General features: G+C 39.7%; 4 protein-coding genes across 7 annotated transcripts; 2 read left to right on the top strand and 2 right to left on the bottom strand.

Annotated features, from left to right (window-relative positions):
- Positions 1 to 40,814: 40,814 nt before the first annotated feature.
- On the bottom strand, positions 40,815 to 57,728 carry lrrc8db (leucine rich repeat containing 8 VRAC subunit Db). The gene is made up of 2 exons (XM_057841893.1): positions 55,662 to 57,728; positions 40,815 to 51,486 (listed from the first exon to the last, which is right to left on the bottom strand). The coding sequence occupies exon 2, from the start codon at positions 51,482 to 51,484 to the stop codon at positions 48,986 to 48,988; it is 2,499 nt and encodes an 832-aa protein (XP_057697876.1). The 5' UTR covers positions 51,485 to 51,486; positions 55,662 to 57,728; the 3' UTR covers positions 40,815 to 48,985.
- Positions 57,729 to 57,874: 146 nt separating this feature from the next.
- lrrc8c (leucine rich repeat containing 8 VRAC subunit C) lies at positions 57,875 to 66,222 on the bottom strand. 2 transcript variants are annotated; one of them, XM_057842011.1, is made up of 3 exons: positions 66,045 to 66,192; positions 63,110 to 63,252; positions 57,875 to 61,548 (listed from the first exon to the last, which is right to left on the bottom strand). In XM_057842011.1, exons 2-3 carry the CDS (start codon positions 63,245 to 63,247, stop codon positions 59,317 to 59,319), a joined length of 2,370 nt encoding a protein of 789 aa, XP_057697994.1. In that variant the 5' UTR covers positions 63,248 to 63,252; positions 66,045 to 66,192; the 3' UTR covers positions 57,875 to 59,316. The 2 variants fall into 2 exon arrangements, with proteins under 2 accessions (XP_057697994.1, XP_057697993.1); XM_057842010.1 differs by having other exon boundaries at positions 57,876 to 61,548; positions 66,061 to 66,222.
- Positions 65,976 to 88,973, top strand: LOC130918405 (kynurenine--oxoglutarate transaminase 3-like). The gene is made up of 12 exons (XM_057840086.1): positions 65,976 to 66,338; positions 69,023 to 69,168; positions 76,337 to 76,478; positions 76,734 to 76,970; positions 85,571 to 85,693; positions 85,757 to 85,877; positions 85,941 to 86,017; positions 86,245 to 86,334; positions 86,395 to 86,581; positions 86,666 to 86,739; positions 88,696 to 88,782; positions 88,861 to 88,973. Exons 1-12 carry the CDS (start codon positions 66,048 to 66,050, stop codon positions 88,927 to 88,929), a joined length of 1,644 nt encoding a protein of 547 aa, XP_057696069.1. The 5' UTR covers positions 65,976 to 66,047; the 3' UTR covers positions 88,930 to 88,973.
- A 231-nt stretch (positions 88,974 to 89,204) lies between these two features.
- LOC130919494 (kynurenine--oxoglutarate transaminase 3-like) lies at positions 89,205 to 110,689 on the top strand. Of its 3 annotated transcripts, XM_057842261.1 has the most exons (14): positions 89,205 to 89,246; positions 91,262 to 91,286; positions 97,367 to 97,436; positions 97,517 to 97,581; positions 97,645 to 97,789; positions 100,705 to 100,941; positions 101,014 to 101,136; positions 101,209 to 101,329; positions 105,648 to 105,724; positions 105,805 to 105,894; positions 105,962 to 106,148; positions 106,240 to 106,313; positions 107,446 to 107,532; positions 107,601 to 110,689. In XM_057842261.1, exons 3-14 carry the CDS (start codon positions 97,368 to 97,370, stop codon positions 107,667 to 107,669), a joined length of 1,344 nt encoding a protein of 447 aa, XP_057698244.1. In that variant the 5' UTR covers positions 89,205 to 89,246; positions 91,262 to 91,286; position 97,367; the 3' UTR covers positions 107,670 to 110,689. The 3 variants fall into 3 exon arrangements, with proteins under 3 accessions (XP_057698244.1, XP_057698245.1, XP_057698246.1); XM_057842262.1 differs by lacking the exons at positions 89,205 to 89,246; positions 91,262 to 91,286 and adding an exon at positions 91,298 to 91,452; XM_057842263.1 differs by lacking the exons at positions 89,205 to 89,246; positions 91,262 to 91,286 and adding an exon at positions 91,459 to 91,570.
- Positions 110,690 to 144,179: the final 33,490 nt, after the last annotated feature.

The following is a 144,179-nucleotide window of genomic DNA, read 5'->3' as shown; positions in this document are numbered from 1 at the left end:
GAACAAGGTTATGTTGTTGTACAACTTTATTGTACTTCTTTATTTTTTATTTCTTTATTATTATTATTCAATAATTGTTGACGTTTTTTTCGGCGCGCCGCACAGCACGAACCGTACCACCGATCGGCACCGTTCAAGTATCGGCACGACCGGAATTTTCGCGCGACGATGGGAATTTTCCAAACGGCCCCGAAAAATTTTCCGTTCGCCCTTAAACGGCAATTTTCCGGAAAAAAAAAAAAGTTTCAAAATGTATCTAGTCCTACAATTTTTTACCAAATCACATAATTTGGGCATAAAAAATTCCGGGACGGTGAGGGGCATAAAAGTTGTATACAGAATTTGGCAAAAATTTACGGTTCCCCGGAAATTTGCCAAAAACTTTCCTATTCATTTTGAATGGAAAAAAAACGCGCGCTTCACAGCCCGAACCGTTAGACCGATCGGCACCGTTCAAGTATCGGCACGACCGGAATTTTAGCGTGACACAGGAAACTTTACAGATGGCCCCGAAAATTTTTCCGTTCGTCCGTAAACGGCAATTTTCCGTGAAAAAAAAAAAGTTTCAAAATGTATCTAGTCCTACAATTTTTGACCAAATCACATAATTTGGGCATCAAAAATTCCGGGACGGTGAGGGGCATAAAAGTTGTATACAGAATTTGGAAAAAAATTACGCTTCCTCGGAAATTTGCCAAAAACTATCCCATTCATTTCGAATGGGAAAAGTCCCATTCACTTCCAATGGGATTTCCAATGGAATTTACATTGCATTGATGCCATTGACGGCCATGCATGTCGAATCTACTGATGCCAATGTACTTGGATTCAATTGACTATATGGATGTCGATGCCATTGACTGCCATGGACGTCCAAAATTTTTCCCATTCATTTTCAATGGGGAAAAAACAAATTTTCCCCAAATCAACAGAAAATCACCAGATATCAATAGGACGTGTCCCCCAAACTTCCCCAATTCCATTGACGCTTATGAAGGGTGCCGCCATTGACTTACATGGACGTCCAAAATTTTTCCCATTCATTTTCAATGGGGAAAAAACTACATTTCTCCAAATCAACAGAAAATGACCAGATATCAATAGGACGTATATCCCAAACGTCCCCAATTCCATTGACGCTTATGGGGGGTGCTGCCATTGACGTCCATGGACGTCCAAAATTTTACCCATTCATTTTCAATGGGAATTTTTTTTTTTTCCCCAAATCAACAGAAAATGACTAGATATCAATAGGACCTGTCCCCCAAATGTCCCCGATTGCATTGCTGCTTATGGAGGGTGATGCCATTGACGTCCAGGGACGTCCAAACTTCCCATTCATTTCCAATGGCATTTCTTCATGTTTGTTCATTCTTTTGATGCCAATGTACTTGGATTCCATTGACGCTTATGTAAGTTGATACCATTGACGTCCATGGACGTCCAAAATTTTTCCCAATCATTTTCAATGGGAATTTTTTTTTTTCCCCCAAATCAACAGAAAATGACTAGATATCAATAGGACGTTTCCCCCAAATGTGCCCGATTGCATTGCTGCTTATGGAGGGTGATGCCATTGACGTCCACGGACGTCCAAACTTCCCATTAATTTCCAATGGCATTTCTTCATGTTTGTTCATTCTATTGATGCCTATGTACTTGGATTCCATTGACGCTTATGTAAGTTGATACCATTGACGTCCATGGACGTCCAAAATTTTTCCCATTCATTTTCAATGGGAATTTTTTTTTTTTCCCCAAATCAACAGAAAATGACTAGATATCATTAGGACGTGTCCCCCAAATGTCCCCGATTGCATTGCCGCTTATGGGGGGTGATGCCATTGACGTCCATGGACGTCCAAACTTCCCATTCATTTCCAAAGGCATTTCTTCATGTTTGTTCATTCTATTGATGCCAATGTACTTGGATTCCATTGACGCTTATGTAAGTTGATACCATTGACGTCCATGGACGTCCAAAATTTTTCCCATTCATTTTCAATGGGATTTTTTTTTTTTCCCAAATCAACAGAAAATGACTAGATATCATTAGGACGTGTCCCCCAAATGTCCCCGATTGCATTGCCGCTTATGGAGGGTGATGCCATTGACGTTCATGGATGTCCAAACTTCCCATTCATTTCCAATGGCATTTCTTCATGTTTGTTCATTTTATTGATGCCAATGTACTTGGATTCCATTGACGCTTATGTAAGTTGATACCATTGACGTCCATGGACGTCCAAAATTTTTCCCATTCATTTTCAATGGGAATTTTTTTTTTTTTCCCAAATCAACAGAAAATGACTAGATATCAATAGGACGTGTCCCCCAAACTTCCCCGATTCCATTAACAATTATGGAGGGTGCTGCCATTGACGGACATGGACGTCCAATTCTCCCAATCTTTTCTAATGGCTTTAACTATGTTTAGTGCCAATGACTGGCATTATGATCCATTCTATTGATAGACCTGAGTGGGGCTAAGATCTGTATCTCCACAGAGGAAAGACCAAGGTGTGTAATTTCTCCCGAAATTGCAGTTTCTAGTTCTTCTTATTATTATAGTCGTTTTTTTCGGCGCGCCGCGCAGCCCAAACCGTAGCACCAATCGGCACCGTTGAAGTATCGGCACGACCGGATTTTTCGCGTGACGATGGGAATTTTTCAAACCGCCACGAAAAATTTTCCGTTCGCCCGTAAACGGCAATTTTCCGAAAAATAAAAAAAGTTTCAAAATGTATCTAGTCCTACAATTTTTGACCAAATCACATAATTTGGGTATCAAAAATTCCGGGACGGTGAGGGGCATAAAAGTTGTATACAGAATTTGGCAAAAATTTACGGTTCCCCGGAAATTTGCCAAAAACTTTCCTATTCATTTTGAATGGAAAAAAAACGCGCGCTTCACAGCCCGAACCGTTAGACCGATCGGCACCGTTCAAGTATCGGCACGACCGGAATTTTCACGTGACACAGGAAACTTTACAAATGGCCCCGCAAATTTTTCCGTTCGTCCGTAAACGGCAATTTTCCGTGAAAAAAAAAAAAGTTTCAAAATGTATCTAGTCCTACAATTTTTGACCAAATCAAATAATTTGGGCATCAAAAATTCCGGGACGGTGAGGGGCATAAAAGTTGTATACAGAATTTTGAAAAAAATTACGCTTCCTCGGAAATTTGCCAAAAACTATCCCATTCATTTCGAATGGGAAAAGTACCATTCACTTCCAATGGGATTTCCAATGGAATTTACATTGCATTGATGCCATTGACGGCCATGCATGTCGAATCTACTGATGCCAATGTACTTGGATTCAATTGACTATATAGATGTCGATGCCATTGACTGCCATGGACGTCCAAAATTTTTCCCATTCATTTTCAATGGGGAAAAAACAAAATTACCCCAAATCAACAGAAAATGACCAGATATCAATAGGACGTGTCCCCCAAACATCCCCAATTCCATTGACGCTTATGAAGGGTGCCGCCATTGACTTCCATGGACGTCCAAAATTTTTCCCATTCATTTTCAATGGGGAAAAAACTAAATTTCTCCAAATCAACAGAAAATGACCAGATATCAATAGGACGTATATCCCAAACGTCCCCAATTATATTGACGCTTATGGGGGGTGCTGCCATTGACGTCCATGGACGTCCAAAATTTTACCCATTCATTTTCAATGGGAATTTTTTTTTTTTCCCCAAATCAACAGAAAATGACTAGATATCAATAGGACCTGTCCCCCAAATGTCCCCGATTGCATTGCTGCTTATGGAGGGTGATGCCATTGACGTCCAGGGACGTCCAAACTTCCCATTCATTACCAATGGCATTTCTTCATGTTTGTTCATTCTTTTGATGCTAATGTACTTGGATTCCATTGACGCTTATGTAAGTTGATACCATTGACGTCCATGGACGTCCAAAATTTTACCCATTCATTTTCAATTGGATTTTTTTTTTTTTCCCCAAATCAACAGAAAATGACTAGATATCAATAGGACCTGTCCCCCAAATGACCCCGATTGCATTGCTGCTTATGGAGGGGGATGCCATTGTCGTCCAGGGACGTCCAAACTTCCCATTCATTTCCAATGGCATTTCTTCATGTTTGTTCATTCTTTTGATGCCAATGTACTTGGATTCCATTGACGCTTATGTAAGTTGATACCATTGACGTCCATGGACGTCCAAAATTTTTCCCATTCATTTTCAATGGGAATTTTTTTTTTTTCCCAAATCAACAGAAAATGACTAGATATCATTAGGACGTGTCCCCCAAATGTCCCCGATTGCATTGCCGCTTATGGGGGGTGATGCCATTGACGTCCATGGACGTCCAAACTTCCCATTCATTTCCAAAGGCATTTCTTCATGTTTGTTCATTCTATTGATGCCAATGTACTTGGATTCCATTGACGCTTATGTAAGTTGATACCATTGACGTCCATGGACGTCCAAAATTTTTCCCATTCATTTTCAATGGGAATTTTTTTTTTTTTTCCCAAATCAACAGAAAATGACTAGATATCATTAGGACGTGTCCCCCAAACTTCCCCGATTCCATTAACAATTATGAAAGGTGCCGCCATTGACGTCCATGGACGTCCAATTCTCCCATTCATTTCTAACGGCTTTTACTTTGTTTTTTGCCAATGACTGGCATTATGATCCATTCTATTGATAGACCTAAGTGGGGCTAAGATCTGTATCTCCACAGAGGAAAGACCAAGGTGTGTAATTTCTCCCGAAATTGCAGTTTCTAGTTATATATATATTTTTAATTAAATCGTTTTCTAATTACCTTGGTCTTTCTGAAAGAAAGAACAAGGTATTGTTATTGTGCAACTTTATTATTATTACCTTGGTCTTTCTGAAGGAAAGAACAAGGTTATGTTATTCTACAACTTTATTATTATTATTATGCAATGGTTTCTCCGCATTTTTTCGGCGCGCCGCGCAGCCCGAACCGTACCACCGATCGGCACCGTTCAAGTATCGACACGACCGGAATTTTCGCGCGACGATGGGAATTTTTCAAACGACCCCGAAAATTTTTTCGTTCGCCCGTAAACGGCGATTTTCCGATTTTTTACAACTTTTTCAAAACGCTACTTGTCCTACAATTTTTGACCAAATCACATAATTTGGACATCAAAAATTCCGGGACGGTGGGGGGCATAAAGATTGTATACAGAATTTGGAAAAAATTTACGGTTCCCCAGAAATTTGACAAAAACTTGCCCATTCATTTTTAATGAGAAAAATAAAATTTCAAAATGTATCTAGTCCTACAAATTTTCACCAAATCACACAATTTGGGCATCAAAAAATCCAGGATGGGGAGGGGAATAAAGGTTATTAACACAATTTGGAAAAAATATACGGTTCCCCGGAAATTTGCCAAAAACCTGCCCATTCATTTTTAATGGGAAAAAAAGACAACTTTCAAACTGTTACTAGTCCGTCAATTTTTGACGAAAACACACAAGATGGGCGTCAAAAATTCCGGGATGGTGAGGGGCATAAAAAATACCGAGAAATTTTTTTTGATAAAATGTACGGTTTCCCGGCAAATTGCCAAAAACTGGCCCATTCATTTTTAATGGGAAACAAAGAAAAGTTTCAAATTGTATCTTGTCCTTCAATTTTTGACCAAATCACACAATTTGGGCATCAAAAATTCAGTGATGGTGAGGGGCATAAAAGTTGTATACAGCATTTGTAACAAATTTACGGTTTCCCAGAAACTTGCCAAAAACTTTCCCATTCATTTCTAATGAGAACATTTCCCATTCACTTCCAATGGGATTTCCAATTGAATTTTTTTTTTTTTTTTTTTTTTACATTGCAGTGATGCCATTGACGGCCATGCATGTCGAATCTATTGATGCCAATGTACTTGGATTCAATTGACTATATGGATGTCGATGCCATTGACGGCCATAGACGTCCAAAATTTTTCCCATTCATTTTAAATGGGGAAAAAACTACATTTCCCCAAATCAACAGAAAATGACCAGATATCAAGAGGACGTGTCCCCCAAACATCCCCAACTCCATTGAGGCTTATAGGGGGTGCTGCCATTGACGTCCATGGACGTCCAAAATTTTTCCCATTCATTTTCAATGGGGAAAAAACTACATTTCCCCAAATCAACAGAAAATGACCAGATATTAATAGGACGTATACCCCAAACGTCCCCAACCCTATTGACGCTTATGGGGGGTGCTGCCATTGACGTCCATGGACGTCCAAACTTCCCATTCAATTCCAATGGCATTTCTTCATGTTTGTACATTCTATTGATGCCAATGTACTTGGATTCCATTGACGCTTATGTAAGTTGATACCATTGACGTCCATGGACGTCCAAAATTTTTCCCATTCATTTTCAATGGGAATTTTTTTTTTTCCCCAAATCAACAGAAAATGACTAGATATCAATAGGACGTGTCGCCCAAATGTCCCCGATTGCATTGCCTCTTATGGAGGGTGATGCCATTGACGGCCATGGACGTCCAAATTTCCCATTCATTTCTAATGGCTTTTAATCATGTTTTTTCATTCTATTGATGCCAATGTACTTGGATTCCATTGACGCCTATGTAAGTTGATACCATTGACGTCCATGGACGTCCAAAATTTTTCCCATTCATTTTCAATGGGAATTTTTTTTTTTCCCCAGATCAACAGAAAATGACTAGATATCATTAGGACATGTCCCCCAAATGTCCCCGATTGCATTGCCGCTTATGGAGGGTGATGCCATTGATGTCCATGGACGTCCAAACTTCCCATTCATTTCCAATGGCATTTCTTCATGTTTGTTCATTCTATTGATGCCAATGAACTTGGATTCCATTGACGCTTATGTAAGTTGATACCATTGACGTCCATGGACGTCCAAAATTTTTCCCATTCATTTTCAATGGGAATTTTTTTTTTTTCCCCAAATCAACAGAAAATGACTAGATATCAATAGGACGTTTCCCCCAAATGTGCCCGATTGCATTGCTGCTTATGGAGGGTGATGCCATTGACGTCCACGGACGTCCAAACTTCCCATTAATTTCCAATGGCATTTCTTCATGTTTGTTCATTCTATTGATGCCAATGTACTTGGATTCCATTGACGCTTATGTAAGTTGACACCACTGACGTCCATGGACGTCCAAAATTTTTCCCATTCATTTTCAATGGGAAATTTTTTTTTTTTTCCAAATCAACAAAAAATGACTCGATATCATTAGGACGTGTCCCCCAAATGTCCCCGATTGCTTTGCCGCTTATGGAGGGTGATGCCATTGACGTCCATGGACGTCCAAACTTCCCATTCATTTCTAATGGCATTTCTTCATGTTTGTTCATTCTATTGATGCCAATGTACTTGGATTCTATTGACGCTTATGTAAGTTGATACCATTGACGTCCATGGACGTCCAAAATTTTTCCAATTCATTTTCAATGGTAAATTTTTTTTTCCCCCAAATCAACAGAAAATGACTAGATATCATTAGGACGTGTCCCCCAAACTTCCCCGATTCCATTAACAATTATGAAAGGTGCCGCCATTGACGTCCATGGACGTCCAATTCTCCCATTCATTTCTAACGGCTTTTACTTTGTTTTTTGCCAATGACTGGCATTATGATCCATTCTATTGATAGACCTGAGTGGGGCTAAGATCTGTATCTCCACAGAGGAAAGACCAAGGTGTGTAATTTCTCCCGAAATTGCAGTTTCTAGTTATTATTATTATTCAATAATTCTCCGCGTTTTTTTGAGCCAACGCACAGCCCAAACCGTAGCACCGATCGGCACCGTTGAAGTATCGGCACGACCGGATTTTTCGCGTGACGATGGGAATTTTTCAAACCGCCACGAAAAATTTTCCGTTCGCCCGTAAACGGCAATTTTCCGAAAAATAAAAAAAGTTTCAAAATGTATCTAGTCCTACAATTTTTGACCAAATCACATAATTTGGGCATCAAAAATTCCGGGACGGTGAGGGGCATAAAAGTTGTATACAGAATTTGGCAAAAATTTACGGTTCCCCGGAAATTTGCCAAAAACTTTCCTATTCATTTTGAATGGAAAAAAAACACGCGCTTCACAGCCCGAACCGTTAGACCGATCGGCACCGTTCAAGTATCGGCACGACCGGAATTTTCGCGTGACACAGGAAACTTTACAAATGGCCCCGAAAATTTTTCCGTTCGTCCGTAAACGGCAATTTTCCGTGAAAAAAAAAAACGTTTCAAAATGTATCTAGTCCTACAATTTTTGACCAAATCACATAATTTGGGCATCAAAAATTCCGGGACGGTGAGGGGCATAAAAGTTGTATACAGAATTTGGAAAAAAATTACGCTTCCTCGGAAATTTGCCAAAAACTATCCCATTCATTTCGAATGGGAAAAGTTCCCATTCACTTCCAATGGGATTTCCAATGGAATTTACATTGCATTGATGCCATTGACGGCCATGCATGTCGAATCTACTGATGCCAATGTACTTGGATTCAATTGACTATATGGATGTCGATGCCATTGACGTCCATGGACGTCCAAAAATTTTCCCATTCATTTTCAATGGGAAAAAAACAAAATTTCCCCAAATCAACAGAAAACTACCAGATATCAATAGGACGTGTCCCCCAAACTTCCCCAATTCCATTGACGCTTATGAAGGGTGCCGCCATTGACTTACATGGACGTCCAAAATTTTTCCCATTCATTTTCAATGGGGAAAAAACTACATTTCTCCAAATCAACAGAAAATGACCAGATATCAATAGGACGTATATCCCAAACGTCCCCAATTCCATTGACGCTTATGGGGGGTGCTGCCATTGACGTCCATGGACGTCCAAAATTTTACCCATTCATTTTCAATGTGAAATTTTTTTTTCCCCCCAAATCAACAGAAAATGACTAGATATCAATAGGACCTGTCCCCCAAATGTCCCCGAATGCATTGCTGCTTATGGAGGGTGATGCCATTGACATCCAGGGACGTCCAAACTTCCCATTCATTTCCAATGGCATTTCTTCATGTATGTTCATTCTTTTGATGCCAATGTACTTGGATTCCATTGACGCTTATGTAAGTTGATACCATTGACGTCCATGGACGTCCAAAAATTTTCCCATTCATTTTCAATGGGAATTTTTTTTTTTTTCCCCAAATCAACAGAAAATGACTAGATATCAATAGGACGTTTCCCCCAAATGTGCCCGATTGCATTGCTGCTTATGGAGGGTGATGCCATTGACGTCCACGGACGTCCAAACTTCCCATTAATTTCCAATGGCATTTCTTCATGTTTGTTCATTCTATTGATGCCTATGTACTTGGATTCCATTGACGCTTATGTAAGTTGATACCATTGACGTCCATGGACGTCCAAAATTTTTCCCATTCATTTTCAATGGGAATTTTTTTTTTTTCCCCAAATCAACAGAAAATGACTAGATATCATTAGGACGTGTCCCCCAAATGTCCCCGATTGCATTGCCGCTTATGGGGGGTGATGCCATTGACGTCCATGGACGTCCAAACTTCCCATTCATTTCCAAAGGCATTTCTTCATGTTTGTTCATTCTATTGATGCCAATGTACTTGGATTCCATTGACGCTTATGTAAGTTGATACCATTGACGTCCATGGACGTCCAAAATTTTTCCCATTCATTTTCAATGGGATTTTTTTTTTTTTTCCCAAATCAACAGAAAATGACTAGATATCATTAGGACGTGTCCCCCAAATGTCCCCGATTGCATTGCCGCTTATGGAGGGTGATGCCATTGACGTTCATGGACGTCCAAACTTCCCATTCATTTCCAATGGCATTTCTTCATGTTTGTTCATTTTATTGATGCCAATGTACTTGGATTCCATTGACGCTTATGTAAGTTGATACCATTGACGTCCATGGACGTCCAAAATTTTTCCCATTCATTTTCAATGGGAAATTTTTTTTTTTCCCCAAATCAACAGAAAATGACTAGATATCATTAGGACGTCTCCCCCAAATGTCCCCGATTGCATTGCCGCTTATGGAGGGTGATGCCATTGACGTCCATGGACGTACAAACTTCCCATTCATTTCCAATGGCATTTCTTCATGTTTGTTCATTCTATTGATGCCAATGTACTTGGATTCCATTGACGCTTATGTAAGTTGATACCATTGACGTCCATGGACGTCCAAAATTTTTCCCATTCATTTTCAATGGGATTTTTTTTTTTTTTCCCAAATCAACAGAAAATGACTAGATATCATTAGGACGTGTCCCCCAAATGTCCCCGATTGCATTGCCGCTTATGGAGGGTGATGCCATTGACGTTCATGGACGTCCAAACTTCCCATTCATTTCCAATGGCATTTCTTCATGTTTGTTCATTTTATTGATGCCAATGTACTTGGATTCCATTGACGCTTATGTAAGTTGATACCATTGACGTCCATGGACGTCCAAAATTTTTCCCATTCATTTTCAATGGGAAATTTTTTTTTTTCCCCAAATCAACAGAAAATGACTAGATATCATTAGGACGTCTCCCCCAAATGTCCCCGATTGCATTGCCGCTTATGGAGGGTGATGCCATTGACGTCCATGGACGTACAAACTTCCCATTCATTTCCAATGGCATTTCTTCATGTTTGTTCATTCTATTGATGCCAATGTACTTGGATTCCATTGACGCTTATGTAAGTTGACACCATTGACGTCCATGGACGTCCAAAATTTTTCCCATTCATTTTCAATGGGAAATTTTTTTTTTTTTCCAAATCAACAAAAAATGACTCGATATCATTAGGACGTGTCCCCCAAATGTCCCCGATTGCTTTGCCGCTTATGGAGGGTGATGCCAATGACGTCCATGGACGTCCAAACTTCCCATTCATTTCCAATGGCATTTCTTCATGTTTGTTCATTCTATTGATGCCAATGTACTTGGATTCTATTGACGCTTATGTAAGTTGATACCATTGACGTCCATGGACGTCCAAAATTTTTCCAATTCATTTTCAATGGTAAATTTTTTTTTTCCCCAAATCAACAGAAAATGACTAGATATCATTAGGACGTGTCCCCCAAACTTCCCCGATTCCATTAACAATTATGAAAGGTGCCGCCATTGACGTCCATGGACGTCCAATTCTCCCATTGATTTCTAATGGCTTTTACTTTGTTTTGTGCCAATGACTGGCATTATGATCCATTCTATTGATAGACCTGAGTGGGGCTAAGATCTGTATCTCCACAGAGGAAAGACCAAGGTGTGTAATTTCTCCCGAAATTGCAGTTTCTAGTTGTATTTAATGTTACAGAAATAATATGTTATACTTATCCAGAGTCTTTAGTTTAGGCTTAAGGTAGGGTTATCAAATTTATCCCGATAACGGCGGTAATTAATTTTTTTAAAAATGTATCACGTTAACATATTTAACGCAATTAATGTATGCACTGCACGACCCACTCACGCATTATCGCGCTCAATCTGTAATGGTGCTGTTTTATCTATATAGAGAGATAAAAGGCAGCGTAAAATGAGTAGAGTGAATTTTGGCAGCCTTTGGAGCCTTTTTTTAATTGGCTAAAGCCTTACAATCCCTCTCCCTACAATTAAAAATATCACGGGAAGCAATGTGAGGAAGCAAGGTAGCCATTGATCTTTTTCTTAACACCTCATGTTATTTCCCAACGCAGATATATCAATTGGTAGCACTACGCACAGTCATGGTTCCACTTCCCATCATGCATTTGGGCATGGCTACAGTATCATTTTATCATTTACTGAAAGCTCAACAAATACACTAGATGGTAATATTTAGTCACAATATACAAAGTCCCGAGTCTTTCTATCCGTGGATCCCTCTCACAGGAAGAATGTTAATAATATAAATGCCATCTTGAGGATTTATTGTCATGATAAACAAATACAGTACTTATGTACTGTATGTTGAATGTATATATTAGTTTTATTCATCTTTTTCTTAATGCATTGCCAAAATGTATATGATCGGGAAAAATTATCGGGAATGATTGGAATTGAATCGGGAGCAAAAAAAAAGCAATCGGATCGGGAAATATCGGGATCGGCAGATACTCAAACTAAAACGATCGGGATCGGATCAGGAGCAAAAAAACATGATCGACTTGAAAATATTTAGTCGACTAATAATTTTTTCATGATGATGACGAGACGATAACAAGCTAAAAACGTATCTTGGGAGCAGTGTTGTTGTAATTTGATTGCTTTCTTTCAGTAACGAGAAATCTAACACATTTTTCCAAACCAGTTATCTGATTAAAGTTAGTTTCCTTAGTGTCTGTGCGTTATTTTGTTATTGCCTCATAATGTACAGGATGTAGAATGAAGAATATTGTAGTCATGTACGAGGAGCATTTTGAATAGAAAATGTCAGAAAGGTTCCAACTACTCCCACGTTTCCATGGTAACCGCTCATAGCTCCTTCCTGTTTTGGTCTCGAGTCACACGCGGTAAAGTGTTTTGGGACCGAGAAAGGCATGTGACAGCGCGGGTGCACATTCGAGCTGTAAGATAAGCTTGTTTTTGTATGCCAAATATTTTATGCCAGTTTGCTCTCCCACAGCTATTATACGCGCACTCCCAAGCTATTATGAAGAATACAGTTTTAGCCCATACTCATGTGCTTACATTTTTATTACCGGCAATTGCTCACATTCTGCTGATAAATAGATACACACACATATGTTGATTCACCACACAACGTTACAGTACTTTTCCACCAAGCTACAGTACTTTGAGTGCACATGTGTGTTCAAAACAAAGATATCTTGCCCACTCAAGAGTGTGACTGTTAACTCAATCAAGAGTGTGACTGTTAAATCAATGACTAGAATAAGGAACTTGCCCGATCGAAACTGCCACGTTGGACAACAGTGTTGTAACTATATTCTGCCCAGCAACAAGCCCTCAATAAAAGTTAGCAGCACGGGGGAGCATGGAGAGAGACTTCGATGAGACAGCATTGGTCGCGGAACTCTGTCTCCTGGCTCTCCCAACTTGCAGGTTGAAAAATGTCAACTCTCTGACTCTGCCTCACTTCGTGCCCTGCGTTTTGTCAGCTTGCCTTGGGTAAATAACTAAGTTAAAGAACGAGTTTTAGACCCAACAGAGCTTTGAGCAGTCACCTGTTGAGATGTGCGAGGGAATGTTGTTATATGCGCGTTCATGAATGAATGTGAGTATTTTTCCTTCTTTATGGAGGGTTCCAGCAATTGGTTGGATGTGTTACATGCGTGGCCATTTTGTAGCTTTGCCGCTGCAACAGCGGTTAGTCATCGCGGCATCCGGCGAGCATTGTTTACATCTTATTCATGTTGCACATTTATGCTGTTAGGTGACGTGTTCGTTCAAAATCTTTGGGATGTGTTGTAAGTCCGACTGAGTGTACAGTGATTAGTTGCCGCCACGTTTTGTAGACAAATTGACCGCGTGTGTGTATGGTGTACTTCCGGGTTGTGCACGCGCATTCGAGCCCACCCCCACCTTGGTGTTTATTGGACTGTGCAACTCATTTGTGAGTTGTTGATTATTGTGCAGTCAATTTGCATTGTTTTTAGGGCTGTCAAAATGATCGCGTTAACGGGCGGTAATCAAATTTTTCAATTAATCACGTTAAAATATTTGACGCAATTAACGCACATGCCCCGCTCAAACAGTTTAAAATGACCGCACAGTGCAATGCCAACTTGTTGCTTGTGTTTTTCGGTGTTTTGTCGCCCTCAGCTGGCCCATGGGTGCGACTGATTTTATGGGCTTAAGCACCCATGAGCATTTTGTAATTATTGACATCATCAATGGCGGGCTACTAGTTTATTTTTTGATTGAAAATTTTTACAAATTTTATTAAAACGAAAACATTAAGAGGGGTTTTAATATAAAATTTCTATAACTTGTACTAACATTTACCTTTTAAGAACTACAAGTCTTTCTATCCATGGACCGCTTTAACAGAATGTTAATAATGTTAATGCCATCTTGTAGATTTACTGTTATAATAAACAAATACAGTCCTTATGTACAGTATGTTGAATGTAAATATCCGTCTTGTGTCTTGTCTTTCCATTCCAACAATAATTTACAGAAAAATATGGCATATTTTATAGATGGTTTGAATTGCGATTAATTACGATTAATTAATTTTTAAGCTGCGATTAACTCGATTAAAATTTTTAATCGTTTGACAGCCATAGTATCAATGTATACAGGCATCATTGGCATGGCTGTATATGGCTGTAATTGAATTGGACGTGTCGGCCCGTCATTGGCATTGACGTACATGGTCATCAATGGAGTTGAAGTATATAGCTGTCAATGGTAATTGACGTAGATGGTTGTTATGTTTTGAGTTTTTGGTAAAAAAAAAAAAAAAAATACTGAATGTGCCATAGGATATGAATATGTCAACAAAACAATTGCATGTTGATTCGTCACTTCTTTTTGATGTTTCCACATTCGCCGTCAACGCCAAGGTACTTTTCCGATGCAACACAGCTTGTGTACAGAGTATGGAGGAAGTGTAGTATTAGTGAGTGCCGACTACGTGACAACCCGTTGAAGTGAGCGCTGTCGCGCATCGATCAGCGGCCGCTCCTTCAAAGCTCCGAGAACATCGATCATCTCCTAAGTGGAGTCATTAACATACACGCTGTTAACAAGCAGAGCGGCGGCGTAGCCATCGACACGGCTAGGCTGCCGCTTTTTACTGCGGAGCTGAGAGTGCGCTATCACAAATTCAAAAGGCAAACCGAGGGGAAAAGGATGCGACAAGCTGAAGTTCAGCCGGCTCAGACCGGTTACGCAAACAAAAAGGAGCGGAATAAACGGAAAGCGCTAAAAGCATCAAGCGTCACCGCGCTTGCTAAGAGGAGCTTTTAGCGACACGAGGGCTAGCAAAGCAAACCAGACGTTACTAAAATGACTTGGATTCAACTACTGCATGGATACAGTTGGCTACAAAGCTGGGTAAAGCAGTACTACAGAGGATACAGAAGTACTCTGAGTACTACACTAACATAGGGTGACCATATTTTAATTTCCAAAAAAGAGGACACTCAGCCCAGCCTCAATATACTTGAATTTTACTCGAAGTTCACTCAAAGATGCCTATATCACTTTAATATATTTAAAGTCTGCCCCCTAACTCTGGATGGAAAAATGCATTATGAAAAAAAAAACAATAAATAATGACTAATATATATATATATATATATATATATATATATATATATATATATATATATATATATATATATATATTAGGGCTGTCAAACGATTAAAATTTTTAATCGAGTTAATTACAGCTTAAAAATTAATTAATCGTAATTAATCGCAATTAATCGCAATTCAAACCATCTCTAAAATATGCCATATTTTTCTGTAAATTCTTGTTGGAATGGAAAGATAAGACACACGACGGATATATACATACAACATACTGTACATAAGTACTGTATTTGTTTATTGTAACAATAAATCCACAAATGGCATTAACATTATTTCTGTTAAAGTGATCCAAGGATAGAGAGACTTGTAGTTCTTAAACGATAAATGTTATAGTTACAAGTTATAGTAATTTTATGTTAAAACCCCTCTTCATGTTTTCGTTTTAATAAAATTTGTAAAATTTTCAATCAAAAGTAGAGTTAATATAATAATAAGAGGAATAAAAATAACAATAATAAAAATAGAGTGACCAAAGTCTTAAGTTTTACGTGTATTTTGCACAGCTATTTTGATATGGAATGCCAGTTCATTTTTCATTGTTGTTTATCTGTGTGTCAGAATAGGGCCTCATTACAAAAGACTGAAGTGCTTTTCTTTTTGAGAACATTATTTTTTGGGGGAGAGATAGGAATATTATTTTTGTTGTGCTTTCACTAAACGATACTTACAGTGGGGAGAACAAGTATTTGATACATTGCCAGTGGGTTTTCCCATTGGCAGTGTATCAAATACATCTTCTCCCCACTGTATGTTTGTTGTGAAGGAGTTGCCAATAAACGGTGCGGTCCAAAGAATGCCTGTGTCCACTCACCTCTACTGTATAACATATATTTGTACATATCTTACCCAAAATACAACAAGAGACACATAATTGCCACTAGAAGAAAGAAAACTTACCGAAATATGTGTGGAGTACAAATAGCAATTTGCATTGCATTGTGAATACAGCATAAACGTCTCACAACTACTAATTCTCCCACGTTTAGAAGAAATAACATGAGTACGGAACGGCGCTACCCCCAAGCGGCCGGTGGCATTCTCTTGACTCTTAATGTCCATAAACGGCCTCATATGATGTAATGGGTTTGAGGCAATATGCGAGATGGTCATTCACCCAAGCGCCAGCAGAGGGCGGCAAAACTCCATAACAACAAGTGAGCGTTTCAGTGTACAGTCATTTAAATCTGTCTGAGCGGGACATCTGCGTTAATTGCGTCAAATATTTTAACGTGATTAATTTAAAAAATTAATTAACGCCCGTTAACGCGATAATTTTGACAGCCCTAATATATATATACATATATATATATATATATATATATATATATATATAAAGGCATGTCCGATATTTTTTTGCCGATTCCGATACTTTGAAAATGACGTGATCGGACCCGATCGATCGGCATCCCGATCATCTCTACTATTAAGAGTTATTCAGATAACTATAGCATAAAGAACATGCTAACAAGTTTACCAAACCATCAGTGTCACTCCAAAACACCAAAATAACATGTGAAATGATATCATAATGTGTTAATAATTTCACACATAAGTCGTTCCTGAGTATATGTCGCACCCCCAGCCAAATTATGAAAAAAACTGCGACTTATAGTCCGAAAAATACGGTACTTGAATCTGTTCTATCGTTCCTTTTCGTGTCCTACTAGTAGTTGTAATCCTCTAATCACAAGGTGTCCCATCGGTAAAGGAATCTGTAATGCTAGTTATAGCTAGGTAGCATATGTACTCAATCACATTTCTCTATAGCCCCTTCCTGCCACGTGACTGCGATCATACTTGTAATTCCGCCGTTTTCTGCTGCTCTTAAGCCATTATTTCCGTAAAAACGAGAACGCCACTCACGGCTCCTCCGAGGGCTCATTTACGGCAGGAAAAAAAATTTGCGCATTTATTAGCGCGCAGCGCGGGAAATCCCCAAGTTGGCTCGCGTCAGCCGCGATTTTCTCCTTCAAAGGCGGCGTTGATAGATGCGAGCGGACGCTTGGGTCCGATCGATACGCGCTCGCGAGGACGGAACGGCGTTCCCGCGATGAGTCGACCTCTTCCAAGGCCTTTAATTCCCGACGTTTAATCGCCTGCTGCTGAAATATTAATTGGCCTCCTTTCTTTCCACGTGTGTCTGTTGTCCATTCTCGCGTGGAGTCCTATCAATATTGTAAAGCTTCAATATTTCAGAGCGTTGCAAGAGTAAAGTGGAAGTGTTTGTCCTCACACATATAAAGTACAACATAGAACACAGACAGCATTATATTATATAAGATACAATAGTACCCTAATTTTTGGACTATAAGCCGCTATTTTTTCCCTCATTTTGAATCCTGCTTCATATAGTCCAGTGGGGCTTATTTGATGATTTATTTGGGTTAATATGTAACACTTTGTTTGACAGCGGCATCATAAGACTGTTATAAGAACGTCATAATTATGACATGACACAATACTATCATGGGCATTACTGAATTATTATGACAGATGTCAAAATGTGTCATGTTTATGTCCAGCTCAGATCTTTTACATCCATTCAAAAGTGAGATAATTTGCTTGATCACACTAACCGACATCTATTATAAGCATTCAATAATGCCTATGACAGTGTCATGTAATAATTATGACAGTATTATGACACCACTATCCAAGAAAATGTTACCAAATACCATAACTAGCAATTAATGAAACAACTGGAACAGTAACTGAAGAAATAATTAGCCCAGAACATGAATTTTGATCGTTTTTACATCTGCAGCGCTGCAATGCATGCTAGGAGGAATGTTGGATGACAACAGTGTTGACAGCAGGTGGCAGCAGAGGTTGAGTGTCTCCCCCAAGGGAGCAGTGATGGCCAAATGACAATTTTTAAAACAATAAGGCTTTGCACCAAATAGGTTCAAAGCTTAATGGTGGTTCATTTGGTTTCATGACAGTCTTATGATGCCATTGTCAAATGAAGTGTCACCAGTTAATATCTTTTGGTGTAAATAATAGGACACCTGCGGCTTATAGTCCAGTGCGGCTTATCTATGAAGAAATGCCGTTTTCATGTCAAATTTGGTGGCTGGCGGCTTATAGTCCAGAAATTACGGTAACTAGAATGACTTCGGATACATCACTACATAGTAAATAGTACTAGTTTGAGAGTTATATACAGAATGAAGAATGTACTACATAGGACCTAGTACTGTTTCAAGTGCATGACCAATTTTGATAGCAGACAACCAAGAACACTGCATAGGATAGAGTATTTTATAGAATAGAATAATAGCACTAGAGTACGCTCACCCGCCACTTTACTAGGTACACCATGCTAGTAACGGGTTCAGAACTGCCTCAATTCTTCGTGGCATAGCTTCAACAAGGTGCTGGAAGCATTCCTCAGAGAGTTTGGTCCATATTGACATGATGGCATCACACAGTTGGTGCAGATTTGTCGGCTGCACATCCATGATGCGAATCTCCCGTTCCGCCACATCCCAAAGATGCTCTATTGGATTGAGATCTGGTGACTGCGGAGGCCATTTGAGTACAGTGAACTCATTGTCATGTTCAAGAAACCAGTCTGAGATGATTCCAGCTTTATGACATGGCGCATTATCCTGCTGAAAGTAGCCATCAGAAGTTGGGTACATTGTAGTCATAAAGGGATGGACATGGTCAGCAACAATACTCAGGTAGACTGAGGCATTCCAACGATGCTCAGTTGGTACCAAGGGGCCCAAAGAGTGCTAAGAAAATATTGCCCACACCATTACACCACCACTAGCCTGAACTGTTGATACAAGGCAGGATGGATCCATGCTTTTATGTTGTTCACGCCAAATTCTGACCCTACCATCCGAATGTTGCAGCAGAAATCGAGACTCATCAGACCAGGCAACGTTTTTCCAATCTTCTATTGTCCAATTTCGATGAGCTTGTGCAAATTTTAGCCTGTTTCCTGTTCTGAGCTGAAAGGAGCGGCACCCGGCGTGGTCTTCTGCCGCTGTAGCCCATCTGCCTCAAAGTTCGACGTACTGTGCGTTCAGAGATGCTCTTCTGCCTACCTTGGTTGTGGTTATTTGAGTCACTGTTGCCTTTCTATCAGCTCGAACCAGTCTGGCCATTCTCCTCTGACCTCTGGCATCAACAAGGCATTTCCGCCCACAGAACTGCCGCTCACTGGATATTTTTTCTTTTTCGGACCATTCTCTGTAAACCCTAGAGATGGTTGTGCGTGAAAATCCCAGTAGATCAGCAGTTTCTGAAATACTCAGACCAGCCCTTCTGGCACCAACAACCATGCCACGTTCAGTCACTCAAATCACCTTTCTTCCCCATACTGATGCTCGGTCTGAACTGCAGGAGATTGTCTTAAACCATGTCTACATGCCTAAATGCACTGAGTTGCCGCCATGTGATTGGCTGATTAGAAAGTAAGTGTTAACGAGCAGTTGGACAGGTGTACCTAATAAAGTGGCAGGTGAGTGTAAATGGCTTGCGTTATACATTCATGTGAAAAAATAAGGACACCCTATGGAATATTCAGTTCTTTATTAAGAAATATTCACATATCAATGTCTGATCTTGTTTTTCTTTATCTCTGGAAAAGTGATTTAATTCCAGGTAAACAACAAAAATTAACGTTAAACCAAATTAACTCATTAAACCAAATATATCAACAAAATTGCATATTCTAACTGAGGAAAAAGTTAGAACACTCTACCAAATAATAGCTAGTGTTACCCCCTTTGGCTGAAATAACTTCAGTGAGACGCTTTTTGTAGCCATCTACCTGTCTTTGACATTGGTCTGAAGAAAGTTTGCCCCACTCTACGCAGAATACTTTCAGCTGTCAAATGTTTGAGGGGTTTCTTGCATGTACAGCCCGTTTCAAGTCACCCCACAGTATCTGAATGGGATTCAGATCTGGGCTTTGACTTGGGCATTCAAGGACTCTCCAGTTCTTCCTTTTCAGTCAGTCTTGGTGGATTTATTAGTATGTTTTGGGCCATTGTCATGTTGTAACAATGTGACACCAAGATGCAACGATTGTGTTGCGGAATGGCCCCCTTGCCTTTACAAGGTGACGGTGAAAAACGGAAAGCGGACCAAATTTTTGATTTTCGGGGATGCGTTTTGCTGGGTTTTGGCACAGATTTTTGTATTTTATTACTTTTTCGACCATTTCTTCCTGGTCGCAGTTTCTGCTAGTAAACATTCAGAACAGTTAACATTGTGGGACGTCGTCTTTAATATGCTGTTTTTATGATATTCTTTATTTAAATATATTTTATGTTTGCGTTTCTGCGCCTTTTGAAGCAAAAGAAAACAAGGTGTGGACGCCATTGCTTCGAGTGGACAGGTGTGTTGTCTTCTGGCTGAGGTTGTTGAAAAGAAGGTCCATCATTGGCTGTTGCCTCGTAAAGCTGCACTGCCCCCTAAGGCCTGGCGTGAATACTACATGGTTTTCACGTGGAATTGCGACATCTTTCGAATGGAGACAGTGAACTTAAAGACGAGCCGCATATTTGACATATTTACGTTAAATAAATGCCACCTGCCTTTTTTTTTTGTTGCTTTTAACCAATAATCAAGAATGTTTTACATCCATATCTATTAAGAATTAAGGGATTTAAGCATTTATTTACGGGAATTTTAATGTAAAAAGCTCTATGTTGTGGTAAGGCGGCACCACAGTGAACATAAAGACGAGCCGCACATATTTACGTGAAATAAATTCTACCTGTACTTTTTTTTTTTTTTGCTTTTAACCAATATTCAAGACTGTTTTACATCAATATCAATAAAGAATTCGGGGATTTAAGCCTTTATTCACAAGAATTTCAACGTAAAAAGCTCTATGTTGTGGTAAGGCATGCCACAGTGAACTTAAAGACGAGCTGCACATTCGACTATTTACGTAAAATAAATGCTAGCTGCACGTTTTTTTTTTTTTTTTTAGCTTTTAACCAAGAATTTACGTCCACATCTCTAAGGAATTCAGGGATTTAAGCATTTATTCACATGAATTTTCAGCGAAAACAGCTCTTTGTGATTCCACTTGGTCAGCTTTGACGGCCTTGCCAACAATGCAGGCCCCCCTATTTATTGGCCCTGCGCTCCGTGTCCCGTCAATTACATTATGAAGTCTATGAATACCGCATTTTTAGATGACTAAAATACAGTGTTGTTAATAACGGCGTTACAATATAACGGCGTTACTAACGGCGTTATTTTTTTCAGTAGTGGGTAATCTAATTAATTACTTTTCTCATCTTGGCAACGCTGTTACCGTTACTGAGGATGGAAAGGCATGCGTTACTATGCGTTACTATATTGGTCGAAAAGTCTGAGGGAGACGGACTCACCGAGACGACAGAACAGAGCAGGAGTAGGGAGGAGGCAAGAAAGTTGTGACGCCGAGCAAACGCAATGCTAGGTAGCTCCAATAATACATGTTGTAGCCGATAGCCAGTACAAACTACGCCCGCATGTTATGGTAGATATGGTAGACATGGTAGATATCACATGTACTGTACATAGATATAACTAGATGCAAATGACAGACATGGCACTAAATGAGTTATTAGACAGCCGCCATCTTAAAGCAGTAGACTTTTTAGGACGGCTCTGTTTTAGAGAACCTTCCTAGTTAACCTAAGTAACTTTTTATCTAAAATACTTCTAAATCGGCAAAATCTTGACTTGAATCTATCTTTAAATGATGAAACAGTTTTAAAATTTTCATATGTCGAAAGTAGAGAGAAGGGAACTAATGCAATAATGGGAGCAATTTTAACAACTTTTAACAGTTGATTCAGGGTAAAGGGTAAATTAGGGTAAAGAATTGGGCTCGGGCCAATTGTACCAAAAACCTTCACAAAAAACTTCACATAGTGTGGCCAATGTTTTGTTTTGTTTTTTGAGGAAAAAAAAAAGTAATAATCACGAATTACTTTGCCAAGTAACTAATTACTCTTACATTCAGGTAATTGAGTTACTAACGCAATTACTTTTTGGGAGAAGTACCGTATTGGCCCGAATATAAGACGACCCCGATTATAAGACGACCCCCTCTTTTTCAAGACTCAAGTTTGAAAAAAGACTTTTTGAACACCAAATTAATTTTTATACAGAAAATAATTACAATACATCTGAAACAAATGATTATAACAATATATTTGAGAGAAAAGGCATTTAATTTCGCATTCAAAACTTAATATCTGAACATTTAAATATGTAAACTAAAGTGCAATCAAATTCATAAATGAATGGCTTCTGGTTTTTGAAATATAAATAAGAAAAAAAATATTGTGATAAAACAAAATTGCAATAACTGCATTAATTATCAAAGTGAAGTCTAACTGTAACTGTCTAACTGTCAGGGGTTCGCTTTGGCCGCCGGAGTCGCGTTCAGCATTCGATTCATTGATGACTGGCGCCATCCAGCGTCGTGAATGGGTATATGTCTAGGCCGCAGTTTTTTTTTTTTTTTTTAGGCCGCAGTTATAAGACGTCCCCCAGGTTTTCATTCTTACTGTAATGCAAAAAACACCGTCTTATATTCAGGCCAATACGGTAATTTGTAACTGTAATTAATTACTTTTTTTCAGTAAGATTAACAACACTGCTAAAATATCACTAAGATTGATAAGCCAGCAACAGGTGAAACCAGGGGTGAAAGTGGGCCAGAATGGTCAGGAACGCAGTTCCGGTATAAGATTCAGGGCCAGGATGCTGTTCCGGGACACGGTGCTTTAATTAAAAAAATATGACGGCAAATGTCAAAAAAAAAAAAAATGCTAAGCTGATACATGCATTTCATCTCCAAAAAGAAAACAATCTACCAACATCAGACTTACATACACAAGTGTTAACAAGAAGCATAATAAAGTGCTTTTGTAGCGTAATCCGTTTCCACCAATATTTATCATTTATTTTATTCCCCGGACATCATGGAGGTTTCCCCAGCTGCTGCAGTTATCCGAGTCTGACGATGATGAGTCACGTCAAGGTGCGAATGCAAAGCAAAACTCATTTATCCGTTCAATTGGCTGACATACTGACATGTGATCACCTGAGATAGTTAGCTCTGATTGGTTCAAATGTGCATGTTTTCTGGAACATCCAAAAAAAATAAAAAAGTTTGTTGAATTGATACTGTAGCCCCTATCTATACCCTCCTGTATGTACAGCGATAGGAGCTGCTATCTAGGTTCAACTTATTGGTTTTGATACGATAACCACCTCAAACATCAGGTTTAGACAATTGGAATCATTTTTGTCTATTTTTAATGAACAATATAAAAAACATTTTTTAAACAATTAAACAACAATGAACTAGAAATAACAAACTATAAAATAATTTTAAAAATAGTTGTGTTGAGTCTTAGTCAATTGTTTCGTCAAAGTCAAAATTGTCCAGTATTAGTTGCAGTGGCAACTACCGTATTGGCCCGAATATAAGACGGTGTTTTTTGCATTAAAGTAAGAATGAAAACCTGGGGGACGTCTTATAACTGCGGCCTAAAAAAAAAAAAAACAAACTGCGGCCTAGACATATACCCATTCACGACGCTGGATGGCGCCAGTCATCAATGAATCGAATGCTGAACTTCAGTTACAGTTAGACTTCACTTTGATAATTAATGCAGTTATTGCAATTTTGTTTTATCACAATATTTTTTTCTTCTTTATATTTCAAAAACCAGAAGCCATTCATTTACGAATTTGATTGCACTTTAGTTTACATATTTAAATGTTAAATGTTTAAATGTTCAGATATTAAGTTTTGAATGCGAAATTAAATGCCTTTTCTCTCAAATATATTGTTATAATCATTTGTTTCAGATGTATTGTAATTATTTTCTGTATAAAAATTAATTTGGTGTTCAAAAAGTCTCTTTTCAAACTTGAGTCTTGAAAAAGAGGGGGTCGTCTTATAATCGGGGTCGTCTTATATTCGGGCCAATACGGTAATTCAATGTCTCAGTTTTTCTATTGCAATAGTTTTTTTTTTTTTTTCAAATGTTCTGTGGAGTGCACTCTTTGGAAGAAAAAAAAAAGAAAAATGTAGGTATCAGTCCGATGACTGATACAATCCTACAATCCTACCACACAGACAGTCCGTCTGTTATTCCAGAATTTTCAATGATCTTGGTTCTTCGATCACTCTGGGGTAGCTCGCCATCGTTGAATCCAATCTGATGATCTTTCTTTTTTTTTCCAATCAGAAAAAAAACCTGACCTGTATTTAACACAGGTCTTGGGTTACAATCTTTTCAGTTTCAATGTTTCAGTTTCATTTTTGTTGTACAACCTTTTCAACAACGCCGAGTAATCACTCAATAACAAAAATTCTAATCATTAACACGCATTATCAATACAATAATGATACATTTTTCCATAAAAATGTTAATTAGGCTCATAAGCATTTTGTATGCAATTCTGTAAATTACCGTATTTTTCGGACTATAAGTCGCAGTTTTTTTCATAGTTTGGCTGGGGGTGCGACTTATACTCAGGAGCGACTTATGTGTGAAATTATTAACACATTTTTATATTATTTCCCATGTTAATTTGGAGTTTTGGAGTGACACCGATGGTTTGCTAAACTTGTTAGCATGTTCTTGATGCTATAGTTATCTGAGTAACTCTTAATAGCTATGTTACGTTAACATACTGGCCACGTTCGCATTTTGTTGTTCATGCATCATGTAACATTATCATACTGTGCACTTATACAGCGTGTTGTTCTATATTGTATTTTAATTTCAAATTGCCTTTCAAGATGAAATATCTGTTCTATGTGCTGGATTTGATCAAGTAAATTTCCCCCAAAAATGCGACTTATACTCCAGTGCGACTTATATATGTTTTTTTCCTCTTCATTGGGCATTTTATGGCTGGTGCGACTTATACTCAGGTGCGACTTATAGTCTGAAAAATACGGTATACATTTTCCAAAACACAAAATGATAATTACATTTCTTTCCCTTTCAAATGGAAACTATATTTTATACCATTACAAACAGCAGTATATTTTAATTAAAATATCTCACCGAATAGTCTTAACCAGGGGTGTCCAAACTTTTTGCAAAGGGGGCCAGATCTGGTGTGGTAAAAATGCGGGGGGCCGACCTTGGCTGACGTGCTTTACGTAGAACAATATATTGAAGCAAATTTTAGCAAGCCATTCAGTGTGGCACATTTGCTTTATTATTATTTTTTATTTAATGATTTCAACAATCTTGCAACTAGCCTTTTTGGCGTTCTCTTTTGACTCTCGGGTATTTGCGAAATACTGCTGCTGTGAAATTAAACTAGCTTCAAGTTGCTTCAATATCTCGCTGCGTATCTACCCTGTAATCTTGTCGAACATGTCAGATAGTCTTGTTTGGTAATATCGCCTAACATTGAAATCTTTAAAAACAGCGACTGTCTCTTTGCAAATGAGGCAGACACAGTTGTTGCGTATTTTAGTGAAGAAATAGTCCAATTTCCACCTATCCTTGAAGCGTCGGCCGTAACAGTCAACTTTCTTTGTTTTTGTTGATTGTCGCCATTTTAGAAAATGGAAGTAATGGATCACGGGCTAATGTTGCTCAGCCCTTAAATACCTGATACATGAAGCAATTGTCAGAGAATCCCAAAATTTCAAAAAATAAGGTCTTAATGAAACTTTTTTTTCAAATTTGTAGAAAGAAAAGTCAAAATGAATATGTGTAATAAGTAGGGCTGTCAAGATTATTGCGTTAACAGGCGGTAATTAATTTTTTTAATTAATCACGTTAAAATATTTGACCCAATTAACGCACATGCCCCGCTCAAGCAGATTAAAATGACACCACAGTGAAATGTGTACTTGTTTTGTTTTTCGGAGTTTTGTCGCCCTCTGCTGGCGCTTGGGTGCGACTGATTTTATAGGCTCCAGCACTCATGAGCATTGTGTAAGTAATTATTGGCATTAAAACAATGGCGAGCTACTAGTTTATTTTTTGTTTGAAAATTTTACAAATTTTATTAAAACGAAAACATTAAGAGGGGTTTTAATATAACATTTCTCTAACTTGTACTAACATTTATCTTTTAAGAACTACAAGTCTTTCACTCCATGGATCGCTTTAAGAGAATGTTAGTAATGGTGATGCCATCTTGTTGATTTATTGTTATAACAAACAAATACAGTACTTATGTACCGTATGTATATATCCATCTTGTGGCTTATCTTTCCATTCCAACAATAATTTACAGAAAAATATGGCATATTTTATAGATGGTTTGAATTACGATTAATTAATTTTTAAGCTGTAATTAACTCGATTAAAAATTTTAATCGTTTGACAGCCCTAGTAATAAGTGCTCTAATATCTATAACCCATGCTAAATCATGTTACTTTTCTCATGGAACCTGCAGATGCATGTGTTGACTTGCATCCATCATTTTTTTTTTTTTTCAAAAAGAAATATCAAAATTCTAAATCAGTCTCAAAATCATTACATTTTAGTTGTGTCAAATGTGACACACCTAACAGGCAGTGCTGCTGCCTTTTAGTGGGTAAATGAGGAGCAGCATTTCCTGTGTAAGCTACTTCATATGCTGGTTGCAATACTGCTGACCAATTTATTAAGTCTGTGTGCGGGCCAGACGTTATTGATTTTATGACAGAGGCTGGGGGCCGGATGAAATTTGACCACGGGCCGCATTTGGCCCCCGGGCCGGACTTTGGTCTTAACTGACGACGCCTGGTCCTCTTCCTCTCACACAAGTCTTTTGGCCTGCATGAATAAGGCGCTAGCAGTTAGCCATGAATGCAAATTTAGCATTAGCGAATTAGCGAATTGTGTTTCCACATTTTACCGAGTGGTTTCTGCTCAATATTTTCACCACGCGACCGTCTGAATTCGCTTTAAGCAACAGACGCCACACCGCAGCAGTTGATGCATTCGTCAACTTGCTTTTCTTTATCTTTTTTAAATTTCTTTCTGGGGCGGACAAAACTTTTCCACCTCAATTAGAAAAGGCCAACGTTCCAAAAGGAAGTACGCATGCGCTGACGTCATACTTGTGAGTCTCTGACTTCATTCAAATGTCGCTCATGCCCTCTAGTGCTGTTATTGGGTATAACGCTTCAATATTTTTCTCTGGGCTACAATACGACAAAAAAGGTCAATGCAACAGAAAATGGATCAAATCTTTAAGAGCAAGGAAAGAGTTGAGGAGGCTTATTTATCACATTTAGTTTTATTTGCTCTGATGGGGAGGTTTAGAACATCTTAGCTGTCAATGTGCACTTCGGACTTATATTTGTTCATTTATGTTAGGCTTAGGGCTGTCAAACGATTAAAATTTTTAATCGAGTTAATTACAGCTTAAAAATTAATTAATCGTAATTAATCGCAATTCAAACCATCTATAAAATATGCCATATTTTTCTGTAAATTATTGTTGGAATGGAAATATAAGACACAAGATGGATATATACATTCAACATATGGTACATAAGGACTATTTGTTTATTATAACAATTAATCAACAAGATGTCATTAACATTATTAACATTCTGTTAAAGCGATCCATGGGTAGAAAGACTTGTAGTTCCTAAAAGAAAAATGTTAGTATAAGTTAGGAGAAAATTTATATTAAAACCCCTCTTAATGTTTTCATTTTAATAAAATTTGTATAATTTTCAATCAAAAAGTAAACTAGTAGCCCGCCATTGTTGATGTCAATAATTACTTACACAATGCTCATGGGCGCTGAAGCCTATAAAATCAGTCGCACCCAAGCGCCAGCAGAGGGCGGCAAAACTCCATAAAACACAACAAGTGAGCGTTTCACTGTGTACTGTCATTTAAATCTCTCTGAGCGCGGCATCTGCGTTAATTGCGTCAAATATTTTAACGCGATTAATTTTAAAAAATCAATTAACGCCCGTTAACGCGATAATTTTGACAGCCCTAGATAGGCTACTTATTCATTTCCTTATAATTTAAAAAAGTCGACGATTGCGCGATCTTCAAAATATATTCCATTTCACTCTGCATAATATAAGTTATTTGTATGGATTTTTCTGAATGTATATTACTTATATCTTTAATATTAAAAAAAGAAAGCAAAGTAAATGTTTACATTGAGTTAGACTTTAGAATACATCTTATGTTCTAAAGTAGTTATAATTGAGATTTGGCATTTAGTATGTGAGGAAATGAGGGAAAATAAAAATTAGGAGATGGAGGTTGGGGTTATTGCTGTTTTTGTTAACTTTTAGTTTGCAAATCATTGGAAAAATACAATTTTGAATGAAAATCAATTTTTGTATGTGATATAAAAAATGTGATATAAACAAATCACTGTGCCAACCCCCCCCCCCCCCCCCCCCACCACCATAAAAAAATAAAATAAATAAATAAATAATTAAAGTTTCTGGCTCCGTGGCGACTTTTACGTCGGGGAGTTCCGCCAAGACTAGCCACTTTCACCCCTGGGTGAAACTAATGAGCAATCAGACAAGACACAATAAGCCCTCCCAGTTCAAATGGATTGGACGTCCATGGCTCTCAACGCCTGTCCTCTCACACAAACTTCTCCCACATTTTATTTACAATTGTCCATTCTCACATGCGATCCTACACTCGTGAAGCCTTAAATATTTTAGTGCGTTTGAGGAGTAAAGTGGAAGTGATTGTCCTCTTACACACACAATCCATCAAGCACTTTCCCTGATTTGTGTGTGTTGCTTGTCCCGATGCGTACCCACGAGATGTCGCTGATGGACACTCGGCTGAGACCGTTCGCTCCCCAGAGCCCACCTTCCCGCTCACCTGTGTGTTTTCCTGGCGGCTTTTTGACAATGACGAGCTGGCGAAGTGCTTTCGAACCACGGAGGGCAAAACAAAAGCGGACGTGTAAATGCATGGCGGTCGCTCGGGATCGACTGTTTTTTTTTGTCCGTCCCTACTGCACGTCACGTCAACTATTTGAGGCTAATGCTAAAGCTAATGGTTTTTGAGTAGGGAGTTTGACGGCATGCGTGTTGTTCGGTCGCGTCTTGACTTCCAAACTTTTGATGAATCCTTTAGAGACTTTTGTTGACCTAAAATTTGTACACTGTCTTTATTTGAGCCTCTAAACTCATTGCCTTCCATTGACAGCAGGGCCGGCCCAGGCCATTTTCGGGCCCTAAGCAGAATAATGCAAAGGGGCCCATATTTTTGGCCCACCATTTCGTCACAGTGTACTGTGAAACCCATACATGCAATCCAACCTATACGCCCATATTTTGTATATTAATCAGATTTTGTTGCACTGCATACTTAAAAACTTCTCACCCCAAATGATTGTCAGTACTTACAGTAGATAGCACCAAACCTTTTTCTAAAAGAGGAAAGAAAGAAGTTAAGGAAGAACTTTTATTTTTTTAAGCTTGTAATCAAGTATCAAAAGTCAAATAAAGCAAACTGTAGTAAACGAAATAGAATATAAATTAGATAATTGCCAGATTGGGGGCCCCCTAGTGGTCAGAGGCCCTAAACAGCTGCATAATCTGCGAATAGGCTGGGCCAGCCCTGATTGACAGCAATAGTCGTCCGAATTTTGACAAGGACGGCAATTGGATTTGATGTCGGTGGCAGTAATTGTCCGATATTATCGGGTAGCCGATAATATTAGTCGACAAAAGCATTTTAATATGATGTCAGATAGAGATGCCGATCGATCGGGTCCGATCACGTCATTTTCAAAGTATCGGAATCGGCAAAAAAATATCGGACATGCCTTTTTTTTAACGTTAACAGGCGTTAATTAATTTTTTTTATTAATCACGTTAAAATATTTGACGCAATTAACGCAGATGTCCCGCTCAGACATATTTAAATGACAGTACAGTGAAACGCTCCCTTGTTGTTATGGAGTTTTGCCGCCCTCTGCAGGCGCTTGGGTGAATGACCATCTCACATATTGCCTCAAACAGATTACAATGAGGCCGTTTATGGACATTAAGAGTGAAGAGAATGCCACCAGCCGCTTGGGGGCAGCGCCGTACCATACTCATGTTATTTATTCTAAACATGGGAGAATTAGTAGTTGTGGGACGTTTATGCTGTATTCCCAATGCAATGCAAATTGCTATTTGTGCTCCAGATATATTTCGGTAAGTTTTCTTTATTTTAGTGGCAATTATGTGTCTCTTGTTGCATTTTGGGTAAGATATGTACAGATATGTTATACAGTATAGGCAAGTGGACACAGGCGTTCTTTGGACCGCGTCGTTTATTGACAACTCCTTCACAACAAACATACAGTGGGGAGAATACACTGCCAATGGGTTTTTCCATTGGCAGCGTATCAAATACTTGTTCTCCCCACTGTAAATATCGTTTAGTGAAAACACAACAAAAATAATATTCCTATCTCTCCCAAAAAAAATAATGTTCACAAAAAGAAAAGCACTTCAGTCTATAGCAGGGGTGGGCAATTAATTCCACAAAGGGCCGCAGTGGGTGCGGGTTTTTGTTGCAACCCATTAAGAGGACACCTTTTCACCAATCTGCTGTTTTACAAGTGCAATCAGTCGATTGCAGTCAGGTGCTTCTCATTTCTGCTGAAACCGAATTGGTTAAACTATCTGTGCTGGGTCAGTTGGAACAAAGACCAGGACCCACTGCGGCCCTCGAGGACCGGTTTGCCCACCCCTGGTCTATAGTAATGAGGCCCTATTCTGACACACAGTTAAACAACAATGCAAAATGAAATGGCATTCCATATCAAAATAGCGATGCAAAATACATGTAAAACTTAGACTTTGGTCACTCTATTTTTGTTATTGTTATTTTTATTCTTAGTATTATTATATTAACTCTACTTTTGATTGAAAATTTTACAAATTTTATTAAAATGAAAACATGAAGAGGGGTTTTAATATAAAATTACTATAACTTGTAAGTATAACATTTATCGTTTAAGAACTACAAGTCTTTCTATCCGTGGATCACTTTAACAGAAAGAATGTTTGAGAATGCCATTTGTGGATTTATTGGTACAATAAACAAATACAGTACTTATGTAGAGTATGTTGAATGTATATATACGTCTTATCTTTCCATTCCAACAATAATTTACAGAAAAATATGGCATATTTTAGAGATGGTTTGAATTGCGATTAATTGCGATTAACTAATTTTTAAGCTGTAATTAACTCGATTAAAATTTTTAATCGTTTGACAGCCCTAATATATATGTATATATGTATATATATGTATATATATATGTATATATATATATATATATTTTTTTTTAATCGTTTTCTAATTGTATTTAACGTTACAGACATAATATGTTACACTCATCCAGAGTCTTTAGTTTAGGCTTAAGGTAGGGTTATCAAATTTATTTATAACGGCGGTAATTAATTTTTTAAAAAATGTATCACGTTAAAATATTTAACGCAATTAATGCATGCGTTGCATGACCCACTCACACATTGTCGCACTCAATCTGTAATGGCGCCGTTTTACCTACATAGAGAGCTAAAAGGCATCGTAAAATGAGTAGAGTGAATTTTGGCAGCCTTTTGAGCCTTTTTTTTAATTGGCTAAAGCCTTACAATCTCTCTTCCTACGATTAGAAATATCATGGGAAGCAATGTGGGGAAGCAAGGTAGCAATTGAACAGTTAAATGGCTACAGTATCATTTACTGAAAGCTCCACAAATACACTAGATGGCAATATTTAGTCACAATATACAAAGTCACATTTATCCTTTAAGAATTACAAGTCTTTCTATCCGTGGATCCCTCTCACAGAAAGAATGTTAACAATGTAAATGCCATCTTGAGGATTTATTGTCATAATAAACAAATACAGTACTTATGTACTGTATGTTGAATGTATATATTCGTCCGAGTTTTATTGATTTTTTTTTCTTAATGCATTGCCAAAATGTATATGATTGGGAAAAATTATCAGGAATGATTGGAATTGAATCGGGAGCAAAAAAAAAGCAATCGGATCGGGAAATATCGGGATCGGCAGATACTCAAACTAAAACGATCAGGATCGGATCGGGAGCAAAAAAACATGATCGGAACAACCCTAACTGTAATCAAAGTTATTTCCAAACATGTTTTTACTTTGCGAAACAATGATACAGTTTGTATTATTTGTATGAGTGCATGGTTTTTGCCTCCAATGTACATTTTCATCTGAAATATTCAAATTATTTGATTCACGCATGAGCCGATTTGTCGACTCATCGCAAAATAATACTTCGTGGCAGCGCTATTTCAGACTCGAAACCCTGATCTTGTCTCCAAACCATAATTTGGACCCTTAACCCCGCAATACACTTGTTAATATCTTCAATCAGAGCAAGTTCTACTGTGTCTGAACACCCCACTCACCTCTTATGTTAGCTTCCAAAAGTAATCCTTTGCTGCCCCCTATGTCCCAAGCGTGCACTTGCACACATGTTGATCTTCAGTACAAAGAGCCAAGATCACTCCCAGTGTCTTCAGGTCACTTTGTTCCCGCGTGGAACACGTTTGCGTCGGCCCCGTGTGCCCGTAGCTTCCTTAAAGGCGTCCATTTCAAGGCCTCCATCAAATGCTTATTATAGATTTTACCTGCAGGGGTGGGCTAGGAGAGTATGGGGGTCCTTGGCAAGACTACCTGAGAGAAGTAAAAGATAAAAAAGAAGCTAAAAGGATCCCGAGTGTCCCTAGGGATGCCGGGGCAAAGGAGTCCGGGCCGCGCTCTTCAGAACCGGGTCGAGTAGAGACGGTGTAACAAAATGGAGGCCGAGGCCAGGGCAGCTTGTTTGTAGACTCAAACATTCCCGACAGCAGGTATTAACCCTTTATAAGGCACTTTGAAAGATCAACATTCACAGCCAGATCTCAGTTTAAATGAATTAGAAGTCTTTCGTTGTCAGTTAGTGAAATACAGTGGAGGAAAAATCTACTTGAAATGCAGAGCCCTATTTTTGTATGCTGATTAAATTGTATACAGTTGTGATCAAAAGTTTACATACACTTGTGAAGAACATAATGTTATGGCTCTCTTGAGTTTCCAGTTATTTCTACAACTCTGATAGAGTGATTGGAACAGATACTTCTTTGTCACAAAAAACATTCATGAAGTTTGGTTCTTTTATGACTTTAATATGGGTGAAAAGAAAAAAGTGATCAAATCTGCTGGGTCAAAAATATACATACAGCAGCGCTAATATTTGGTAACATGTCCCTTGGCCATTTTCACTTCAATTAGGCGCTTTTGGTAGCCATCCACAAGCTTCTGGCAAGCTTCTGGTTGAATCTTTGACTACTCCTCTTGACAGAATTGGTGCAGTTCAGTTACATATGATGGCTTTCTGACATGGACTTGTTTCTTCAGCATTGTCCACAAGTTCAAGTCAGGACTTTGGGAAGGCCATTTGAAAACCTTAATTCTAGCCTGATTTAGCCATTCCATTACCACTTTTGATGTGTGTTTGGGGTCATTATCCTTTGGAACACCTAACTGCGCCCAAGACCCAATCTTCGGGCTGATGACGTTAGGTTATCTTAAAGAATTTGAAGGTAATTCTCCTTCTTCATTATCCCATTTACTCTCTGTAAAGCACCAGTTCCATTGACAGCAAAACAGCCCCAGAGCATAATACTACCACCACCGTGCTTGACGGTAGGCATGGTGTACTTGGGGTTAAAGGCCTCACCTTTTCTCCTCCAAACATATTGCTGGGCATTGTGGCCAAACAGCTCGATTTTTGTTTCATCTGATCGCAGAACTTTCCTCCAGAAGGTCTTATATTTGTCCATGTGATCAGCAGCGAACTTCAGTCGAGCCTTAAGGTGCCGCTTTTGGAGCAAGGGCTTCCTTCTTGCACGGCAGCCTCTTAGTCCATGGAGATGCAAAACACGCTTGACTGTGGACACTGACACCTGTGTTCCAGCAGCTTCTAATTCTTGGCAGATCTGCTTTTTGGTGATTCTCGGTTGAATCTTCACCCTCCTGACCAATTTTCTCTCAGCGGCAGGTGATAGCTTGCGTTTTCTTCCTGATCGTGGCAGTGACAAAACAGTGCCATGCACTTTATACTTACAAACAATTGTTTGCACTGTTGCTCTTGGGACCTGCAGCTGCTTTGAAATGGCTCCAAGTGACTTTCCTGACTTGTTCAAGTCAATGATTGTTCAAGTCAATAATCACTCACAAGAAATTGCTAATTCGTGTTGCTGTATGTATTTTTTGACCCAGCAGATTTGATCACTTTTTCTGTTAACCCATAATAAAGTCATAAAAGAACCAAACTTCATGAATGTTTTTTGTGACAAAGAAGTATCTGTTCCAATCACCCTATCAGAGTTGTAGAAATAACTGGAAACTCAAGAGAGCCATGACATTATGTTCTTCACAAGTGTATGTAAACTTTTGACCACAACTGTACATGAGAAATGGAATCTTAAATAGCATTATTATTGGAATTAAAATCATATATTGAAACACTTCAACTATACTAAATAATTTGGCAAAGCGCAGATGATGAGAAATGCGTCTTTAAAGCTGCCGTTTATCTCCTCCTGTCATCATAGCGCTCTGGCGCCTCCATCTAGGTGATGATGTCACTAGATGAAGTACAATGGAGCTGGAAGCATTTTCAGCTATTCTGCTTCAAGTGAGGGTTTTCGCACGATATTGTCGATCCAGAGGAAGTATGTGACAAACAGTCATATACACTCACCGGCTACTTTATGAGGTACACTATGCTAGTAACGGGTTGGACCCCCTTTTGCCTTCAGAACTGCCTCAATTCTTCGTGGCATACATTCAACAAGGTGCTGGAAGCATTCCTCAGAGAGTTTGGTCCATATTGACAGGATGACATCACACAGTTGGTGCAGATTTGTCAGCTGCAGATCCATGATGCGAATCTCCCGTTCCACCACATCCCAAAGATGCTCTGTTGGATTGAGATCTGGTGACTGTGGAGGCCATTTGAGTAGAGTGAACTCATATTCATGTTCAAGAAACCAGCCTGAGATGATTCCAGCTTTATGACATGCGCATTATCCTGCTGTAAGTAGCCATCAGAAGTTGGGTAGATTGTGGTCATAAAGGGATGGACATGGTCAGCAACAATACTCAGGTAGGCTGTGGCGTTCCAACGATGCTCAATTGGTACCAAGGGGCCCAAAGTGTGCCAACAAAATATTCCCCACACCATTACACCACCACCTCCAGCCTGAACCGTTGATACAAGGCAGGATGGATCCATGCTTTCATGTTGTTGACGCCAAATTCTGACCCTACCATCCGAATGTCGCAGCAGAAATTGAGACTCATCAGACCAGGCAACGTTTTTCCAATCTTCTATTGTCCAATTTTGATGAGCTTGTGCAAATTTTAGCCTCAGTTTCCTGTTCTCAGCTGAAAGGAGTGGCACCCGGCGTGGTCTTCTGCTGCTGTAGCCCATCTGCCTCAAAATTCGACGTACTGTTCGTTCAGAGATGCTCTTCTGCCTACCTTGGTTGTAACGGGTGGTTATTTGAGTCACTTTTGCCTTTCTATCAGCTCAAACCAGTCTGGCCATTCTCCTCTGACCTCTGGCATCAACAAGGCATTTCCGCCCACAGAACTGCCGCTCACTGGATTTTTTTCTTTTTCGGACCATTCTCTGTAAACCCTAGAGACGGTTATGCGTGAAAATCCCAGTAGATCAGCAGTTTCTGAAATACTCAGACCAGCACCTTCTGGCATCAACAACCATGCCACGTTCAAAGTCACTCAAATCACCTTTCTTCCTCATACTGATGCTCGGTTTGAACTGCAGGAGATTGTATTAAATCATGTCTACATGCCTAAATGCACTGAGTTGCCGCCATATGATTGGCTGATTAGAAATTAAGTGTTAACGAGCAGATGGACAGGTGTACCTAATAAATTGGTCGGTGAGTGTATGTTTGAGTCGTATTTGGAGGAGGAGTAAGATTCGGAACGAGAAAAAAGCGACACAGACAACAAACACGAGGCTGATGACTAGAACAGACTGCAAAATGTCATCATTGTTTTTACTCCAATATTTTTACATAACTGCTATATAAATTGTATTGTCATGACGAATAATAGTCTTATGCTAAATGGAATATGAAATATTTAAAAAGCATTTATTCGGTATGACAGGGCTAAATTACTGCATACTGGTCAAAACTGCTGACTTCTTAAACCTCCTGAACGGTATTTTATGCCACTGGAGTTAGTCCGGCTCTTGCCATTTCCTTGCCGCTGCCTTGGACACGGAGGAAAGAGCGTAAACAAAAGAAAAGGCGTGAAAGCTAGGCTACATGCTAACCCGAACCACTCTTTTTCAAACAAAAAAAAAATCACACAAAACTATCTTAAAACTACTCTTGTCACACACGGTGGTGGGAGGGATTACCTTCACCGATCGGCCAGCCTCCGGCAGCGAGCAAGTTTCAGCAGACTATGACGGCTTGTCATTCCCCTGCTGCGGCCCCAGCAAGCATTCCTGCCCGACCCAGGGTAATGTCAGCAAGCGTCCGGCAGGAGAGCTCCTCGCCAAAGACGCAGCAGGGGAATGAACACCAAAAACGGCTCATTCTCATCGGACAAACCGGCAGACATTGGGTGGCGTGTCAAACGACACGGTCGCCGACCGATGAAGGCAAGCACTCCCTGCTTCACTGGCTGACGGCAATCATTGTCACCCACAAGATGCAAGTCAGCTCCTTATTAAAACATGTTCCAAGATCCCAATATTTGACATAATATAAAACACTAATCCTACTTCCTCGTCCAATCTCCCTCGATTGTCAGATTTGTTTTGTCCATTCTTCGCCCACAAAGGCTCACACCACTCTCTCTGGTGTAGCAACAAAAGCCTGCAGCACATTGGGCTGGCCTGACGCGAAAAATAAACAAATTCATCCGCAAAATCAGCTGAATCCGCAGTCCTTCTGCATACAATAGTATTGCTGTATAGTTAAGATGATCTCATCCACTGACACGTCCACCTTCTTCCTCAATCCGAGACTCTTGCCGCTCTGGTTACTCATTTTCATGGCACGGGATTAAAAAAAGTTGAATAAATATATCGATCGCTTCCACACATCCAAGCGGTCCATTTCATTCAGGAGCAAAAAAGACCGCGTGTAATATGACATAAACATGCTTCCTGGTGTGATATACCCTTTAAATCTAGGCAAAGTGGCTTTTTTGGACAAGGTTTTGGACTGGTTTGCTCCCAATTTACAGGGTCAAGCCATTTCTTATAACTGCTAGTCCTCGATCTGATGGGAGGAGGCACTGGTTTGCTCAGTGGAAGGTTGACTCTCACTTGGTATGAGGGAATACAACAGACCAATGGACAGCGTGCTCTCAAATTTTGACCGGTTTATAAAACATTCTATCAAAATGAGAAGAATTTTGAACAAGAGTTTGCAAAGTTTTTAGCTTTCAGTGAACCCACATGTGAAAATTTTGGGGCGCTAACCCTAACCGCAAGTCGAGGCTAATGCTAAAGCTAATGGCTTTGTTGTTATTATTCGCATTTTCTTTAATTTTCAATGTACTGTAATTATCTGGTTTGTTGTCATCCCTACCGCACGTCACATCAACTATTGGAGGCTAATGCTAAAGCTAATGGCTTTTGAGTAAGAAATTTGACAGCAGGCATGTTGTTCCATGGCGTGTTGACTTCCAGATCTTCGATTAATCGTTTAGGCTAGGTTCATACTCCAGGTCTTAACGCACAAATCCAAAAATTAAGAGTGAGAGAGGCAGGGAAGATGGCAGCGATGCAGCTGTGCATTACCGTTGGTGCCTAGCTTGAACTTCTAGGGAAGAGGCAGGCTAGACTAAAATATTTTAAATTAAAAACAGAAAAGGAAAAACGGTATTTTTCTAATAAATAAAAAAAAAATACATATATATATATACACACATATACTATTGGTATGTCTGGAGTCCTGTCTATTGTGTGTACATTATGCGTAAAATAAATAAATAAAACAATTGAATAATGTTTAAAAAGTACTGGAATAACTCGGAAACTGGTATTTAAAGTCCTTATTAAATGCTTTAATTTGGCCATGAAAAAGTGCTACGAACCCTGTAGTTAACAGTTAGCAACTTAGCAAGTAGTAAGACTCATCTTTCCCAGAGTATGTGAAGGCAGCGTTCATGCTGGCCATCTTACTGGTATTGTGCTTATTTTATGTAGTAGTCCCTATTCTCCACTAGAGGGAGACCTTTCCCAAATAACACCTTGATTTAGATCCCAATGTGCTTTTCTCCTCATTTAATTCTAGGGTACTAAAATCAACAAAATACAACCTTTTGCAGTTTTTTTAAACAAGTGTAGGTGATTTATTTAAATACCACATAGGAACAAAAGGTTTATCAGAGAAACATCACAAAAGAAATGAAAATCGAACAAAAACTAAGTGGTATGTTGTAATCATCGTATGGATTTGGTTGGTTGGTCCCTTTGGTCAATATTTAACCACACAGAACACAGAGGAATGTGTAGGCTTACACAAACAAACCTAATCACCTCTTCCCAAAATACAAACACACACACAAAAAAACATTGTATGATTATTACAAAAAGTTTTGTTCCCTTGCTTACGGTTTTTATTATTTTAATACACAGTGAAATTAAAATTCAGTGTACGTTTGTGTCGGAGACACTAAAACACAAGCCACAACATTAAGTACAACAGAACATGCCAAGATTTTCAGTCTTCTCTACTTTCATGGAATTTAACAACAACAAAATTGTGTTGAAATTTTTGGACCTGCGCAAGTAACATCTGTGAAATTGGTCCCCAATCAGATGCAGATTTAAATTTTAAAAAATATATATATGTCAATCTTTTGTGCTACTATCGTTTTTGAGATACAGGTAATCCCCAGGTTACGAAGGACTCGATTTACACAATTACAACTTTAAGACGCTGGAGTCTCGTCTGCCATTCTCCAGTCGTTTTTTTTAAGCTGCGTAAACAGTATCTTATTGTACTACACAGTATCTTATTTTTAACTTTATCAACTCACGGGTTCTGTCCTCACTGAAAGTGAAGTTGTTCAGTTTAACAGCAAACTGTGGTTTTTGAAGCTTTTTCCATCCTTCACTTTTGACAATTTGTAAAGCTGTAGCACACGTATGTAAACTATGTTCAAAACGACAAAAATTTTAACAACAAAACAATTGGTGTTCAAACGTCCATCTCGTCTGATAAAAATTTAAATGTAGATTAAATTAGCCTAATTTGCCTAGCAAGAAGTGCGCTATCTTAAATGCTACAAAGCGAACGTATTTACAATTTTCACAGCAAATCGCTCACACGTAACTCTACAAACTGTAGCTCTAAATCTAATTGCCAATGCATACACAAAAATACAGTGCCCTCCATAATTATTGGCACCCCTGGTTGAGATGTGTTTTTTAGCTTCTAATATATATATTTTTTATTATTCAAATAATATGGGATCTTAATGGAAAAAAGGAGAAAAATCCAACCTTCAATACAAGTGCATTTATTTAGTGGGGGGAAAATCCCACATAAAGAAATAATTATTTGACATCAAATAATGTGTTTCACAATTATTAGCACCCCTGGTGTTAATACTTTGTACAACCCCCTTTTGCCAAACAAAACAAGGTCTGTGGACTGAGATGGCCATGGAAGGAGCTTAATTTTGTGTCTGGTGAACCATATCTGTGTAGATTTGGCCATATGTTTAAGGTCATTGTCTTGCTGAAAGACCCAGTGTCGACCCATCTTCAGCTTTCGGGCAGAGGGCAACAGATTTTGATTTAAAATGTCCTGGTATTTCAAAGCATTCATGATGCCATGTACCCTAACAAGGTTCCCAGGGCCTTTGGAAGCGAAACAGCCCCACAGCATCTTTGGCCCACCCCCATACTTCACAGTAGGTATGAGGTGCTTTTCAGCATGCGCATCTTTCGTGGCACGCCAGACCCACTTAGAGTGTTTGGTTCCAAAAAGCTCAATCTTGGTCTCATCTGACCAAAGCACACGGTCCCAGTTGAAGCCTGGGACCGTATGTATGGGGGTGGGTCAGTGATGCTGTGGGGCTGTTTCGCTTCCAAAGGCCCTGGGAACCTTTTTAGGGTGCATGGCATCATGAATGCTTTGAAATACCAGGATATTTTAAATCAAAATCTCTTGCCCTCTGCCCGAAAGCTGAAGATGGGTCATCACTAGGTCTTTCAGCAAGACAATGACCCTAAACATACGGCCAAATCTACACAGAAATGGTTCACCAGACAGAAAATCAAGCTCCTCCCATGGCCATCTCAGTCCCTAGACCTTGTTTTGTTGGCAAAAGGGGGTTGTACAAAGTATTAACACCAGGGGTGCTTACAATTCTGACACACATTATTTGATGACAAATAACTTCTTTCTGTGGGATTTTTTTCCCCACTGAATAAATGCACTTGTATTGAAGGTTGGATTTTTCTCTTTTTTTTCCATTAAGGTCCCATATTATTTGAATAATAAAAAAAATTAGAAACTAAAAAACACATCTTAACCAGGGGTGCCAATAATTATGGTGGGCACTGTATATTAGCTGAAACAACTTACAGCCTCATGTGGGCTAAACGAGAGGGCAGCTGTCCTATATCCATGTCAGACGAGTCTCCTACTCATTCATAGAAGCCAAGGCGACAGTCCAGCCACACCCAACGCTGCCACCAGAGGGCAGTGTATCTTCCATCATTAAAACAAAATAAAATACTTTTGGACAGTTATTTTTTTAAAAGGGTTAATTCCAACTTGTGTAAATGCGTAAATTCGGGTTAAATCTCCAGCGTAGGAACGGAACTCATTCGTAACCCGGGGACTACCTGTATTTCCAATTCTTTTATATGGTAAATAGTGTTATACTTGTATAGAGCTTTTCCACCTTTCAAGGCCCTCAAGGCACTTTACACTACATCAGCATTACCTACCGGTGACGCAGCACCAGGAGCTACGTGGGGTTCAGTATCTTGCAACTACTCTACCACTGAGCCATGCCACCCCACCAATAGGTCAATCTGAGGTCAACCATCCCCCCAATTTAATTAAGCATGGCTAAAAAAATTGTGTCGTTCGTGCTGTAACTTGTTTTGTGCTGCAATGGTTTTGTAAATATTCTGCTTTTAATTTGTAGGTATGATGTCACGCAATCCCACATTTACTGCAAAATGAACCCGAAGGGGTGCCGTTCAGTTGTGCTAAGTTTGTGCTGCCATTACAAGTTATTTATTTAGGTCATCAAGAGTTCAACTACCACCCCACCTTCACTCCTACTCAATATTACATGTTTTGTTTTTATGTTGCAGTGATAACGTCACCAACACAAACACTCCTGTGGTATTTTATTTCTTCTTTTTCTAAAAGAAATAATTTGTAATAACTGAGAAACCGTGACAGCACAAACTAAACTTTTACAGCACAAACGAACGGCACCACATTGGGTCAATTTTGCAGTATATGCGGGGGCTGCTGGTGATGTCATCGCTCGAAATGAATATCTCAGTATCTGTAAAACGAAAGCAGCACTAACTAGACGTAACACAAACGAATGGCACCACTTCGGGTCCATTTAGCAGTAAACGGGGGGGGCTGCGTGACATCATAACTAAAATTAAATGCAGAATATCTTCAAAACTGTTGCTGCACTAGCAAAATATTATACAGCACAAACGATTGACATCATTTTTAGCCATTTTTAATCAAAATTGGGGATTAGTTGACCTCAGATTGACCTATTAAAAAAATGGTAAATATCTCAAAAATGATAGCAGCACAATTGTACCACAAACAATTGGCATAGTTTTTATCTAAATTTGCATCTGACAGAGAGCAAACTTCACGGAGGTGCTAAGAAGCATTCAAAACTACTAGTATAGTAGACATTGTTGAAATGATAGGGGTGGCAGAGGTAGTATAAAACAAAAATGAAGTTGAAATATTTAACAAGAATACATTCTGAAATAGAAATTTGGGCATACTAAAGTGTTCTAAACTTTTAAATGCCACTGTAGGTAGTTCTCAATTTGCAAAATTCTGATGAGAAAATACAAACGATACAGCCACATTGGGAAAAATACAATTTTACAAGAATACTGTTTTGTTTTTGGGAAAAAAAAGTAGTATAGAAAACATTAGTTGCAGTTTAAAGTTGTAATGGGAAAAAATGTCTCTTACAAGTATTGGGCGACTACGGAGCCCTTAAACGGACACCAACAGTAATAAAATACATTTAAGCAATCTGGTGCGCACCAGAAACTATCTGGTAAACATTAGTATTATATAGCATATAGCATTTAAGCTAGCATACTTTTACTATGCAAGTTAGCCAATTGTTGTAGACATTAGCATTATATAGCATTTAAGCTAGCGGACTTTTCGAATGAAAGATAGCAGATCGTAATCATTAACATTATATATCATTTAAGCTAGCAGATTTTTGCAATGCAAGTCAGCCAAGTGTTGTACACATTAGCATTAAATAGCATTTAAGCTAGCGGACTTTTCAAATGCAAGATAGCAGATCGTAATCATTAACATTAAATATCATTTAAACTAGCAGATTTTTGCAATGCAAGTCAGCCAAGTGTAATCATTAGCATTGTGTAGCATTTAAACTAGTGGACTTTTGCTATGCAAGTTAGCCAATTGGCGTAAACTAACATTAGCAGTATATAGCATTTAAGCTAGTGGAATTTATCTATGCAAGCTAGTCAATTGTTGTGAACATTATCATTATTTAGCATTTTAGATGGCTAACTTGCATAGCAAAATTCTGCTAATTATAATCATTAGCATTATATAGCATGTAATATAGCATACTTTTGCTAAGCAAGCTAGCCAATTGTTGTAAACATTAGCATTATATAGCATTTAAGCTAGCAGACTTTTGCAATGAAAGTTAGCCAATTGCAGAAATGCAACAATTTGGTAACTTGCTTAGCTAAAGTCCGCTAGCTTAAATGCTATATAATGGTAATGTTTACCAGCTAGTTTCTGGTACGCACTAGATTGTTTAAATTTTTCTGTCGATGTCCCTTTAGGGGCTCCATAGACTACAATGTTTTCTTAGAATTAAGTAAAAATATTAGAAGTCCTAAATATACAAAAAATATATACAATAATTTAAAAGAAGGCATCTGGTTAAGTTTAAATATTACAAAAATAGACTTCTCTTAAGAAGCAATATTACAAGAATAGTCACAAAATTCTACAAAAATATTCATATTTCAATCAACTAATTGTTATTTGAAAAAAAATCTAACTTTTGGACAATTGATGAGTTATTACACTGAGGAAATTGTTGTACAAAAATACAGCCACATTAGTTGAAAATGATAATAATGGTGTTATAGTACAAGTCTTACATCGGAAAAAATTACGGGCATAAACTTACAATATTAGGGGAGGAAAAACGCAATTTCACGAGTATGAATATGTTTTGTTACAATAAAAACAAAGTGGTAATATTAAGAAAGGTAAAAAAAAAATATTTTTGACTAAAATGTCCCTAATGTTGTGGCTTGTGTTAAAATTCCCGCCCACAAATTCCTGCTTTGCAGAATTACTTGTGAAAAACACAGAAGGTTATTGACAAAACTTGACATAAAATGTCCGAATAACGACAAACCTGGTGAAACTTTGGTGGTCCGGACGCCCCCTCTTTGTGAGGCCGTTGCTAACTTGCTACAATTGTCAACACGAGAACGAATATGAAATGGTGATGGAGAGGTTTAGTTTTTCCCAGTGGTTTTCGACTTGTTTTTCCTGTGCTACTGCTTTGTAACTGTACTCGTTCCCCTTTGACACAGAGCAGGTGTTATATTTCTTGTTCCAGTATTCAAGTGGTACTTTTACCCACGGGGGGTTCCCACCTACCCGAAGGCACCCCTGGTCTCTTCCAACAAGCTGCCGACATGGCAAAAATCTTTCCCACAAGACATTACAGTATGGCCATGCTTTTTTAAAAGAACGTGCACTAGTCTCTAGTTGCGATCTAGCTCGGTGTCAAAAGGTTTCCGGTAGAGTTCCACTTGTTCCGCTTGCTACTACGCAAGAATAACATGTCCCAATACACAACAGCCCTTCAGTTAACCCTTAATATGACGCTCATTGAAATCATTGGTGTGGTCTATGGCATCCAAAAGGTGATGTCCATGTACAGTAGTATGAAGACGTATCTGAACCTTTTGGAATTTCCCACACTTTTGCATAAAATCACCATCAAATGTGATCTGATCTTTGTCAAAATCACACAGATGAAAAAACAGTGTCTGAGTTCACTAAAACATCCCAAACATTTATAGGTTTTTATATTCTAATAAGGATAGCATGCAAACAATGACAGAAGGTGGAAAATAAGTGAACCCTCTGCCTAAGGAGACTTATAGAGCAATTGAAACCAATTTTTACCAAACAATTTAAGTCAGGTGTGTGTCCAATCACTGATGAGTGGTTTTAAGCTCCCCTGCCCACTATAAAACACACACCTGGTACGAATTGTCTTGAGAAGCATTGTCTGATGTGCATCATGGCTTGGTCACAAGAGCTGTCTGAAGACCTGCGATCAAGCATTGTTGATTTGTATAAAGCTGGGAAAGGATACAAAACCATTTCTAAAAGTTTGGATGTTCATCAATCAACAGTCACAGAAATTGTCTACAAATGAAGAGTTTAGCACTGTTGCTTCTCTTCCAAGGAGTGGCGGTCCACCAAAGAGGACGCCAAACATTCAGCGCAGAATACTCAGCGAGGTAAAAAAAAAGATCCCAAGAGTGTCTGCTAAAGACTTACAGAAATCACTGGCACAGTTCAATATCTATGTACAGACATCACATATATGTAAAACTATGGTCAAGAAAGGTGTTCATGGGAGGACTTCACAGAGGAAGCCACTGCTGACATAAAAAAAACATTGCTGCTCGTTTAATGTTCGCAAAAAGGCACTTGGACACTCCACAGAAGTTTTGTTTTGGACTGATGGTAAATGGTGTTATACTTGTATAGCAATTTTCCACCTTTCAAGGCGCTCAAAGCGCTTTACACTACATCGCCATCCTACTGGTGACGCAGCACTAGGAGCAATGTGGGGTTCAGTATCTTGCTTAAGGATACTTAGGCCAGTTCATCAGGGGAGAGAATCGAACCCACAAAATATTAGATGTGATAGTTCACTTACTTATCCCCCCCCCACACCCCCTTCTGTCATTGTTTGCATACTATCCTTATTAAAATATGAAAACCTATAAATGTTTGGGTGGTTTTAGTTCAAGCAGATTGTTTTTTTATCTGTGTGATTTTGACAAAGATCAGATCACATTTGATGGTAATTTTATGCAGAAATGTGAGAAATTCCAAAAGGTTCCAATACTTTTTCATAACACTGTATGTGCACGCCAGGTCTTTATGGGTTCATTATTATTTTAACCCTTTCAGGGACAGTAATGACTGCTGTGGACAGCTGGTCAAAATTTGACATTTTAACCCCTTATAGAGCAAGTGACTTTTTTGGTCATTTAAAAATATATATATATATATAGCGAGTATTATATTATTTTTTAAATGATCATTTAACGTATTTTTCTGACTATAAGTCAGTTTTTTTTTTCATAATTTGGTCTGGGGTGCGATTCATACTCTGGAGTGACTCATATGTGAAATAATTAACACATTATTACAGATAGTCCCCGGGCTTCGTGGCGACGTAACGCAAATTTCCGCGTAAATCGGAATTAACCCATTAAATTTTCAAAATAACTATATACAGTCATACGTAAAATTTCAAATATCGGCGCCGATAATCGGTATATCTCTACTTAAAAACAAAAAACTGATGGTTTTAGTCTGATCAATGTGTAAATTTAGTAGATTAATTTAGCCTAATTTGCCTAACATAAGTCCGCTAGCTTAAATGCTACAAATGCTAATGGATTTACAATTCTCATAGTAAATTGCTCACACATAACTTCACAAACTGTAGCTGTAAACTTAATTACAAATGCATACAGAAACATATTAGCTGAAACAACTTAAAGCCTTATGTGGGCCAAATCAGAGCGCAGCTGTGCTTTATCCATGTCGGACAAGTTCAGCCAGACCCAACGCTGCCACCTGAGGGCAGTGTATTCTTCATCATTAAACAAAATACATTACGTTTGGACTTTTTGGAAAGAGAGTCAGGGGTACTGAAAGGGTTAATTCTGATGCAGAAATTTGGGTTACTTTGCCATTCTCATTCTAGGCTAGCGACGTCGGAATTAACCCTTTAAAAATTCAAAATAACTATCCATAAAGTCTAAAAGTGTTAAACTTCTTTTAATGGTGGAGGATACACTGCCCTTTGGTGGCAGCACTAGGTCTGACTGGACTGTCGTTCAGTTACTTCAGTTGCTTCCATACAGGAGCACTCAGACATCTCACATGGATAAAAGACAGCTGCACTCGGGTTTGGCCCACATAAGGCTGTAAGTTACTTCAGCTAATATGCTAGTATGCATTTTTTGTGGAGTTAGGTGTGAGTGATTTGCTATGAGAATTGTAAATACGTTAGCATTTGTACCATTTAACCTAGCGGACTTTTGTGAGGCAAATTAGGCTAATTTAATCTAAATTTGAATATTGATCAGACTAGATGGACGTTTGAACACCAATCGTTTTGTGTCGTGTGCTTTATTGTTAAAATGCGTGTCGTTTTGAACAGATGTTTACATATGTGTGGTACAGCTTTACAAATTGTCAAAAGTGCGGAGAGAACAAGTCATGTTAATAAATAAAAAAACAACAACAAAAAACAAGATACTGTAAGGTACAATAACATACTGTTTAGTGCTGCAACGATTAATCGATTAACTTGAGTATTCGATTAGAAAAAAAGATTTGAATTCAATTTTGCTGCTTCGAGTATTCCTTTCGTTAAAGTGGCGTTGTAATGGTTTATTTCGAAAGTGTTTGCATTTAGTTTCATTGATTTGGGTGGATACACTGCCCTCTAGTCTGCCTCATTTCACATGGAAAAATTGATCTGCTCCATGTGAAGACCAACATAAGCCAAGTTTTTGTTTGAGCAATTTAAAAAAAATTTTTTTTGCATTCGTAATTTTAGTTTATTGATATATTTCGCCCCCTTTTTTTTTTTGTGGCAATATGTGTCCGAACCATTTATTAGGAGCATTGTAAAAAAAAAAAAAAAAAAAAAAAAATTTAAATAAAAAGTTTGTGTTTTATAGCATTTTAATTAGCGGACTTTCGCTATGTAAGTTAGCCATTGTTTTTTAGTTGTACATAAATCCTTATTTATTTATCTTTTATACCATTTGAGGCTCAGCTCAGGTATTTTAATTTTTAATGTTCCTTATCCGATTACTCGATTATTGGAACTAACTAATTCATTGATTAATCGACTATTAAGATAACGGATAGCTGCAGCCCTAGTACTGTTTATGCGACTTAAAGAAAAATTTAAGACAAAATGGCGGACGAGAGGAGTCATAATAAAGTCGTAACCCGGGGCCTACCTATATATCATTTCACATGTTATTTTCACACTAAACTGCAAGAGGGCGCTCACGGCCTGTGTTTCAAAATTGCCGGTAACTTATAAATACAACTGAGAAGGACTGAAGAAAATGGCATCAAAAATAAAATCACATCCTGCAGATTCATGCGATCTATACTCCGGTGCGACTTATGTATGTTTTTTTTCCGACTTCATTGCGCATTTTTTGGCTGGTACGTCTTTTACTCAGGTGTAACTTATAGTCTGAAAAATTACAGCAATTATAAAAAATTTTTTAAAAAATACTTTGTTAGTAAAAGCTAAATGAATGTAATTAATAATAATAATAAAAACAGAAAAACACTCATGGCTAATGGCCACGTAACGTTCTAAAGTTTTTTTCCAAAATACTCGACTCATTGCATGCCATTGACGGTAAAAGACGACCAATTCATTAAAAATGGTCGTGAATGCAAATCTTCTAGTGCCATTGACGGTGCACGTCCAATGAACGAATGGATTGGACATGTGAGCCAGTGAGGTACCTTTTTAAGTGCCAAATATGCAAAATTGCAACAAGCAACACTGCTGACTAACAAGCCAAACCAAAGTAGTAACAAGTAGTAACTGTATTTGCAGTTCTGGCTTGTTAAAAGTCAGCAATGGTACTTGTTGCAATTTTGCAACTTTGGCACTTAAAGAGTTAAATACGTGTCTTCTATGGGTTAAAGAAAAGTCTTAATTAGTGCATGAAAGGGTTAATTACCATAAATAGCCACTTGCCCTATAATGGTTAAACACATTTTCCCGATGCTAACGCACTTTCACAGTGAAACTCACTCTTACCCCTTTTATACCAAGCTGGTGCGACTATGTTTTTGCTAGCTTCTTTGCGTAAAATGGGGGTGAAATGTTAGGGACGGGACAAGTGGTCTAAGAATACAGTATTGCTACAATGCAGTACTAAAGTAGCGGCACCCCCCACAAGGTTGTTCTTACCCTCCACCGATCCCTCAACACCTGGTGGCATTCCCGTCTAGAGAACCTTCCCAAGAACCAGCGCTACTCGATGTGAAAGGGACCAGTGAAGTCCGCGGTGAAGTCCCATGAAAAAAAACAACCCATGGTCACGCTACCGCCCCTCCATTAAACACTTGCACCCAGTGCCAGATTCCTGGTTGATACTCTCCTTGACCTCCAAGGGCAGAGAGTCAAAGAGGTGGTCCTCAACCACCAGGCATCCCCGGCGTAGTAGGGGGCACTGACCCAGCTGTGCCGGCAGACGGTCTAGGCAGTTGTTCTTCAGCTCCAGGTGGCTCAGCTGCGTCAGCTGGCCGAACCTCTCTGGCAGGGAGGTGATGCTGTTGTGGCCGAGGCACAGTGTCCGCAGTTTGGTGCACTTGAAGAGCTGCTTGGGAACAACCTCCAGCTTGTTGCCGGTGATGGCGAAGTACTGGAGGTTTTGCAGGAAGCCCACCTCTGGCGGTATGGAGCCGATGGAGTTGTGGCTCAGGTCCAGATGCCGCAGCTTAAGCAGGTTGAACAGGGAGCTGGGCAGACACTCCAGCTTGTTGTACGACAGGTAGAGCGACTCGAGGTTCTTGACATGGCTGATGGACAGCGGGATGGAGATGATCTTGTTGTGCCAGAGCTTCAGGCAAGTCAGCCGCTTCAGGTGCTGGAAGCTAATAACCTCCTCGATGGTACGGATGTGGTTGGACTTGAGGTCTAGCTCCTGGAGGTTGTTTAGGCTAAAGATGGCGTGCGGGATGCGCTCCAGTTCGCAGTTGTGCAGCTCCAGCTCGGACAGGTTCATCATCTTCTTCAGGCTGTTTAGCACCAGGAGCTTAGTGCCGTCGTTGTGCACCACCAGCTTGACGAGATGCGGTGACAGATCGGTGATGTTGGTGGGGATCTTGGTGAGATTGCTCTTGAGATGGAGGACCTTCAAGTGCCGCAGGTCCCGCAGAGACTCCAGCCCGATCATTTTGTTGTTCTCAGAGTTGAGGTTGCCCACTAAGTAGAGCTCCTGCAAATTCTTCAACAAGTACAACCAGCTGGGGATCTCTGCTACATCTGTGAACTTGACATGTAGACACGGCAAGTGGTCCCGCAGGAAGATGAACGCCGTCTGCTCCACTTTGGCGGGGCAGTGGTAAAAGTGAAGCTCTTGTAGGTTGATCATCTGCGAGATCTTGGCCGTGATCCTTGCATCAGGTATAAGCTCCAACTTGAGGATCTCTAAATCGGTGAGGTCAAACACGGCATCCGGAACACCGGAAAGCATGAAAAGGTGCAGCTCCAGTTTCTCCTGAACATTGCGGGTCACATGCTGCCGGAGCTTCTCAAAGGTCCACTCGTGGTTCAGGCTGATCTCCCGCAGTTTGTTCTCGCTGACCTCCGAAAGAAAGACGCCAAAGCGCTTGGAATAGAGCTGGTCGTACTGGTCGACCATGTGCAGCAGAAAGGCAAAGTCATTCTTCACGTCGGGAATGTCGCTGAAGCTGCTCTCCTCACGGACCTTCTCGAACGAGTACTCCTTGAGGGGACGGCGGAAGAGCCAGAAGAGCGTGTAGATGCAGATGACGCCGTAGACGCAGATGAGGGCAATGTAGCACACCAGAAGCTTCTTCAACATGAACGCCATGTTGTGCGTGCAGTGAAACTTCTTGTATCCCGTCAGGTGCTTGATTTCCGGCTCGCACACGTGGTGGAAGTCGATGGAGGCTACGAAGGTCATGGTGTAGCACAGGATGAGAATGAACTTGACCGTCTTGATGAGCGTCTGCAGGGCGTACAGCCGGTAAATCAAGTCACTGTCCTCCACATGGGCGCGGAACTTGCGAACCTTTTCAAAGAGCGCCTTGGCTTGTTCCCCATCCTTTTTGTCCAAGATGGTCATCGAGGGCGCCTCGCTCACCAGCTTCTCGGCGGAGAAGGTGACGCCGGAATTGGTCAGCATGGGAGCCGACTGGTTGGGACTGCCCTCCTCACTGCTGGTGGAGAAGTGCTTGTGGTGGGAGGAAGCCCCCGCCAAGCGCTGCTTGTTCTCCTCAGAGTCCTCGCACGCCGTCTCGGACAGTGCCTTTGTGGTCCACGGAGACTCGAAACATTTGCCCAGGATGGACACGAAGTGCTCGATTTTGGAGCTTGTTCGTGGATACTTGAACCAGAAATTGCTACTCACCATCAGAATCAGGGTGTGGATCAGCGCCAAGTAGGGGAAGTATTTGGAGTACCATGGAAGGGCAACGTGGTAGCACATCTGGTTGACGAAAACATACTGCTGGAAGTCCAGCTTGGTTCGTATCCCGGTGGGCGGAGGCTGCTGCGTCGGGGGCTGCTGTTCGTGGGCCGCCATCAGGGGCGCCGCTTGCTCTCCCATGGCGCTCTCCTTACTCCACAACCCTCCAGACGCCTGCGTCGGAAGGGCAGCCACCTCGTGGGGGGGCGAATCCGGGTCGGGCAGGCAGACCACCTGGTCCCGTGTCAGCTGCATGGTCCCGGCGAAGATAGCTAGCATGAGCATGACGATGCCCAGGTAGTCCATGAAGACGTCCCACCATGGTTTCAGAATGCGGTAAGTCGGCTGGATGTCGTTCAGAGAGGCGACTTCGGTGAGGGTGAACATTCCTATCGCAACAAAAACACCACAATAGTAAAAGTGCAGCAGATAAAAAGTTGCAGCTTCCAAGTTACAATAAGCAGGCTACGTTCTGCTTCACTGAGGATGCTAATTTTCATGTGTAACTACCGGTTTAACTTTTAGCAGGGCTTTAACAAGCCAGTGCAAGTTGGTACATGTTTACAAAGGTTAGTCAAGACACATCACTGACTCATTCCTTTAACTTCCACGTTGACTTGCAAATGCTCACGAGTGCAAGCTTGTTGGCTGTAAATAAACCCAGCGAACATAACCATTAGTTTCTATGAAGGTGCTACTATGAGGGTGGCTTTGTAGCCTTGTACAAAAAGCATTAATTTTACAAAACGGAGGTGTTAAATATCCGTAAATATCAATACAAAGGGGATTTAGCTCAATGATAATCATAATGTTTATGTTTGCTCAATATCTTTAAAGCAAAACTTTGTAACTTTTTAGTTTTGGCAGATTATAGCCACGCCGGTGGACAAAAACGGTAGTGTTTCGCCTTAAGGAAGACTGCGTTTCCAATGATGACCAGCACTGCGTTTGCCACGAGGACGGTAGGGACATAACACTACCAACTTTTCAGGATGCTCAAATTGTCCCCACCAACCTTTAAGCAACCTTATATGCATTATATAAGGAGTTTAGTTATCCAGGTAATTTAGATTGAATTCCCAAATGTTGTAGGGGGAGACCCAATCATCCATCCATCCATTTTCTTCCGCTTATCTGAGGTCGAGTCGCGGGGGCAGCAGCTTCAGAAGGGAAGCCCAGACTTCCCTCTATTAAGTGAATTATTCTATTATGTTCAAACATACATTTTTACATTATTATATACACACACATCAAACACACGTTTGATTGGCTGATGACTTGACCCACCCCCGACAAAAATACATGTCGACAAAAATGCCGCCTCGTCCGCCCCCTTCGAAGAGGAGGGATATTAGATGGGTTTTTTTCAGCCACTACAGGAAATTTAAAAAGACGCCAATGTTGTGGACGTGGTAAACAACACCACTGATTTTTAGGGTTGTTCCGATCATGTTTTTTTGCTCCCGATCCGATCCCGATCGTTTTAGTTTGAGTATCTGCCGATCCCGATATTTCCTGATCCGATTGCTTTTTTTTTTTTTGCTCCCGATTAAATTCCAATCATTCCCGATAATTTTTCCCGATCATATGTACATTTTGGCAATGCATTACGAAAAAAATGAATAAAACTCGGACGAATATATACATTCAACATACAGTACATAAGTACTGTATTTGTTTATTATGACAATAAATCCTCAAGATGGCATTTACGTTATTAACATTCTTTCTGTGAGAGGAAGAGGAAGGATAGAAAGACTTGTAATTCTTAAAGGATAAAGGTGACTTTGTATATTGTGACTAAATAGTGCCATCAAGTGTATGTGTTGAGCTTTCAGTCAATGATACTGCTGCCATTTAACTTCTGCCCAAATGCATGATGGGAAGTGCAACCATGACTGTGCGTCGTGGTACCAATTGATATATCTTCTTAAGAAAAAAGATCAACTACTACCTTACTTCCCCACATTGCTTCCCACTATATTACTAATGGTTGAGAGAGGGATTGTAAGGCTTTAGCCAATTAAAAAAAGGCTTCAAAGGCTGCCAAAACTCTCTCTACTCATTTTACATTGCCTTTTAACTAAAATGGGGCCATTACAGATTGAACGCGAAAATGTGTGAGTGGGTAGTGCAGCGCATGCGTTAATTGCGTTAAACATTTAAATATTATTACCGCCGTTAACTCGATAAATTTGATAGCCCTACTTTGAGCCAAAACTACAGACTCTGGATGAGTGTAAGACATTTTGTCTGTAACGTTACATACAATTACAAAACGATTTTATTAAAAAATATACTGTGTATATATATATATATATATATATATATATATATATATATATACACAAAAAAAGGCATGTCCGATATTTTTTGATGATTCCGATACTTTGAAAATGACGTGATTGGACATCTCTACTAATTTTGCTACTGAAAGTTCGACCTGCAACAGAGTTAGCATAACATTAAACTGTGAACTTGCTAACCTGCAAAACTCAAGTAGTAAGCTCCTGAGAGAGAAGTGTCCTTCTGTTTGGATTTTCTACTGCTAATTGGAACTATAAGAGATGGTGGTATGTGCATAGTTTGTTTTTGGTTTTTTGGGGGGGATGCCACGAGCTACCCACACTAGAGTTGCGATCGACTGGTCGATCGTGATCGACGTAATGAGCACCCCTGAGTTAGCGTATCAATTAATTAGGTTCAAACGGTATTCCTAAGAAATGTAGATCTGACCCCCGTTCACCCATTCTGTTTGGTCTTACTAATGTCCTATCATGCAGGTTATACAGTTATATCGTCCCCACCAATGTTGAGACCAAACCTACCCCCTTGCCCACATAGTGTTGTAAAATCATGATGGGCACCTGCAGATGGATTAAATAACATTTCTGTTTCCAGTGGCTGGGGGAAGGATGAAAAGTAATAAGGTAATGATTCCAGTTGTGGCTAAACAATGGCATATGATGGTTAGCAACCGTGTGGCTAACCGCCCCACCCCACCCGAACTTGTCAGCGCTCACGAATTTGGTTGGGGTGGGCGGACGTCACGCCAGCGAGTGATAGCCGTGCCTGTGTTTATTCTGTACATCCTGGTAGCCTCCCTTTCCTTTTCCTCCTCAGACAAAACTTTTTGTCTCTTTTGTTGCTCTGCCATCTTTGCAGAATTCGCGCAAAAGTGTTAGCATTGTCAGTAAGAGGGGATTGACGTATGCCGTAATGCAGTCAGCACATTTGTAGTTTTTTTTGCGTGTGGCAGGGGTCCTACCACCCTCCTCAAAGGAGTGAAAGCAACACAGATGCCCTCAAGATATAAAAGAGGTGTCATTCAACTAGTTGTCAGTCGACATATCACAATTGTTATGAAAATATTTTACAAAGGTCGACAAGTTACATAGTGTTGCTTTAAATATTGTGATATAATCGTGAAACAACTTCTTGGAGTCTTGAAATTATTTACAAAAGTTACAATAAACAACCTTGTTGTTTTTGCGCTCTTGGTTAAAATTGTGATCATTTTTATGAAAACTGTTGACTCTAAATAACGCAGCCTGACATCACCAATTAGTTCAGTCCTAATATATTTCACTGGGATTGAAGCTGAATTCCAAACTTGTACATAATGTCAACGATACAAGTCACCATTAGGGGGAGCGATTCACCATATCTTTTGGTTACATCAGACAAGTGTATATACAGTATATAAATTGGTAGCATTAGTGTTAGCAGAGGTACTGTAACTGTATGCATGTACCATAATAAATGGGACAACTAAAACTATAACAGGTTCTAGCAAAGTGTGTTTACCACCAAATATTATTTTGCAATTTAAAGCTATTACCAAATGTTTTTAGCTGCTTTACAGAGAAAACAATGTCCAAATGTTAGCGGTGTCACAAATGTAAATAAATATTCGTAGTTCTTGTCAAAAATCAAATAGTGATACAATCATTTTACAAAAAAACTATTTTTCTCTATTATTGTAACCAACCACCTTTCGTAGAACAGACAGACGGCACAAAGTCGGTCTTTTTTGGAAGCACAGAAAGTGGTAATTACCAAAAATAAGCGTGAATAGCCCAATAAATCCCACACGGTTATTTCCTACAAACACACCACGTGCTAATTTGGCGACGACGCTCCCGTATTAATTACCGGCGTTAATTTTACTAGTGCTACTTTATCTTTCTAGTTAGCTAGCTAGCTAAAATAACACAGTGTTGTTTGTTGGATAAGGAACGTAATAAAATGACCAATGAGAGTGTAAAAGGACCCTAAATGTGTAGACGACGTGCTATAGTCACATTTTATTGGGTTCGCGTTTATGGGACAATGAGTGAGGAAGTAGTTGCCTCATGTCCGAGTCGTCATTGAACGCCGCAAACTGCTTCCGTATTTGTCGGGTGAAAAACCCCATAAAAACACCATCCTTTTCAGCACATTCGTCTCAATTTTAAACAAACAAAACCCACAAAAACAGTCAGGCGTCCGTTTAAAACACCTCTGAACTGGAGACTAATAAGCTAGCATTTGGGGGGGAAATGTCAAAAATACTCATACGAACCTTCGCGCAGGTCTGCTCGACGCGGAGTATCGTTCTGTTACGCCAGAACCGAAGCCGGTCGCCGCCGGTCAACAGCCATGTTGAAGCCGTCCATTCTTCCCGGTTGTGTCGGTGCTGCCCGTAGGGGTGCCTGGGCCGCTTCTAAGCGGCTTAGGGCGGCAGCTACTCGCCCCACCTACCCAGTGTGCCGCTCGCGTCGGATGGTCCAGTCCGGTTTGGTCCGCCGCGGCTGCCGGTCACGGGTGGCAGTGGGCGGCTGCGTGAAAGTTAACGTGGTGGCGGTGCGTCTCTTCTCGGATATTCCTACTGCCGCTGCAGCTTTCCGCCTGTGGACGGCAGGTGGAAGCCGCGTGTCGCGTTATTGCGCCGAAAGCCCGCCACGCAGAAGCTTAAGGGAGTGTCAAGCAAGGGCTGTTAGCCCCAGATAAACAGATAACAGTCAGGGGATATCCAACAAGTGCAAAACGGAGAATCCACGTTAAACAACTGTAAATAAACAGTTTAATAACCCAAGTGTAAACAGCAATAACAATCAGGGCAATAGTTCCAAAAGTTTTATTTTGAACTTGAAAAATAATGTTTATGTAATATACAGGTCGTTAATTAAGGCAATATTCTATATAAGGTATGTCTCGTTCTCATAAACGCAAAAAAATACTCGACTGCATCCTTGACGTGAACAATAAATGCTTTATGTCCCATAATGAACTTTTTCAGGGACAGTGGGGTACTACATTCGAGACCTATTCATAAGTTGACACATAAGACCTTAAACCCATTGTAGCGCAAGTATGGTGTTTGGTATTTTTTTTTAAAAGAAAAACTTTTTTTGGGACACTTAAAGAAAAACTTGGTAACTTTTCAGTTTTGGTCGTTTTTAGCGACGCCGGTGGACAAAAGTGGTAGTGTTTTTTCCTTCAGGAAGACTGCGTTGCCCACAGGGCCAGCCCAGCCTATACACAGATTATGCAGCTGCTTAGGGCCCCTGACCACTAGGGGGCCCCCAATCTGGCAATTGTTTAATTTATATTCTATTTTGTTTACTACAGTTTGCTTTATTTGACTTTTGATTCTTGATTACAAGCTTTAAAAAAACAAAAGTTCTTCCTTAACTTCTTTCTTTCCTCTTTTAGAAAAAGGTTTGGCGCTATCGACTGTAAGTACTGACAATCATTTGGGGTGAGAAGTTTGAAGTATGCAGTGCAACAAAATCTGATTAATATACAAAATATGGACGGATGGGTTGGATTGCATGTATGGGTTTCACAGTACACTGTGATGATATGGTGGGCCAAAAATATGGGCCCCTTTGCATTATTTTCCTTAGGGCCCCAAAATGGCCTGGGCCGGCCCTGGTTGCCCATGAGAACCAGCGCTGCGTTTCCCATGAGGTGTCGTGAAATCATCAATCAATCAAAAATCAATCTCCCGGTTGCTTGGAGATGGATTAAACAACATTTCTGTTTCTAGCAACTGTGGGAAAGTTGAATAGTAATAAGGTCCATTCTAATCCAATTGTGGCTAAACAATAGCCTATGACAGTTAGCAAGCTAGTGGCTAAGCCCCCCTCCCTAACTCGGCAGCGCTAATTGGGGGTCATGCTAGCGAGTGAAAGCCGGGCCAATTTTTATTCTGTATATGCTGGTAGCCTTCCTTCAGAAAAAACTTGGAATTGACGTCTAGCGCTTTCAATGGCAGCCAATTAATTCACAAAAAATTGATTCCAAAACCAACAGAAAGTGACCCAAAATCAAAAGGGAGTAACTAATTGATAGGAAGTAGCTTGGAATCCCCTAAAATCAACAGGAAATTACCCCAAATGTATAGGAATTGACCCTGAGATACCCCAAAATGCACAGGGAGTGACCCGTAAGTACCCTAAAACTGTGTTTTTCAACCACTGTGCCGCGGTGTGCCGTGACAGATTGGCAGGTGTGCAGTGAGAAATTATCCAATATCGCTTTTAGCAAAATATATTCAATGTACAAGGTGGGGCAGAGCAACTTGCTTATTCACATTTGGAGCCCTGGAGCGATGGTTGCTCTGAGGATGGTAGTAGTGGATTTATTTAAGAGGGTAGGGCTTAAAGTTAGGTTCTAAACGTGCGTTATTTATTTTATGTTTATTTTTCAGGAACCCCAGTGAGCATCATGGAGTGTACAAAGTTGGAACGTGCTTTCGCTGTTGAGGCATTTTCTTCAAGCTGTCGCTCAATCGTCACAATGCATCATGCATTCCGTGGACATTTCAATATTGCCCCCCCCCCCCGCAAAAAAATTCAATTCTTCATGGAGGATTTCTCTCACAGAACGAGCAGACAACCCATAAGCAGATGCGTTTTTGCGGGCAGACCGTCGGGGAGATCTCAAAACAGATTGTCTCACAGCGTCAATGTTTTGGGGTGACCTTGCTGTTCGTTGGAGGCCAGATTTCTTTTTCTTTACATCACCCGTTTCCCTAAAGTTGTTTCCCGATGAAACAATCGACTGCCGGCCAGGAACACCACCACGGAGGGCAAAATTGAAATGTCTACAGAATGCACGTTGCATTGTGACAATTGAGCGACCACTTGAAAAAAATGCCTCAACAGCAAAAGCGCGTTCCAAATTCGTCCACACTATGATGCTCACTGGGGATCCTGAAAAATAAACAAAAAATAAATAGCGCACTTAAGAACATAACTTTAAGCCCCACTCTCTCAAATAAGTCCATCCCTACTATCCTCAGAGCAACCATCGCTTCAGGGTGCCAAATTTAAATAAGCAAGTTTCTCGGCCCCACCTTGGACATTATATATATATTTTTTAAAAGCGATACTGGACATTTCTCGCGGCACACCTGACGATCTCCTGCGGCACACCGTTTGAAAAATACTGTTTTAGGGTACTTATGGGTCACTCCCTGTACATTTTGGCATATCTCAGGGTCAATTCCTATACATTTGGGGGTAATTTCCTCATGATTTTAGAGCATTTCCAAGCTACTGACTGTTAATTAGACACTCCCTTTTGATTTCGGGTCACTTCCTGTTGGTTTTTGGGTTACGTCTTTGTTAATTCATTGGCTGCCATTGACAGCGCTAGACATAAATTGCATTTTGAAGAGTAGGGGGCGTATAAATGAAAGTGAATGTGGACACAAAAGTGAGCCAAAGTGCCTATGAGCACAAATCCCCGGTTTTACGGCACCAATGTCAAAATAAAAGCATGTCATTCAGTGAGCTACAATACACCTGTCAAGTACTAGTAGAGCAACCCCCCCGGCCAAATTGGACCCCATGACAGCCAGAAAACCCCAATTTTGACACCACAAATCTATGTGATCTAATTTGGTACCAAATGGTTGAAATCTCTTGGACATTTTTAATTGCCCTTCGGAAATGGACAAAATGTGGCTAAAGTAACAGACTTTCTGTGGATTTTTATGCATGGCATCTTGAGAATTTTTTATAGGTCTGCTCGTTATTAAAATCTCTACCAAATTTCACATTTCTAAGTGAAACTGTTCTCAGGAGCTGAATTTTCAGAGATTGCTACGTACGAGAAGCAGAAATACAGAGTAAAAAAATATAGTGCAAGTCTTATGTGTGCTCGTGATATCCAGCAAATTAAGCGAGGAAGCAAACAGCAGGCACTGTGGTGACAGTAAGACATCTTCACTCTGCCTTCATTTCGTCTCTGACATCTGACGGCAGAGTTTCAAAGAGGGCGTCCTCGACCACCAGGCCACTGCGCTTAAGTGCCCGGCAGCAGCCCAACTCCTGTGGCAGGACCTCAAAATGGTTCCCCTTAAGCTCCAGGTGGGTCAGCTGGGTGAGGTAGGATATCTTTGGCGAGAGGATGCACAAAGAGTTCTTGCCCAGTTTCAAAGTCTTAAGTTTTTTGCAGAAGAAGAGCTCATCCGGAAGGTTCTCTATTTTGTTGCAGGCTACTGAGAAGTACTGCAGGCTCTGCAGGACGCCAATCTCCGGTGGGATGAAGCGGATGTCATTATGACACAGGTCCAGATAACGCAGCTTGTTGCACAGGAACAAGTGTGAGGGTAAGATCTCAATCTTGTTGTGACTGAAGTAGAGGCGCTCCAGACTGCCCATTTTTTTAATGTGCTCAGGGATATACATGATGCTGTTGTACCACAGCTTAAGGCAGGTGAGCTTGCGTAGGTGCTGGAAGCTAACAATCTCTTCGATGGAGCGTAGGTTGTTCTCCTTCAGGTCCAGCTCTTGCAGACCAGTGAGGCTGAAAATGGCATGCGGGATGCGCTCCAGGTCACAGCGCACCATCTCCAGCTCAATCAGGTTGGTCATCTTCTTCAGGTTCCCCAGCATCACCAACTTGGTGCCGTCGTTGTGCAGGTAAAGCCGCTGCAAGTGACTGGACACGTCCACGATTGACTGCGGTATTTTGGTCAGATTGCTCTTTAACGAGAGCGTCTTCAGGCACTTCATTTCCCGCAGAGATTCCAAGATGATGTTTTTAGAGGCATCAGAGCACAGCGACCCAGCGAGATGAAGCTCCTCCAGGTTCCTGAGGCCGTACAGCCAGCTGGGGAACTCCCTTCCGTCATCGAACTTGACGCGGAGCACTTTGAGGTTCTCTTTGAGGAAGGACATAGCCGTGGTGTGTAGCTTGATCGAGCACTGATACAACGAAAGCTCTTGAAGGTTCTCCAGCTGCGAGACGGAGGCGGGAACGCTCACGTTGTTGATGATCTCAAGTTTGAGAGACTGCAGCTCGCTTAGCTCGAAGACTGTATCGGGCAGGCCCGGAAGCATGAAAAGCTGCAACTCCAACCGGTTGTTTGCATTGACCTGCAGTCTCTGACGCAGTTTTTCTGCCGTCCATTCGTGGTTAAGGTTGAGCTGCTTCAGCTTGTTTTCGCTAACCTCAGACAGGAACACGGCAAACCTCTTGGAGTACAGAGGGTCGTACTGGTCGATCATATGGAGCATGAAGGCAAAGTCATTCTTCACATCTGGGATGTCACTGATACCCGTTTCTTGACGCACATACTCAAAGGAGTACTCCTTCAGGGAGCGATAGAACAGCCAATAGGACGTATAAAGGCTGGTCAGTCCATAGACCGCCACCAAGCACAGGTAGCAGTAGGAAAGCTTCGAGAAGAGGTGAGCCATGGTGTGGTTGCACTCAAATTCCTTGTAGCCTGTCATGTCTTGGATGTCCACCTTGCAGGGAACTCTGTTGCGCACTTCATCTACTAGGCAACTATTGTATATGATGATCAGCAGGAACTTGAACACCTTGAATACTGTCTGCCGCACGTACATGATGTAGAGGATGTCACCCTCCTCCACATGCAAGCGGAATTTCTTCACCTTCTCGAAGAGTGCCTTGGCTTGCTCGCCCTCCTTTTTATCCAAAACGCTTGCCGACGGTTTGTCAGCTACAATTTTTTCCGGGATTGAACGCAATGACTGCGTTTTCTCCAATCCGACGCCTCCAGGGGACGCCACGGTGCCACTTTTTTTGTGATCAGCTTCTTCTGAGTTTTCTCCTGACACCTCAGAAAGAGCTCTGGTAGTCCACGGAGAGTCAAAACACTTGCCCAGCATGGAGATAAAGTGCTCAATTTTAGAACTGGACCCTGGAAACTTGAACCAGAAGTTGCTGCACACCATGAAGACGAGAGTGTGGATCAGAACCAAGTAAGGGAAATACTTGGCATACCAGTGCAGGACTTTCTCGTAACACATTTGATTGATGAAGCTGTACTGCTGAAGGTCAAGGTCCGTCTTCAGGCCGCTCATTTCTCTCAGCCCGGATGAGATGTTGTAACGCAGCTGCAAAGGCTTCACGGCCACTTCGCTCGTGTTGTCCAGGGACGATGACGTTCTGTTTGGGAGGCAGATGATCTTGTCTTGCATCACCTATTACAGAATACGAAAACACTGTCACTGGAACATCAGTAAATCAAATGCAGATGCGGTGGTGGGTTAGTTTCTGGGGTTAGTTACATATTAAAAATTTTAATCGAGTAAATCACAGCTTGAAAATTAATTAATCGTAATTAATCGCAATTCAAACCGTCTCTAAAATATGCCACATTTTTCTGTAAATTATTGTTGGAATTGAAAGATAAGACACACGACGGACATAAACAATCAACATACTGTACATAAGTACTGTATTTGTTTATTATAACAATAAATCCACAAGATGGGATTAATATTATTAACATTCTTTCTGTTAATGGGATCCATGGATAGAAAGACTTGTAGTTCTTAAAAGATAAATTTGAGTACAAGTTATAGTAATTTTATACAAAAACCCCTCTTAATGTTTTCGTTTTAATAAACTTTGTAAAATTTTCTAATAACTAATAGCTCACCATTGTTGACGTCACCGAGCAGGACGTCACATGACGGAAATTTTGCACACAGTGTCTTTAACTCCGTAAGGTAGTGATTGAAATACACCACAAGGTGTCAGTGACGAGTTTTAAATTAATTAGAGATCTAGACAAGGCAAAGTCTGAGTAAGTTTTATGTGTATTTTGCATAGCTATTTTGATTGGGAATGCCAGTGCGATAAACACATTTTTTTTTTTTTTTTTTTTATTGAAGCGACTTTTTTTGGGTTGAAAATATATATTTTGATTAAAACAACTTTTTTTGTTTTTTTAAGCAACTTTTATTTGATTGAATAATAAAGACACAAATCTACCTCCAAATGGCTCCGCCAAGGGGATACAATTTTTGCCTGAGGTAACTACATTGGCACGACACCGGCGAGCATACTAAATTCAATGGATGACGATCTTGGCGAAAAGTATTGCCTAAGCAGCTTAATTTAGAATTCCCCTCAAGAATGATGGGAAACTAAATAAAACGCTCATTGTCAATTTATTATTCTTGCAAGTTAATTTTATTGCTGGGGTCATCAACATGTTGTGCCACCCCCTGCCCCAAAAGTCAAACTCCGCCTATGCTTTTTACCCGATTACTGTTTCTATGGAAAGTACCGACACTGAACTGGGGTTTGAATTTCCTGGCTTCGATGGTGTCAAAAGCCTCTTTATGCTGTCCGATATGTTCTTGCCTCCTTTTCTGTTAAATATACTGAAACAAAACAGAGATTTGAAGTTGTCCTGGTTATTTCCAAGCCTTTCATGAGACAGATTATTCTCCATTCTCTTGAACATAGAATGGTTAGGTTCTTTCACCCCACATCTTTCCCAGTGTGTATAAAAGCCGTGTAAAGTAATGCTCATTAGTGCCAAGTTTCTGCTAAAAATAAGAAGAAAAGGCGCACAGAAAAAGGTCAAGCATCTGCAGTTTGCGGCCTGATGTTTACTAGAAGGGGCTGGGCGGGGGTAATTTTCCGTTGCTGAATGCCTCCTTTGCTAGCGCGTCTAGGTTGTAAAAAAAATTAATAAAAGTGCCGAGGAATTATTGTCTCTGGGTGTTAGGCAACTTGAAGAAGACTGACCTGGAGGGTGCATCCAAACACACCAATCATGAGCATAATGACAGATAGATAGTCGGTGAAAACGTCCCACCACGGCTTCAGAACTCGGAAAGCCGGCTGCTGCTCCGAGAACTGGCGGAATTCCATCACAGGAATCATGACGCCTGCAATGACAGGGAACGGCAGTTAGAAAGTGGAGCTCACATGAGGTCATATGTTGCTGATGGAATGCTTTGTACAGGATGTCCTTATTGATTCTTAGAACCAGCGAGAGGAGGATGTTGGATACGTCGCTGGTGGCCTCGGCGGCATACCAAGACAACAATTACTTTCACCCTTTCATGCTAGAATTATGATTTTTATTTATTTATTCATTGATTGATTCTTAGAGAGCACTAATTTAACTCAATGCCTGCCATTGACAACGCTAGATTTAAATATATTGGACGTATACTGCCATCAATGGCAGATATTTGACACTTTAAAACCAGTGTTGTTTTCATTAGGGGTGTGACAAAATATCGAAATGGTGGTATATCGTGATACTTTGCATCCCAAAAGGTTATCGATATGCTCCTGCTAAGAATCGAGATATCGTTTTAAAAAGGTGTCAGTGTTTAAAAAAAACGAAAAAAACAAAGGGACCAACAAGTTGCTACCAAAATCTTCCACTATAATAGTGTCTCAGGTAACTCTAAGGCTGCCATTGACGGTGCTCGACGCCCAATCCATTTAGACTGGGAACGTTCGTTAATTCGAAATAGTGCTGCAACTATCGATTATTTTATTAGCCGATTAATCGATGAACTATTTATTTCGGATAATCAAGTAAAAAAAAAAAAATTAAAATACCTGAGCTGAGCCTCAAACGGTATAAAAAAATAAACAGATGAGCATCTAAGTACAACAAAATAACAATTGGCTAATTAACATAGCAAACGTCCGCTATCTTAAATGCTATAAAATCCTAACTTTTTTTTTTTTTTTTTTTTTTTTTACAATGCTCTTAACAAATGGTTCAAACACATAGTCCCACAAAAAAACGGCTAAATTTGCATACATTTTTTATTTTTTTTAACTCAGACTAACTTAGCTTATGTTGGTCTTAACAAGGAGCAGCTTGATTCAGCCATGTGAAATGAGTTATGTCATGTTCAATGTTGCCACTAGAGGGCAGTGTATCCACCCAAAGTCTGTCCTACATAAGTAAAATGATGATTAATTCTGAACCAAGTTTAAGCCAGAGTATTTATTTTATAATTGTTTGTTGCTATGCAACATAGAAAACGTATAGAACAAATTTAATCAGACAATAAACTCGCGACTGACTTAATTTCTATCTTAATTAACAATTGGAGTTCCACTGACGGTGATAGACGTCAAATCCGATTTGGAACTGGGAGGTCTGGCAGAGAATGAACTAAGGCTGCAGCTATCGATTATTTTAGTCGTCGATTAATTGATGAACTAGTTAGTTCGAATAATCAAGTAATCGAATAAGGAACATGAAAATTAAAATATCTGAGCTGAGCCTCAAACGGTATTAAAAAAAATAATAATAGGGGATCACAACAAAAACACAATTGGCTAACTTACATTAAAAAAAAAAAAAAAAAAAAAAAAAAAAAAAAAAAGACATCCGCCAGCTTAAATGCTATAAAATGCTAACTTTTTTTTATTACAATGCTCTAAACAAATGGTTCAAACACATATTTCCACATAAAATGGCTAAATATACCTTTAAAATAAATTAAGAATGCATTTAAAAAAAAAAACATAAGCTCAAACAAAAACTTAGCTCATGTTGGTCTTAACAGGGAGCAGCTGGATTCAGGCATCTGAAATTAGCTATGTCATATTCACGGTTGCCACTAGAGGGCAGTGTATCCACCCAAAGTCTGTCCTGGGTACTCTGGCAGAGAATCAACAGGGTCTGCAGCTATCGATTATTTTAGTCATCGATTAATCGAACAACTAGCTAGTTCTGATAATCGAGTAATCAGATAAGGAACATAAAACTTAAAATACCTGAGCCGAGCCACAAACGGTATTAAAAAAAAAAAAAAAGAGGATCTAAGTACAACAAAACAACAATTGGCTAACTTACATAGCAAATGTCCGCTAGCTTAAATGCTATCAAATGCTAACTTTTTTTTTTTTTTTTTTTAACAAACAAATGGTTCAAACAAATATTCTCACTAAAAACAGCTACAAATGCATGACAAAAACATTAGTTCAGACAAAAACTTAGCTTATGTTGGTCTTAACAGGGCGCAGCTGGATTCAGCCATGTGAAATGAGTTATCTCATATTCACTGTTGCCACTAGAGGGCAGCGTATCCACCCAAATCAATAAAACTAAACGCAAACACTTTCAAAACAAACCATAACAATGCTGCTTTAATTCAACAAATAGTCAAAGCAGCTAAATTTATTTTGAATCTTTTTTTCTAATCGAATTACTCGAGTTAATCGATTAATCGTTGCGGCACTAGAATGAAGCAACGTCCATTCTCTACCACCATCCCAGTTCAAATGGATTGGACGCCCATCAAAGTCATTAGCAGCCAATGAGTTAAAGCTAGTTATGGAAATCTCAAGAGTTATGAGCACAATCAGGTCCACTTTGTATAAAGGAAAATTCCCATTCCCACCGGATGAGTCAGCCACACATCCTCCACCTCATCCCTTTCCTGACAGGAAATTTGTCCCCCAATCCCAAATGTATCCAAATACAGGCATGTTTGGAAAACGCCCAAGACTTCTTACAACACATATCTATGTGTGTCCTTTAGGGGGGTAATAATCATTTTTTAAAAAAACAACTAAATAACAGTCAAAACCGCAGTGCAGAGTGAAAACACTAATGCAGACTCGTGGCATTGAAACGATTCAATCGACACGAGAGGCGAGGATGCTGCAGTGACTTTAAAAAAATAGAAAAAGTAACGTTTACCTCATGCGATGTTTACCTTGCTTTGGAGGTTGTCTTTTTTCCCCTCCCTTCTTAAAAAGCGACCAGGTTGGCTCTATTCGTCATCGTCGTGACGCGGCGATTCTCGTTCTGCTGCCTCCGGGCTCGGAATGCCCGCTTGTCCGCCTTCGGGGGTCCGCCGTGCGGGCGTGGATGCGCGACGTGGGCGGAGACGGAGAAGACGCCGACCGCGGGGCGTGGATTGCCGAACTGGAAACCCGAGTGCACCCGAATTTAGCCGAACAGGCAGAGTTCACTGGTTGCCTCCCAACGAAGGTAAATGTTACACAATACTCATATTAATTCATTCAATAAAGCCTTCCTTTCAGAATTACAGGACATTTAGAAGTCTAATACTTGCTAAAATTATAGCAACAAACAGGGTTGCAAATCTATGCTAATTTTATATTTTACTGAAGAGTACAAGATAGCTGTTTAACTAGCTAGCTAACCCTGACCAAGAGTACAAACCTAAAGAGATAAAGAAAACTTAAAATAATTTTTTTCTGCTCATATGCAAAGTAAAACTGCATGAGGTCATGTCAAAATCATAATTTATTTCCGAAATTATAACACAAAGGGCTTCTCAAACGAATACTAGTTAGCAAACACGAAGCATTAAAATTTTAAACGCACAATGAACAGTATATTTAATACATAAAATATCAGGAATACAAATATTATTTTATTTAATTGATTTAAGACCTCACTGTAGAGCAGAGAAAAGCTTTAAAACAAAAAAAAAAAGGGGAAACCGTCAAATCCACATTAGAAAAACAGAGTAGTGCTTCTGTAACTCTGAAATTTACAGTACCGTAATTTGCGGACTATAAGTCGCTACTTTTTTCCCTTCATTTTGAATCCTGCAGCTTACAGTCTAGTGGCCTGTACGACGAAGCTGGTTTTCTGGCTTATCAGGGTAACTTCGAGAGTAACTTCATCACGTACAGCCTAACTTCCCGGCTAACTGGGACTATGAAAGGTGGATATGTTGAAACCGGGGAATGTTGCCATGACAATATACGCCACATCTCAAACCTGGTTGTCTCAGAGTTAGATCTTGCTTAACCCCAGGTTTCTGATTAACCATGCCATATATTACCACCTCAATGCCATATAACCTCGCACATAGAGGGTGGACATTTTCACTGCACCCACTCCACCCACTCCGAAATTGGTCTGCCACTATTGTTGGCTAGGGCCAACTCTTCAGCCACAGTGAAGGACTCTGGTGCACTTCCTCCTTCCGTGCCCCTCACAGCAACTTTCTTCTTGTTGGCTGTGAGAATGACTAAAGCATATTTTCATTCTCTCACTCTCTCTTCTGCCCCCCACCCCCCACCACACACACTTACCATTTTGGATTATGTTCTTATATTTCATTTCGACCTGTTGCCAGGTGTGTTTTCTGCTGCTGAAGATGTGTCATACATAGACTCATACAGTCAAGGGGACTAAACATACAATCATCCTGCTTAATGTGGTGATGCAGATACAATAAAATATTTCATACAGTTAACATACCAAATCTTATTTTACTGTCCTGACAGCAGGCTTTATTTCTTTTCACAGACATAAGTAAAACTGGCATACTTACGCATTCATACGATCTATAATTCACTGCCAACAGACCAGTCGCGCTCTACTCGCTAAAGCGGTGTTGGATTTCGCGGTGAGGGTGGATTCAAATTCTTCATAACTCCGCATAATTATCACGCATTCCTCGTCTGATAAAAGTTGTGTTTGAGTCTGGTATCCGCCCCCTTTTATGTGAATGCGCAGTAACTCTGAATGGGTTAACACAGGTTCAGCAAATCAACTTCATAATCAGCGTCGTAGCACTGATTAACCCCAAACTAGATAACCAGGTTTTGTCAACCCCGGTTTCCCGCTGGAACCCTGGGTTACTTCTGGGTAGGTTGAACCCCGTTCGTTGTACAGGCCACAGGGTGGCTGATTTGTTGATTTATTTGGGTTAATAGGTAACTCTTTATTTGACAGCGGCATCATAAGACTGTCATAAGACCGTCATAATTATGACATGACACTGTCATGGGAATTAATGAATGATTATGACAGATGTCATTAAGTGTCAACCAGCAAATTTTTTTAGCAACTCCATATATGTCCAGCTCCGATCTTTTACATCCATTCAAAAGTGAGATAACTTATTCATTAATGTCTTTATGAGTTTTTTTTAATAGGAGGATTCAGACAACCACAACTGCGAGCAATTTATCGTAAATTTACCTTTTTATTTATTTATTTGTGCCGTATAGACCTGTGATACACTAAGACAACATCCAAATCTTTCTTCGTGCGTGTACTTAAAACTTTTCTGACATGCTTTAAACAAATTTTAACATTATTTACAAAGCATTGAGATGAATAATCAAGTACTCCCCCAAGCCTGTTCTCGTTGTTTCCATTTTCTTCAAAGAAGAGGCAACGTACGTTTAATTCAATGAGTTTATTAGTCACACCCAGTTTAAATGTATCGTCAACAGAAGACGTTTAATATTTAAACAGCAAACTGTCAAATACTGTGCATAATTTACACTAATGAAAGTGTGCTAGCTCAATGCTAACTTTAATGCCAAACAACATAGGCTCATAAAGAGTAAATAAATGTTAGTTATATATAAATAAATTAGAGAGGTACAATATACATACATTGGATGTTTGTCAGTGTGGCAATTTCGAGGCACACATGAAAAGCCTGGCCCCACACCCCTTCAGTGGAAATACACATTAAATCCATTTCAACTTAGAGGGTTGGTGGCAAATGATTGCTATATGATAGCTTGCTAACGAAAATCGGCAGAATAAATATGTAGTTTGTATTTTTTAGGGTATAAGCGACCCTTTTGGCAGTTGTGCCATGGCCGAAGGGGCGGGAATGAGAGCAGAAGGCAGAATCCAGTTTGGTTAGAGTTTTCTGAATAATTATATTTGTACAGCAAATTTTGCATCCGACTCCAGATCAATTGCTACTCATATCCAGCCGCATTTGTACGAGTGTCACAGTCAAACTGGATACAACCATGGCGTCTCCGTCTCGACATGGACCTTCCAAGAGGATTGAAGGATTTCAGAAGTCCATATGGTGAGTGAGGGCTTCAAATCGGCATGTGCCGGTACAAGATTCTGACGGTATGATAACCTTAAAGGGGAAGTTCACTTTTGACATTAGGCTTAATGTATGAGTTAGCGAGGATTTAATTAGTCGGTAGAGTTGAGTTTAGCGCTGCAAAGATTAATTGATTCACTCGAGTATTTGATTAGAAAAAAAAGGTTCAAATTAAATTTTGCTGCTTCGAGTATTCGTTTAATTAAAGTGGCGTTGTAATGGTTTGTTATTGTAAGTGTATTATAAGTATTATAAGTGTTTGCATTTAGTTTCATTGATTTGGGTGGATACAATGCCCGCTATTCTGCCTCATTTTACATGGCCAAATCCAGATGCTCCCTGTCAAGACAAACATAAGCTAGGTTTTTGATTGAGCTAATGTTTTTTAAGGCATTCGTAATTTAGTTTAAAGGTATATTTAGCCAATTTTTGTGAGAATATGTGTTTTTTTTTAAATAGTACTTTAAAGCAATTAAGCTAGTGGACTTTTGCTATGTAAGTTGGCCAATTGTTCTTTTGTTGTACATAAGTAGCTCCTTATTTATTAATTTCTATATACCGTTTGAGGCCCAGCTCAGGTATTTTAATTTTTTCATGTTTATCCGATTACTCGATTATTCAAACTAGTTCATCGATTAATCGACTACTAAAATAATCGATAGCTGCAGCCCTAGTGTGTTATCAAGCGTAATGAAATGTTTAGGTAAGAAGTAAGATTTTTTTTTTTTTTTTTTAAGCTCTAGAAGTTTTTGAGCGAAAGCAGTAAATTGTTTTTGTTTTTTTTCTAGTCACTTCTGAGATGCAGTTGTTGGCTGTTTCCAACAAAGTACATCGAAAATAAAGACATTAATTATCTGAAAATGGTTCAATATTAGATGAAATGTCTTGTTTTCTCGTGTATATTTATAATTGCTCCTTACCTAAAAAAAAATGTTTTATCCGATTACTCGATTAATCGATTGAATTTTCAGAGGAATACTCAATTACTAAAATATTCGGTAGCTGCAGCCCTAGTTGAGTTCAACAAATTTCGTGTAGTTTGTTAGTTATTTGTTAGTTTCAGGGCTCCGGAGTGACTAAGCTAGCGTGAGTCAATTGGGCTGACTTAGCATGCCAATAAAAACGAAAACAATGTCACACACAACTGCCATAATTCATTTCGTTCTGCAGGACTATTTTTTTTTAGATGTGTAATACTAACACAATAGAGAGGAGTGCTTTGGCCACTTGTGCTCATGCTGCATTTGAGGAAGGTGGGAAGTCGGACTTATCCCACTTGGATGGTACCTGTTTTTTCCATTGAACAGTAGTTTTATAGTATAATGTTAAGTTAAAATACATTTAAAAACAATAACAAAGAAATAACTGAAATATTCAAAATAAAATTTAAATAAATGCACTCCTTTAGTTGAGTCGAAACCCACAGTTCAACGTTATTACCATCACAACAAAAATAATTGTATTATTTTCCATAAAAAGCACCTGTGTATGAATGAATGAATGAATGAATTTATGGTCATTGTCATCATCATCAGAATCATTGACAGTTACAGAGTGTGGGATAGTTTGGCCAGAAAGGAGAAACATTGACACAGACTATGGAATAATTTGCCCGTAAAAGACGATGACAGACAAAGGAAGACAGGGAAAAAGCAAATGGTTATCGATACCCGTCCCCCAACAGCCCGAGACGCACAGTCTAGCATGTTTGTGTTAAATAGCCGTTGGTTTGGTGTAGGTCTCATTGTAGAAAATATCTTGTCCAATGAGCTGAGTGTCCAGTCAAGGAGCTCCATGTCACAGCAGGTTAAACACAGCGCTCACGTTGCAATGGCAGATCAGTAATCTAATTTTACTGGAGGGCATATCTTCAGAGTAAGCAATGTTATGTCTTAGTCTCTGTCCCTGACATTTAATCTTCCTTTGTTTGCCTTTTTTGCTGTGGGAACAACTTGTAGCGGATGTGTGTGTGCAGTGCAGCTATGACTCATTTTGGTCCATGTAGCGATTTATTATAGGTTCTTTGTACATCTTTTTGAAGTAACTCAATGATTATATACTCGTAAGCGCTGCATCACATGTATTCCATAGGCAAGCCCCATTGTTCATAATCGAGAAAGATTTTAATGTTGTCCTAGTTGCCCAATAGGAAAACAATCTGATTCCTCTCAGGTCGTAGGTTGATTCCCTTAGTTGGAATAGAGCTTGTGGGTTAGTCGTCAGACTGTTTGCGTGGGCCTTGTTCATCATTTGAACAGTTTTGAAGTTAACCATGTCATAAAATTTAATAGCTTGGACTTGATGTAAAGTTCGTTTGTGTGCGCTCTGAACGGTGCTTTATGAAAAATCCTAATTGCCTTTTTTTGAAGGATAAAAAGTGGACAAAGGTGTGTTGTGTACGTGTGCCCCCAGATCTCCAAGCAGTAGCTGAGGTGCGGCAAGTCAAGTGCGCTGTAAAGGGTTTGGAGAGCCCTCTTATCTAGCATATTTTGTGCTCAAAAGAGAATGGAGATGCTCCTAGCAAGCTTGTTGCGCAGCTACACCACATGGGCCTTCCAAGTTAGACGGTGATCTAGGACAATACCTAAGACTTTGTGCTGCTGTACTCTTTGTATCACAACATTGTTTATTTGTATGCTTAAGTTCTCGTTAAGGCCTTTTCTTTTTGATTTGTGTCGAACCATTCTTGCAATTTTGCTAGTTCTGCGTTTATTTGCTTAGAGAGACTTTTCAGGTCCTTTCCTAACAAAAGATGTTGGTGTCGTCCAACATCTGTATGATTCATAATATGTTACATTATACACACACTATCTTTCTCAACACAGACAGTTGCCAGAGAGATAAAACACATGTTTTACCACCGCTAGACACACTAAACACACTGGAGTTAACTCTCATAGCTGGTGAGAAACATTCATGACAGTGTTTACAAACCTTTAATTTTGTATCAATGCGAAATCATATTAGAGGTATTGCCTCTTCGGCGGCCACCCTTCGCAAACATGTTTTAGATGTCGTTTGGCCCTCCTCTTACCCGCAGCCGTCTGTAATTTTTCTATAGCCGGAGTATTCCCATACCAGTGATTTCATTTTCTTCGATGGGGGAAAAGTTCAGGAGTTTCACCTCCTCCAGCCATCGTGTAGCACAGCTGACTCACTGACACTGAGCAACAACCAGTGGGGATGGGTTGAGCCTTGCAGCTGCAATCGAGGGATTGCTCCCTGGATTTTTGAGACATAAAAATAGCTAATACTTTAGGGACAGTATTACCCCTTTCCCACTGGCCAAAAAACCCATGTCAACCCACTAACAATCGGCTTTTGGTGGAAGTGGGAAAGGTGCAGCGACCCGCCTCGACCCGTGTCAATCAACCCGCCAAGCGACCCGCGTTAAAATCACCTCGGCTGTGATCGTCATGCAGTGTGAAAGCAAAACCCCGGGCCAAAAGTCAACACCCTAATCTACGTGGTGACGTAGGCTCTTACGTGATGCGTCATAACAACGTGCCAGTCGCCTCCCATTTAACACGCCCCACAACCGTAGTTACGTCGATGCTAACAACAAAACTAGTAGAAGAAGAATTCACGTCGCCTACGTTGCCTCAGTACAAGCAGAGTGTTGATCCTTTGCTGCATTTCGACCATTTTGAGGGCAGTAAAAAGCATGAAAACAGAGAATACAAACGGAAAGGAGCCTTCAATGTTGCTCTGCATTGTTTACTTCCTTGAACTGAATGAATTCGGTCGCACTTGTCGACGTTCATCTTAGCGTGGTGACGTGACCAAAAACACGCGTTGACCCACTAGTATCAGTGGGAAAAGGGGCATAAGACGGAAAATTTTTGCGGTTTTGAAACCGTGACGTTTTCATATCACGGTATACCTTGAAGCAGGCATATGTCTAATTTAAAATTATACTCAGTAGGAGGGTTTTTCCGATCATGTTTTTGTGCTCCCGATCCGATCCCGATCGTTTCAGTTTGAGTATCTGCCGATCCCGATATTTCCCGATCCGATTGTTTTTTTTTTTTTGCTCCCGATTCAATTCCAATCATCCCCGATAATTTTTCCCGATCATATACATTTTGGCAATGCATTAAGAAAAAAATGAATAAAACTCGGACGAATATATACAGTACATAAGTACTGTATTTGTTTATTATGACAATAAATCCTCAAGATGGCATTTACATTATTAACATTCTTTCTGTGAGAGGGATCCACGGATAGAAAGACTTGTGACTTTGTATATTGTGACTAAATATTGCCATCTAGTGTATTTGTTGAGCTTTCAGTAAATGATACTGTAGCCATGCCCAGATGCATGATAGGAAGTGGAACCATGACTGTGCGTAGTGCTACCAATTGATATATCTTCTTTGCGTTGGGAAATAACATAAGGTGTTAAGAAAAAGATCAATTGCTACCTTGCTTCCCCACATCGCTTCCCATGATATTTCTAATCGTAGGGAGAGGGATTGTAAGGCGTTAGCCAATCAAAAAAAGGCTCAAAAAGCTGCCAAAACTCACTCTACTCATTTTACGCTGCCTTTTATTTCCTTTATATTGGTAAAACGGCGCCATTACAGATTGCGACAATGCGTGAGTGGGTCGTGCAGTGCATGCATTAATCCGGCATTTGGTGCTTTGATCCCGAAAATATGACAGCAACTTTCAAAACCCCTTTAAAAACAAAAACAAAAAAACTGCCACTGTCACCAATAAGAACAGTCTACTAACGTCAGATTTACATCCACAAGTGTTAACAACAAGCCTAATAAAGAGCTTGTTTAGCATCATCCATTTTCACTGATTTTTATTATTCATTTATCCCACATAGTTCTTCCCAACATCTCGATCTGACAAGTCGCGTTGCCTGTAGCCCTTTTCACACATATATCCAGGGAAATTCCCGTATCAGGTGACGCGGGATCTACTCTCGTCATTGCTTTCACATGAAAAGATGTCTCGAGAATGAAGCAGGTTGGACGCTTTCACGGACTTGTCCCGTGTTGCCTACTGGCGCTCTCTGTGCGTGGAGGGCTGCTGGCGCAATTTTATAACCTGGACATTACGTCATTTTTGGTCAGCGTTGGTTGTCACCAGTGTTGTTAATCTTACTGAAAAAAAGTAATTAATTATAGTTACAAATTACTTCTCCCAAAAAGTAATTGCGTTAGTAACTCAATTACCTGAATGTAAGAGTAATTAGTTACTTGGCAAAGTAATTGGTGATAATTACTTTTTTTTTTTTTTCCTCAAAAAAAAAAAAAAAAAAAATTGATCCCATTATTGCATTAGTTCCCTTCTCTCTACTTTCGACATATGAAAGTTCTAAAACTGTTTCATCATTTAAAGATAGATTCAAGTCAAGATTTTGCCGATTTAGGAGTATTTTAGATAAAAAGTTACTTAGGTTCGCTAGGAAGGTTCTCTACAACAGAGCCGTCCTAAAAATTACTGCTTTAAGATGGCGGCTGTCTACTAACTCATTTAGTGCCATGTCTGTCATTTTGCATCTAGTTATATCTATGTACAGTACATGTGATATCTATCATGTCTACCATATCTACCATAACATGCGCGCGTAGTTTGTACTAGCTATCGGCTACAACATGTATTATTGGAGCTACCTAGCATCGCGTTTGCTCGGCGTCACAACTTTCTTGCCTCCTCCATACTCCTGCTCTGTCGTCTCGGTGAGTCCGTCTCCCTCAGACTTTTCGACCAATATAGTAACGCATAGTAACACATGCCTTTCCGTCCTCAGTAACGGTAACGGCGTTGCCAAGATGAGAAAAGTAATTAATTAGATTACCCATTACTGAAAAAAATAACGCCGTTAGTAACGCCGTTATATTGTAACGCCGTTATTAACAACACTGGTTGTCACAATGTTGGTCAAATCGTGTCGTGTTTTGTTCCGGAGGGAGCGTTCCCGTCATGTAACTGCAACCAATTGAAGGTCATCAAGAGGTAAGCTCGGGGCTGAAAAATCCAGCCCGACCCGACCCGGGTCCGCGGGTATTGTAGCCCGACCCGGCCCGAGCCCATTCAATTAACCGGATTTGCAGGCCCGAGCCCAAAAAACCCCCCAAAATGTTATGTTTTATTTGTAGGCCTGAGCCCGGAAAAAAACCAAATGTTATATTTTATTTGTAGGCCCGAGCCCGATAAAAACCTCAAAATTCTATGTATTATTTGTGAGGACTCAGGAGGAGAAGGAGAGGGAAGGGATGCGCCCGTCAGACATGGACAAAGCATTGCTTGCTGCTTGGAAAAACGGACTGGTTGCATTTTGTGTGATCACATTTGGTGTCTTTTGTAACGAATTCTCAGTTGGCAGAGAAAAAACGCAACTTTTCTTAATGTTGAAATAGTCTACATATTTTTATGATCATTATAAATACATTTACACAACGAAATAACGCTGGAAAAGTTGGCTTAATATAAATAAAGAGACGCGGTTTTGCCGTCTTGCAGATGTGAATATTAAAAAGAGGGCGCATGGCACGCTCTGGCTCTGCAATGACCATACAGTGCCTTCTTTTTTCCAAATTATTTATTTGATAACAAGTATTCCTTAGTTAACATTCATACATCGTTTTAGTATACATATATAAATATATATTTATTTTAAAAAGTTAGCGAGAACCCTGGCCCGAACCGAACGTATAATTTCGTTATGTTTTCAGTTTAATTTAGCTATTTCCAGCTTGCCCTGTTTCCTGTTTAGTTTAGCACTGCTTTCACGCACACCAGGAGAAAACTAACGCAGGCGTGGTGAGAACATGCAAACTCTGCACTGGAAGGTTGGAGCCCGTGATTGAACACTTGTTGATCTCAGAACTGTGAGGGGAACGTGCAAACCACTGTGAAACCTGTTGTTTTATTGTGTGTTATATTTGTAACTGTGCCAAACGCAGTTTTAGCATTTCGGTGGTTTTCGGAGGGTCCACCCCCACCTCCCCCCAGTTCCGGCAAGAAATTTTAGCCGCTTTCCCCCCTGTTCGAGATCGATTGGAATTCCCAATTGGTGTTCTGCTGTCAAATTGGAGATTAAAATCCACAGAAAAACAAACCACTTGCTGAGTCAGCTTCAGATGTTTTGTTGACTTCTCAGTTGAGGGCTTTTCTTTTTCAGGTTGGAAAGCTGGTTGAAGGCCGCCTCGTCGGCAGTCAACCTGGGCGCCGGATCCCCGGACACGCCAGTACCACGTGAAATCAAAGAGGCCCTGGTGAAGACAGTCTCTGTGGACAAGTTGAACCAGTATACAAGAGCATTTGTGAGTGTTAGCTTAGGTAAAACGGATTTCAGCAGTAAGTAACGAACTACATCCCGTATTTGGTTTCAATTTGTCTCACAAAAATCTGATTTCTGTGGTTTTATTGTGACTGTTCAGACTACAAACGAGCCATCGAGTTTTAATCTGGATGGGCTAAAAATCTGATTTTGCCTGCCAGTATGAACAAGGCCGTTGACCTTCAAACCTCAGCCATTTTTGCCAAATTGAACTGACCCTTGCTGTCTAACATTTTAGGGCCACCCTGCGTTGGTGGAGGCCATCTCTTTGCTTTACGGCAAATTGTACGGGCGTCCCATTGACCCTCTCAAGGAAATCCTGGTGACGGTGGGTGGTTACTGTTCCTTGTGCTGCACGATGCAGGCTCTGGTGGACGACGGGGATGAAGTCATCATCATAGAACCCTTCTTTGACACTTACGTGCCAATGGTTCGCATGGCGGGGGCTAAACCTGTGCTGATACCGCTACGACTTGTAAGCTAGCAGCGAATAATGTTTTCGTAACATTGATGGCGATCGACGTCCAATCCATTAGAACTAGAAGGGGCGAATTAATGATGTAACGAGTGATTAAATTTAGTAATTTGATTAGGGAAATAGGCTTCGAATTAAATTTTGTTGCTTCGATTATTTGTTTTATTACAGTGGCGTTGTAGTGGTTAGTTTTTCAAAGTGTTACTGTCAGGTTTAATGATTTCAGAGGGTACACTGTCGAGGTAGGCCGATATATCAGGCCGATATTTGGAAATTTGACGTTCATCAGTATTGGCCTTTTTCTTAATCCGACCTGCCGACTTGAAAACATCAATTTAAAACTAGGGATAGAGACTGTCAGGAAGTGCGGGCGGGCAAGGTGGACCCAAGCGCAGGGAAATTGAGGCGAAGCAGATAATGGTGCAAAAAGGATTTAATTAAAGCCAACTAAAACAAAGTACAAAACAAAGGCTGTGGTAATCAAAAGATAGCACTGAGGCAAACAAAAGTATCACTAACAAAAGACTTCTTTTCAAAAACTTACATGGAACACGAGTGTTTGGAATAATGCTGACCAGACCATGGACGTGGACATTGACGTAGACAGGCTTTGACAATGACGCAACAAGGAGTGAAAAGAAAATGGGAGCTTATATACACACACGCAGACAAGGGGTAACGAGACAACAAGGAACAGGTGAGCACAGGAGGATACACTGGGAGAAGGCACATCAGGTGAAATCATTGGGCAATCACAGGGACAAGTCACACTAGGAGAAAACAAACACAAAACCTAACAGAGACTAGGGATCGCGCCATTTTTCAGAGGATCGGAATTGGGTGAACAGATTGGGTTTTTCATTAAAAAAATGTACTTATGTATTTCTGCTTAATGCTTGTACAGCCGCACTCTCCCACCTGCTGCTTTTCATGGCCAGCAGTGCACTGTGGGTTTTGCTTGTTAAAGTTAATGATGACTGACAGGCATTGAAGCTTTGATCTCGTCAGAAAAGCTTTGCAGCGCTACCTTCAAAGACGCCAAATGTGTCAATCATCATTTAGCTTGTTAAATACTAGTGTGCTGTGGCAACTCATTGTGTTTGTGTGTGCGCGGCTGTTCTCAGCAGTGAGCGGATATGACTGGACTCACTCAATGGAGCATTTAAACAAAGACAAGCATTTTTTTACGTTATTCTTGTTTAAATGTTTCAGAGTATAGGAAATTCAGGCACTTCTGGGGCTATTATTTTCTATTTGTATGATTCAGTAAATATGCTTTTCGTATTTCAATGAAGTTCAGTGTTTGAATTATTCAAAAATGTTCACGCCACTTTTTACACTTTTAATGTAAATGAATATTGGCTCCAAAAATCGGTTATCATAAGGGGTGAAAGTGGACGGGAACGCACAGGAACGCAGTTCAGGTATAAGATTCAGGGCCAGAACGCAGTTCCGGTGTAAGATTCAGTGCATGTTTTCTGAAACAGCAAAAAAAAAAAAAAAAAAAAAAAAAGGCAATGCAAAAGAAAATGTATCAAATCTTTAAGAGCAAGGAAAGAGTTAAGGTGGCCTATTTATCATATTTAGTTTTATTTGCTCTGATGGGGAGGTTCAGAACATCTTAGATGTAAATGTGCACTTTGGATTTTTATTTGTTCATTTATGTTAGGCTACTTATTCATTTCCTTATGATTTATAAATGTCAATGTTTGGGCGATCTTCAAAATATATTCCATTTCACTCTGCATAATATAAGTCATTTGTACTTATTTTTCTGAATGCATGTTAGTTATATTTTTTATTATTAAAAACACAAACTTATTTTTCTGAATGCATGTTACTGTTTATTATTAAAACACAACAAAAAGTAAATGTTTAAATTATCTTCAATTTTAATAAACATCCTATGTTCTTAAGTAGTTAAAATTGAGATTTGGCATTAAGTATGTGAGGAAATGAGGGAAAATAAAAATTTGGAAATGGAGGTTGGGGTTATAGCTGTTTTTGTTAACTTTTATTTTGCACAACATTGAAAAAAATACAATTTTGATAGAAAATCAGTTTTTGTATGTGTTATAGAAATAACTAACCAAAACAGTTTTCTTTGCATTTCAGTAGTCTCCCCCCCCCAACAAAATAAATAAATAAATAAATAAATAAATAACATTTATGGCTCCGTGGCGACCTTCACGTCGGGGAGTTCCGGCAAGAAATTCTAACAACTTTCACCCCTGGTTATCAGCCTCTCAAACTAATAATAGGTATCTGTCCTGAAAAACTTATATTGGTCGATATCTAGTACACTGCCCTCTGGTGGCAACACTGAACATGACACGACTCGTCTAATGGTAGAATAGAATAGAACACAATAGAATAGCCTTTATTGTCATTGTACAGAGTACAACGAGATTTAAAGCTTTGCCATATCGTGCACCACTGAAAACAAAACAACAATGAGGCATAGACTTCATCATTCCTGGTTATGAAGTCTATGAATGAGGCTAATAAAAAAACCCACAAGAGTACACAGATTGGTAATAAAGTCAATTAGTGGCTAGCAGCAAGTGGTGATGTAGTGGTAATATAACAGTGCATATATGACAATTTACAGTACTCAGACTATGAGGCAGATAGATGGTTTACTTGATATGATAGTGCAAATTACGAGGGGTATTCAAAAAGTAATGCACCCAACTTTATTATGTACAAACAAATTAAAATAGCAACATGTATTATACATCAAAAGAAAGGTACAAGTGTGAGGATTACATTTTTACTTCTCCACATAGTCTCCACCTCTTTCAAGAGCTACAGTCCACCTATGAACGAGGGCATGTATACCAGTGTTGTAGAACTCAGCCGGTTGATCTCTAAACCGATTCTTGACAGCAGTTTTCACTTCGTCATTGCCATATCGGTTGCCCTGGGGTCCTTCTGTCATTGGACCAAAGAGGTGCCAAATCAGGAGAATATGGCGGATGTGGTATCACAGTCCATCCAAATGAAGTGATGACCTCCATGGTCCTGATGCTTGTGTGAGGACTAGAGGAGCACATTTGCCATGTCCAAGTTAGGCCAAAAACGTCGAATTCTTGCTTTGAGCGTCCTAAGAGTCTCAATGTATACCTCAGAGTTAATGGTTTCCCCCTTCGGCAAAAAATCCACAATGATTACACCTTGAAAATCCCCAAAAACGGTGGCCATAATTTTGCCAGCTGATTTTTGGGCCTTGAACTTTTTGGGTTTATCGGGTATGCTGGCTTTACCCACCTCTTCGTGGTCTTCAGTACTGTTTTTAAATCGCAGCACCCATCTTTTTACAGTACAATAGTCTATGGTATCATCCTTGTAGACATTTTCCAGCCGGGGTTGAATCCTCAGAGGGGTTTCTCCCTCTATTCAATTCAATTCAGTTCAATTCAATTTTATTTGTATAGCCCTGGATCACAACAAGGTTGTCTCAAAGGGCTTTGCAGAGGCAATATGATACACAATCAGAAACAGCAAATGAAGCAACAAAGATGAATAAATAAATTCAAGTCCTGGGTTTCCCCCATCCTTAGACCCTCCATGTCGGCAAGGAAAAACTCCAGAGTCTTCGGGAGAAAAATGAGAAACCTTGGGGAGTACCACAGTCAGGAGAGATCCACTCCCAGGACGGATAGACAGGAAGCCCCAGGACCGCTAATGGGAATTAGCAGGCAAAGTTACAGTCCGTAAAGATGCAGTGGAGTAAAAGAACAAGAAGCGGTCCATCTAGCCAGATGAGACAGGGGTAGCAACGAGGACGTCCATCCAGCGTGGGGTCCGGAAAGTCAGGTTGCTGCAGCTGAAAAATAGCCCCTCCCCAGAAGGGAGGGGGGAAAGGGGACACCGGGTGACTAGTGATGAAGAGACTAGACAACTAGATATTAACATTGGAAAATAGAAATAAAGTAAGATAAGTGGTAGGTAGAGTGAGAAAAAGGAGATAGAACTCAGTGGCTGTACGTCCCCCAGCTTTGTAGCTTCTAGTGCAGCCTAGACTAAACTTTGAGTCAACTCCGACTTCAACTAGCCTGACCGTATGCTTTGTTGAATAGGAACGTTTTTAATCTAATCTTAAATGTGCAGACTGTCTCGGCTTCTTTAATATTAGCTGGAAGCTGATTCCATAAAACAAGGGCTTGGTGGCTAAAGGCTCTAGCTCCGGCAGTATTTTTAGAAACCCTGGGAACTACCAGTAGACCTGCATTCTGAGAGCAACAAGGAATTCGATTACAGCTCTTTGTTTCTGACGAGCTTCAAGAGGGGCAGCCATTTTGGAAGCTAGTTTAAGCTTTAAAAATCTGAAAATAAGAAAAACACATATAACAATCGCAAGAAGGTTTGTGCTATCATGTTTGTGCCAAATATAAACAAGATTGGTAAAATCCTCTACGAGCAATGCACTTGAGTGCATTACTTTTTGAATGCTCCTCGTAGTTTTTGCATAGATATTTATGTAACAGCGCAAAAATAATAAAACGTAACTGTGCAAATATTGCATATGCAATACCCAGATTCGGCAGTACACAGATTGAGACGGATCTCTGAGAACATATTACTTAGTGAGATGCATGTGGCTATGTTGTGGCATTAGCAGTACAAAGTATGATGACAACTATTGGAAAGAAACTCTCTCTCGGTCTGTTTTGGCTGGCATGGCCCTGTAGTGCCTGAGGGCAACAGGTTGAAGAGGTAAAAGCCATTTTGGCGCTCCTTGCCTTTCCTAGGCACTGAGAGTTGTAGATGGTGGACAAGAGAGGAAATGGCCAGCCAATGAACTTTTGTGATGTTTTGATTCCCCTTTTCAGTCTTCTCCTGTCTGAATCAAGCGGCTCCCTATTAAGGGAACTATAGCTGTTACACACACAAAAAAAATGGGGTGTTGAACTGACATTAAAAAAAATATGGAAAGAATTTGCACCTGATAATATTGCTTTCCTTCAGCATTTAGCAATTATGTCCTTCTAACATAAAGCACACATGTCTAGCCAACATTAGGCACTCATGTTGCGCGAACATAACGCACTCTTGTTGAGCCAACATGAGGCACTCATGTTCACCCCAAAATACACGTTGAACCGACATTAAAGAAATACATAATTTGCACCTGATTAAATTGCTTTCCTTCAGTATTTAGCAATTGTGTTCTTTTAACATAAAGGACACATGTTGAGCCAACATAAGGCACAACTAGGGATGTCAAATTTATCGGGTTAATGGGCGGTAATTTATTTTTTTAATTAATCTCGTTAAAATATTTAACGCATGCACGGAACGACCCACTCACGCATTGCCGCAAACAGACTACAATGGCGCCGTTTTGCATAAATACAGAGCTAAGAGGCAGTGACAAGTGAGTGGAGTGGATACAGGCATTCACTTGGACCGTGCTTTTAGTTGCCAAAAGCTTTGACATCTCTTCCACAACAATTATAACTATTGAAGCGCGCAATTTGGAGTAGAATGACAGGAGTTGATCTTTTTCTTAACACCCTGCATTGTACACAACACAGAGAAGATATAGTATTTGCAGCCACAACACACAGTCATGGTTGTCCCACTTCCCATCATGCATTTGGGCAGAACAGTTTAGTCACTACCGTATCATTTACTGAAAGCTCAACAAATACACTAGATGGCAATATTTAGTCACAATATACAAACTCACATTTATCCTTTAAGAATCTATCCGTAGATCCCTTTCACAGAAAGAATGTTAATAATGTTAATGCAATATTGTGGATTTATTGTTATAATAAACAAATACAGTACATATGTACAGTATGTAGAATGTATATATCCGTCTTGTCTTATCTTTCCATTCCAACAATAATTTACAGAAAAATATGGCATATTTTAGAGATGGTTTGAATTGCGATTAATTACGATGAATTAATTTCTAAGCTGTGATTAACTCGATTAAAAATTTAAATCGTTTGACAGCCCTAATTTTAACGTAAATGGCCGTCAATGGCATCAATTTATATATGCCTCAATGGAATCCAGTACATTGGCATCAATAGTAGCGGCATTCATGATAGTCAATGGCATGGACGTACATAGCTGTCAGTGGTATTGACTTACTTAGGCGCCACTTCAGTGTCATGAGCTGTAATGGTAAGTGGTCAAAAATCACAACCACCTATGTTTTCCTGTCATTGAAAATGAAGGGAAAATGCTTGCCATTAAAAATGAATGGAATTCCGGTCATTTTGATATTTAAACGGTGCCGGTCGGTCAAACGGTTTGGAGTCTCCACTACGCCGAAAAAATGTGGATAATAAGATTATGAAAGAAATAAATAAAAATAAAGTCCCATCTAATAAGAAAATCTCTTTTCACATACAAAATAATAATTCAATGGTGACGGTACCAATGAGGTGTCCCTTACTTTTTCAGGGAGTTGGCAATCCTACTTTTAAATCTCGAGAGAAATCACAAGACTATTGCAATTAGTTGGAAAGACACATTAACATTATGTTGCATCAACAATATTTAATCAAGCTCCTCATTCACTGTTCATGTTTATGTAGAGACTGCATGATTCAATCATGCTCACCTTGGAATCATGATGGTTTCTTGCTGAAATTGCACACTGTCTTTTAGTAAACTTTACAACCTGCCTGATTCATTTTTTTTTTTTTTGTGTAGTTTTTGTTTGAGCGAATGTTTGTGTTTATGCATTTGTAATTTAGTTTAGAGGTACAGTATATTTAGCTGTTTTATGTTGAAATCTGTGTTTGATGTGTTCAAAGAATCTTAAAAAAAAGTTATCATTCTATAGCATTTAAGCTAGGGTGACCAAACGTCCTCTTTTGCCCGGACAAGTCCTACTTTCACGTAGTATCCTCGTCGTCCGGGCGGGTTTATAAATTCATAAAAATGTCCGGTTTTTATGATTTTTTTCACGGAACCTATTTGAAGAGAATCCCTCTGGCCGCTGGGTGGCAGCAGTTGACATGGCTCCTACTAGAAGGGAGGGAAGGAGTAGTTCTTCTTGTTTTTGTTGGCAGTTTACCCCTATCATGAGGCATTACCGCCATCTACTGGGTTGACGATTTGGCCACAACGCCTGCCCAGTTGTTAAGTTTTTTACGATAAATATGTATATGATGGCAACTGTTGACTTCTGTCGGAGCTTTGACTGTAAAATCCCGTTTGGTGTCGCATCGTTGCGCTGCCGATGATTGTAAACTTTTGTAGCAAAGTTTGATTTTTGCCTCAGCCAACTATCAGTAAGCTAAACCACGCTAGGCATTATGGGAAACGTAGTTTTGAACTGCTACGTTTGGAAACATACTGGTTGAATAGTTTGTCAGTTGTTTTCGATTATTATTTGTGTGCTATCTAGAACATTGAATGAAAATATCAGTTGAATGGGAATAACAATTTGTCAAGGACAATTGTCGCTATAGTAATTCATAAAAATGTTTAGTTGGCACATAGCCTACTGTGTGTATGTGTATTGATTGGACTACATTTCCATGGGTCTGCATTATATATACCGTATTGGCCCGAATATAAGACGGTGTTTTTTGCATTAAAGTAAGAATGAAAACCTGGGGGACATCTTATAACGGCGGCCTAAAAAAAACCAAAACAAAACAAAAAAACTGCGGCCTAGACATATACCCATTCATGACGCTGGATGGCGCCAGTCATCAATGAATCGAATGCTGAACGCGACTCCGGCGGCCAAAGCGAACCCCTGACAGTTAGACAGTTACAGTTAGACTTCACTTTGATAATTAATGCAGTTATTGCAATTTTGTTTTATCACAATATTTTTTTCTTATTTATATTTCAAAAACCAGAAGCCATTCATTTATGAATTTGATTGCACTTTAGTTTACATATTTAAATGTTCAGATATTAAGTTTTGAATGCGAAATTAAATGCCTTTTCGCTCAAATATATTGTTATAATCATTTGTTTCAGATGTATTGTAATTATTTTCTGTATAAAAATTAATTTGGTGTTCAAAAAGTATTTTTTCAAACTTGAGTCTTGAAAAAGAGGGGGTCGTCTTATAATCGGGGTCGTCTTATATTCGGGCCAATACTGTATGTATACATATATATATATATATATATATATATATATATATATATATATATATATATATATATATATATATATATATATGTCATTATTTAATTGTTTTTTTTTTGCAAAATGCCTTTTTCCATCCAGAGTGAGGGAGCACACTTTAAATATATTAAAATGATATAGGCATCTTCGAGTGAACTTCGGGTAAAATTCAAGTATCTTGAGGCAGGGCTGAGTGTCCTCTTTTTTGGAAATCAAAATATGGTCACCCTAATTTAAGCAAGGAGAGTTTTGAATTAAATCTACGAAAATTTACATATCAATTTGACTAACGAGACATTCTGCAACACATTAAATGTTTGTTACTCAGTTACTCTATTAATCGAAGTAATTATTTGATTACTTGAATCATCGATAGCTGCAGACTTATCCTTCCAGTTCAAATGGATTGGACGTTGATCGGCGTCTATTGCAGTGAATTTGAAAATGTATTTATTTTAAACAATGTCTTGTCCACGTGGCAGAAACCCGGTTATAAAGCCAACTCCAGTGCCGACTGGTACCTGGACCCGGATGAGCTGGCCAGTAAATTCAGCTCGAAAACCAAGGCTATCATCATCAACAACCCCCACAACCCCACCGGGAAGGCACGAATAACATCATGAACCCTAAACAAAATCCCACCTCTGACAAAATGATTCTTCCTGCAGGTTTTCACCAGAGAGGAATTACAAATAATCGCTGATTTATGCATCAAACACGACACGCTGTGCTTCAGCGACGAGGTTTACGAGTTTTTCATCTTTGATGGACGCCAGCACCACAAGATCGGTAAGAGTCCAGAATTTGAATAAAGTTCCTTCTTGGATCTCCTGAGACGTGGTTTCATTGCAGCGACTTTGCCCGGCATGTGGGATCGAACCATCAGCATCAGCAGCGCTGGGAAGACCTTTAGCATCACCGGATGGAAGGTTAGCTAATTTTGCTACAATTCTGAAAATCGCTGATTAGGATCGTGTGAGAGATCATCAGATGTGTTGTGGGAAATGATCTCTTCCCAGATAATAGTTAGGACTGAGCAAAATTGGAAAAAACTGACATTGCGACGTTTTAGGGATTTGCAATATATATTGCGATATTCTTATCATGCTACTGGTATGTTGGATGAGTCTTTAACAGAACTGTCATCCCACTTTAGATTGGCTGGTCCATTGGACCAGAACACCTGATCAAGCATCTTCATACCGTCTTCGAGCACATGGTGCACCACAGTCCAACCATGTTGCAGGCGAGTATCCCGAACCCGAATGTAGAAAAGATGGGACTATAACATCAGTTTTCCACAAAGGAGGCCCTGGCGCAACTGTTACTCGTGTATTACAAGCAAATGGGTCGTCCTGAGTGTTTTTTCAAGGCGCTGGCCCGAAACATGGAAGGCAAGCGGGACCACCTAGCGACCATGCTGCGGGAAGCAGGGTTCCTGCCCGTCATCCCCGAGGGAGGTTTCTTCATAATGGCGGATGTGTCAGAGCTTGGTGGGTTCTTACTGTTCGCGTGCAGTTGGATTCCTTTTTTGGGTCATGATGCGCTTTCTATTTTTCTTTTTTTTTTGTATTAAGACTTGCCACACGACAACAATGGCGAGGACGAAGCCTACGACTACAAGTTTGCCAAGTGGATGATTCAGAAAAAGGTATAGTGGGCTAAAGTGATACCTGACACTTTTATTTGAATTTTTTTTTTACACAAATCTAATGCATCACCAGTATAGGCGGAGATTGAGGGAGGGCAGGGGGTAGTGCCCCCCCCCCACCCCTGGTGGCCAAAAAATGTCTTTGTATCTAATTGACTTTCCTATAATAGTTTAGATTTTTTTTTTACATAAGGCTTAATCTTTGCGTTAGCTGGGGTTTAATTATTCGGTGGGGTTGATTCAAACAAACTGGGGCTGTTTTACTACCTCAGGACCTGGACAACTTGCAGTCATTAATGGAAGAATGAATTCAAAGGTTTATCAGAATGCTTTGCAGGAAAACCTGAAGCCGTCTGTCAGACAGTTTAAGCTAAAAAGAGGATGGATGCTGCCAGGGGCGGACTGGTAATCTGTAACTTCTGGAGGATTACATAATGGTTGGTGCTCTGGATGGCCAGCGGCCATCCTCTATGATTATCTACAGTTCGCATCCAATCCGACAGGTGGTAGCAATGTGCCTGGCTGTTAACCCCCAATCTGATAGGAGAAGAACGAAGAAAGCACAGAGTGGCCTACTTGGTAAAGCCTTACTCCTTAAACACTATGGATGGTGGTGGCAAAAAAAGAAAAGGGTGGCGCGGAGAAAGTTAGAGAGAAAAAACTGAAGAAACTCAAGAGTGAAGCATCGAAATGTCACAAGTTGACACACATGTTTGCAAGCGGCAGTCTGGCTGCAACGGCCACGACGGCTAGCAACAGCCCAGCCCGTGGCGATGGTGAGAGTGGGAGCGGCAGCCGCCCTCACGTGCAGCTGGTGCGGGGAGAGACAACAGACGAGGGAGAGGTTAATGATGAGCTGATGGAAGCTCCCCAGAGAAGCGCAGGGCAAGTAAGTAGGGATGTAGAGGGTTACTTGCTAGGTATATTGGCAATTATTATCCACCAGGTAGCTACATTTTAAATTAAATAAATGGCAATTAAAGGGTTAGTGCCAGCTAGTCCATGTCCCCGTTTGCAATCGTGTCAAGTTAAAGTATGCTAGTCCTACTATCCGTCTCCTAAGAAAGAATATTTTAGCTTTAAAACAACGTATGCACACGCAGCAGCAATATTAATTCAGAAGAAATATCACAAAATATTAATAAAATGAATGGTTTCACTTTAAAGTTTAGGTAGTTAAATTGATATGATATATATTTTTAATCATTTATATATCGTTTTGTTTTCTGGTTAATACTTTCCAATGAAGGTTATGTATACAGGATGCCCCTGGACTCCCCTAGAGGGTCTGTGTTTCCCTTCGTACAGCGATTCTTGTGGGCTGGGCTAAGTCAAAGTCGAGGGCTGCTTTTTAGTTCCAGTCCGCCCCTGGATGCTGCAACAAGACAACGATCCAAAACAAAGAAGTAAATCAATTTCATAATGGTTTCAGAAAAACAAAATACACGTTCTGGAGTGGCTAAGTCAAAGTCCAGACATGAACCCCATTGAGATGCTTTGGCATGACCTAAAGACAGCAATTCATGCCAGACATGCCAAGATTAGTCCTGATCGATGTGCCAGACTGATCTGCAGCCACAGGAAGCGTCTGGTTAAACTTATTACTGCCAGAAGAGGGACAAAATATTGAATCTGATTGTTCACTTACTTATTTCCCCCCTTCTGTCATTGTTTGCATACCATCCTCATTCAAATATGAAAACCTATAAATGTCTGGGTGGTTTTAGTTAAACAGACAGTTTTTTCATCTGTGTGATTTTGACAAAGATCAAATCACATTTGATGGTGATTTTATGCAGAAATGTGAGAAATTCCAAAAAGTTCAGATACTTTTTCATACCACTGTACGTAACTAACACATTAAGTAGAAAATTATTTTAAATTACCAACAAACTAGCAAGCTAACGTAAGTGTAAAAGAAAAAAAGAACTAACCAATGAACTAATTTTGCCTTAGAAACTGGTCAGCATTCCCGTGACGGCGTTTGTTGGGCAGGAATCCAGCAAGGCTTTTGAGAAATATGTTCGATTTTGCTTTTTCAAGGTAAACACACACCAGCCATCCACAAAACACAACCCTTATAATACATACATGAAATATTCCACTATTTATCTTTTATAGTGTGATGAGACTCTAAATGCAGCTGAGAACATCCTGAAGAATTGGAAGTCGGCAGGAAACAGTGGTTAAAGAGGACTTTAGTGTTTTTGTCTGGCATATTTTGTGACAGTAATGAATGCGAAGCAATAAATGTAATTATTACTAACAGCTCCTGGTGTGATTCAGTGAATTTGTACATTTTAATACCAACACGAATGTAAAGCTGTTATGTCAAGAAGTAAAAATTCATTTCAGGCCCCAAAAAATTAAAAAAAAAAAAAAATTCTTAGGAATTCAAGTATCCTAGCCTTTGATTAGCCCTCTCCCAGAGATTTGCATCTGTCACGTGGTGCAGCGGCGTTGCTTTTACGTGCTCTTTCAGAAAAACAGGACGGAGAGCATCCGAATAGTGTTGTATCGGTCGCGAACGATTCGTTCTTTTTGAACGAATTGTTTTGGTGAACGAGACCGAACTAATCATCATCTGCACTGATTCGTTCTATGAAGGTGGTGCTTGTTCGCTGCGTGGGAGGGCGTTGAGCAAGCGGCAGCGTCTTCTGACATCGCACACGACCAATCAGACGCCAGCCTCATCGCGGGCAGGGGAGGGACCGGAAACAGAATCAGGGCGTTTGTCACTCACGTCCACGTGTGGCCAATAAGCAGCCAGCGTGCAGGCAGGGGGGCAAGACTGAGTTTTGTCACTTCCCGTTCAGTGACTCGGTCCTCCGGTTCCTGACCTAGCTTGCTGCTAACTTGATTTTCCAGTAATGACTATGCGGTGAATGAATCAGAAAATGAAAGGAAATGACTTTGTCACATATTTGTTAACGTGGAGCCTATCAAATGCTGCTCAAACAGACAAAAACACCACACAAATCTAGCGAGCATTGTTTAGAGTAGTACTTTTCTCAACAAACTCGTGACTGCCTATGACGACATACTATCAAATTTACAGTAATTTAAAACACGGGTAGCTACGAGGCAAGCAAAAGCTGAGCTGCGGTCGCGTGACGGCAGTGAAGCGGGCAGAGAACTGTCACTATATGGAGGCTTCATGGCAGCGATATTTACCTCATATGTGCACAGAAAAAAATATTTAGTATGATCACCATAATACTGATTTGCAATGAAACTGTATATACATGTCAATTTTTCCCCGAGTGTTTTATTTTTTTTTTTTTCGTGTCAGCGTGTCGGGTGTTGGTTGGTTTGACAAATTATGTCAATCCGTCCATCATGTGCTACTCAAGCGCCCAAAACAACGCACGCAGACACGGGAGATGTCGCAATATGTCTACATTTTTCTTAACAGACTAATGAGAGTAGAAAGGCGACATCGTAAAGAGCTAACAATTATTTCTCGTCAGCATTTGACGATCTGAGATGCGGGGACGACAGGGGAGCTGACCGGATTATTTTATTTATTAATACCAGTGCAAAAAAACAATATGATCACCATAATACTGATTTGCAATGAAACTGTATATACATGTAATTTTTTTCCGAGTGTTTTTTTTTTTTCTTCGTGTCAGGTGTTGGTTGGTTTGACAAATTATGTCAATCCGTCCATCATGTGCTACTCAAGCGCCCAAAAACAAAGCACGCGGACACGGGAGATGTCGCAATATGTCTACATTTTTCTTAACAGACTAATGAGAGTAGAAAGGCGACATCGTAAAGAGCAAACAATTATTTCTCGTCAGCATTTGACGATCTGAGATGCGGGGACGACAGGGGAGCTGACCGGATTATTTTATTTATTAATACCAGTGCAAAAATTCAACACGATCATCTTAATACTAAAAAACAAAAATACAACAGAGCGAGATGTAAATATGATGTGTTGGTCGTTCCATATTCAGAAATTAAACTTTCGATGTATTTTTATTTTCGTGACAGCAAACATGCTGTATATGTGATTGTATGTGTGATCAAGAACCTGCTAAAGGAAGTCCTTGCGCCCCCGCCCCCTACTCCCCTCACAAAAGGAAAATGTTTAACCGTGTCCTAAATCGAAATGCAAGCACGAGCCATGACTTTGAGCCCATAGAACTAGGACAGACGACGCGGAAGTTCTCCCTCGCTTTTGCAGCAGCAGGAGGGAGACGAGGCTGTCTGTGAAAGCAGAATGATACCGCCTGTCACTCATTTCTGAAACTACGACGAGTGGTCAATGTGGAAGAGAGGGAGGGACCAAGCAATGTCACTTCCCGTTCAGTTATACTGCGAAGCGGTCTTTGGTGATTCGTTCGGCAACGTCACTTCCCGTTCAGTAACCGAACGATTCGTTTGGGCGGGGAGGGAGATGAGGGGGGCGAACGATTCGTTGAACGATTTGTTTGAACGAATCTTTTTACTGAACGAACCGGAATGGATTCGTTTGCTCAAGTGAACGACAAATCTCGTCACTACATCCGAACTCATTATCCTCCGCTGGGAAAGGGGTGAGTCGCTTCATCTAAAAAAGACGCAGTAATACTCATAATTTCAGCCGCGGTTTTCAAATAATTCTTTAAAATAGACCAAAACGTTCTCACGTGGAGAAAAAAATAGTGACAACGCGTCTTACTTGCTTGCATTTAAACGCATCGTTTTGCCCTACAGTAGCAGGTGAGTCTCGCCGTATGCTTGTTTGCTCGTCATTTTATGAGATTTGTAATCTTTGGTAGTTTGTTTTTACGTTTAAACTGGAGTGGCGCAACTTCTGCGACGATTACACTGTCAAAAGGTAGACGAAATAATAAAAGTTTAGCTGGCGGCATTTTAAGTGACCCTTGCTAGCAGTTGTTCACATTTCGTGTCTAAAGTAAAGTGAAACGCATTATAACAATGCCGTTATTTACTAATAAAACTCGTGGTTGTGAGACGTAGGAGTAACTTGATGCATTTGACTTTAAAAGTTTAAATTATTGTGTGATTGATGGCTGTGATTTGGTTCCTGCTTTACTTCTTCGTCCTCCGCCTTTAATTTGATGTGCAGCAGTGCCATCCAACGGACTCCCATGTTACTGCAGCTAATACCGACGCACTCTAACTCAAAGCTATGTTTACTACATTTTTTAAAATTCAAACTTTATGCTCTGGTACGAAATACGTCAAGAAAAACTACTACTTTTTAGCGATAGAATTTATATAGTGAGAAACCAACGATACTTACTGGAAAATAATGAATGAATGAGTATATATTTGATGTAAAGTAGGGCTGCAGCTATCGATGATTTAGGTAATCTATCAATTAGTTCGAATAATGGATTAATCGGAATATAAACATTTAATACGTTACAGAATAAATTTTAGGATATGTAAAACAAATACGTGTTTTGGCTTGCTAATATTACACTTTTAAAAGATCATTAAATGCAAATATAAAAATTCTTGAGTGCTGCTTCAAACTATGTAGAATTGCACTCTCGTTTTACAAGAGCAATAAATGCATATTCAAATACCAGAGCTTAGCCAGAAATGATGCAAAAAATAAAATAAATAAATGAGGCTCTTAGTACAACAAAAAACAATTGGCTAACTTGCAACGCAAAAGTCCGCTAGCTTAAATGCTAAAAAATGCATTTTTTAAAAACAATGCTCTTAACAAATAGTTCAAACACATATTCCCACAAAACTGCTAAATATACTAATATACTATGCTATAATGCATAAACATATTAGCTCAAACAAAAACATATCTTGTATCGGTCTTAACAGGGAGCAGCTAGATTCAGCCATGTTAGACATGTCATGGCATATTCACTGTTGCAACTAGAGGGCAGTTTATCCACACAAATCAATAAAACTAAATGCAACACTTTCAAAACAAATCATTACAACGTCACTCTAATTAAATGAATCCTTGAAGCAGTAAAATTTGATTAGAAACTTTTTTCTTCTCAAATTACTCGAGTTAATCAATTAATCGCTGCAGCACTAATGTCAAGTGTGACAACCAAAAAACTGCAAGTGGCTCTGATTTTCTGTACAATACTACAAACTAGGCCTGAACGATATTGGAAAAAACTATTGCTGCGATTTTTGGGGGGTTTGCGATATATTGTGATATTATATTGCGATATTAAAAAAATATATATATATTTTTAAATAAATTTTTACTAGATGACTTGAAAAGCTGTTTGGAAAGACTTTGGATGACTCATCATGACCACAATGTACAGTATTCCATCATTTTTCGTGGTTAATAGGGACCAGAACCCGCCGCGATAAGTGAAAAACCGCGAAGTAGCGCACACAAACCACTTTTGTCACTTTTTTTCCCCCAAAGTATGATTAAAAAAAAAATGTATATATATATATATATATATATATATATATTATGGCTGTCAAACGATTAGAATTTTTTAAATCGAGTTAATTACAGCTTAAAAATTAATTAATCGCAATTAATCGCAATTCAAACCATCTATAAAATATGCCATATTTTTCTGTAAATTATTGTTGGAATGGAAAGCTAAGACAAGATGGATATATACATTCAACATACGGTACATAAGGACTGTATTTGCTTATTATAACAATAAATCAACAAGATGGCATTAACATTATTAACATTCTGTTAAAGCGATCCATGGATAGAAAGACTTGTCGTTCTTAAAAGAAAAATGTTAGTACAAGTTCTAGAAATTTTATATTAAAACCCCTCTTAATGTTTTCGTTTTAATAAAATTTGTAAAATTTTCAATCAAAAAAAAAAAACTAGTAGCCCGCCATTGTTGATGTCAATGATTACTTACACAATGCTCATGGGTGCTGAAGCCTATAAAATCAGTCGCACCTAAGCGCCAGCAGAGGGCAGCAAAACTCCATAAAACACAATTAACAAGAGAGCGTTTCACTGTACCGTCATTTAAATCTGTCTGAGCGGGGCATCTGCGTTAATTGCGTCAAATATTTTAACGTGATTAATTAAAAAAATTAATTAACGCCTGTTAACGCAATAATTTTGACAGCCTTAATATATATATATATATATATATATATATATGTGTGTATGTATGTATATGTATTTTAATAAATGCTTTTTAAGCACTTCAAATGTAATAATTATGATCAGTTTTAAACATAACTGTCCCACTGAATCATTTTCAAACAAGAATAAAGTAATGTAGTAGAAAAATGCTCGTCTTTATTAAATGCTTCTGTTTACCTAACATGGCTGTGACTCTTGGAGTGACATGTAGAAATTACAAACTCCTCATAACCACTCCTGGCGTTTATTTTGTATGTCTCGAACGTCTCCACATTCTCCCCCCCACATACACACACATTAATTCCAGCCCGCGCTTCCTTGCAGAAACTAACAAGTTAAATGATGATTGACAGATTGCTGCCCGGCTTCTTTGGCCAGATCAAAGCCATCGTTAACTTTAATAAGCAAGTGCCGCAGTGACTGAGAGCTGGGAAAGGGGGTGAGAGAGGCTATGCGTGCGAATGAAGCAGAACAAAGGTTTGTGGATTGGGGGGAAAAAAAACAAAAACTATCACACGTCCTTGCGATGGGACTATCGTGCATGCGCACATCACGATGGCGATCTTTAAAAGGTATATTGTTCAGGCTTACTACAAACTAGAGCTGAAAGGATACTCCAGCAACTCGAGTAACTCAAGTTTAAAAACCGATCCGAGTAATTTTATTCACCTCGAGTAATCGTTTATTTTGACAGCTCTAAGCATCATGTTTTGCTCGGACTACTTTTAATACGGGACAACGCGCTGATGTTACGTGCGTAGAGGAAGAAGCAAAAAAAAAAAAAAAAAAAACTTACTGCAACCGACAGCCGCTACACACGACGCCGACGTTGCTAAATACTAGCCCACACGATGCTACGTTGGTAGCAGTTAGCGTCTGATGAGTCTCATAGAGATCACATGTATGTTGAACCAGATGCGAAATGACAGACTTGGCCGCGTCTGAGCAGCGTTCGTAGACAGCCGCCATCTTAAAGCAGTAGAGCGCTAAGCGCTAATAAAGAGCACTAAGTGCTAATGAATAAAGATTAACGTTACTGTCACTAGCTCTTGTAACGTTAGCCCTGCGGAGGGCTAAGTTTCTATTAATTATGACCACTGTCGATGCGTGGCTAACGTGTCTTACATACAGGCTTTAACATAACATAACGTGGAGTGATGAGGGTGTAAAATAAAAACTCAGTAATGCTAACTATGAATTTTAGCTCAGTAGTCATTGCTGGATAAAACACCAAGTATTACTGGTCTCTAATGTGCTCCAATACAGCCTGTATCATACATTTATTTTTGAACACAGCAAAAACTCAAAATCGTATCAGGACTTACAGTTTAGACTAACTTAAAACTTAACTAGAACTTAAAAATGGCTTGACACAAATAGAAATTCAATTGAAACACGTGGGAAAAAATCCTAACTTTTAAGTGATGTGTGTTATCAAGCGTAACAGCATTTTTAGGTGTATATATATATATCTCCTTTTTTTGATAAGATCTAAAGGATTATTGAGTGAAAGCAGTGAATTAGTCTTTTTTTTTTTTTTTTTTTTTTATTCTACAGTGCCTTGCAAAAGTATTCGGCCCCCTTGAACCTTGCAACCTTTCGCCACATTTCAGGCTTCAAACATAAAGATATAAAATTTTAATCTTTTGTCAAGAATCAACAATGAGTCGGACACAATCGTGAAGTGGAACAAAATTTATTGGATAATTTAAACTTTTTTAACAAAAAACTGAAAAGTGGGGCGTGCAATATTATTCGGCCCCTTTGCGTTAATACTTTGTAGCGCCACCTTTTGCTCCAATTACAGCTGCAAGTCGCATGGGGTATGTTTCTATTAGTTTTGCACATCGAGAGACTGACATTCTTGCCCATTCTTCCTTGCAAAACAACTCAAGCTCAGTGAGGTTGGATGGAGAGTGTTCGTGAACAGCAGTCTTCAGCTCTTTCCACAGATTCTCGATTGGATTCAGGTCTGGACTTTGACTTGGCCATTCTAACACCTGGATACGTTTATTTTTGAACCATTCCATTGTAGATTTGGCTTTATGTTTTGGATCATTGTCCTGTTGGAAGATAAATCTCCGTCCCAGTCTCAGGTCTTGTGCAGATACCAACAGGTTTTCTTCCAGAATGTTCCTGTATTTGGCTGCATCCATCTTCCCGTCAATTTTAACCATCTTCCCTGTCCCTGCTGAAGAAAAGCAGGCCCAAACCATGATGCTACCACCACCATGTTTGACAGTGGGGATGGTGTGTTCAGGGTGATGAGCTGTGTTGCTTTTACGTCAAACATATCGTTTTGCATTGTGGCCAAAAAGTTCAATTTTGGTTTCATCTGACCAGAGCACCTTCTTCCACATGTTTGGTGTGTCTCCCAGGTGGCTTGTGGCAAACTTTAAACGAGACTTTTTATGGATATCTTTGAGAAATGGCTTTCTTCTTGCCACTCTTCCATAAAGGCAAGATTTGTGCAGTGTACGACTGATTGTTGTCCTATGGACAGACTCTTCCACCTCAGCTGTAGATCTCTGCAGTTCATCCAGAGTGATCATGGGCCTCTTGGCTGCATCTCTGATCAGTTTTCTCCTTGTTTGAGAAGAAAGTTTGGAAGGACGGCCGGGTCTTGGTAGATTTGCAGTGGTCTGATGCTCCTTCCATTTCAATATGATGGCTTGCACAGTGCTCCTTGAGATGTTTAAAGCTTGGGAAATCTTTTTGTATCCAAATCCGGCTTTAACTTCTCCACAACAGTATCTCGGACCTGCCTGGTGTGTTCCTTGGCTTTCATAATGCTCTCTGCACTTTAAACAGAACCCTGAGACTATCACAGAGCAGGTGCATTTATACGGAGACTTGATTACACACAGGTGGATTCTATTTATCATCATCGGTCATTTAGGACAACATTGGATCATTCAGAGATCCTCACTGAACTTCTGGAGTGAGTTTGCTGCACTGAAAGTAAAGGGGCCGAATAATATTGCACGCCCCACTTTTCAGTTTTTTATTTGTTAAAAAAGTTTAAATTATCCAATAAATGTTGTTCCACTTCATGATTGTGTCCCACTTGTTGTTGATTCTTGACAAAAAAAAAAAAAATCATATCTTTATGTTTGAAGCCTGAAATGTGGCGAAAGGTTGCAAGATTCAAGGGGGCCGAATACTTTTGCAAGGCACTGTAGTTACAGCTGAGATTCAATTGTTGGCTGTTTTCTACAATATACATCGAAAAAAAAGACTTTGATTGACTGAAAATGGTTCAAGATTAGATGAAATGTCTTGTTTTCTCATGTATATTTATAATTGCTCTTCACCTAAAAATATATTTGTTTTATCCGATTACCCGATTAATCGATAGAATTTTCAGTCGATTACTAAAATATTCGATAGCCTAATTTTATTATAGTAGCTGTACTTGTAAAATAGCACAAAGTTAGTCTTGCTATGCAAATGCTATCTTGTTCCCTTTGCATAGCCCCAGGTGTCTTTAAATGTTAAATATTGTTGTTTAATCCCTGTGTGTTTCTTTTAAAATATACATTTCAGAATGAGCGTTGCCAGGCAGCTCCGACTCTGCTCTAGGTTTGCTCTCCGAAGAAGTTTTTGCACATCGCCGGTAAGTTACCACCAGAAGGGTTAATGTCCCTCAGAATGAACAAAAAGAGGGCTGATGATTAAACCGTCCCTGTGTTGCAGTGTACGACGATGGCCTCCCGACACGGCAACACCAAGAGGATCCAAGGACTCGACAAAAATGTTTGGTAAGGGAGTCTTGGTCGATTGTGCTTGTTTTACAAGTGCACTGATATGGTGGTCAAACCAAGGGTGGCGTTCACGTCGCTGGCAGCGGACCCTTCCGTAGTCAACTTGGGTCAAGGATTCCCGGATATTTCGCTGCCGCCTTACGTCAAAGATTCCCTGGTGCAGGCTGTGTCGGTGGACAAGATGAATCAGTACACGCGAGGCTTTGTGAGTATATCTTTATTCTGTATACATGACATAAGTCTTGTGATGGTTTGGGACATTGTTGGTTTAACTCATTGGCTGCCATTGATGGCGTCAGACGTTTAATCAATTTTGACTGAGAGAGGTTGGCAGCGATCATTTGCAAATTCACAGTTAAGATGAATTGGACGTCATTCATTGGTAATGGCAGGCAATGAGTTAAAAAAGGTCCTAATTCTTCTTTTTTAGTTTTCTTTTTGAGCCTTCATTTATTATTCTTATTCATTTTTTTGAAAATGTTAGCTAAAAAAACACAAAAATGCAGTAAATCAAAAATTAAAACATGAAGAAATAATAGCTAAGTTAAAAAAGGTTCTAATTTTCTTTTTGAGCCTTCATCTATTCTTATGACTTTTTTTACATTTTTAGAAAAAAAAAAGTGGTTAATATTATTTTTCTTAATCCTTCTTTTCTTCAATTTAAAAATTAATTAAAAAAAAAAAGAAAGAATAAATAAATAAATAATAAATAAAATTTAAAAAATAAATAAATAAATAAATAAATAAATAAAACCTTTTTGTTTTTCATTTTCAAGTATCTAGAATTAAAAAATGACTGTATTTTAGGGCTGTCAAATGATTAAAATTTTTAATCGAGTTAATTGCAGCTTAAAAATTGATTAATCGTAATTAATCGCAATTCAAACCATGTATAAAATATGCCATATTTTTCTGTAAATTATTGTTGGAATGGAAAGATAAGTACCGTATTTGTTTATTTTAACAATAAATCAACAAGATGCCATTAACATTATTAACATTCTGTTAAAGCGATCCATGGATAGAAAGACTTGTAGTTCTTAAAAGATAAATGTTAGTAAAAGTTATAGAAATTTTATATTAAAGCCTCTCAATGTTTTCGTTTTAATAAAATTTGTAAAATTTTCAATCAAAAAAAAAAAAAAAACTTGTAGCCCGCCATTGTTTTTTGTATACATCTTTTTATTTGAATTTTTTAATGCAGTACATCTCAGCCAGAACAAAAATAACAGATCTATTAATCTTAGCATGGTCATCTGGTATACGAACAAAGAGTGAACGTTTAGACTGACACAATTCCAGAGTTGTGATTGGCTGTTTTGTGAACAGGTTCTTCATCTATTTTACACAGACCATGAATACATCACTAACAAAACAAAATACAGCAAGACCCACATACACACGACAACAACAACAACAACAACAAAAAAACAACAACAAACAAAAACAAAAAAAACAAAAAAAAAACCTTAATAGTTCAACGTTACCATAGATAACATTGATATTATAATGAGCAAGAAGTAAGATGACGTATTAACTAACTAAACTACATAGTTTAAACAAAATAAAAGAGGAAGGTGGGGGTGGGGGGGCAAGGCTTTTAGTTGCTTTCTTGAGAAATCGTGAGTCCATCTAAGTAGTCTTTAAAGGGCTGCCAGGTTTTTTGGAAGGTACTTCCCCTTCCAGATAGTGAGAATCTTATCTTCTCTAGCTTCAGATGAGTCAAAACCTCTTTGAGCCTAGCCCGCCATTGTTGATGTCAATAATTACACAATGCTCATGGGTGCTTAAGCCCATAAAATTAGTCGCACCCAAACGCCAGCAGAGGGCGACAAAACTCCAAAAAACATAAGTAACAAGTTGGCATTGCACTGTGCTGTCATTTTAATCTGTTTGAGCGGGGCATGTGCGTTAATTGCGTCAAATATTTTAACGTGACTAATTACAAAAATTAATTACCGCCCATTAATGTGATAATTTTGACAGCCCTACTATATTATATATATTTTTTCTTTTTCTTAATTTGAAAAATGGGGAAAATTAAGTATGTGTACATATATTTAAAACATAATATTGATTATGTTTAAAAGGCTCAAAAAAGAGGATTTGGACCATTTTTTTGCTGGGCAATGTCGCCAAACTATCTAATTACCGTATTTTTGGACTATAAATCACAGTTTTTTTCACAGTTTGGCCAGGGGTACGACTTATACTCTGGAGCGACTTAAGGGTGAAATTATTAACACATTATCCTTATTCACGTTATTTTCACACTAAACCACAAGAGGGCGCTCAAGGCCTGTGTTTCAACATTGGCGGTTACTTATAAAAAACAACTGAGAAGGACTGAACAAAATTGCACTAAAAAGAAAATCATATTCCGCAGATTACAAGCTGCAATAAGTGAAATATGCAGCCGAAATTAGGCTAATGCTAACGTGAATGCTATGCTAACATTACGAGTTACAATTTAGTGATGATCATTCAGCACAGATCTTTAAAGGCTAAAGCAACATTGCATATTCTCTCTGGGCAAGATAAGAAAATAGATCTTACCGTATTTTCAAGCCTTGAGAAGAGAAGACACTGGCGAGTGGTGGGGGGGGCACGCAGTGTCTCACATGAGTGACACAACCGAACAATGAACGGTCAGATTAACTACACATAAAATGTCTCACATTGTGAACAAGTGACTATTGCACATTTTCGTTCTCGTCTTGTCAGTCGAAAACTAGCGTTCATGTTATGTTTTAGTCTCCCAGAACACGTTTGTAGCTCGTCATTGTCATGAAAACAATGTTGGTTGACAAAATATTTTCGTTATCGTCATCGCTGACAAAAACAACACTGATGACATGTCTTTTCTGTTGTTGGATTCTATCAAAAAAAATTCTGCCCAAAATGCGATTTATACTCTTGTGCGACTTAAATATGTTTTTTTTTTCTTTTTCATTGCGCATTTTTTGGCTAGTGCGACTTATAGTCCAAAAAATACGGCAGTCGTCCACAAATTTAATCAACAATTAGTTATCAATTAACCGAATCAGCCGACTGTTTTCCTGTCGTCCATCCACTTTAGCTAATGTGAACATGTGCTTTTTCCATCCCGACTTTTCGTAGGGACACCCGACGTTGGTGAAGGCACTCTCTCAAGTTTACGGCAAAGTGTACGGGCGCCCCATCGACCCGCTCAAGGAAATCCTGGTAACGGTAGGCGGCTACGGCTCCTTGTTCAGCACCATACAGGCTCTGGTGGAGGACGGCGACGAGGTCATCATCATAGAACCCTTTTTTGACTGCTACGTGCCCATGGTGCGCATGGCTGGGGCTAAACCTGTCCTGATACCATTACGACCTGTAAGTACCAATCATTAACTAACAATGGTGGCGATATACATCCAATGTATTTACTGCTAATATCTTGTCCAGAAATCCGGCAAGAAAAGCACATCCAGCGCCGATTGGTACTTGGACCCGGACGAGCTTGCCAGTAAATTCAACTCCAGGACCAAGGCCATCCTTATCAACACTCCGCACAACCCCATCGGGAAGGCAAGAATGACGTCGTAAAACCCACCGAAAACCGACATAATCCCACTTCTGACCAGCGAGTTCTCCTTGCAGGTTTTCACCAGGGAGGAGCTGCAAATGATCGCCGACTTGTGCGTCAAACACGACACACTGTGTTTCAGCGACGAAGTCTATGAGTGGATGGTTTACCGTGGAAACCAGCATCATAAAATTGGTTGGTTCATTTATGTTCGGTTGCGGAAGGGAGTGGGCCAAACAGTGTTGTTTTCATCAAGAATGTCGATAATGAAAATTTTTTGTCGACGAACAATTATTTTCATGACGACGACTAGCTTGATACGTGGCTTGGGAGACTAAGCATAAAGAGAAGAATGCCAGTTTTCGTCTGACGAGACGATAATGCGACATACAATAGTTTCTTTCATATAGTGGGGCAAATAAGTATTTAGTCAACCACTAATTGTGCAAGTTCTCCCACTTGAAAATATTAGAGGCCTGCAATTGTTAACATGGGTAAACCTCAACCATGAGAGACAAATGTGAAAAAAACAAAAAAAAAAGATGATTTTGATTTTTAAAGAATTTATTTGCGAATCATGGTGGAAAATAAGTACCATAATTTTCGCACTATAAGCCGCTACTTTTTTCCTTCATTTTGAATCCTGCGGCTTATAGGCCAGTGCAGCTTATTTATTGATTTATTTGGGTTATTAGCTAACACTTTATTTGACAGCGGCATCATAAGACCATCATAATTATGACATGACACTATCATGGGCATTACTGAATGCTTATGACAGATGTCATTACAGTGCCTTGCAAAAGTATTCGGCCCCCTTGAATCTTGCAACCTTTCGCCACATTTCAGGCTTCAAACATAAAGATATGAAATTTAATTTTTTTGTCAAGAATCAACAACAAGTGGGACAATCGTGAAGTGGAACATTTATTGGATAATTTAAACTTTTTTAACAAATAAAAAACTGAAAAGTGGGGCGTGCAATATTATTCGGCCCCTTTACTTTCAGTGCAGCAAACTCACTCCAGAAGTTCAGTGAGGATCACTGAATGATCCAATGTTGTCCTAAATGACCGATGATGATAAATAGAATCCACGTGTGTGTAATCAAGTCTCCGTATAAATGCACCTGCTCTGTGATAGTCTCAGGGTTCTGTTTAAAGTGCAGAGAGCATTATGAAAACCAAGAAACACACCAGGCAGGTCCGAGATACTGTTGTGGAGAAGTTTAAAGCCGGATTTGGATACAAAAAGATTTCCCAAGCTTTAAACATCTGAAGGAGCACTGTGCAAGCCATCATATTGAAATGGAAGGAGCATCAGACCACTGCAAATCTACCAAGACCCGGCCGTCCTTCCAAACTTTCTTCTCAAACAAGGAGAAAACTGATCAGAGATGCAGCCAAGAGGCCCATGATCACTCTGGATGAACTGCAGAGATCTACAGCTGAGGTGGGAGAGTCTGTCCATAGGACAACAATCAGTCGTACACTGCACAAATCTGGCCTTTATGGAAGAGTGGCAAGAAGAAAGCCATTTCTCAAAGATATCCATAAAAAGTCTCGTTTAAAGTTTGCCACAAGCCACCTGGGAGACACACCAAACATGTGGAAGAAGGTGCTCTGGTCAGATGAAACCAAAATTGAACTTTTTGGCCACAATGCAAAACGATATGTTTGGCGTAAAAGCAACACAGCTCATCACCCTGAACACACCATCCCCACTGTCAAACATGTTGGTGGCAGCATCATGGTTTGGGCCTGCTTTTCTTCAGCAGGGACAGGGAAGATGGTTAAAATTGACGGGAAGATGGATGCAGCCAAATACAGGAACATTCTGGAAGAAAACCTGTTGGTATCTGCACAAGACCTGAGACTGGGACGGAGCTTTATCTTCCAACAGGACAATGATCCAAAACATAAAGCCAAATCTACAATGGAATGGTTCAAAAATAAACGTATCCAGGTGTTAGAATGGCCAAGTCAAAGTCCAGACCTGAATCCAATCGAGAATCTGTGGAAAGAGCTGAAGACTGCTGTTCACAAACACTCTCCATCCAACCTCACTGAGCTCGAAGAATGGGCAAGAATGTCAGTCTCTCGATGTGCAAAACTGATAGAAACATACCCCAAGCGACTTGCAGCTGTAATTGGAGCAAAAGGTGGCGCTACAAAGTATTAACGCAAGGGGGCCGAATAATATTGCACGCCCCACTTTTCAGTTTTTTATTTGTTAAAAAAGTTTAAATTATCCAATAAATTTTGTTCCACTTCACGATTGTGTCCCACTTGTTGTTGATTCTTGACAAAAAATTAAAATTTTATATCTTTATGTTTGAAGCCTGAAATGTGGCGAAAGGTTGCAAGGTTCAAGGGGGCCGAATACTTTTGCAAGGCACTGTAAGTGTCATCTGGCAAATTACGGTATGTCACTAACTCCATTTATGTCCAGCTCGGATCTTTTACATCCATTCAAAAGTGAGATAATTTTCCGGATAGCACTAAATGACATCTGTTATAAGCATTCATTAATGCTCATGATAGTGTCATCTCGTAATTTTGATTGTCCAATGACAGTCATATGGCACCACTGTCAAATAAAGTGTTACCAAATACTATAACTAGCAATAAATGAAACAACTGGAACAGTAACTGAAGAAATAATTAGCACAGAACATGAATTTTGATTGTTATTTACATCTGTAGCGTTGCAATGCATGCTAGGAGGCATGTTGGACAACAACAGTGTTGACAGCAGGTGGCAGCAGAGGTGGACTGTCTCCCCCAAGGGAGCAGTGATGGCCAAATGAAGCTTCTTGAAGCAATGATCGTTCATTTGGTCTTTTCAAGGAAAGTGTTACTGGTTATATCTTTTGGTATAATTATTAAATAATAAAGTGAGGACAGCTACGGTCTATAGTCCAGTGTGGCTTATCTATGAACAAATATCATTTTTGTGTCAAATAGGGTGGGTGGCGGCTTATAATAGTGCGAAAATTACGGTATTTGGTCAATATCAAAAGTTCATCTCAATACTTTGTTATGTACCCTTTGTTGGCAATAACGGAGGCCAAACGTTTTCTGTAACTCTTCACAAGCTTTTCACACACTGTTGCTGGTATTTTGGCCCATTCCTGCATGCAGATCTCCTCTAGAGCAGTGATGTTTCGGGGCTGTCGTTGAGCAACACTGACTTTCAACTCCCTCCACATGAGATCTGGAGACTGGCTAGGCCACTCCATGACCTTGAAATGCTTCTTATGAAGCCACTCCTTTGTTGCCTTGGCTGTGTGTTAGGGATCATTGTCATGCTGAAAGACCCAGCCACGTCTCATCTTCTTTGCCCTTGCTGATGGAAGGACATTTTCACTCAAAATCTCTCGATACATGGCCCCATTCATTCTTTCCTTTACACAGATCAGTCGTCCTGGTCCCTTAGCAGAAAAACAGCCCCAAAGCATGAGGTTTCCACCCCTATGCTTCACAGTGGGTATGGTGTTCTTTGGATGCAATTCTGTATTCTTTCTCCTCCAAACACAAGAACCTGTGTTTCTACCAAAAAGTTCTATTTTGGTTTCATCTGACCATAACACATTATCCCGGTCCTCTTCTGGATCATCCAAATGCTCTCTAGCGAACCACAGACGGGCCTGGACGTGTACTTTCTTCAGCAGGGGGACACGTATGGCAGTGCAGGATTTGAGTCCCTGGCGGCGCATTGTGTTACTGATAGTAGCCTTTGTTACTGTGGTCCCAGCTCTCTGTAGGTCATTCACTAGGTCCCCCCGTGTGGTTCTGGGATTTTTGCTCACCGTTCTTGTTATCATTTTGACGCCACGGGGTGAGATCTTGCATGGAGCCCCAGATTGAGGGAGATTATCAGTGGTCTTGAATGTCTTCCATTTTCTAATAATTGCTCCCACAGTTGATTTCTTTACACCAAGCGTTTTACCTATTGCAAATTCAGTCTTCCAAGCCTGGTGCAGGTCTACAATTTTGTCTCTGGTGTCCTTCGACAGCTCTTGGCCACAGTGGAGTTTGGAGTGTGACTGACTGAGTTGTGGACAGGTGTCTTTTATACTGATAATGAGTTAAAGCAGGTGCCATTAATACAGGTAACGAGTGGAGCCTCGTTAGACCTCGTTAGAAGAAGTTAGACCTCTTTGACAGCCAGAGAAATATTGCTTGTTTGTACGTGACCAAATACTTATTTTCCACCCTAATTTGGAAATAAATTCTTTAAAAATCAAACTATGTGATTTTTTTCCCCACATTCTGTCTCTCATGGTTGAGGTTTACCCATGTTGACTATTACAGGCCTCTCTAACCTTTTCAAGCAGGAGAACTTGCTAAATTGGTGGTTGACTAAATACTTATCTGCCCCACTGTATACTGTAAACCGCCCTGGACTATAAATTAACTATAAATGATTATTAATGTAAATAATCATAATAAAAATAATAATCATGCTTACTTGACAATGCATTCATTGATTGAAAATTCCTTCTTTCCAGCAACCTTGCCCGGGATGTGGGATCGAACCATCACCATCGGCAGCGCAGGGAAGACCTTCAGCGTCACGGGATGGAAGGTAAGACTGCATTTTGAAGACAAACTTAATTCTTTCACTGCCAGCTGTCAATGGCACTAAAACTTACGTCACTTCCTTAGCTTGGTTGGTCAATCGGCCCCGAACACCTCATCCGCCACCTTCAAACCGTCATGCAGAACACGCTTTACACCTGCCCGACGCCCCTTCAGGCAAGCGCGAGAACACTTACCGTAATGTAACCGGTTCGGTTTGTACTAACAAGTTGTTTTGCGACAGGAAGCCGTGGCGCAAAGTTTACTCCTGAACTACAAGCTGATGGGTCAGCCCGAGTGTTACTTTACGTCGCTAGCGGAGGAACTGGAGGGGAAGCGGGACCGCCTGGCCGCCATCTTGGAGGAGGCCGGATTGTCGCCAGTCATCCCCGAAGGAGGCTACTTCATGCTAGCTGACGTCACAGCGCTAAGTAAGAGTTTTAAAAATAGTTCAAAATTTAAAAGTGGATGAATATATGGATGTTTTTTTTTTTTTTTTTTTTCATATATTTTGGCCTGTAGATCAAGACCTCTCCCACATGGACAGTGATGAAGCCTATGACTACAAATTTGTCAAGTGGATGATTAAAGAAAAGGTAAATTAATTAGACTATTAGCCACATTATCATGTATTCTATACTGAATAGGGTTAGGTGTTTTTTTCCAAAACACACCTAAAAAATTGCACAATTTTAATTTTCATATCGACCAAATCTTGATTATTCGCAAGTTTTAAACTGATTTGAGATTGCACTTTTAACTTTCAGCAGTGGTCACCACATCGAACATTGATTCAAACGTTATCATTAGCTTAACTTATTCGCTGCCTGTCTTGAGTATGCGACTATGCGTTGTGGTTGTTAGTAAAAGAGGGAAATTGATTTTGAAAACATCTACTGACAGCAATAGACGCAAGGGCATGGGTTTGGTCTCAACATTGGTAGGGACGATATAACGGCATAACCTGCATATACACTTTTTGCTGGGGACGGGACATCAATAAGACCAAACAGATTGGGTGAACGGTAAGCCTGTCGCAATATGCAATAATTCCGTTTATCGCACGATGAATAAAAATGAAGGCGGTAATTTTTCCGCTGCGATTTATCGCCGTGCATGCGCGCGTGCGGCAAACATGCTGTTAAAAGTTCGGATTCCTTGTTACCAACTGCGCTGCACTGTTTGAGCGGGGCATGTGCGTTAATTGCGTCAAATATTTTAACGTGATTAATTTAAATTAATTACCACCCGTTAACGCGATAATTTTGACAGCCCTAAAGCAAGGTTAACTTTACTGTATCTTGCTAACGTAACGTTAGCCCTACGGAGAGCAAGGTTTCTATTAATTATGACTACTGTCGATGTGTGGTTAACGGGTCTTTCATACAGGCTTTATTTAATCTGTTAAAACACAGCGCTGTAGAGTGATGAGGGTGTAAAATAAAAAAAATTTATTCCTGCAACCAATCATTGCTAATAAAGCTAACTGCCAATTTTAGCTCAGTAGTCATTGATGGATAAAGCACCAAGTATCACTGGTCCCCCGGGCCTGTAATAAAACACTGAAAAGAAAAAAAAATTGTACGTGAAAGGATTAAATCGCTTTGTAATATTGGCTAATATCGTATCACTGTCCAGCTAATCAGTATGGCATCGTCATCAATTTGTCGATTTATACAGTGTACTAATGACGTCAAACGCTTTTCACCAATGTGATATTTGATGTAGAAACTGGCCGCCATTCCCGTCACTGCATTTGTCGGGGAGGAATCCACCAAGTCCTTTGAGAAATATATCCGTCTTTGCTTCATCAAGGTAAACGTCAACAAATGAAAAGCCGCAAAACACACTACAGACACACGATTTTGTCTTTGTGACGACAGAGAGACGAAACTCTTGACGCGGCGGAGCTCATCCTGAAGAAGTGGAGGTCGTCTGAAAGCAGCGGCTAAGCTATTTGTTGTTTTCAACCCGCATTGGAGGTAAAAAATAAAATAAAATTCTGCATATCTACTGGTAAAAACTGGAAGTTTTGCTTCCCCTTGGTAAAGAAAAAAATAACCTAATAATTTTTACATCCTCAAAACAAACATCTGATTTAGAATCACTTGTTTTATATTGTGAAAAACCAACGACAATAGTGAAACTCAAAGCAGTATATACGAGTGATGACATCACTCGCAACCCCTCATATACTAGAAAATTAACCCGAAGTCTGTTGTGCTGTAAAAGTTATGTTTTGTGCTGTCACGGTTTTGCAGTTTGTACAAATGATTAGGGTTGTCAAAATTATCGCGTTAACGGGTCTTAATTAATTTTTAAAATTAATCCTGTCAAAATATTTGATGCAATTAATGCACATGCCCCGCTCAAACAGGTTAAAATGACAGCAAAGTGTCATTTCCACTTGTTACTTGTGTTTTTTGGTGTTTTGTCGCCCTCTGCTGGCGCTTGGGTGCGACTGATTTTATGGGTTTCAGCACCATAATTATTATTGACATCAACAATGGCGAGCTACTAGTTTATTTTTTGATTGAAATTTTTACAAATTTTATTAAAATAAAAACATAAAGAGGGATTTTAATATAAAATTTCTTCAACTTGTACTAACATTTATCTTTTAAGAACTACAAGTCTTTCTATCCATGGATCATTTTAACAGAATGTTAATAATTTTAATGCCATCTTGTTGATTTATTGTTATATTAAACAAATACAGTGCTTATGTACAGTATGTTGAATGTATATATCAGTCTTGTCTTGTCTTCTTTCCATTCCAACAAAAATTTACAGAAAAATATGGCATATTTTAGAGATGGTTTGAATTGCGATTAATTCATTTTTAAGCTGTGATTAACTCGATTAAATTTTTTTATCGTTTGACAGCCCTACAAATGATTAAAAAAAAAAAAAAAAGTTTTTGAAAAAAAAAAAAAAATAGTACACAAGTGTTTGTGACGTTTAGGGCTGCAGGTATCGATTATTTAAGTAATCGATAATCCATCAACTATTTAGTCCGAATAATTGGATTTGGAAGATGTAATGTGTTTCAGAATAAAATGTTAGAAGATGTAAAACAAAGGCTTGCTAAGATTGCACTTTCAAAACAGCATTAAATGTGTATACAAAATAAAATTCCCAAGTGTTTTTTCAAACTATGCAGGATTGCACTTTGATTTCACAATAGCAATAAATGCATTTAAAAATAAATTAAAATTCCTGAGGTGAGCCTCAAACGGTATTAAAAATAATAAAGAAGTATCGAATTACAACAAAAGAACAATTGGCTGAACAACTTGCATAGCAAAAGGCGACTAGCTTAAATGCTATAAAATGTTAACTTTTTTTTTTTTTGCAATGCTCTTAATAAATCATAGAAATACTTATTCCCACAAAAAAACAGATTAATATACCTATAAACCACATTACGAATGCATGTAAACAACATATTGGCTTAAACAAAACTTTATGTTGGTCTTAACAGGGAGCAGCTGGATTTAGCAATGTTAAATGAGTTATGTCATATGGACTGTTTCCACTAGAGGGCAGTGTATACACCTAAATCAATAAAATTAGTCACTAAACACTAATGAAACAAATCCTCAAAGCAGCAAAATTTAATTTGAAACTTTTTTGTAATCGAATTACTCGAATCAATAGATTAATCGTTGCAGCATTAGTGACGTTATAACGAAAATATATATTAAAAAAACAAAACAAAACTCTAATGTCGTTTGTGGTGGTGGTGCCATCGGTAAAAGATAAAATGTGCAATATCTATCAAACCGTAGCAGCGCAAACCCAAAGTTGTGAAGTTTTTAACAAGACAAACTAAAAGGAACTTTTCCGGGTCGAGTAGGAGTGAGAGGGATATGTTGAACTTGTGATGACCTGAAAAAAAATTGTTATAACTGTAAAACTGCAGCAGCACAAACTGATTTTTTTACAGCACAAACCTAGCACGAACAAATGGCACCATTTGGGGTCCATTTTGAAGTAAATGGGGGGCGACTAGTGACGTCATCACTCGAAATTAATATCTCAATATCTGTGAAACGATAACGGCACAAACGATAGACATACTCCTAATAAAATTTTTAGCATACATTGGAATCAACTATCTTAAAAGTATTTCGCTGTGTTTGAATGAAGCTGAATAATATGCTAGTTTCACTGTTTGAACTGAAACAGATATATATATATATATATACATTTTAATATTTGTAAGTAATATTTGCGTTTTTCAAATGATCCAATATGAAAATACTGTACATCTTACTTTTTTCCCCTGTAAGAGGTCACAACATTTTATAAATAAAACATTCAACCACATTTTTGTTGTTCAGTTTTGTTGTTTTGTTGCCGTTTTCAGGTGGTTTGAATGAGAATAGGTTCTGTCAACAAGGAATCAACAAACCACTAGAGGGAGACAAAGCACAACACATTGAAAAAAAAAAATGCTATTTTTCATTTAGGATTACTGTACTTTCTTTTTGATTAATCAGACTTTATTGTAGCAATTTATATCATTAGCTTGGGCTGGTTTTTATTTAGAAAACTTCACAAAAATACATGAGATATAGAGAAAAATCATTAAATACAACGATAGATAATACAAGGCAATTATTAACAATAGTACATGAGACAATTTTTTTTATAGAGGCTAAATGATCATTTCATTGAGGTAAAATAACCTTTTGGACTCTCTCTTGTTCACTTTCTGTCATCACAGAAACAGCAGAGGCGAGTATAAATAATCAACTTGCTGTGAATAATCAACGTATTTGGTGGCAAAGTGCTCATTCGATCCCCCTTGTTTCCGTGTGCGGCTAACGCCGCTTTGATGAGCTGTTGCTTTATTAAGTCAAAACTGCCGCTAATCTGGGTGGCAGATGGCCCACCTCGTGTTTATCTAGCTAGAAGGAAAACAACATAAGAAAACTTTATCTATGGCTTCAAGTTTAGGCCAGGGGGAGAATTTTGATTATTTAACAAGACTACTGTTTGTTTTTACCCCTGTTTTCTCATTTTAAATTTTAAATCTATTTGAACTGCTAATATTGAGTGCTTCACTGCCATTGACAGTGCTGGACTTTTTCAATAATTATTTTTTCTCAAAGTACTGAAATGGCATTTTTTTTTTTTTTTTTTTGAAGTTTTTTTTTTTCTTTGATGAAAAAATAAATACAATTGGGGGAAAATAAGGTTCTTTTAAGTAGCAAAAAATAAAGAAAATTCCCAATTCAAAACCTCAAAAAAGAAGATTTGGACAATTTTTAGTTCAACAAAGTCTCTAAACTGGTGGTCTACAACCTGCGGCTCCAGAGCCGCATGTGGCTCTTTGGAATTTAACTGTTTCAGTGTCATTGACGATGCTAGACATCGTATCGTGTGCATAGGCGGAGTTTGACTTATGTGGCTGGGGGGTGCAAAACATGTTGATGACCCCGAAACGCATTGACAGCAATAAAATTAACTTACAAGATATATGCTCTGATAATAGCTTAGCCCAGTGGTCTCCAACCCGGTCCTCAAAGGCCCGCTGCTGGTCGTGGTTTTTGCTCCTGCCGATCCTGCACAGATACTTGAACCAATGAGGTTTCTGGTAGAACAAGCAGCACCTGACTGCAATCAACTGACTGCACTTGTAAAACACCAGATTGGTGAAGAACAATGTTCCCTTCGGCGCACAAGAAAATTGATGCAGCGCACAAAATTAAATTCAACAGAAACGTAGCGCAGCACGACACTCCCAATGGTGCGTTCGATACGGCAACGCGACGCTCCCATTTTGCGTTTGTTTTCCAAAATTTCCGGGTCCGCAGTGAGTCAGCAACACACACACACTTTTGTGAAATATACAATTTTTATTGTAGAAAGAGGACAAAAACATATAGATTGTCAATTCTAACATCCCCACGCTACTGTTAAAGCACACAAGATATTCCTTTAAGCAATCAAAACTCTTACCGTTGACAAGCGGGTGGAGAGCCGACACCCCGGTAGAGCTGCAGAGGAATACAGGCTGAGCGATACGTACGACATCCGCGACAGACTCTAACCGAAGAGGAAAATGTCCCCGGCTCTTATAGTGGTGCATCACGTGAGATTAGAGATGGTCAGTGCCTTATCTCAGGTGACGAGCCACTTGCCCAATGGTATCGTTACACATGTTTTGAGATTCAATGGTTTCGTTACACGTGGTTTGACACATGTTTTGTAATCACACAACACAAAGATGTCAAAGTGGCGAGGAAAACAAGGTAAAGGGAATCCTACATCACAAGGACGCGCAAGTGGTGAAGATAGCAAGGTTACAGTCATAAAAGGGAATCATCACAATAGGCTGATACAGTCACTAAGGGAATCAACGCAATGTGCTGATTCATTCCGGGTCATATTATATTTCTCCCATCATTATAGTACTCAGGTGCGACTTGTAGTCCGAAAAATACGGTACTTTCGTACTTGACTACATTTTTTCATAAGATACTAGGTCTTTTATTTAAGTAATGTTTTGCCCCTGTATCTGTACTTTTACTTACGGTAAGTGAAAATAGTGAGTACTTCATCCACCACTGATAACAAGTGTGTTGTCACGCGAGACATTTTCTATGGAGATTACGTGCGCGGTTCCCAGACGCACGGTTGTCACGCCGGCGGATTAGTCGTCTGCCACCGTCATAATCCCGTCGGCCGTCGTTTATGTAAATGAGGCTGATTTCGCCAATAATCTGCCAACACAGTCAAGGAGGTTAACTCATTATCTGATATTGATGTTCTATGGCCATCAATGGCAGTCATATCAAATTCTTGAACATGTTGATCCGGCTTTGAAAACAGCCGTGTGAGATGCTCTCAACCTCCTATAAAAGCCCCCTAAATAATGCTCTCTCCCACGCTGTCCATATGGCTGGCGACCTGACAGCTTGCTGGACGCATAATTAATTTGCGTTAGCGTCTGCCTGTTTATTTTTCAACCTACATTGCCCTAATTGCAGAAGGTTCAAATCAAAATTCGTGTTGTCGATTATTTGTTCATCGTTTTGTTTCGATTAGTTAGTTGTGGTAGCTTTATTTGCAAAAAAAGTTGTAGGCAGATATCAGAAGTTGGCATTGAATTTTATTTTTAAAATACTGCAACAACGATAGCTGATAGCCCTCCCAGTCAAAATGGCTTGGCTGTCAAAGACTTGATAAATAAGAAATAGCGGTAATAATTAGGGCTGTCAAAATTCATGCGTTAACGAGCGGTAATGAATTTTTAAAATTAATCCCGTTAAAATATTTGACGCAATTAACGCACAAATGCCCCGCTCAAACATGTTAAAAGGACAGCAAAGTGAAAGGTGTACTTGTTGTGTTTTTCGGAGTTTTGCCGCCCTCTGCTGGCGCTTGGGTGCGACTGATTTTATAGGCTTCAGCATCCATGAGCATTGTGTAAGTAATTATTGACAACAATGGCGGGCTACTAGTTTATTTTTTGATTGAAATTTTTACAAATTTTATTAAAACGAAAACATGAAGAGGGGTTTTAATATAAAATTTCTATTACTTGTACTAGTTATTATCTTTTATTATTTTCTTTAAATTTTTATAAATATTTATATATTTTATTCATTATTTTTATTTATCTTTTAAGACCTACAAGTCTTTCTATCCATGGATCGCTTTAACAGACTGTTAATAATGGTAATGCCATCTTGTTGATTTATTGTTATAATAAAGAAATACAGTACTTATGTACCGTGTGTTGAATGTATATATCCATCTCGGTCTTATCTTTCCATTCCAACAATAATTTAAAGAAAAATACGGCATATTTTATAGATGGTTTGAATTGCAATTAATTGCGATTAATTACGATTAATTAATTTTTGAGCTGTAATTAACTCGATTAAAAATTTTAATCGTTTGACACCCCTAGTAATAATAAATAATCCTAAAAATATTTTAAAAACCCCATCTTTTTCACCCCATTCCGATCTTGTAAAAATGAAGTGATTGGGTCTGATTTCCGATCATGTAATCGGATCGGGGATATCCCCAATTCTGACTTGGGGTTGGAACTAGAGATGATGCCGATCGATCGGGTCCGATCATGTCAGTTTCAAAGTATCGGAACCGGCAAATAAATATCGGACATGCCTTTTTTAAATATATATATATATTTTTAATAAATCATTTTCTAATTGTATTTAACGTTACAGACATAATATGTTACACTCATCCAGAGTCTTTAGTTTAGGCTTAAGGTAGGGTTATCAAATCTATCCCGATAACGGCGGTAATTAATTAAAAAAAAAAATGTATCACATTAAAATATTTAACGCAATTAATGCATGCGCTGCACGACCCACTCACGCATTGTCGCGCTCATTCTGTAATGCCACCGTTTTACCAATATAGAAATCTAAAAGGCAGCGTAAAATGAGTAGAGTTCACTTTGGCAGCCTTTGGAGCCTTTTTGTAATTGGCTAAAGCCTTACAATCCATCCACCTACGAATAGAAATAACGTGGGAAGCAATGTGGGGAAGCAAGGTAGTAATTGATCTTTTTCTTAACACCCTATGTTATTTCCCAACGCAGAGAAGATACAGTGCCTTGCAAAAGTATTCGGCCCCCTTGAATCTTGCAACCTTTCGCCACATTTCAGGCTTCAAACATAAAGATATGACATTTAATTTTTTTGTCAAGAATCAACAACAAGTGGGACAAAATCGTGAAGTGAAAACAACATTTATTGGATAATTTAAACTTTTTTAACAAATAAAAAACTGAAAAGTGGGGCGTGCAATATTATTCGACCCCTTTACTTTCAGTGCAGCAAACTCACTCCAGAAGTTCAGTGAGGATCTCTGAATGATCCAATGTTGTCCTAAATGACCGATGATGATAAATAGAATCCACCTGTGTGTAATCAAGTCTCCGTATAAATGCAGCCGCTCTGTGATAGTCTCAGGGTTCTGTTTAAAGTGCAGAGAGCATTATGAAAACCAAGGAACACACAAGGCAGGTCCGAGATACTGTTGTGGAGAAGTTTAAAGCCGGATTTGGATACAAAAAGATTTCCCAAACTTTAAACATCTCAAGGAGCACTGTGCAAGCCATCATATTGAAATGGAAGGAGCATCAGACCACTGCAAATCTACCAAGACCCGGCCGTCCTTCCAAACTTTCTTCTCAAACAAGGAGAAAACTGATCAGAGATGCAGCCAAGAGGCCCATGATCACTCTGGATGAACTGCAGTGAAGGAATTTAGTCCTCCCAGCCCAAACCGCACGGGGAGGCCGGCAACAGAACGGAAATGTGCTCCGCCGCTCGACGCCCCCGAAGAGCCTGGCCAGGAGGAAGCTAAACGTTCCTGTGTTAACCCTTTGCACACTGACTCCATGTTTCAAAAGCTTGAAGAACACTCGCCGAAAACAGGTTGACAATTTATTCGTCGACAATGGTAAAAACAAGGCAAAAACAGACGACGGAGGGACAATTCTGGATCCAAAACAAGGCTACATGTTTCCGAGCAGAAGAAAATCTGTCTTATCTCAGTGTCCAGTCTTTTTGAAGTCTTTGCTGACGCGGGTCTTGTCGAAGGCGTTTCTGGGCGTTGCTTTTGTGCCACCCCCGCTGTGGCCGGTTTTGGGCGGCTTAGGTTCGTGCGCGGATTGGGACGCCCGCTATCAACTTTGCTGTCCGGGCTGGTTGTGCTTGTTTTAGGACAAAGCGCTTTGTCCTTGGAGTTTGCTGGGAGAGCAGATTTGCCAGAGTTGGTGCGTCACTCCTGTGATAAGACGGCATTGTGTAACTCTTCTATTTCCTCTCATTAAACTATGGTGTTCTATTTATTTTATATTAGTAGCGTAGTCCTACCGTAAATATGAAAATGATACTATTTCCTGATTAATTATATTACGTGTGTTAGAGTAATGCAAACACTTAGACGGTGTCATATGTATGTGTTAGACTATATATGTGTTAGACTAATGCAGACAATTATATGGTGTGTGCGATGACGATATCGTTTCCCCTTCAGCAGAGATCTACAGCTGAGGTGGGAGAGTCTGTCCATAGGACAACAATCAGTCGTACACTGCACACATTTGGCCTTTATGGAAGAGTGGCAAGAAGAAAGCCATTTCTCAAAGATAGCCATAAAAAGTCTCGTTTAAAGTTTGCCACAAGCCACCTGGGAGACACACCAAACATGTGGAAGAAGGTGCTCTGGTCAGATGAAACCAAAATTGAACTTTTTGGCCACAATGCAAAACGATATGTTTGGCGTAAAAGCAACACAGCTCATCACCCTGAACCCACCATCCCCACTGTCAAACATGGTGGTGGCAGCATCATGGTTTGGGCCTGCTTTTCTTCAGCAGGGACAGGGAAGATGGTTAAAATTGACGGGAAGATGGATGCAGCCAAATACAGGAACATTCTGGTAGAAAACCTGTTGGTATCTGCACAAGACCTGAGACTGGGACGGAGATTTATCTTCCAACAGGACAATGATCCAAAACATAAAGCCAAATCTACAATGGAATGGTTCAAAAATAAACGTATCCAGGTGTTAGAATGGCCAAGTCAAAGTCCAGATCTGAAACCAATGGAGAATCTGTGGAAAGAACTGAAGACTGCTGTTCACAAACACTCTCCATCCAACCTCACTGAGCTCGAGCTGTTTTGCAAGGAAGAATGGGCAAGAATGTCAGTCTCTCGATGTGCAAAACTGATAGAAACATACCCCAAGCGACTTGCAGCTGTAATTGGAGCAAAAGTGGCGCTACAAAGTATTAACGCAAGGGGGCCGAATAATATTGCACGCCCCACTTTTCAGTTTTTTTATTTGTTAAAAAAGTCTAAATTATCCAATAAATTTTGTTCCACTTCACGATTGTGTCCCACTTGTTGTTGATTCTTGACAAAAAATTAAAATTTTATATCTTTATGTTTGAAGCCTGAAATGTGGCGAAAGGTTGCGAGGTTCAAGGGGGCCGAATACTTTTGCAAGGCACTGTATATCAATTGGTAGCACTATGCACAGTCATGGTTTCACTTCCCATCATGCATTTGGGCATGGCTACAGTATTATTTACTGAAAGCTCAACAAATACACTAGATGGCAATATTTAGTCACAATATACAAAGTCACAATTATCCTTTAAGAATTACAAGTCTTTCTATCGGTGGATCCCTCTCACAGAAAGAATATTAATAATGTAAATGCCATCTTGGGAATTTATTGTCATAATAAACAAATACAGTACTTATGTACTGTATATATTCGTCCGAGTTTTATTCATTTTTTTTCTTAATGCATTGCCAAAATGTATATGATCGGGAAAAATTATCGGGAATGTTTGGAATTGAATCGGGAGCAAAAAAAAGCAATCGGATCGGGAAATATCGGGATCGGCAGATACTCAAAACAATCGGGATCGGATCGGGAGCAAAAAAAACATGATCGGAACAACCCTAGTTGGAACCTCATGATAAGATATGATTGGCGGTACAAGGCTCACGATAAGGATAATATCACAATGTGGTGATCGGTGTTGCTTTCGTCAGCAAACATTTTTTCATGACGGTAACAATCTAAGAATGTGTTTTGGGAGACTAAAACATGACTAGTCTAATGCCAGTTTTCGTGTGACGAGACGAGAACGAGACGTAAATGCACCAATAGTTTCCGTCACATGGAGTGCTGCCACAGATAATCGAGTAATTCGATTAGAAAAAAAGCTTTGAATCAAATATTGCTGCTTCGAGGATTTGTTTATTTGGAATGGCTTTCTAATGGTTTGTTTTGAAAGTGTTTGGTTAGTTACCGTAATTTTCGCACGATAAGGCGCACCTGACTATAAGTTGCTACCCACCAAATTTGACACCAAAACTACCTTTGCTCATAGATAAGCCGCACTCCACTATAAGCCGTGGCTATCCTTACTGTATTATGGGATATTTACACCAAAAGATATTAACCAGTAACACTTTATTTGACAGAGACATCATACGACTGTCAAAAGACCAAATGAACCACCATGTAGCCAATTGGTTCAAAGCTTCATTGCTTCAAGAAGCTTCATTTGGCCATCACTTCTCCGTTAGAGGATACAGTCAACCTCTGCTGCCACCTGCTGTCAGCACTGTTGTTGTCCAACATGCCTCCTAGCATGCATTGCAGCGGTACAGATGTAAATAACAATCAATATTCATGTTGTGTGCTAATTATTTCTTCAGTTACTGTTCCAGTTGTTTCATTAATTGCTAGTTACGGTATTTGGTAACACTTTATTTGACAGTGGCGCAATAAGACTGTTATTAGACAATTATAATTATGACATGACACTGTCATGAGCATCAATGAATGTTTATGACAGATGTCATTTAGTGTCCGGCAAATTATCTCACTTTTGAATGGATGTAAAAGATCTGAGCTGGACATAAATGGAGTTAGTAACATAATTTGCCGGATGAAACTTAATGACATCTGTCATAAGCATTCACTAATGCCCATGATAGAGTCATTTCATAATTTTGATGGTTTTATGACAGTCTCATGACGCCACTGTCAAATAAAGCGTTACCTATTAACCTAAATAAATCAACAAAAAGCCGCATGGGACTGTAAGCCACAGGATTCAAAATGAGGGGAAAGAAATAGCGGCTTATAGTGTGAAAATTATGGTAAGTATTTCTTCAGTTACTGTTCCAGTTGTTTCATTTATTGAGTTATGGTATTTGGTAACACTTTATTTGATAGTGGCGCAATAAGACTGCTATTAGACATTTATAATTGTGACATGACACTGTCATGAGCATTAATGTCATTTAGTGTCATCCGGCAAATAATCTCATTTTTTAATGGATTTAAAAGATCTGTCTGAGCTTGACATCAATGGAATTAGTGACATAATTTGCCGGATGACACTTAATGACATCTCTCATAAGCATTCTGTAATGCCCATGATAGTGTCATGTCATAATTATGACGATCGTATGACGTCGCTGTCAAATAAAGTGTTAGCTGTTAATTTGAACCCAAATAAATCAATAAGCCGCACTGGAATAGAAGCCGCAGGATTCAAAATGAAGGAAAAAAGTAGCGGCTTATAGTCCGAAAATTACGGTAGTTTGATTTGGGTGGATACACTGCCCTCTAGCGGCAACAGTGAATATGACATAACAGCTGAATCCAACTGATCCCCAATCGAGGCCAACGTAAGGTTGTACGCTTTTGTTTGAGCTAATATGTTTGTTTATGCATTCGTAATTTAGTTTAGAACGATTAGTTAACGTTGCAAAAAAAAAAAAAGTTTGAATTTTGCTAGGCAAGATAGCCAAATGTTCTTTTGTTCTACTTAACTTAGATCGTTATTTATTTATTATATCATTTGATGCTAAACTCAGACATTTAAACTTCGTTTTAAATGCATTTGTTGCTCTTGTGAAATGAACATGCAATTCTGCAGTTTGTAGAAACACCCAGGAATTTTATTTTGTATTCACATTTGATGCTCTTTTGAAAGTGCAATCTTATTAATAAATATTGTTGAAAGCATACTTCTTTTGTTTTACATCTCCGAAAATTTATTCTACAAGGCAATAAATGTTTGTAATCCGGTTACTTGATTATTCTAACTAATGAATAGATTAATTGATTACATGAATAATCAATAGCTCCAGCCCTAGTCACATGGTCACACTATGTGACATTTTATATGTAGTTAGCCTGCATCATAGCGGTGTCTGGTTGTGTCACTCATGTGATGTGCTGCGCACGCCCAACTTGAAATGCCCCGAAAATCGGAAAGCCTGGCTGCGAATGCGCTGGTTTCGAATGAGAGACAGAGACACTGTTCTAATGGAATATTTTTCGTTTTATTTTTTTTTAACTTAAAAATGATACAGTATTAATCGTTGTTTAAAATGAAGTGTGTTGTTACAGTTGTGGTCAAAAGTTTACATACACTTGTGAAGAACATAATGTCATGGCTCTCTTGAGTTTCCAGTTATTTCTACAATTCTGTTTTTTCTCTGATAGAGTGATTGGAACAGATACTTCTTTGTCACAAAAAACATTCATGAAGTTTGGTTCTTTTATGACTTTATTATGGGTGAACAGAAAAAAGTGATCAAATCTGCTGGGTCAAAAATATACATACAGCAGTGCTAATATTTGGTAACGTGTCCCTTGGCCATTTTCACTTCAATTAGGCGCTTTTGGTAGCCATCCACAAGCTTCTGGCAAGCTTCTGGTTGAATCTTTGACCACTCCTCTTGACAGAATTGGTGCAGTTCAGTTAAATTTGATGGCTTTCTGACATGGACTTGTTTCTTCAGCATTGTCCACAAGTTCTCAATGGGGTTTAAGTCAAGGCCATTCGAAAACCTTAATTCTAGTCCTGATTTAGCCATTCCATTACCACCTTAGATGCGTGTTTGGGGTCATTGTCCTGTTGGAACACCCAACTGCGCCCAAGACCCAATCTTCGGGCTGATGACATTAGGTTATCGTGAAGAATTTGAAGGTAATCCTCCTTCTTCATTATCCCATTTACTCTCTGTAAAGCACCAGTTCCACTGGCAGCAAAACAGCCCCACAGCATAATACTACCACCGCCGTGCTTGACGGTAGGCATGGTGTACTTGGGGTTAAAGGCCTCACCTTTTCTCCTCCAAACATATTGCTGGGCATTGTGGCCAAACAGCTCGATTCTTGTTTCGTCTGACCGCAGAACTTTCCTCCAGAAGGTCTTATCTTTGTCCATGTGATCAACAGCAAACTTCAGTCGAGCCTTAAGATGCCGCTTTTGGAGCAAGGGCTTCCTTCTTGCACGGCAGCCTCTCAGTCCATGGAGATGCAAAACACGCTTGACTGTGGACACTGACACCTGTGTTCCAGCAGCTTCTAATTCTTGGCAGATCTGCTTTTTGATGATTCTCGGTTGAATCTTCACCCTCCTGACCAATTTTCTCTCAGCAGCAGGTGATAGCTTGCGTTTTCTTCCTGATCGTGGCAGTGACAAAACAGTGCCATGCACTTTATACTTACAAACAATTGTTTGCACTGTTGCTCTTGGGACCTGCAGCTGCTTTGAAATGGCTCCAAGTGACTTTCCTAACTTGATTCGCTTTTTCAGATCCATGTATGTATATTTTTGACCCAGCAAATTTGATCACTTTTTCTGTTAACCCATAATAAAGTCATAAAAGAACCAAACTTCATGAATGTTTTTTGTGACAAAGAAGTATCTGTTCTAATCACTCTATCGGAGAAAAATCAGAGTTGTAGAAATAACTTGAAACTCAAGAGATCCATAACATTGTTCTTCACAAGTGTATGTAAACTTTTGACCACAACTGTATGTGACATTATCAGTTCATTGCAATAAAGATGGTGACATAAAACTAATCAGGAGGTCATTGAAGTATTATGAAGTTGTTGTTTTTTCTTATATAATGAGAAATATTTGGGTACACTTAATTTGATAGTGGCGTCATAAGACTTGAAAGAAAGATTGGACATAAATTGAGTTGGTGACAGAACGTAGATGACACTTAATGACATCTGTCATAAGCATTCATCAATGCTTATGAAAGTGACATGTCATAATTATGACGGTCTTATGACAACCTTATGATGCCATTGTCAAATAAAGTGTTAGCAAAAATATTTTATACTGAAAACAATTGATTCAAGTTATAGTTCACCATTAAAAAATGTAGATTTTAAATCACACTGCGATCAGATTAACGGATTCGTGGCATTTTTGCTTTTGCAGAGATGGCCAACATGCAAAACCTTTGATGTGTATTCGTCACTTACTTGTAGTACGCGTATGCGCCAGCAGAGGACGCTCAATTACAGTCAATTTCAAGCAATTTAAAGTCTGTGAAAGCAGAATAATATATCAATTAGGGCTGATACAAACGATGAAATCACTGATTATCAGTGAATCACTGAAGGTTTTTTGAGTGAAAGCAGTTAAATTTTTTTCTAGTCACATCTTAGGTGCAATTGTTGGCTGTTTTCAACAATGTACATCGAAAATAAAGACATTGATTGACTGAAAATGGTTCAATATTGGATTAAATGTCTTTTTTTCTCAAGTATATTTATAATTGCTCTTTACCTAAAAAATTTTTTTAATCCGATTACTCAATCAATCGATAGAATTTTCAGCCGATTACTCGATTACTAAAATATTCGATAGCTGCAGCTCTACAATCAACCCCGCCGCCGTGTGTGACATGAGTCTGGGTAGTTTTATGTGATTTTTCGAGTTCAAAAGGTGAGGAAAAGACTTGGAAGAGCCCCTCTGTTTGGGTTAGCATGTCGCCTAGCTCTCACCCCTCTTGTTTTGTTTACGCTCTTTCCTCCATCTCCGAAGCCGGGGCAGGGAAATGACAAAAGCCGGACTAACTCCGGTGGCATAAAATACCGTTCGGGAGGTTTAAGAAGTCGGCAGTTTTTACCATTATGCAGTAATTTGGCCCTGTCGTATTGAATAAATGCATCTTTAATATTTGATATTCCATTTAGCACAGGACTGTTATTTGTTTTGACCATACAATTTATTTAGCAATTGGGGAAAAATACTTCGATAAAATGAAAAACCTGTTGCTGACGTCATCACCCAGCTGGAGGCGATAGAGCGCTATAATGACCAGTGTTGGGAGTAACGCCGTTATTTTTTCAGTAACGGGGTAATCTAACTAATTACTTTTTCTGCCGTTACAACGCCGTTACCGTTACTGACGGTCAAAAGCTGTGCGTTACTTACTCTGAATAAATTGAGGAAACTACCAGCCGTGTCAAGTCGACTCTCTGCTCTGTTGATTTGTCATCCAAGACTTTGGGTGCTTTCAGGTTCGAGAATAGCGCACATACTTCTGACTCCAAACTGTTTGTCCCTGCTCATTCAATTAGACAATGCTTTCCAAAGTTTGGTAACGTTTCTGTGTTTGCTACACCTGATGCTAGCCTCGTTTCCATCTCTCACTGTCAGTCAGCAATAATTCTGCTTCCATCTTGAGGACGGCAGACGCTTTGAAGGCGACGTGAATTGTCGGGAAACGAGCCTATCTGAATGCGGCCCCTCGAGAGATGCGATGGAAGTGATTGTGATTGGCTGAGGGTTAGAGTCATGTGTCGTGGTAAGCCAATCAGAGCCGGTGATTTCACAAGCAAACCGGAACAGCGCGTGCGGCAAACACACATACGCAAAACAGATGCACAGGGTCGGGATGGCAGAGCATTCAGAAGAAAAATTGTCCTTTAAGAGGTGGAGATATACTCTTATTTCAAGTTTGTCAAAATTAAAGGAAAGAACCTGCATGTAATGTGTAATTTATGTCCCGGGGCAAAGCTTTTGTCGACATCTGTGGTAAACAATTCAAATCTGCTGAAGCACCTAACAAGTTAACTACCTGTCTGTTTTTTCTCTATTCCACTGACTCGAATACTGCTCAGAAAATTTCAAATTCTTTGACATACAACAAGTTCTTTTTAAAGTAACGGAAATAGTTACTTTCCCTGGTAACTAGTTACTTTTACTATAGAGTAATTCAGTTACTAACTCAGTTACTTTTTGGAAGAAGTAGTGAGTAATGTAACTAATTACTTTTTTAAAGTAACGTGCCCAACACTGATAATGACAGGCAGGGCTAAACGGCAGATTATAAGACTCATTTCTCGTCATCTGCACTTTGCCAAATTGTTGTATATAGTCGAATCGTCTCAAAATATGATTTTAATTCAGATAATAATGCTACTTAAGATTTTTTTTTTATCGTGTCACAGGCACTTTAAGGAACTGTCTTTTATGTGAATGTCATACCGTCTCTAAACAACTGATATCCAAATAGTCTTCGATCAACTTGATAATTGTTATTGATGTTTGCAAGTAAATTAATCATGTCATCCATGGTATCAATGCATATTCATGTCAAGATAGAGCTGAATGAGGTCAAAATTTCCAAAGTTAACACTTGACTCGTAAATCAGAGCCAAATTAACACGTGCGGAGGCTGCTTTATCATCCTGATTATTTTGGTTGCTGTTGCCGGAGCGTCAGTGATGAAAGTTATCTGGGCGATGGGCGAGATAGAGCACGATGCGCCCAGATAAATTGTTAATTAGAAAAGCTGAATATGAATGAGGCGCCCTCTTTGTCTTACATTAACAAGTTTAATTTGACGCCGTCATAGCTAGTGATTACAGATAGCAAATAATAATAATAATAATTAGCTAAGCTAAATGGCGGCTGGGGGTTTTGTGCAAAGTGCTATGTGTTAACTCATTGACTGCCAATGACTGCAATAAACGTCTAAGCCATTTTGAGTGGAGGGGCTGGCAACGAATGCTTTTTCTGCATGTCTCTCGCTTCTTGATGTATTCATACATACCTGTAGGTCGTTTTGGTACCGCACTGCTTTCATATTGTGCAAAATTTTAGCACAATGCACACTAAGAGACCATAAAAAGCGACTCATTGTGCATAAAAATTTAATCACGCAGACAATAAGCCCTATTCACAGTGATGTCACTGAATTTCCGGGTTAGAGATAGGTGTGTATCTTCAGTATTTCTTCAATGGCGATTGTGTGCACTGCTCCATAATCCCAACAAAAGCTATTTAAATTCGAAAGGTATAAGGTAACATTTAATACTTTTTCCCGTCTCTTTTATGCTTTACCATGCGGAAATTAGCTTAAAGTCGCCTGGGAGTTTATTAGGGCTGCAGCTATCGATTATTTTTGTAGTCGATTAATCGATGAGCTAGTTAGTTGGAATAATCGAGTAATTGGATAAGGAACATAAAAAAATAAAATACCTGAGCTGAGCCTCAAGCATTATAGAAAAATAAATAAATGAGGATCTATGTACAGCAAAAGAATTGGCTAACTTTCATAGCAAAAGTCCGCTAGCTTAAGTGTTATAAAATGCTAACTTTTTTTTAACAATGGTCTTAAAAAATGGTTCGGACACATATTCCCACAAAAAGGCTAAATATACTTACGAATGCATTTAAAAAAAAAAAGAGAGAGCTCAAACAGAAACTTAGCGTATATTGGTCTTAACAGGGGGCAGCTGGATTCAGCCATGTGAAATGAGGCAGACTAGAGGCAGTGTATCCACCCATATCAATAAAACTAAATGCAAACACTTTCAAAAAAACCATTACAACGCCGCAAACGAATACTCGAAGCAGCAAAATTTAATTCGAATCTTTTTTCCCTAATCGAATACTCAAGTTAATCGATTAATCGTTGCAGCACTAGAGTTTATGCTATAAACCAATGATAGTGATGTTGCTGTCTGCCTGTGTGTATTACAGTCTTATTGTTATTATTATTTTTGTGTAATGATAAAATAATAGCTATAGAATCAGCCAAAGTAACAGTAACATAGGACTTCTTGTGTAAACATTTTATCTTAAATGTGTGTCTGCACGTCATGCTGTACACATTTAATTATTTTTAACCTGTCCTTTTCAGCTGCTTAACATGGAGATTGGAAATCTGGGTGTCAGATTGGTCTGAACAGTTTTAATGTATCACATGGGAGTATGACATACTTCCATTGTGATCATTCAAGGTACAGTACCTCGTTTATTAGGAGAAAGCAGCGAACAGTAATGGGTTATGGGGCAACAGAAGAAAAGAAAGAGAGAGACAGAAGAAGCACAAACAACAAGAATTTATACATTGAATGCCTACGCTCTGAATATGTTGGTGCTCTCGCTAGCTAGTTGTATTTCCAGTTGACACCAAGTAAGGGGCCTGATAACCAAGGAAAGGGGGTGGGGTGGTCTGAGAGATATGTATTTGGGAGGCGTGGAGTGTACACAAGTCAGCCATGTGGTCTAGAACCCAGTTTTTGGTTGAATTCCTTTGTGAGTGTGAGAATGTTGGCATCCTATTCTATGCTGTCTCATCACTGATCCTGACAAAGACGTTTTCTACTTGAGTGTGTCTAATTTCCCATCTGACATGTGATGGTCCCGCAGACGAGTGGCGATGCCGCGTGGGTGCCACCCCAGGGTGCGGGAGGGCAGCCCATCCCTCCTCCCGCAGCCCAGCAAAGGGGCCGTCGTCATCCCCTCAGGGATCCAGGGTCGTCCACCGGGCCATCCGCGCCCCCATTAGCCGGCCTTCAATGATGGGATAAGGGGACACGCCACCACCCCCCACAGCCACCCCCCAGCCTATCGGGTGGTGGGGTGAGCCAGCGGAGCTCATCCCTCCTCCCGCAGTCCAGCAAAGGGGCCGTTGTCATTCCCCAGGGATCCAGGGTGGTCCACCTGACCATGCCATCCACGCCCCAATTAACCGGCCTTCAGGGATGGGATTAGGGGACGCGCCATTCCCCTCACACCCGCCCCCCCAGCCAATCGGGGGGTGGGGTGAGCCAGCGCAGCTCATACCTCCTCCCGCAGCCCAGCAAAGGGGCCATCGTCATCCTCCAGGGGATACAGGGTGGTCCACCGGGCCATCCGCGCCCTCATCTTCCGGTCTTCAGGGATGGGATAAGGAGACACGCCACCACCCCACACACCCACCCCCCAGCCTATCGGGTGGTGGGGTGAGCCAGCGGAGCTCATCCCTCTCCCGCAGCCCAGCAAAGGGGCCGTCGTCATCCCCCAGGGATCCAGGGTGGTCCACCGGGCCATCTGCGCCCCCATTAACCGGCCTTCAAGGATGGGATAAGGGGACACGCCACCCCCCCCCCACACCCACCCCCCACCCTATCAGGTGGTGGGGTGAGCCAGCGGAGCTCATCCCTCCTCCCGCAGCCCAGCAAAGGGGCCGTTGTCATCCCCCAGGGGATACAGGGTGGTCCACCGGGCCATCCGCGCCCTCATCTACCGGTCTTCAGGGATGGGATAAGGAGACACGCCACCACCCCACACACCCACCCCCCAGCCTATCGGGTGGTGGGGTGAGCCAGCGGAGCTCATCCCTCCTCCCGCAGCCCAGCAAAGGGGCCGTCGTCATCCCCCAGGGTTCCAGGGTGGTCCACCGGGCCATCCGCGCCCCCATTAACCGGCCTTCAGGGATGGAATAAGGGTACGTGCCACCAACCCCCAGCCAATCGGGGGGTGGGTTGTGCCAGGGCAGCTTATCCCTCCTCCCGCAGCTCAGCAAAGGGGCCGTCGTCATCCCCCAGCGAACCAGGGTGGTCCACCAGGCCATCCGCACCCCCATTAACCGGCCTTCAGGGATGGGATAAGGGGACGTGCCACCAACCCCCAAGCCCACCCCCCGCCCGCCCATCCGGCCCACGAGCCACAGCCGCGGCACCCCAACCGGCACAGCACATCGCCGGACCCCCAACGGCCCACCGAGCCTAGGGCAGGGCAGGAACCCGCGACGGAGCAGGCGACACCCAGCCAGCAACCCGTGCCGGAGCACAGGGCGGATACACAGGCATAGAAGAGAGGGGAAGGCGGAAGCAGGAGAACGCAGAGAAGCCGCCACGGGGCGGCTTGAGTTTGGAGCCCCGATCCTATCGCCCACCCCGTGGCTGGTAGCGAAGGCAGAGAGGAGGCCACGCCCCGGGAGCCACGCCATAGAAAACAAGTGTGGGACCCACCTACTACCCCATTACTGTGACTGCCAGGTCCCCGACTGGCAGCCACTACCCCGCACCGTGATGGGATTGTGTTGGGAGGGTAGTGCAGCGTATGCATTAAAATAGGAGAGCCTGGCTTAGGGCAGTGGGACCGCCGCATGGAAATCTACCCAGCCGCCCGTCCCACCGACCCTTTGTTGGTGATCCCCCGTGGAGTATGATGCATGCGGTGCGTTACAAGAGGTGCGGGAATGGCGGGGCCTGCCGTGAGGAGGTAACCGTTACACATTGCTGTTGGTGACTTCAAGCCTTTTTCATTTAAGACCCATTATTTATTTGACATTTGAGTCACATGTGATGAGAATTATTGATCAAAGGTAATCCGTAACAAAAGTGAGGCTTTACACACAGGTAGGTTACTATCATAATTAGCGTTTCTTAGCTTCAATTCCCATCTAATGTAGGAATGTGCTGCTGTTTTGGTTAGCAACAAAGTTAAGCTGCAAGCATTAGTTCCTACCTGTTTTCTTTCCAATTGGGGGACGCGTCTAATTGAGGGAAGGCATCCCTGGAGCAAGGGGGTTAATCACCTGCCTCCCTTGCAGATCTGGCAACCCCCACCCCACCTTTGGCGCACACCCCCGCGGCGCTGATTTGCAAGAGCAGATTAATCAGAGCGGGCCCTGATGAAATTTTGCTGTTATTGTTCCCAATTTTAGCAACATCTTTTATTGTCTTCATCACTCATCGGTAGGGGGCGGGTAGGGGTACGCCAAGGTTGGGGGGCTTTACACATGCGTCAATTATGCAAATGATTCCGCGCACTTTTGCAGATTACTTCACTCGGCGGCTGTTGTTTGCGAGGGGTTTTGATTATTAAATATTATTACGCTTTTTTTTTTTTTCACGCGTCCCATCTGCCGCAATCAAAGCGGTGCGCAAACTCCATTTAAGCGCTTGAAACTGGCACAAACCAGACACACGCAGAGAGAAAGAACAGACACGCCGCCGCCCCGAGAATTGAATTCAAGTTTATTTCAATTAGGGGGGCACTTAATGATATTTTAATCTGCCGCCTTTCATTTCCAGGAACGGGGCTGTTGAAAGGTTTTCGGGCCGAAATAAAGAACACACAGATTGACGTTCAGATCTCGGACGGCGATAGGAAATTAAAGCTTTTATCGGCGCTGTTTTCTTGTTAAGACGCCTCAGCCGCTATCTTTCTTGTCGGACGATAAGAACATGAATCTTTTTCTACAAATGCTCATTTCGCTCTTTATTCAAAAAAATGGATTTGCTACTTTTAGAAAGATTTCATTACGGTGGGTTTAGGACCTCTCACCTGGCAAAAAGTTGAACGAAGCATTGTTTCAGTAAGTTAGGTTGTTTTTGTGTTTTGTCAAAGAAATTTCCAGCTGAAAGAATTCGCCCCCCGGGCCAAGCCGCACGGAAACGGCGACAGCCAAACGAAGTGCCGCTCTGTTGATTTTGCTTCCGCCTGAGTCCACTGGTGGGGCTGAAACTCCGCGCGTTCACTCTCTGTGTTAACCCTTTGAACTGATTCCATGTTCCAAAAGTTTGAAGAACGCTCACCGAAAACAGGTTGACAATTTATTCGTCGACAATGTTCAAAAAACAAAGCAAAAACAGACGACGGAGGAACAATGCTGGATACAAAACGAGGCTACATAGAAAAGTTTCCGAGCAGCGAATTGTTATCTCAGTGCCCAGTGTTTTTGAAGGCTACGGTGGAGTGGGCCGGGCTGAAGGTGTGGCTGGGTGTTGTCTTGGGATAATCCCTCTGTGGCCGGTTTTGGGCGGTTAGGGTCATGCGTGGATGTGACGTGGTTGCCACAGCGACCGATGTTGGTCTTGACGTCCCAAGCGCCCACTATCAACTTTGTTATCCTGGCTGGGCGAGACGCTACTTGTTTTAGGACAGAGCGCCCTGCTCTTTGTCCTTGGAGTGGCCGAGAGAACTGATTTCAAGAGTTGGTGCGTCAATCTTGCTCGTGATGCACACGTTGGGTTTCTGTGATGAGATGGCATTGTGTATAGGGCTGCAGCTATCGAATATTTTAGTAATCGACTGAAAATTCTATCGATTAATCGAGTAATCGGATAAAGCAAATATATTTTTAGGTGAAGAGCAATTATAAACATACATGAGAAAACAAGACATTTCATCTAATCTTGAACCATTTTCAGTCAATCAATGTCTTTATTTTCGATGTATATTGTTGAAAACAGCCAACAATTGCATCTCAGATGTAACTAGAATTAAAAAAAAGACAAATTCACTGCTTTCACTCAAAAAAACCTTTAGATCTTATTAAAATATATATATATATATATATATATATATATATATATATATATATATATATATATATATATATATATATATACCTAGAAATGTTGTTACGCTTGATAACACACATCACTTAAAAGATTTTTCCCCATGTGTTTCAATTAAATTTCTATTTGTGTCAAGCCATTTTTAAGTTCTATTTAAGTTTTAAGTTAGTCTAAACTGTAAGTCCTGATAGGATTTTGAGTTTTTGCAGTGTTCAAAATAAATGTATGATACAGGCTGTATTGGAGCACATGAGGGACCAGTGCTACTTGGTGTTTTATCCACCAGTGACTACTAAGCTAAAATTGATAGTTAGCATTATTGAGTTTTTATTTTACACCCTTATCACTCCACAAAGCTATGTTATGTTAAAGCCTGTATGTAAGACACTTTAGCCACGCATAGAAAGTGGTCATAATTAATAAAAACCTAGCCCTCCGCAGGGCTAACGTTACGTGAGCTAGTGACTCAGACAGTAATGTTAATTTTATTTATTAGCGCTTAGCGCTCTTTATTAGCGCTTAGCGCTCTACTGCTTTAAGATGGCGGCTGTTTATTAACGCTGCCCAGACGCAGCCGAGTCTGTCATTTTGCATCTAGTTCAACATACATGTGATCTCTATGAGACTCATCAGATGATACCTGCTACCAACTTAACATCATGCGGACTAGTTTTTAGCAACGTCGGCGTAGTTTGGAGCGGCTGTCGGCTGCGGAAATGTTTTTTATATTTTTTTTATTGCTTCTTCCTCTACGCACGTGGACGTCAGCGCGTTGTCCCGCATTAAAAGTAGTCCGAGCGAAACGTGATGCTTAGAGCTGTCAAAATAAACGATTACTCGAGGTGAATAAAATTACTCGGATCAATTTTTAAACTCGAGTTACTCGAGTTGCTCGAGTATTCGTTTCAGCTCTAATTGTGTATCTATTCTGCTTCTTTTCATTAAACTATGGTGTGCTATTTATTTTATATTAGGTGTGTTAGAGTAATACAGTCCTACAGTAAATATGAGAAATGATATTATTCCCTGATTAATTATATTACGTGTGTTCGAGTAATGCAAACAGTTATATGGTGTGTACGAGAAAGGTAACTATTGCCTTCACAGCGAACATATTTTTTTTTCTAATTTTACAATCCTTCGTTAATTTTTCATGTATTTCTGTAATGTATTTATTTTTAGGGCTGTCAAAATTATCACGTTAACGGGCAGTAGTTAATTTTTTAAATTAATCACGTTAAAATATTTGACGCAATTAACGCACATGCCCCGCTCAAACAGATTAAAATGACAGTAAAGTGTAATGCCCGCTTGTTACTTGTTTTTTGGTGTTTTGGCGCCCTCTGCTGGCGCTTGGGTCCAAATGATTTTATGGGTTAGTACCATGAGTGAGCATGGTGTAATTATTGACATCAACAATGGCGAGCTACTAGTTTATTTTTTAATTGAAAATTTTACAAATTTTATTAAAACGAAAACATTAAGAGGGGTTTTAATATAAAAATTCTATAACTTGTACTAACATTTATCTTTTAAGAACTACAAGTCTTTCTATCAATGGATCACTTTAAGAGAATGTTAATAATGTTAATGCCATCTTGTTGATTTATTGTTATAATAAACAAATACAGTACTTATGTACCGTATGTTGAATGTATATATCCGTCTTGTGTCTTATCTTTCCATTACAACAATAATTTACAGAAAAATGTGGCATATTTTATAGATGGTTTGAATTGCGATTAATTACGATTAATTAATTTTTTAAGCTGTAATTAACTCCATTAAAAATTTTAATCGTTTGACAGCCCTAATTTTTTTAATAGCTGAATTCGTAGATTTTCTATGGGGTTGTGGTCAGGGGATTCACAGAATTAATCCCTACAACCAGTGGCATGCACAGATCTTTTTATAGCGGAAAACACTCAGGTGACTTGAAGTTCTGCCCTGAGACCCCCAATTTGACCATGAATTTGCCACCACCAAACTTCACTGTTTTGTGGCAAAAGATGGATTTTTCAGATGAATCTTCCATTGACTTACTCCACAGTCGCCGCAAATATCGCAGAAGACCTACTGGAGCCCACATGGATCCGAGATTCACTCAGAAAACAGTGAAGTTTGGTGGTGGCAAAATCATGGTCTGGGGTTACATCCAGTATGTGGGTGTCCGAGAGATCTGCAGGGTGGAAGTCAACATAAATAGTCTAAAATATCCTCAAATCTTAGCTGCCTCTTACATTCCTAACCATAAAAAGGGACAAATTCTGCAGCACGATTGTGCTCCATTGGCATACTTCAACCTCTACCTCAAAGTTCCTCAAGGCAAAGGAGATCAAGCTCTTCCAGGACTGGCCAGCCCAGTCACCAGACATGAACAGGATGGAAGAGGAAGCATGGAAGACGAAACCCAAGAATGTTGATGAACTCTGGGACGCATGCAAGACTGCTTTCTTTGATGTCCCTGATGACTTCATCAATAAATTGTATGAATCCTTGCCGAACCGCATGGATGCAGTCCTTCAAGCCCATGGAAGTGTTACAAAATATTACAATTGGACCTCACAGCACCACTACTTAATTCGCTTATGTTGTGTAACATATTTTTGTATTTGAAGTACATTTTTTGATCAATTTTCACATTACTTTCTGTAGGCGATAAAACTTTTGTCTTGCCAAAATTTGACCTTTATGTCTTCATTAAATGATAAATCTTTTTTCAGTGAAACAAATCTATTTTTGTACATTCAACATCATTTGGGAGGGTCTTAGCTTTCATATGAGCCATTTCTGAAACCAATTGAATAAGTAAAAGTCAGGCCCGGTCGATCGATCATGTCCGATCATGTCATTTTCAAAGTATCGGAATCGGCAAAAAAATATCGGCCATGCCTTTTTTTAATATATACATAATTTTTAATTAAATCTTTTTCTAATTGTATTTAACGTTACAGACATAATATGTTACACTCATCCAGAGTCTTTAGTTTAGGCTTAAGGTAGGGTTATCAAATTTATCCCGATAACGGCGATAATTAATTTTTTAAAAAATGTATCACGTTAAAATATTTAACGCAATTAATGCATGCACTGCACGACCCACTCACGCATTGTCGCGTTCAATCTGTAATGACGCCCTTTTACCTACGTAGAGAGATAAAAGGCAGCGTAAAATGAGTAGAGTGAATTTTGGCAGCCTTTGGAGCCTTTTTTCAATTGGCTAAAGCCTTACAAACCCTCTCCCTACGATTAGAAATATCATGGGAAGCAATGTGGGGAAGCAAGGTAGCAATTGATCTTTTTCTTAACACCTTATGTTACTTCCCAACTTAGAGAAGATATATCAATTGGTAGCACTACGCATAGTCATGGTTCCACTTCCCATCATGCATTTGGGCATGGCTACAGTATCATTTACTGAAAGCTCAACAAATACACTAGATGGCAATATTTAGTTACAATATACAAAGTTACAAGTCTTCTATCCGTGGATCCCTCTCACAGAAAGAATGTTAATCATGTAAATGCCATTTTGAGGATTTATTGTCATAATAAACAAATACAGTACTTATGTTGTGATCGGGAAAAATTATCAGGAATGATTGGAATTGAATCGGGAGCAAAAAAAAAAAAAGCAATCGGATCGGTAAATATCGGGATCGGCAGATACTCAAACTAAAACTATCGGATCGGGAGCAAAAACACATGATCGGAACAACCCTAGTTATTATATTATTATGTTTTTTTGCTCCCGATCCGATCCCGATCGTTTGAGTTTGAGTATCTGCCGATCCCGATATTTCCCATTCCGATTGCTTTTTTTTTGCTCCCGATTCAATTCCAATCATTCCCGATAATTTTTCCCCATCATATACATTTTGGCAATGCATTAAGAAAAAAATGAATAAAACTTGGACGAATATATACATTCAACATACAGTACATAAGTACTGTATTTGTTTATTATGACAATAAATCCTCAAGATGACATTTACATTATTAACATTCTTTCTGTGAGAGGGATCCACGGATAGAAAGACTTGTGACTTTGTGTATTGTAACTAAATATTGCCATCAGTGTATTTGTTGAGCTTTCAGTAAATGACACTGCAGGCATGCCCCAATGCATGATGGGAAGTGAAACCATTATGGATAGAAAGACTTGTGAGTTTGTGTATTGTAACTAAATATTGCCATCTAGTGTATTTGTTGAGCTCTCAGTAAATGATACTGCAGGCATGCCCCAGTGCATGATGGGAAGTGAAACCATTATGGGAAGTAAAACCATGACTGTGCGTCGTGCTACTAATGGATATATCTTCTCTGCTTTGGAAAAAAAATTAAAGGTGTTAAGACAAAGATCTATTGCTACCTTGCTTCCCCACATTTCTTCCCATGATATTTATAACCACGGGGAGAGGGATTGCAAGGTATTAGCTAATTGAAGAAAGGTTTCAAAGGCTGTCAAAGTTCACTCTACTCATTTTGCACTGCCTTTTATCTCTCTATTAAGACAAAATGACATCTTTACATATTGAGCGCGACATTGAGTGAGAGGATCGTGCAGTGTATATATTAATAATGTAAAATGTTTTAACGTGACACATTATATAATAAATTACTTGCCGCCATTATTGGGATATTTTTGATAACCCTATGCTAAGCCTAAACTAATGACACTGAGTGAACTGTAACATTAAATACAATAAGAAAACGATTTAATTAAAAAATATGTATATTAAACAAGGCATGGGCGATATTTTTTTGCCGATTCCGATACTTTCAAAATGACCTGATCGGACCCGATCCATCCCGATCGATCGGGATGTCTCTTGTTATTACCAATTATTTCTACAAAATTGATAAGCGACAAGACTTTTGTCAGGGACTGTAAAGATAACCTTTTAGGATACAAATTATCACGATATATCAGCATTTCGAATTATTGCCTCTCTCCTAGTGCGTATGTAAAAAAATATATCCTTTTTTTCAGCAGTTTCTTCTAGAATTAGTCCATTTATTTGGATTCAGGACAAATGAGTGCGAATATTAGTGGCTGACTGGTTTCATTGCTGTGGGTTTTGTGTCTTCATTAATTCTATTTCTGTCCCGGGTGGTGGTGAACGATGTAGCGGGGATGAGGGGGGGGCCTCTGGTCATCGCATGCCAGCCCCCTCTAACGCGAGACCTTCCTGAAACTCTTGACAGTGCTTTGACGTGCTCTGTGTTAATTACAGTAATGGCAGCCATTCTCATTAAGTCATTGTTTACGTACCCCGAGGGGGGACTCGGCCAACCCCGGCCCCGCCTCGTTAGCGCCGCGCAGCTGTTCCTCGCGGTGCCGGACGCCGTCATTTTCAAGAATAGAAGCGAGCGATCCCGGCAGGCAAAGAAAAACGTCGCTCCGCCGCGCCCTCTTGTGGAAGGTCAAAGCCGTCGCCGACTGCGCTAACGCAATCGGTCCTAAGAGGCGACATTATTAACAGTTAATCACGCAGGGAAGGCTTTCATAATGGCCTCATTTCTACCAATAGCAGACTAATTATCCGCATTTGCGGCGGCTGTGAATTACCTTCGTGATTACGGCGGGAGCGTCTAATGTGCACTTTATGGTCTGGGGATGACTTGTTGTTTGCATCCGCTACCGCACGCACACATGCACACTGTGCAGCTCAAGCGTGGCTTAATTAAGAAGGTAAATTCTTAATAGCCCCTGCCATCAATTGCCATGTTTTTCATTTTCTGTTTACTTTTATCTTTTGCTAATTAATGCTACTTATCAAATATGACTGTGGGTGTGCGAGTGTTTGTGTTTGTGAGGCAAATAATCTTTTAATCCTCCATTCCTTGTGGAAATATGCACTGCACTTAAACAAGTCGTTACGACCCGGGCTGGAAGAAAAGCAACGGAAAGAAAACATTTAGTCTGCTCCGCTTCACGGAAAGTTTTAAAAGTTGTCGTTTGGCCAGAATTTATGGGGCTAATCTCGGAATTACTCTCTTGTTATTTCTGTTTTTATATTAAACTAGATTTTTTTTGCCCGGTTGCCACTTGGAACGGCAATTTATCTGTTGAAATTCCTACATTCTGATGAACACTATGTATCTGTCTAATCAACTGTTTATAGGGCCCGCATTTAACTCACCGACTGCCATTGACGGCGCTACACAGCCAATCCGTTTTGACTGTCAAAGTGGATTGTACGTCTACCACCGTCAAATTCACAGACAGTCTTCCCATTTTAAATGAATTGAATGCCTATCCTTGTACGTATGAGTTAAATCAGTGGTGGATGCTGGTCTTTCAATGAGGGGAAGCTTAAAATGTATTCCCTGTGAGTGATTTGTGATGGTGGAGGGGCCCAGTGGTACCCGCTGCTTGGTGGGGAAAGAAACTAGAGTGCCAGAAGTCTCCAAACAAAAAACACCAGTAATCGCTTGATTTTTTTTTTTTTTTGCTAGTCATTTTAAAAAAAAAAAAAAAAAAAAAAGGAGGCGTCGCTAGGATGATTAGAAAAGTCTCCGATTCGTACGGTGGCCCTGAAGTGCAAAACACAACGACAGATCAAAAAACACAACCCCAAATCAAAAACACAACGACCAATTAAAAAAACACAACGGCAACTCCCATAAAAAAAAAAGAACAAATTAAAACCAAAACGCCAAATCACATAAAAAAAATTAAAAAACAAAACGCCAAATCACATGAAGAAAATTTAAAAAACAAAACGCCAAATCACATGACCAAAAAAACAAAACTTCAAATCACATAGCCAAAAAACCAAAGCGCTAAATCACATCACCAAAAAGACAAAAAACAACACGCCAAATCACATAACAAAAAAAAAAATCAAAAAACAAAACGCCAAATCACATAGTAAAAAAACTACAGTCTTTAAAACACAATGGCAAATCAAAAAACACAACGGCAAATAAAAAAAATGCCGGATCACATGACCAAAAAAAACAAAAAGCCAAATCACATAACAAAAACAAAAGTCCAAATCACATATGAAAAAAACAAATTAAAAAACACAACGCCAAATTAAAAACCAGACGAAAAAAAAAAAAAGCCAAATCACATAACAAAAAAACTACAGTCTGTAAAACACAACGGCAAATCAAAAAACACAACGGCAAATTAAAAAAAAAGCCAAATCACATAACAAAAAAATATATAAAACGCCAAATCACATGACAAAAAAACAAAACACCAAATCGCATAACAAACAAAAAACAAAACTCCAAATCACATTAAAAAAAACATTAAAAAACACTATGCCAAATTAAAAAAAAAAAAGAATGAAAAAACCAAACGCCAAATCATTTAGCAAAATAACAAATTAAAAAACAATGCCAAATTAAAAAAAAAAAAAAAAAAAAAAACGCCAAATCGCACAACAACGACAAATTCAAAAATTAAATTACATGAAGGAACCAGAAGTGGCACAAAGACTTGCAGCAAGGTCACCCGGGAAGTTGCTTTCACACATAAGGGCTACCCGTTTAAATTTTGGGATTTAACCGGAGTTCAGCGTATGTCTGAAAGGCCCTTCAGTCTCACAGAAGACCTGGAAAAGTCTTGGTAGAACTACTAGTACTGTAACACCCACCACTTGGACGGAATTTCCATTCATTTTCCGAGCCGCTTATACTCACAAGCCTACAGGATGGAATAATTAGATGATAAATCATCGGTGGTTCAGTCCACCTGGTAATTCTTCAGTGTTCCAGTGGTGTAGTCAAAGATGATGATTCTATTTGTCTGAATGAAAACCCAAAATTTGCAAAGGTTATTTGATGGGTGCTCTTGATTGTACGTTTTCTATCTTAACTGGTGGTCACAAGATTAAGGTAATGGCTAAATCATGTCCTCATGATCGAGCTGGAAGCGGTTGACGTCTTGGCAACCATAGGAATGTCTTGATAAAGTGATGTCTGGGCCTCCCTGCCAGAACTGAAGAAGGAGGATATTTGTTCTCGTTCATGATTGAAGTCGTCAAAGAGGTAGTCAAGGTAGGTCAGACATTCATCTTGGAAGCCTTTCTAGGATACAGCCCAGGACACTTGGAATTATGGGTCACAACCGGTGATGCATCAGCGCCCCTCTGTTGGAGTCAGAGATGATGTTTTCCAGGTCTTTTTGCCTGAATTTGAGCCAGTTCCAGACCCAAATGAGCAAAAAATATGCTTGATTACCTAGACTATCCATGGTCAGAAGATTTGGGAAACGACTACACCTTGTTCTCATGATGCAGTTGAAGTCTAGCCCCCAATGGGAATGTCTTGGTAGAACGGATGTTTGAGTGTCCCTGCGAGAACTGTATTAGTAGAGGTCAATGGATCTTGATAAGAGCTGGCCGAGGTAGGTCAGGTGTCTGTCCAAGGAGCCTTTCCAGGACACGACCTAGAACATGCTATTGGAATTATGGGTCACACCTGGTAATGCATCAGTTTCCCATTGGTGGAGTCAGAGATGGGGTTTTCTGAATCTCTATGCTTTGACCGCTAGCCTGCTCCAGACTCAAATGAGAGAATTCGTTGGTTCTACCTTAGTTCTACATTTTCTATCCTCACCTCTAATCATAGTCGAGCTGGAAGTGGATGAAGTCTTGACCACCCTAAATTATTTTTGATGATGTTTTTCGATTTTTACGTATCTCAAGTTTCGTTGTTGTCTAGGAACCAATCCTGCTCCAGTTGTGGTCAAAAGTTTACATACACTTGTGAAGAACATAATGTCATGGCTCTCTTGACTTTCCAGTTATTTCTACAACTCTGATTTTTCTCTGATAGAGTGATTGGAACAGATACTTCTTTGTCCCAAAAAACATTCATCAAGTTTGGTTCTTTTATGACTTTATTATGGGTGAACAGAAAAAAGTGATCAAATCTGCTGGGTCAAAAATATACATACAGAAGCGCTAATATTTGGTAACATGTCCCTTGGCCATTTTCACTTCAATTAGGCGCTTTTGGTAGCCATCCACAAGCTTCTAGCAAGCTTCTGGTTGAATCTTTGACCACTCCTCTTGACAGAATTGGTGTAGTTTAGTTAAATTTGATGGCTTTCTGACATGGACTTGTTTCTTGTCCACAAGTTCTCAATGGGGTTTAAGTCAGGACTTTGGGAAGGCCATTCGAAAACCTTAAATCTAGCCCGATTTAGCCATTCCATTACCACTTTTGATGTGTGTTTGGGGTCATTGTCCTGTTGGAACACCCAACTGCGCCCAAGACCCAATCTTCGGGCTGATGACTTTAGGTCAGACATGTCCAAAGTCAGGCCCGGGGGCCAAATGCGGCCCGTGGTCAAATTTCATCTGGCCCCCAGCCTCTGTCATTAAATCAATAACGTATGGCCCGCACACAGACTTAATAAATTGGTCAGCAGTACTGCTACCAGCATATGAAGTAGCTTACACACTAAATGCTGCTCCTCATTTACCCACTAAAAGGCAGCAGCACTCTAAGCAATATTACCCCGTGTGACCCTTTACTTCCAATTTTCTAAAATGGCGATAATCAACAAAAAAAAAAGAAAGTTGGCTTCAAGGATAGGTGGAAATTGGACTTTTTCTTCAGTAAAATATCCAATAACTGTGTCTGCCTCATTTGCAAAAAGACAGTCGCTGCTTTTAACCCTTTATTGCCAAATGTATCACATTTGATCAGTGTTGTTAATCTTACTGAAAAAAAGTAATTAATTATAGTTACAAATTACTTCTCCCAAAAAGTAATTGCGTTAGTAACTCAATTACCTGAATATAAGAGAAATTAGTTACTTGGCAAAGTAATTGGTGATAATTACTTTTTTTTTTTTCCCTCAAAAAAAAAAAAAAAAAAAAAAAAAAACACTGGCCACACTATGTGAAGTTTTTTGTGAAGGTTTTTGGTACAACTGGCCCGAGCCCAATTCTTTACCCTAATTTACCCTTTACCCTGAATCAACTGTTAAAAGTTGTTAAAATTGCTCATATTATTGCATTAGTTCCCTTCTCTCTACTTTCGACATATGAAAATTTTAAAACTGTTTCATCATTTAAAGATGGATTCAAGTCAAGATTTTGCCGATCTAGAAGTATTTTAGATAAAAAGTTACTTAGGTTCGCTCGGAAGGTTCTCTACAACAGAGCCGTCCTAAAAAGTCTACTGCTTTATCATGGCGGCTGTTTACTAACGCATCTACTGCCGTGTCTGTCATTTTGCATCTAGTTATATCTATATACAGTATATGTGATATCTACCATGTCTACCATATCTACCATAACATGCGGGCGTAGTTTGTAGGCTAACGGCTACAACATGTATTATTGGAGCTACCTGGCATCGCGTTTGCTCGGCGTCACAACTTTCTTGCCTCCTCCGTACTCCTGCTCTGCTCTGTCGTCTCGGTGAGTCCGTCTCCCTCAGACTTAAAAAAATAACGCCGTTAGTAACGCCATTATCAGTGTTGTTAATTTTACTTTAAAAAAGTAATTAATTACAGTTACAAATGACTTCTCCCAAAAAGTAATTGCGTTAGTAACTCAGTTACCTGAATGTAAGAGTAATTAGTTACTTGACAAAGTAACTAGTTATATATATATATATATTTTTTTCTCCCCCAAAAAAACAAAAAAAAAAACAGGTCACACAATGTGAAGCTTAAAGGGTTTGGGGAACAATTGGCCCTAGCCCAGTTCTTTACCCTCCACTTAACTAGACACAAGGGTATTGCGATAACTAGCTAGTAACCTTTGCTATGTGTGGAAGTCATTTAAAGTTGTGAATCAATCGTTAAAATTGCTCCCGTTATTACATTAGTTCCTTTCTGTCTACTTTAAACATGTGTAAGTTTTAAAACTGTTTCATCATTTAAAGATAGATTTAAGTTAAGATTTTACCAATTTAGGAGCATTTTAGATGAAAAAATTACTTTGGTTCGCTAGGAAGGATCTCTACATCAGGGCCTTCCTGAGAGGTGTACTGCTTTAAGATGGCGGCTGTTTACTAACGCATGTAGTCCTTAAAACATGTTGGCAATGCAGCAGTGTCTCTCATATGCATCTAGTTCTATAATATGATATCTACCGTGTCATGTGGGCGTAGTTTGTCGGCTATGGCTACAGTCAGGTATTATTGGAGCCACCTAGCATCGCGGTTGCAACGGCGTCTTCCCCACTCCTGCTCTGCTCTCGTCCCCGTGAGTCCGTTTCTCTCAGACTTTTTTTATTCAACCAACTTAGTAATGCATAGTAACGCACGCCTTTCCCGCCTCAGTAACGGTAACGGCGTTGCCAAGATGAGAAAAGTAATTAATTAGATTACTCATTACTGAAAAAAATAACGCCGTTATATTGTAACGCCGTTATTAACAACACTGCATTTGATACACGTAAAATTTCATGATTTTGAGAGTAATTCAGACATTTCTTTTGGGAAAAAAAAAAAAAAAAAGATGGATGCAACGCGTGCATCTGCAGATTCCATGAGGGAAAAAAAAGGATTTAGCTAGGGTTACAGATATTAGAGTGCTTATTACACATATTCATTTTGACATTTCTTTTTACAAATTTGAAAAAAGGTTTCATTACGACCTTGTTTTTCAAATTTTGGAATTCTCTGATAATTGCTTCATGTTGCAGGTCTTTAAGGTTTAAAGAGTCAAATGTGAGTGGATATTACCAAACAACATATGCTGAAATGTACGGCAAGATTACAGGGAAGATACGCAGCGAGAAATTGAAGCAACTTGAAGCTAGTTTAATTTCACAGCAGCAGTATTTCGCAAGAGCCCGTGAGTCAAATGAGAACGCCAAAAAGGCTAGTTGCGAGATTGTTGAAATTATTAATTTTAAAAAATGATAAAGCAAATGCAACACACAGAATGGCTTGCTAAAATTTGCTTAAATATATTGTTCTACGTAAAGGACATCAGCCAAGCTCGGCCCCCCACATTTTTACCACACCAAATCTGGCCCCCTTCGCAAAAAGTTTGGACACCCCTGCTTTAGGTTATCTTGAAGAATTTGAAGGTAATCCTCCTTCTTCATTATCCCATTTACTCTCTGTAAAGCACCAGTTCCATTGACAGCTAAACAGCCCCACAGCATAATACTACCACCACCGTGCTTGACGGTAGGCATGGTGTACTTGGGGTTAAAGGCCTCACCTTTTCTCCTCCAAACACATTGCTGGGCATTGTGGCCAAACAGCTCGATTTTTGTTTCGTCTGACCGCAGAACTTTCCTCCAGAAGGTCTTATCTTTGTCCATGTGATCAGCAGGAAACTTCAGTCGAGCCTTAAGGTGCCGCTTTTGGAGCAAGGGCTTCCTTCTTCCACGGCAGCCTCTCAGTCCATGGAGATGCAAAACACTGTGGACACTGACACCTGTGTTCCAGCAGTTTCTAATTCTTGGCAGATCTGCTTTTTGGTGATTCTCGGTTGAATCTTCACCCTCCTGACCAATTTTCTCTCAGCAGCAGGTGATAGCTTGCGTTTTCTTCCTGATCATTCCATGCACTTTATACTTACAAACAATTGTTTGCACTGTTGCTCTTGGGACCTGCAGCTGCTTTGAAATGGCTCCAAGTGACTTGTTCAAGTCAATGATTCGCTTTTTCAGATCCATGTATGTATATTTTTGACCCAGCAGATTTGATCACTTTTTCTGTTAACCCATAATAAAGTCATAAAAGAACCAAACTTCATGAATGTTTTTGTGACAAAGAAGTATCCGTTCCAGTCACTCTATCGGAGAAAAATCAGAGTTGTAGTAATAACTGGAAACTCAAGAGAGCATGACATTATATTCTTCACAAGTGTATGTAAACTTTTGACCACAACTGTAAGGCAGGAAGTCGCCTGAAACAGACCACGATTAATGATGATTTCTAATAGTTTTCAATCATCTCAAGTTAATCTCATGCAGCTCCAGTCCAATAAAAACACAAGCTATTGCTTCTTAACCGCTAAGGACCGATTGCTCAAGACATGTTTTGATCGTACAGGAAAGATTGTATTGCAGAACTCACATAAGGAATGCGAAAGACCGACACACGGTGTCAGCGATTGATGACCGTGCAACCTGGAAAGTAGTTGTGTCCGCTAGTGTCTTTTTAATTAGCGCTGAATTATTGCCGCTCATGCAGACGTTGTTTGCTTTGCTTTCTGGGGTTGGGAGAGTGTAGTTTTGAGAGATGGGGGGTGATTTTCTGGCCTCATTTTACCTCCTTTTGCACATTCCTTGTTTGTTCTTTACATTGCATTAATGCCCCTCTCGCTTGCTGTGTTGACATGTTTATGTTGCCCAGTGATTTAAGCCTGTGTTCATTATAACCGCTAGTAGCGCAGACATGTTTATGCAAGACATTGGCCATTATAGTAACTAGTACTGTCGGCATTTTTATTGTGTGTTAGCTGGTCATCATGCTTGGAAACATCTGGGTTTAGGTTATACAGTGCCTTGCAAAAGTATTCGGCCCCCTTGAACCTTGCAACCTTTCGCCACATTTCAGGCTTCAAACATAAAGATATAAAATTTTAATTTGTTGTCAAGAATCAACAACAAGTGGGACACAATCCTGAAGTGGAACAAAATTTATTGGATAATTTAAACTTTTTTAACAAATAAAAAACTGAAAAGTGGGGCGTGCAATATTATTCGGCCCCCTTGCGTTAATACTTTGTAGCGCCACCTTTTGCTCCAATTCCAGCTGCAAGTCGCTTGGGGTATGTTTCTATCAGTTTTGCACATCGAGAGACTGACATTCTTGCCCATTCTTCCTTGCAAAACAGCTCGAGCTCAGTGAGGTTGGATGGAGAGTGTTTATGAACAGCAGTCTTCAGCTCTTTTCACAGATTCTCCATTGGATTCAGGTCTGGACTTTGACTTGGCCATTCTAACACCTGGATACGTTTATTTTTGAACCATTCCATTGTAGATTTGGCTTTATGTTTTGGATCATTGTCCTGTTGGAAGATAAATCTCCGTCCCAGTCTCAGGTCTTGTGTAGATACCAACAGGTTTTCTTCCAGAATGTTCCTGTATTTGGCTGCATCCATCTTCCCGTCAATTTTAACCATCTTCCCTGTCCCTGCTGAGGAAAAGCAGGCCCAAACCATGATGCTGCCACCACCATGTTTGACAGTGGGGATGGTGTGTTCAGGGTGATGAGCTGTGTTGCTTTTACGCCAAACATATCGTTTTGCATTGTGGGCAAAAAGTTCAATTTTGGTTTCATCTGACCAGAGCACCTTCTTCCACATGTTTGGTGTGTCTCCCAGGTGGCTTGTGGCAAACTTTAAACGAGACCTTTTATGGATATCTTTGAGAAATGGCTTTCTTCTTGCCACTCTTCCATAAAGGCCAGATTTGTGCAGTGTACGACTGATTGTTGTCCTATGGACAGACTCTCCCACCTCAGCTGTAGATCTCTGCAGTTCATCCAGAGTGATCATGGGCCTCTTGGCTGCATCTCTGATCAGTTTTCTCCTTGTTTGAGAAGAAAGTTTGGAAGGACGGCCGGGTCTTGGTAGATTT

This window comes from Corythoichthys intestinalis, chromosome 7 (genome assembly GCF_030265065.1).
Source record: "Corythoichthys intestinalis isolate RoL2023-P3 chromosome 7, ASM3026506v1, whole genome shotgun sequence".
In the NCBI taxonomy this organism is placed as follows: domain Eukaryota; kingdom Metazoa; phylum Chordata; class Actinopteri; order Syngnathiformes; family Syngnathidae; genus Corythoichthys; species Corythoichthys intestinalis.
Note: the sequence above shows the minus strand (reverse complement) of the source record. Positions and strands in the feature narration are given on the sequence as shown.

What these genes read in the sequence shown, in the direction of transcription:
- LOC130919494 (XM_057842261.1), top strand. Translation starts at nt 97,368, where the DNA reads ATGAGCGTTGCCAGGCAGCTCCGACTCTGCTCTAGGTTTGCTCTCCGA. An exon ending in CGCACAACCCCATCGGGAAG is followed by an intron (nt 101,137 to 101,208) that starts GCAAGAATGACG and finishes TTCTCCTTGCAG; the next exon opens with GTTTTCACCAGGGAGGAGCT. An exon ending in AGTGGATGATTAAAGAAAAG is followed by an intron (nt 106,314 to 107,445) that starts GTAAATTAATTA and finishes TATTTGATGTAG; the next exon opens with AAACTGGCCGCCATTCCCGT.
- LOC130918405 (XM_057840086.1), top strand. Translation starts at nt 66,048, where the DNA reads ATGCGATGTTTACCTTGCTTTGGAGGTTGTCTTTTTTCCCCTCCCTTC. An exon ending in GGATTTCAGAAGTCCATATG is followed by an intron (nt 69,169 to 76,336) that starts GTGAGTGAGGGC and finishes TTTCTTTTTCAG; the next exon opens with GTTGGAAAGCTGGTTGAAGG. An exon ending in ACAGTCCAACCATGTTGCAG is followed by an intron (nt 86,335 to 86,394) that starts GCGAGTATCCCG and finishes TTTTCCACAAAG; the next exon opens with GAGGCCCTGGCGCAACTGTT.
- lrrc8db (XM_057841893.1), bottom strand. Translation starts at nt 51,484, where the DNA reads ATGTTCACCCTCACCGAAGTCGCCTCTCTGAACGACATCCAGCCGACT.
- lrrc8c (XM_057842010.1), bottom strand. Translation starts at nt 63,247, where the DNA reads ATGATTCCTGTGATGGAATTCCGCCAGTTCTCGGAGCAGCAGCCGGCT. An exon ending in TGTTTGGATGCACCCTCCAG is followed by an intron (nt 61,549 to 63,109) that starts GTCAGTCTTCTT and finishes ATTCTGTAATAG; the next exon opens with GTGATGCAAGACAAGATCAT.